Source organism: Artemia sp. Qi Xiang Cuo, chromosome 20, assembly GCF_049724085.1.
Source record: "Artemia sp. Qi Xiang Cuo chromosome 20, ASM4972408v1, whole genome shotgun sequence".
NCBI lineage: Eukaryota > Metazoa > Arthropoda > Branchiopoda > Anostraca > Artemiidae > Artemia > Artemia sp. Qi Xiang Cuo.
The window spans coordinates 40,794,076-40,895,684 of record NC_142813.1 but is presented as its reverse complement, the minus strand read 5'-3'; the positions used below and the strand labels follow the sequence as shown (position 1 = coordinate 40,895,684).

Here is a 101,609-nt window from a genome sequence, read left to right as displayed (position 1 = left end):
CATCCGGTATGTTATATCGGTTGCTAATAGCTGCGATACGCTTCTAAGGAGGCACACACGAAAGGAATTAAAAAAAAACGGTAGTAACAAGAACGCACCGTACGTTTATTCTTATCTGATAAGAGAGCCCAAAAAGAAGCGCCACATGTGATGTAACCATCACCGAAAATAGCTGGGACCGAATCAGTCAACTATATGAAGCTTTCGAAGATATAATTATACCGTAAGCTTTTCGAGTTTTCATACGAGTGATTTCATATTTATGATTACATTTCAAGACCATAAATTTCCTCATTTCCACTCCAGAAGTGGTTGTGTCGTTTTAACTGTCTATGGCACATGTAAAATTGCACAAAATGTCAAATTGCTTTGCAGAAAATGACAATTGAATAAGGAACGTGTTGTCTTTGCGTCTATAAAGGATAGGAATGAATATTTAGTATCTATGATACATGCAAAATGACTGAAAAGCTAAAGAAAAAGACATGGAACAAGAATCAGCAACAAGTCACACTGAATTGCAAATGAAAATATACCTTAAAACTAAAGAATAACTCAATAGTTATGCTATCGTGGAGCTTAAATATTTCAGAAAATACGATTGAATAAAAAACAGGAAGGAGGAATTGAATTCACAACATAATCTCTTAAATCCAACCTAAATTGCTGATTTGCTACCCTATTACTTGAAACTAAAGAATAAAACGATGATTATGCCCGTTTTAAATATTTCAGAGGGCATAGGCATTGGAACACAAGATTTTTAATGAATCCGAACAAATAAAGTAAAAAGCATGGAAAAAAGTCTGAGGTAATGATGCATGGAAATGAAGCGCAAGCGAGATCTTCGGCTAGCAGACATTTGGCAACCAGTACCACAATGAATACATCGAATCATAAATGAAATCTGTGTTTAGAAGAGCAGCAACAGTGAGAAGTCGTATCGAACTTACCCTGAAGCCATGACATCGAGAAGAAATTTGCATTATCTGCAGTTAGAAGACAAGTGACAACGATAATCAATATATCCAAGCCTGTCGCGGGCAGAGGGCTGGGGCCTGGCCTCGAAATCGGCAACTTAGTTTTTTCTTAAAACTGGCATGTTGTTATTTCTGGCCAAAAAACGATCTAAATAGGTCAAAACTTTAAGAAAGAATTCGTATTTTTCCCAGGGTGGTTGTATCGAACCTATGGTGATGCCATGACATCAAGACTAGGCTTACATTGTCAGTGGTTAGAAGATAGTGACAATACTACAACTACTACTAACAACTCACCGCAGCACCAATCCGCCTGAGGCCAACACAGCTACGCACGCTCCTCCTCCACCCCAATCTATTCAAAGCCTCCCTTATTTTACCCTTCAACGAAGTTCCAATATACTTTAAATCTTTCTCTGCGACGTCCTCTCACCCCAGACGAGGACAACTCGTTTTCCATTTATCCCAGCGAAGTTGGTCGAAAAGGACAATCTTCGGCAATCTGTCATCCTTCATCCGCACAACGTGCCCTAGCCACCTCAACCTTTCTTTGATTATAGCCCTAGAGAGTGGTATTGAACCATATTTTTCGTATATCCTATTGTTTGACATAAGGTCAGTCAGCCGGGTACCCAGAACAATCCTTAAGGAATTTCTCTGGAAAACATCTAGCAAATCTTCATCCGCTTTTCGGAGCGTCCATGCTTCTGAGCCGTATTTGACCACTTCATCACTGTAGCTTCTAATATTCTAATCTTGGTTTGTAGACTTATCTTCCTATTCTTCCAAACTTTTTTTAACTTGAAAAAGCACCCTGAGCCTTGGCTATTCTACTTTTAACATCTTCACAGCTCCCACCATCATTACTAATAATACTACCAAGGTAAGTGAAGCTGCCCACCTGATCAATCTTTCCATTACCCAACGTCCCCTTTTCATCTTCACTTATTCCTAGCCTTAATGACTTAGTCTTCTTAACATTAATTTTCTAACCTTTTCTAGCACCCTGTACTCGCGAAAGCTCTAAAACTTCATTCATTTTGCTCACACTTCCATCTAGGATGCTTAAATCATCAGCATAACCTAAGTCCAGGAGACTTTACCCTCTCCATTTGATTCCGTGGTCTCCCATTGCCTTTCCTGTGCTCCTTAAGACAAAGACAATCAAAGTAATCCATATAAAGGGGGATAGAACACAACCCTGCTTAACTCCTGATTTAATACAAAACCAGCTGCTAACCTCATTTCCTACCTTAACCGCAGTAGTGTTATTCTCGTACATAGCACTAATCACTTTAATGTATTTATCTGGTATACCATACAAGGATAAAACCTTTACTAAAGCTCTTCTATCAACAGAATCGAATGCTTGCTCATAATTTATAAAACTGAGGACCAAAGGTGTTTGATAACTCAGGCACTTCTCAATTATTAGCCTAAGAGTGAAAATTTGGTCGACACATCGTCTACGTTTTCTAAAACCGCACTGTTCTTCTCTTAAAACATTGTCAACGGCATATCTCAGTCTAAACAGTATCATATTACTAAGTAATTTACTACCTTCAGATACCAGACTAATGCCTCGATAATTACCACACTCACTTTTATCACCTTTCTTATTAAGTAGTTTAATTAAGGTTTTCCTAAAATCGTTTGGTACTTCCCCTTTTTCAAAAATCATATTCATAATCATCAGTAACTTATTTCTAAACTCCGAGCCACCATATTTAAGAAAATCACTTACCACCTTATCAGCACCTAGAGCCTTATTATTTTTTAAGCGACAATGCGAATCAAATATACAAGCCTGCCCCATAGCTGTACCGGGGCCCGGTTGCGAAGAGGGGTCGCTGCTCCTACTCTCAAACACAGTCTTACCTCTCATTTTCGAAAAAAAACTAACCAAATTTCTTCATGCTCCTAGCCCCAGGAGAAGCTACTCTGTCAAAAAATATAAACTAGTGAATATAAACGGAAGCGATTACTGTGTTTGCGAAGACTGTTTAATAGCGGATCGAATATTAAATACACTGTCAATGGATGATTTTTTTTTTATTACAGGCTTCACGGCTCCATCACAAATGATGATTTGCCGCTAGTCCTGTCAGTTACCTCATTTTCGAACACTGAGGTACTTGTTATACCTTCTCTTGAACTTGTCAAGGGAAGGATTTTTCGGGATTACCTCTGCCGGCAATCTAGTCCATGTGGCAACCGATCGCCGGGCGAAACTCGTTTTAAGATATTCTTGGCGGGGAGTACCCTGCTCAAGGTAGTCCTAACGAGCTGTATTTTGGCGAGTTGATCGCAAGGGCTTTGCTTTATCAGTAACGAGCTTCGATAGCTCCTCCGATGGAGGGTTATACAAGTACTTATAGAAAACCGACATGGACGCCTCATCGAAACGTTCCTGGATCAGCTGTGGAGTTTTAGCTTTCGTGTTGCCCGAGGTTGCTGCACGCACTGCTCTATTTTGAATGTGTTGGAGTGGAGCGATGTGACTTTTTGGTGTACTAGCAAAGAAAGGACATGTATAGTTATAGACAAACTGGATGTACGTATTGAAAAGCGTCAGAATAGAATCGTCGGAAAGCAAGTTTTTCCAAATTAGGATGGCTTTTAACACTTTGCTGTGAAGTGATATAGTCTTGACTCCTGATTTGGTTCATGAGATTTCTGAAGATAAATTACGTTTTAGTAGACCCAGTGTATAATCTCGCGTTAATACCTCTCCTTCGAAGACGAATTTAGGATGAGCCCTCATATTACGCGCCTTAGAAATTAGGAGCTCTTTCGTTTTTGATGTGTTAAAACTTACAAGCCATGCATCTGCCCACGCCTCAATTTTTACCAGGTCAACCTGAAGCTCCTTATTGGGTTCACTGGGATCTTTGTTTTTTGCGGTTGAGGTTTTTGTTGTTGTGTCGTCTGCAAAGTAGTGGGGTTTTTCCGCAAGGTTATCCCCTGGGTCGTTTATTAACACCACGAAGAGTTGGCCTAAGAATACTTCCTTGTGGTACTCCTGATAAAACTGGGTGTTCCTTTGTTATGAAGCTATCGAAGACAAATTGCAGCAATCGTTGACGAAGAAACTCAGCAAGCATCTCAAAAAGTCAACCGTGAGTTCCAAAGGCTTTCAGTTTGCAGAGAAGTCTCTTGTGCAATACGATCAAAGGTTTGTGCATTGTCAAAGAAGGGAAGGTAAATATCGTGCCCCTAAGAAAGGAGTCCAACCCACTCTTGATAGTGTGCAATAAGAAAGTCTAACGTAGACCGTTTTCTGTGAAAACCGCACTGTGTGTCTACCAAAAACAGATGTGACTCAAGGTATTTGTAAAGGTCTTGTTAATTCCACTTTCAGAAACTTTACCTACGCAGAACATCAGACATATTGGACGATCCGATCCTACATGAGTAAGGTCAGACTCTGCCTTTGGAATAGGGACCACGTGAGCAACTTTCCAGGCTTTCGAGATTGATCCCGCAGCAAAGCATTTTCTATGCAGATAGGCGAGAGAAACAGCAATTCAGGGGCACATCTTTTAAGTATGAGATTGGGAATCTTGTCAGGTCCTGAAGCTTTGTTGACATCCAGCTGGCTTAGCGTTCTGAATACCTTCCTAGTAGTTATGTTAAAGCTGGTGATTTTTGCATCTGTTCATGGTGGAAAGGGGGGAAGGGGAGACTCCGTCCTCATCAATTTGGGAGACCTTTGAAAAGGCTTGTGCAAGAACATCTGCCTTTTCCTGGCCTGACTGGATCATCGTCCCTTCAACATGAAGCGAGGGAATAGCTTTTTATTTAGATGACGGTAGGGCTTCTTTGGTGACCCTCCACCACCGCTTTGCAAGGGCACTTTTCAGTTTGTCTATAAACTTGTGCTTGTGAATGGCTCTAGCTTGATGTATAGCTTTAACAAACTCGTTTCGAGCGCTAATAAAAGCAGTCCGGTCCTCGTTGGATTCAATTGAACGCCATTTCTTGTGAGCCTTGTTTCTTGCCCTGATTGCGTTTCTACAACCAGCATTGAACCATGGCTTATCTCGAGATGAGACTTTTACTGTTTTTGATGGGAAGAATTGCTCAATAGCCTCTGTAATCGCTTTTTCGTAAAGTGCCACTGCTTTATGTGATGCTTCTTTAAAAATGTACTCCACGGCTTTGCCGATAAGAAGTTTCGCAGATCATCCCAGTCTGTGCGGTGATACTGCCTGATAATCCGCTCGTGCTTTACAGGTGGATGTGTTTTGAGATTTCCACGAGCTATAACTGCCACACGGTCGCTGGCAAAAGGATAGCTTTCAACACTAAAGGAATCCGAATGATCAGTTAAGAAGAGATCAAGCCTGGATGATCCATGAGGGCCGATGTAAGTGTCTAATTCAACAAGTTGTTCTAGGCTGTAAGCAAGATTCAGGCCTAGCAGAGCTAAGCTCTCCGAATCAGTCGTACGACTTTTCAGCCAGGGGCTGTGATGAATGTTGAAGTAGATTTAGGGAACTTTTGCTTCACAAATTCCAAGCAATCTTCCAGATGTTCAACAATCATAATTATGATTTTGTCAATAAATACACTGTCAATCAATCATAAGCTAAAAATTACTGGATTGAGGGGGGCATATAAGGTGGTGGTAGCTCCTATATATAGGGTCATCTCAGTTCGTTTTTTACCCTCAACATGGCTCTCTACTTTTATGGTCTGAAAAAGAAAATTAATTTATGTTTCATCTGTTTTGATACTATATTAAGGTTTGTCCTAAAGGTAAGAGGAGCTGCTTCTCCCGTTCTTTATGCTTAAGTTTTGGGTATCAATGCTTCGAAAATCATCCCTTTGAAAGGGAGGGGGTTTGTAAAATACTAAAACCGATTTTTAACTCGTGGGACCTTAATTTATCAATGGTCTTTGGATTTATTTGACAAATCTTACTCTCGAGGGATATCCCCCATGCCTTATGTTTTTGTGTAAGTAGGTATATGGATGTGAATCTTTATTTTACACTAAAAATATTACCGCAATCTAAGGTGAACTATTATCTCCTTAACATCCGAAGCCTTAATCTAACTATTTTCTTCCAAATGAGGGGATTTTAGGGGTTGATTCCCTTGTCCCTATCGGATGTCAAGGACGTCTCAGAAGATTTGGAAAGTTTGGCTCTAAAAAGACGCTTTTTGTGGTTTCAGGCACTCCCTTTATTTTTAAGACACTCATACTAGCTGAGTGGTTAGCACGCTGGACTTGCAATCTTGTGTCCGTAAGGGCAGGGGTTCCACTTCTGGTGTCGTCGGTTTAGATGCAGTTTCATGCACACTTCTTGTGATGTCGATAAATGTAAACAGACTTTATAAAGAGAATTAGAGGATAATTCTAATTGTTCGGATTATAAGACTTAAGAAATCAATACCATATTGATTCTTGTTCGCCTCTGCAGCAAATTTTCCTTAGAATTTAGGTTTCGGCATAATTTTTTTTTTCAAATTGTTACCGATGGAAATAATTTTGTCTCTCGATTTAGCAAGTGTCTACATGGATTCCATCGAAATTTCTGCTTTGACTAGTTTTCCCTTGAAATACTCTTTTTGGCTCCATTTTGTTGACGATATTTTGTCTGTTTGGGAACATGAACAAGATTCTCTTAACGATTTGCGGTGCGTAGTTTCGTTTCAAATCTTCAATTTATGTTGGAGATGGAGGATTCAGGGAAACTTCATTTCTTGGATGATTTAATCCTAACATATGTTCCTAGTCTTGAATCTATAGGAAACTCACCGACAATGATCATTATCTGCATTTCTTATCAAAACACCCTTTTTCTGTGAAAAGAGGCGCGGTTATCTCTTTAGTCGACCGAGTTCTAAAAATCTGTTCACACAATCATTTAGCCTCTGAATAAAACTATGTTAAAGATATTTTATTCTGTAATGTTTACCCCATTAAACTTATTGAGAATATTATAAGTATCAGATTAAACAAGCTTAACCAAGAAAATACTGAACCCATCCTCTTTTTTTTAGTCATTCCTACAAGTGAAGACAAAACTTTTACTAGCCTATATATTCGAAGACTCAGCGACAAACTTCTAAAAAATCTAAGGAAGCGTAATTGCTCTGCTTCTTCCATATATGAACTAAAGGTTGAGCGTTTTCCAATTCGTGGAAAGATAACACTGACCCTACACGCTACACTAGGTAGTAGCGCTTACAGAATCCCGTGTGCTTGTGGGAAGTTGGCAGAACCCGTCAACACCTGTGGGAACAACTACATGAGCACGAGCTTTCAGTAGATTAATCTCTAAAATCTAAAAATAAAAAGGAGGACTTCGATTCTGCCTTGGTCCTCCACTTTTTTGAACGTCCAGATCATTTAGTTCTTTTTGATGAGGCAATTTTAATTTCCACAGTAAATGGTTTACCACAGTCTTTTAGGGGGCAGGGGGCAATTGAAATTAGGAAATAAATAAATAAGGATCTTTCTATAAATAGAGATATTTTAGATATACCTATAAACCCAGTTTTCAATTACTCAATACTAAAATAATCAAATAATATTCTTTCTCATTTTATATCAAGATCTTCTGGCCGCGTTGATAACAAAAACCAGGTCAGTAGGCAAGCTAACTTAATCATTCAGTAGAAAATTTCTGCCTAATCTAATTTTTTAATTGTCTTTAATTTTCTCTGACTTGGTTTTTATCAGTTTGATTCAGTGTTTCTTCTGCTCTCTTGCAGTACACTTTTTTCTTCTTTTTTTTATTTCACTGAGGACGGCTTGGCAGAAGTTCTGGCCAAAATATATGCTTTTGTCTTTTTCGCTTCTTTTCGTTCAATGGCCGAAATTACCCTCGTTTTTTGGTTATTTTTTTATTATGTTTTCTCATTTTTTTTTCAAATTCCATATACAGCCACAGTGGTCTTAGAACGTATTTACTTTGGGAGTGAGAATGTTTTTGACAAAAATTAAAGAGAGAGAAAAAATTCTATTATAAATGACGTGCCAATGTAGCCAAAAAATCAGAAAAAATTAGCAAAAAAAAGCATTGACATCTATAAAAAAAAATCGAAAAAAAAGACAAATCACGTGGTCAAACCGCCTGGTCCTATTAACATTATTCATTCGTAAGAATTGCCAACTTTTTCATGTTCAAAAACACTTTTACTCATAACAATATGGTACACAAAACAACAAAATCCCGAAAATATTCTTTGTCACATTTGAACGAAATTTTGTGCTTTTCGTGTATATAAAAATATTGCACTATAACAAGCACTAAACAAAGTTTATGTCAGAATCCAAACTATACTTCTTTCTGAAATATTTGATGCGCCTTGAACTAACGATTATCACATATAAAAAAAGACCTAGGAAAAAATATAGTTCTTTAGTTCCTAGTTCAGAAACGCCACGTGGGGAGGGACATGCCCTCTTCCCCTTAAAGCTAGAAAACTCATATTGTACACGTAAAAAAAAGGGACAGTTTTCCTTAAGTAGCTTAAAAATTGTGTTTGACTGACCCCCCCCTTCTTCTGTGAAAATACCTGACTCTTGGCCTCGCATAGAAAAAGCAAAATGGCATCTTTGTAGTAATACATTGATCAACGCAAGAGCTTGTGATACCAAGATCTACAGGAGGCAAAACAAATACAATTTTACATACTGTTTTTTGTTGACAAATCTAATGTTTCTGTATTAGGTTTATTTCTATCTTTTTTTGGATTAGCTTCTGGGACTGGAAAAACGTCAATCGGCAAGGGGATTGGAACTGGAACGGGAATAATCACTGGAAAGGGCATTAAAACTGTTGAAAGGGATAATAGCGCTTTCAAAAAATCATTATCTTGCAGAGACTCGGTTGGGGTAGTCTGCACTGCTTGATGAGAATAGCTTATCTGTGAATAGTCACTCCCACTAGGAGTCGAAGAATTTCTTGGTTTTTCAACCCGCTCGATTGTAAGACCAAGGGGTAGTGACTCTTGAAGCACAGGAGATAACCCCTTATCATATTTTACTGGGGGTGAATGTCCCTGTCTGGTATGATTGACATTCGCAGACTCTTCATCAAGATCTGGATTTATAGCAGGTCTTATATAAGTAGGTGTTGCCCAAGGCAATCGATGATTATGGACAGACTGTTGCATTAATGCGCTAATGTTTGGCATAAAGCCAGGGACTATGGGATAGAGAGGTGGAATTGAAGACTTATCTAACCTCTTTGTTTCTTTCCTATGCTTGCTTGACGTTTTTCCTGGTGTCTTTTTTAAGTCTTGACGTAGTTTAAGTGGCATTTCTGCTCGTTTCAGTAGCATTTTGGTCATTTTACATGTTGGTTCATTTTCTTGGACTTTTACTCGCTTCAATATTGGAGTTTCTTCCACTTCTTCATCGGACTCAAATATTTCTTCCTTGATTATAACATTTTCTTCTTCACTTTCACCATCATCTTTCGTGTCAGGTGATGGATCTTTACAATTTCGCATCCATAATTCGGGTGTTATCAAATCAATATCGGCTCTTGGTAATTTTTTTACTTCTTTGGCTGATAAATGGTTACTTTTTGTTTTACTTTCTGATTCATTCATGCATTGTAATAGTTGAAGATGGGCTTGAGTTTCTTTGCAGAAAACTGACATCTTGTATGAATTCAGGCATTTGTCACTAAAAAGAAAAACAAAAACAAGGTATAAAGATTAGCTTCAAGAAAGAGAAAAACTAATTTAAGCTTTTCTTCAAAATTTAATTTTGAATAAATACTTAAAAATAAAAACACCTTAAAAAAAACAAAGAGTTAAAAGTAAACGTTCAAAACGGAAGTACTATTTAACTTATTGGAAGATTCATTAAAGAAGATTTAGAGAAGAAGATTATTAAAGAAGAAGAAAAAAATAAGAATTTATTAAAGAAGAAGAAGATTTAGACAGAGAAAAATTTGATAAATGTTTTCCAAAAGAAATATCTGAGGATATTCTTAGGTACTCATTTGACGGACTACATATCAAACATTAAGCTATACAGAAAATGTGGTTCGATCCCACTTTTTAGATGCCGAAAGGAAATTTAAGATGGCTAAGATGGCTTTTACTATTGAAGGCTGACAGATTGTCAAAGATTGTGCTTTTTGACCATCTATCTGGTGCCAACCGGGGCAGCTGCCCCGGGTGTCGTATCTAGGAGGAAGAGTCAAACGCGGCTGAGAGGTCGCCCACTTTGTCAAATTTTTCACTTTGATTCGTTTTTTTTTAATCGGGAGGGGGGCGCTGTAAATAGTTTTTCCGTGGGCATCCCCAACCATAGGAACAGCTTTGCTAAGAACATTCTAATAGTGACTTAGTATAATTAGTCACTGAATTAATTATTTAGATCTGATAAATATTAATTATTTAGTATAAGATCTGAAGCCGAACAGAATATCCATGAAAAAAAAAAGAAAACAAAATCCTAGCAAAGAAACTGAACTAAGGCCTGAGAAAAAGATGAGACAAGAGAAACATATCGTGAATAAATCGCCTATATCCAACAAGGGGGCTTCAGCATAGACAATAATCAAAAAGGAACAAACAGTAAGAAACAAAGTTGAACAAAAAGGATAAGAACAAGAAGATAAGCTAAAACTGTTCATTTTCTAGACGCTTCGTGATTTTATTTTTTGGTATAAAATAAAAATTCAAACAAACTTGATGACGATAGGGCAAAGAACGAGTCAAAATATCGCTTGATTCTTCGATTGATGCCCAATAATAGATGTCAGTAGCTGCATGTGAGCTGGAGAACTTACTTCCAATTATGTCCAACAATCAGGTTGAAACGAAGTTGAGCAAAAATGATAAGAACAAGAAACTTAAAATACATTTCTCTAAATCTAGTGAGGCGATTTTGTGGTTTTAGGATTTTCTCGATGGAAATACCAAAAAAGGATGTTTTCAATGGAAACACAAAGAAAATGTGTTTTTCAAGTTGTACGATGAGGGGGGGGGGAGAAACCTTGTTTGAAAAATCCCACCTGCCTTACCTGCCCCCCCCCCCTACTTTTCCACTGCGATTGATGCGCCTGTCACAGCACTAGTTTAGCTCTTGAATTTATTAAGACCTCATCAAAAGAATCTAAAAAAATATGAATTTATGTAAAAAAAGAAGAAAAATATGTTTACTATCGAACTGCCATTAATTGAAATAAAAACAAAAAGTTCTAAAAAACAAATGGGTGTTGACGAAGAAAGGAACAGAAAAGGGAAGAATGACGAGAATTGTTTGCTTGTCAAACAGTTCGTGGTAACGAACTGTAAGTAAGGAGTGACCTGGCTCAATAGTAACCGAAACTCTAAAAACGAAATTTTGATACCAATAGATACATCAAAAGAATCAGATTTTAATGCTAATTTCGAATATATAAGTTTCATCATGTTTTGTTCTACCCATCAAAAGTGCCTGAGAAAATTTGCCCGATTTTCGAAAAAAGGAGGAAAGCTATAGAACCTTACTGAAAATCACACCATCAGATTCAGCGTATCAGAGAACCCTACTTTAGAGGTTTCAAGCTCCTATCTGGAAACATGTGGAATTTCGTATTTTTTTTGCCAGAAGAAAGATCACGGATGCCTGTTTCTTTGTTTTTTTTTGTTTTTCTGTTGTATTTTTTTTGTTTTTTTTTATCAAAGGGTGATCGTATCGACCCAGTGGTCCTAGAATATCGTGGGAGGGCCCATTTGAACGGAAATTAAAAGTTCTAGTGCCCTTTTTAAGTGACCGAAAAAAATGGGGGGCAACTAGGCCCCCTCCCACGCTCATTTTTTCCCAAAGCCACCCGATCACAATTTTGAGATAGCCATTTTGTTCAGCATGGTCGAAAATATAATAACTATGTCTTTTAGGATGACTTAATCCCCCATAATCCCTGGGTAGAGGGCTGAAAGTTATGAACTTTACCCAGTGTTTACATATAGTACAGTATTGGTTATTGAATTGAATTTATTTATAACCCATTGAAAATACAATAACGAACGGAGTATAAAAAAAAGAATAAGAAAAGAAAATGCAAAAGAAAAGATAAATAAAGACAAATAAAGTAAAATTAAAATTCATAGAATAACCGCACAAGCATAGTAATAAACCAAACAATCACACAGTATACATAACAAGCAAAAAAAAATGACAGCACAAACCAATGAAACATGCACATATTGGGAAGTATACAGACGTTTTCAGGGGGATTTTTTCTGGCAGTAGGGGGGGGGGGGCTCGGCGGTTATATGGAAGGATCTTTCCATAGCGGAAGTTTTTAGGGGGGAAGGGACATTGCTATGAAGGGGTACTGGATTTCCCAGCATTATTTAAAAAAAGATTAGAAATTAGGTAAATTTTTAAGGGGTCATTTTTAAAGAATTAAAACAAAATTTGAAATTTGGCGTAAAGAGCGAGGTATTGACTAGGGGATGAACCCCCTAAAATATGTATTAAAAATATATGAATATAGAAGTTCGTTACATATGTTAATTCGTAATTTACGTATATTTATTATTAATAAAAACGTTAGTAAATAATATTAAACAACTTTCGAGAAAGCCATTTAACCAAATAAAAGTAAAATTAATATGCAAACTTTGTTTTAATTATTCATGTAGGCCTATGGTGATATTTTTGATAAAATCAAAAATGGAATTCAAAAACGTTCAAAAATTAAATAAAAAAACAAGTTTTTTTTAACTGAAAGTAAGGAGCGACATTAAAACTTAAAACGAACAGAAATTACTCCGTATATGAAACGGGCTGTCCCGTCCTCAACGCCTCGCTCTTTACCTAAAGTTAGACTCTTTCTCACAACTTTATTTTTTAAACAATAAAAAATTTTAGCGTAAAGAGCGAGGCGTTGCGGAGGGGACAGCCCCTTTCACATACGGAATAATTTTTGTTCTGTCGCTCCCTACTTTCAGTTAAAAAAAACTTGTTTTTTTTTTAATGTCTAACAAGACGTCTTCAGTGCAGGCAGATGAAAACCAAACAAAACAGCAAACATCCAAAAAAAGGGGGAGAAGGAAAAAAAACAAAAAGACATGCTAAAAACAAGTAAAAAGTAAAAAAAATTAAAAATCATCGAAATAATAAAAAAAAACCCAGATACGTCCAAATGTACAATAGTTTCTCTCGCCTACTACAGGTAGTAAAATAAAAAATACAATTCCGTTGTCTCATGTAAATACCATTAAAAAAAATATGTATAGAATTTCAAATGTGTATTTAGTTTGCTTTATTTTTTATTTACTTTTTTCGATTTTTTGTTTATCCATTATTGTTTTTTTTTTCAGCTTCCCTTCTTGTTTTCAGCCTTTTTGTCCAGCTTTTTATGCATCTTGTTGTTCCTGTTATATATATATATATATATATATATATATATATATATATATATATATATATATATATATATATATATATATATATATATATATATATATATATATATATATATACATATATATATATATACATATATATATATATATATATATATATATATATATATATATATATATATATATATATATATATATATATATATATATATATATATATATATATATATATATATATATCAAGTTGCTAATAAAATGTGTGCACATTTTACAGATATTGGTAAGAGTGTATCTGATAGTGTTGTGCAGTCACCCAGTGATGGCTCTTATAATGATTTTCTCGATGAGGCAGCTGAAGTCTCTATGTTCTAAAGACCAGTGACTCTTGCAGAGCTTGAGACGACGGTGATGTCAATGAAGAATTCAGCAGCTGAGTCGGATTTTTTCAGTGTTAGAATTCTTCGTTCTGTTTTCTCTATTATTTCAGGTCATTTGTTGTATTTGATTAATTCATGTTTTAAGAGTGGAGTTTACCCGGATTGTTTGAAAAGTGCTCATGTGGTACCCCTGTTTAAGAGTGGTGATAAGAATGACATGAATAATTACAGACCAATATCAATGCTCCCAATAATATCACGTCTGTTTGAAAAACTGATTTATGTAAGAATGGTGGATTTTTTAAATAAAAATTCTTATTTTCACCCTACTCAGTTCGGATTTCGTCATGGGATGTCAACAGAGCAAGTTTTGCTTTTTTTAACAACATTTGTCAATGATTCGTTGGATCCAGGGTTGAAAGTTGCGTCTATATTTCTGGACATTATGAAAGCATTCGACTCTGTTGACCGTAGTGTATTATTATCAAAATTAGAGCATGCCGGTATTCGTGGTAATTTTCATAGTTTGATTTTGTCTTTTTTGAGTGGAACGAAACAGTGTGTTGGGGTTGGGAGTGTTCATTCTGATTATATGAATGTGAGATGTGGAATACCACAGGGTTCTGTGCTTGGACCCTTGTTGTTTTTAATCTATATTAATGATTTGAATGCGTGTCTTAAAAGGATATTTAGTCATGTGGGACCTGCAGCTAGAAGGTCAAAGATGATATTGCCTAGCTTCGCTGATGACACACAGTATTCTGTGGCAGCTCTGACTGAGGCAGATTTATTTCTGCTTTTAAATACAGGAATGAGTTGTATTGAAAGATGGATGCATGTAAATAAATTATGTTTGAATCATAGTAAAAGTAAATTTATTCTATATGGAAGAAGTACTAATTATTATCCTTGGATCCATGGTATTCAACTAGAAAGTGGATATCTCCAGAGACATAGTTATGTCGAATATCTTGGTGTCCAAGTTGACGAATGTCTTATGTTTAAACCTCATATTGAATCACTGTGTACAAAAATTGCCAGGAATATTGGAATGCTGCGGAAACTGAAACATTTTTTCCCTCCTAAAATTTTAAGAATGCTGTATTTCTCGCTGGTTCATCCCTATTTGTTATATTGTGTAAGTGTTTGGTCAGCGACATTTAATACTTATCTACTGCCACTGAGGGTTCTTGAAAATAATGCTCTTCATGTTTCATCTGGAATACATGGCTCTAACCCCGTTCAAACTCATTACAACGGTATTAAGATTGTGCCATTGTTCAGTCCAGTTAAGTTTTGGACGGAATTATTAATGTTTGAAATATTTAATGGCCTGCTACATTCATGTTTCTCGATTGCATTTACTGAAGCTCAACACAGGTATGAGACAAGAAATGCCCATTCAATACGAACCCCGTTCCCTGTAACAACAGGTCTGAATTTTCTATCCGTTTTTTTGGGCGCAGTTACATGGAATAAACTTCCTGAGGAGATAAAAAACAAGACAGATCAGGTTAAATTTCAAAAGTCGTTTAGAGTTAGTTGTTTTTCTCAATATGTAAGATTTTAGTGGTTGTGTGTAGAGAATGATTGGTTGAATGTTGTTGGTGAGATGATTGTTTGGATTTTGAATGGATGAGTGATTTATTTCCTTTTTCTATTTATTTTTTTTCTCCTCTATTTTTGTGAATCTTGTGAGTTGTGTTGGGTTGTTTGCATGGATGGTTCTCAAGTTCCCATTTTTTTGTGGGAGGGGTGGGAGAGCGAGGCAAGAGAAGATATTTATTTGTTTTTGGGTTGGACCTTTTCTGGGTTATATTAAGGTCCGAGGAAATAAAAGATAATAACAGAAAATATTATATATATTTTTTCTTTTTAAGTGTTTTTCTTTTCTTTCGGGTTTTGTCCGGCATGCAGTAATGCATTGGATTGTGTTTTTTAAATGAGATGTTTGTTTATTTATATATATATATATATATATATATATATATATATATATATATATATATATATATATATATATATATATATATATATATATATATATATATATATATATATATATATATATTGTTCTTATCTCCGCTAAAGACGCATTGCAAAATAATTCCGTTATTTCTGTATACTGTTCTATTTCCTTGGACCCGTTTATTTGCTAGATTTTTTTGTTTTTTATTACTATTTTTTATTTTTTGTTTTTATAACTATTTATTTGTTTATTTTTGTTATTTGATTATAATAATATTTATTTCTTTATAATGTTTATTTGTTTATAATAATAATTTGTTATTATTATTATTATTATTATTATTATTGTTATGGGTAAATAGCAAACCTGTATTTTTGTATCAATCCAGGTTTTTTAGAGTTTCTCTTGATATGCTCTTAGTTAAGAGACAAGTACATGCTTTGAATAGAATAATTGTTTAGGTCAGCCTTATTTTTGGGCAGAATTGAGAGAAGTTTTTTACCTATGGATTATCAAGCATTAACTGGAAAAAATCGACTGGTCCTCTCAAAAGGCATGTCAAAAGGCATCTGTTAAAAAATGCTAAAAAATGAAATCATTAAACGCCCGAATGCTTCAAAAACTGCTTTGAGAATTAGACCGATTGTCATTTTGATTCTCCACAGAGGTAATCTTAAGGGCGGGGTTCCAAACAGGGAGCGGGGAGGGCGGGAGGGAGTAGGGTCCATATGTTTGAAAATGCTTTTTTATGGTATTTCCATTAAAAAAACGAAAAACAAAAACTAAATCCCCCCCCCGTAGATTACGAAAAACTTCTGTTCTTTGTATCTTCATTTTAAGAAATCGAATAAATATTTACCCCCTTTCTCTGCATTATCGTGATTTATCAATTCTGCCTTAGCTGCCTGATAATTAATTTTTGATAGTTGGCCTGATGATTATGCTGAGTAGCCCGATATTTTACTCGACAGTCTTATATTTTACTCATAACAGGAATTGGAAATTTTGGGAAACATCTTTCTCGAATAGGGAGAAGTGAATCCCCATTATGCCAAAAATACGAGATGGCCCCTGTGGAAGCAAGAAGGCGTCTGTTAGAATAATTTCCAGCTAGGATTAGACACCGCTTTGAGAAATTTCATAATGTTGTTAAGCTGGAGGACATAGTAAGGGAAGGAGAAGTCCGACAGCTGGCAAGACATATGGTAAGGGTGAAGAGACCAAACCCATCATTGCCCCCCCCCCTCCCAACGATAAATAGAGCTTAGTTTTTGGGGTGTAGAGCCTCTACAAAGCCTGAGCTTCGACACATTGATTGTGGGTCCATCCCTTCTAATATTAATAATAATATTACTTGGTAATCTTAGCAAGAGTCGAATTATACAATATACAACTTTCAGAATTATCTTGACTGGATGAGGGAAATATTACTAAAATATTCTTTCTTTTCTTGTTCTGAAAAAAAAATCAATTTTTTAAGATGTTTTACCAATTTTCTGCTTTAGCGGGTACTTCTGAAGAGCTGAGACCACCCTATGTGGTGGGCAGGAGAGGGTTATGATCATGGGGTGGGGTTATCAATCATACATGTTTCCGTGGTCACCCCATGACTCATGGTCACCAAGGGTCATGTGTCAGTTAATGCCACCTGGCGATAAGACCCTTGGTGCCATGAGTACCGTGACCAATCATGTGCCGATGAAGTATCAAAATTCATAACTGGAGTATCAATGGGATTTTAAAGTTTAAAAGACTTTAAATTTGTAATCTACGGTGTATATTTACAAAATTTACAGCCCGAGCGTCAAAAATTTGCATCGTGATCGTTCACAGAAAAAGCGTTTTGCCTACCTACAAAACTGTAGTGCGTGTTCCCCATCTAGTTGATCAGTGTAATTGACGGTGTTGCGGATATGCTTACACCAATCGCATATTTTGCCCTTCTTAAAAGTTGCTCGTCGCCATTGTGAAAAGCAGAGTTCACTGCAGAACGTGTGTTTGTCATTAGTTGACGGATTCTTCTGTGAATAAGCTTTGGGGCCCAGTTTAAAACACCAGAAGCATGTCCCTTCTCCAGACTGCTCACCATCTACAAGAAAATTTCGGCTTAGAAATTGATAGGTATGTAGTTGCCGTTATAGACACATTCAAATTTAATCCCTTAAAACGGTAAATCTTTATTTCAAGTTTAATCCCTACCGAACTCCCTTCACTTCGATTCCTGGCGTGGTCAGTTATTTGGTTTCAGACGGGGGTCAGCGACAAGACTCTGTAAGCTCAGTCAGAGTCGATGCAGCTCTAAATGGGTACCTGGAGAAATATGGAGAAGGTAAACAGGAAGGATGTGCAAAAACACAAGATGGCTGGCCCCCCACACCCCATTGCACTCCCTAGATAAAGGGCCAAGAAACTGAGATCAGCACTGCTGGCTTGGAACTTGAGGGTCTAGTGCCGTCATATTTACCTACTAATCCCTAATGAAGATCTCCCCTATACACAAACTTTTCTCTTAGGACATCAGTAGACAGCTCTTTTCATTGCGATAGGTAGACAAAGAAACATATTTGAGATTTATGAGCAGTTTAGAATTTCGTTTTTCTCTTTGATTCTGGAGGGAACTTGACTCTTGCACACAACTTGACCTTGGGTCTTACACACACATAAAAGAAATCAAAGGGTTAAAGACCGGCACAATTGCTACTACTGCTAAAAAAGTGTCGCACCCAATAAGTCGCTTGATATTGACACATTCATGAACAGTCTTTCTCCATCTCATCTTGCTTCTGCCCTGCTTTGACCAAGAACGGATCCAGGTTCATGACACATGGGTGGGGTTATTGGAAAGTGGGTAGGGAGGTCCAAACTTTTCAACGTAACTAACTACTATAGGACATAACACTAAGTTTTATGTTTTTAGCAAACTTATCCATAATAAAAAAAACAATTTGGGGAAATGATGTAAAAACAATTTATAAAGTAACATTTTTAGTTTAGGGGGCTACACCTCAGCCCTGTTCAGGCTGAAAATTTTATTTTGAAACACAAAATGGCAGAAATCGGCTCTTTGCTATAATACGATATTTTCTGTTACTTAAAAAGGGCGCTAAGGCTTTGATTTTCCATTTGAATGAATCATTTTCCACTAATTGACTATGAATAGGCTGGTACGATCCTTAAAAAAAGCCCCTTTATTTGCCTGTGTCACTGTTAAGGTTAAATTTCAAATGAAAAACTAAAATCCTTAAATATTATCAATAGTAGCCGTACACCACTTCAGCAAGAAGCCGAAAGATTCTTGGTAAATTGTAAGAGCTTCTGATATATTGCTTTGTATTTTTGATAACCATGTGAGCGTCAACAATAAGTTAAAAAAAATGCAGAATTAATTTATGACTTTAAAAAATTTTACATTCAAAATATAAGCCAATTTTAAGGAAGTTAAATTACTTTATTTATAGCTGAACAATTAAGTATGAACCTGGAAAGAGACCGAAAACAAGTTAACAAAAAGCCCACTTGTAGCCTATTTACGGGCTTTAAAAATTTATCTATGAAAACATAAGTAAATTAACCGGTATGTTACCTATGAAAACATAGGTAAAATACCCGATAGGTTACCGGGTTTGAGCCCCCCCCCTCCCAAATCTTTTCCCGGCTCATAAAACGTAACAAAAATGTATATAAACAAATTTTGATTCGCCTTGAATATTTTTGGTATCCTCCTCGAACAAAAATCCTCGATAAACCACCCTAGGGAGGAGGGGGTTTAACCTCCTCCTCCCTAAATGAAACTACTTTTTTCCGTCAAATGAACGGTGCCAATTTGTAATGAATTCCTTTCTACGGCTCTTATCAACTGATGTAATTTCTTAATCTGGAATAGATAACCTATACATAAGAAAGTAAAATTGAAAACAAAAAAAGGAAAAGTGAAAAACTAAAGATAGAATTCAGAGAGCATACCGGCTAAGCTATTCATCTTTTCTTCTGGCGTAGCGGCACGTGCGAGACACCCCGTTCTTTCAGCATACTCTTTCATCCTCACACCAAGAGCTTTCATCTCTGATTCCAAATTATCCGAATCCGAGTCAGATTGATGAAACTAAAAGATTCGAAATTAATTTAAATATCTTGCATTCGTAATGACTAAACTGATATATGATACGCTTGATGTACTTGGATTCGATATTTGTATGCTAAAGCGTATACTATGGAAACTCGTTGTTTAATTTTGAACTTCCTGCTGCGTAATTGGATAGGAGATGGTCGGAAAAGTGTTTATTTGCATTAGTTCATTTTAATGTATGACATTTGATAGCATTTACTAAAATAACGGGTGAGATATTCATTATGTGTGGAGAAGAAGAGAATGATAAATTCATTTTTTGGGAGTTAAATGGATTGAGGGAAGAGAATTTTTCTGAGGTGGTCTAAAAGGAAGGAACGGATTGATTTTAAATTAAGTGATAGACATTTTATGGGGAATAAGAAGGTCGGCTGGTATGGGTTAGGCACAGTGGAGTCTTTTCTGTAGTTCATATGTTCAGTTTGAATACAAAAGAGTGTTTTTTCACTTTGTTCTGAATTTTTGTAATAACCGCGGCTCATAGATACTTTTAACATTAATAAAATCATATCATTATATCCAGGGAAAGAACTAATTGACCCCATTTTTACAGGAGCTTTCGACTGGGGTAATTCAAAAAGTGGTATGTGACACTTTTGGTCAAAATGGTGTTTATAGAGTGTTATCCGTGAGCTTGCTAGCGAAGCCACCTTAGCTTTCTATCTGTTGTCCACTAGCAGAAAGCCACTAGTCTGATATTCGTGAGAAGACAAGAATTGGCAAGGCTTGGAAAAGTGAATCCAGGCCGTTAGTGGAAACTTCTTCCGGAAAGTAGCTTGTGGTGTGAAATTCAAATTATTGAACTAGAGACTTTAAAGGAAAACTTGGAATTTTGACTGATTTCTCTATTTTGTAATCGATTGCTTCAGAAAATGAATCTTTTTTTGGAAACCTTCCAAAATCACAAATGGAAGCCAATCATTAATGCTAGTTTAAAAAGAAAATAATTATGACATTGTTTGTATGGTCAATTTTCAAATGACTTGCTTTTTTAGTTGGTATCAGTAGTAACTATCTATGGAATTCTATGGCCCCTATGTACCAAACAGGTTTTTCTGGTAGGTATTCCAGTAGTCCAATTCTACAGGGCATTACACCTTTGCCAAGAGATTTACGCAATTTCTAGTTCAAGGTATAGACACATCTTTTTTAGCGATAAACCAAAACCAGCACGTCTTGTTCCGCTGTTATGCAATTACTTTTTGTATATATTCAGGTTTCAAATTAGTTTTTTCATCAGTTGGAATAGTTCATTCAACTTAACACTACTGACATTTTTTGTGAACATTTACTTAGAAATGGATAATTCTAAGCAACTTCTGGTGAGTAAAAATTTTCTCATTATTATAATAAAAAGAAATTGTCTGGTATTAAGTTAAGGAAGAAATTCTTTCCTTACACTGTGTAGTTACCTCTTTTAAATAGCTTCCTTCATCATTAAATATTAAATGATCCATGTATTTCAATTTTAGTAAATATTCAAAAAAGAGAGGCATGTTCACTTTGATTTTATCATTGTATATGAAAAATTAAAATAGAATTTGCATATTAGTTTCGGCAGATATGAAAGGCTGCCTCCCTCCTCAATATCTTGCTCTTTACACTAAAGTTCGAATTTCGTTCAAATCCCAAAGGTTGGTCTTCCTTTTTTCTGTGATTTTAAGTATTTCGTAATTTAGGTATATAAGTTTTAAAAGCTTTGCACATAATTGTCAAATTTTGTTTTGTGTTTCGATACTATGGAATTGAAGATCCTATACCCCCCCCCCCTGTTAATATTTTGAATAAGTAAGAATTGAGCTAGCTAATTAAATTTTGTCATTTTTTTTTATTTCAAATTTTGAGGGTTTAGTGCCATGATATTCGTACGTACGCGAGGCTTTTTTAAAAATTATATGACTGGGTAGCGGGCAACGGACCAATTCTAACACAGTTTTTCTTTACTTGGTATCCGTTAAAAACAAAATTTTTGCGTTAAATAAGTAATTCTTGTATCTTTTAAAAGAGATTTACGGAGTTTGAGAGAGACTTTGTTCCTCGAGTCCGTGTGGTTAGAGGGGGTTGTTTGTGCAGATAAAATTTTTCTTCTATAAAAAAAAAGGGGGGAAATTATTTTGATATTCAAAAAAGAGAGGCATGATCAATTTGATTTTGGTTCATTGTATATGAAAAATTAAAATAGAATTCGCATATTAGTTTTGGCAGATATGGAAGGTCGCCTCCCTCCTAAATATCTTGCTCTCTATGCTAGAGTTCAAATTTCTTTCAAATCCCAAATGTTTGTTTTCCCTTTTTTCCTGTGATCTTAAATGCTTCGTAATTTAGGTATATAGCTTTTAAAAGCTTTGCATATAATTGTCCACTTTTTTTGTGTTTAGATACTATAGAATTGAAGATACTTTGCCCCCCCCTGTTAATTTTTTTAAAAAGTAAGAATTGAGCTAGCTAAGTATAGATAGCATTTTAACCTATGTTTGCAAATTTAGGTCTATAGGCCACTGGGTTAACGATCTAATTTAAAGCCTATAGACTGGAACATTTAATATTTTTCTAAATGGTAAAAATAGAAACAATGATTCCTATCCTATGGCTATAGAATACTGATTGTCTAATAAAAAAAAAACGTTTGATTTCTAAGCCTAATATATTTCTCGCGAAATTTTTACTTTTTTTGCTTTACTGAAATGAGATAAATGCTTTTCTAAACAAAATTACATGGATGATGATACTAACTTTCTTTCTGTAAAAAAAAGGGGGAAATTATTTTGATACTAATTTTTTCTCTTCTTTTTTAAGGCGAATTATGAAGAATTTGCTGCCCCTCCAGCTGTAAAAAGAGTTATTGCTACCGCAAATAGCAAAGAAAGTATCCCTCTTCCATCAAAGAAAGTGCGAGACGACAAGACCGCCCGGTCAGTGTCAGTCCCAATGCAGTCTGGTCAAAAAACGAAAAGACAGTGGGCCATAAGGGTGGAAAACCCTGCTATACAAGCTAGCGACATCGATACTGCATCAATGCAAGTTGCAAGGCCAACAGTAATCAGATTTGCTAGTTCATCGGACCAGCCAGGACTCTCTATGCAACCTAGCAAGAAATTCGAGTCAGCCTCATCCGATCAAGATGGTGGGAACACTCCTCTTCACGCCATGCCAGGGACTTCTGATGTACAAGTGCAGCCAGAACTTGTAAATTTATATATATTTGTTTTCTTTTCCGTATTTTTTTTTCAAAAATAAGGTAAATTTTCTCAGGCGCATAATTTTGATGAGAAAAACTTAAATTTGTTTCTAAAATATTATAGAATAATAATAATCCTATTTCATTTTCGTTCGTTAACCAAATTAGCAGTATATAAAGGAATGCTTATAACGCTGAAGTAGCTTATCATGCATTTCTATAAAAAAAACCTTACCTTTTAACTTCTAGCCAAGACGCATTCTAATGCAATAATTCCAATATTCCTTTTAAACAAAAACTAACTATTTGAAAAACAAACAATTCACTGTTTCACAGTTGACAAATCATTCTCAAACTACTGTATATTTTGTACTAAGCCGACACACATATCCGGTGCTATCAAATTATTCCCATTGCTACTTAATCCGCTTTGAATTTTAAGTAGGGTTTCATGTAGCAGGATGTGTATTTGCGATAAGAAGGTCTTTTTTAATAATCACCGATTATGTCTTCACAATGATGTCAAGAAACATTATTTGGGCAAACTCAATTCAAGCAATTATTTTCGTTTAAAGATGCATTCGAGAAAGAATTTGAGGCTGTTCCATTTGAACAGTGCTGTGAAGTCGGATATCCCAACTCGAAAGGGCATTGATCCTCCTACCTCGAAGGAAACCCCCAGCTCCCAAGGGTCCGCCCCGGGAGGGGGTGGGGGGGGGGGTAACTTCTTATTTAAAAAAAAATATTGTTTGATAAAAAAAAAGAAAAAAAAAAAGTGTGTTATAATTGGGCTGAGACTTTCGTCAAAAAAAAAAAAATTAATCTATTCATTTTCTAGTTTCAGGGGGAAGCTGTGAAAACTTCTGCCTTCCCTGGTCCAGGACTTCAAAGTATCATGGGTAATTGCCCCCTCTCGCCGGATGGTGTTAGTGAAGGTACGTTATTTGATATCCCTCTGGATTTTCAATTTACAGCTGAAGAAATGGACAGTCTTATGCAAATTGTTGGGCCTACTTCTTCCGTGGACACTTTTAACAACAACTTTACTATTAGTGAATTGAGTCCTGAACAAACCGGGTCAGGACATGAAAATGGTGCTACGTCCTCGGAAATACGTGAATTTTATTTGTTAGAGTTTGACCTAAGTCAATTGCAAACATACAGGGTAGATTTTACCTCCCCCACGGAAAAAACTGGCGTTATTTTAACTAATCCCGTGAAAGTTCTCCATAGCTATATCGACAAAATTCGAGCACTTATTGAGGGGAAGCGACTTGATTTCCCGTGGCATGTTTGTAGGTCCGAAGGTGTACTTTATACAGACAAACGACGAAGACATTAATAAACATTGCAAAAGAGTTCCCACGTACTTTGTGGACAAGAATTTCAACATGAACATTTACAGGAATTGTATTATTCAAAATACAATTCCACGAGCCAAATTGCTGGCAATTCGTTCCCACAACTACAGGAACTTTACTGTAAATGTAGAAAAAATAGCCATGAGTACCATTTCCGACAAGTTCTATGTTTGTCAAGATGGTGTGACTACCCTCCCCCTTGGACACTATTTAACTTCAGACCGGGCCGAATGTATTGCCCACAGGGAAAGGCTCGGTTTAAATAAAGTCCTGTAAATTATTTCCTAAAAACCTTTGGGGGGGGGAGCCTCACGCCCCTTGTGGGGGGGGGGGGGGGGCTCGCGGCCCGGGGGGAGGGGGCCGGCCGCCGCCAGCGCGGGGGCGCACCGCCACAATATCAAAGTTATCTTTTTTGACTTAGAGCAGATTTTTTTGTAAATGTTTCAAGTGCTCTCTCTAATTTAATGTTGTATTTTTTTCTCTATAAATAAACAAAAAAAAGTGTTTTTTCTCTGTACCCATGTAAATGTTGTATTTTATTATAAATAAATTTAAAAAAAAAGTGTATTTTTTTTCAATGTATTGTTACTTTTTTCTATGCATATAATAAAAGAAAAATATGATTCTTTATTCGTCTTCATCTTATTCTTGAAGAACAGAGTAGTAGTAGTAGGGAAATTATTTAGTCATTAGACAATTAGGGTCTACGTTTAATTGTCCAGGTGAACTGTTGAAGGGAACATGTATCAATTTAAAACCCCATTCAGATCGTTACTGTATGGGTCCTCAATGTCGGGCAAAACAACACTCTTAAATAAAATAATTAAAAATTGCGATAAAATGTTTGTGGAAAAGCCGAAAAAATATATTATTGCTATAGTATTTGGCAGAAGTCATACGATAAAATAAAAGCAATTGCCACCACGGGATTGGTGCAGATACAATTCATACATGGACTTGAAGTTTTCAACATTATTGAAGCAAACTCTTGGCTGATCATTGACGATCTGGCTAAATCTATTAAACAATGGTCCCGGCATATGCTGCAATTGTTCAACGTTCGCTCTCATCATGAACAGATTTCCGTTACACTGGTTCTACACAATCTCTTTCATCCGAGCAAATGTATGCGAATACTTGCTTTGAATTGTACCTACTATATCATCTGGAGAGTTGTTCGTGATTCTAGCTCGCTAATAACGCTCAATAAACAGATCTATCCAGGTACCCCTAAATTTCTGCTCTCAGCATACAATCAGGCAACTAATAAACCCCACGTTTATATCCTATGGGATCTTAATCAAAATACACCCGAAGATCTGCGTGTAGTCATAGATATTTTCAACAATGAAATTACAGTAAATCTCCCTGTGAACTCTAAAAAGAGATATTAGTCGCTATTTTGACATTGAAGAAACTATATGAAAATAGATATTTGTTTGCAGATCTAAGCATTTCAAAACCTCAGCATAGAAAAGCAATGCTCAAATATGGTATTGAAAATTATTTCATTAATCTAATATCTGAACTTTGTTTAAATTTGACCGAGGGTAATGTTCAATTGCCAGAAGTAGTTAAGCAACAGGCAAAGCAACATCGTTCCATTGTACGTACATTGGCCTCTAAAAAGAAAGGAAAGAATTTTAAAAGGAAACGACTTCTTCAGGCAGGCGGTAGCTTTTTCACACTTTTACTGCCAATAATTGCAGGATTTGTAAACAGTTTTCTCTAGTGAGAATGGCAAAACCCTATAAATTGACTCCAATAGAACTAGCTCTCTCACCCGTGGAACACTTTGAGGACAATCTGAGTAAATTCCTTGACAATGAAACTATTGAGGATGATAAAAACTGCTTTTACTTCAAGATGCACTTTGCCGAGTGGACAAACACAAGTCCTATCGATCGAAGCCCACTGCTGCTGCTGCTGATCCCAAAAAAGAATCATCTTCTCAAGAGTCTGCTGCTGCTGGAACACAATTAATGATGGAGTAATTTTTTTAATTTTTATTTAATTTTTAAATTCTATGGCCCCAATCTTTTGGTTAAAAATTAACACGACTCTAATTCTATCTCTTGGAAAGTGGTCAAATTCAAGTTGAGAGCAATGGGGAAAGGATTATAATTCAGAGCAAAAGCTATAATGTACTTGATTTAATGTATGACATGGTTACAAATCGTAAAGGACTATTATCATTTGACACTCATCTATACAACTTTCTAAATAGGTTAAATTTCCTCAAAAGTCTTATTGGCAATTGAAAAATTCTAAAAAAATTAAATGAACATGCATCATCAACAACACCATTAAAATATGAAGTTGAAGAAGAAGATTTTAAATCAATTTTGGAAAATACTAGCACATAACTGATAACTAGACAAAAGCGAAGACGTATCAAGTCAACGTCACCACCAGCCAGTATACAAAAGGGTAGTGGACATAACACAACGTGTTTACATTCAAAATGGCTGAAGTTCTGAAATATGTTTATGAAAATATTGGCCTGGCGGAGAGTTTAAGTTCCCCCGCCACTCTTTCCAAAGTTACTTGTGTTCGCACTAAAAGTGTGCAAGACTATCTACAAAATGAATCAAGTTACACTCTGCATAGAAATCATAGACTTCGTGCCAATCAATATCGAAAAACTAAAGCCTTTTATCCATTGCATATAATGCAAGCAGATCTCCTGACTCTAGATGAGCTTCAAAGACGTCAAAATACACCGTACAAGTACATTCTACTTGCAATCAGTGTTTTTAGTCGCTATGTATATGCAATTCTGTTGCGATCAAAGAGAGTTGTTGAAGTTGCTCGGGCCATTGAAAGTATTCTCGAACAGGGTTCATATTAAAAAATTCAAACGGATCGTGTTAGTGAGTTTATTAATCCCCATGTTGCAAAAGAACTAGAGAAATATAGTACAATCCTCTATCATAGTCATAGTCCTATAAAGGCCGCATTAGCCGAACGATTGATAAGAACTATTCGACTTTTAATTTCAAGATATTGTACATTGAAAAATACATCGGCTTTTATTCATGATCTTGATAAAATCATGTTGATTTATAATCAACGACCTCATCGATCATTGTCCAACTCTACACCAACGGAAGTTCATCATTCGAATCATGATACAATTGACACCTTTCTTAAACAGTATTCCAATGAATCAAAAGTCAAGAAGAACAATAAATTCAATGTTGGTGATAATGTTGGAATTAATAGAACAACTAATAATTTTGAAAAGGGGAATTACTTGTGGTCTACCGAACTTTTTAAAGTGGCCAAAATCCTAGACACTAGACCCATAACTTATCGCTTGCGTGATACCAAAGATGAAGAGATTCTCGGCGGCTTTTATGACTATGAACTGCAAAAAGTTAAAAATGCTAGTGAAATCTACCAAATTGAAAATATATTAAAGACCCGTACTCGCGGCGGTAAGAAACAGTTACTTGTTCGGTGGCTAGGATACAACTCTGATTTTGATTCTTGGATCGGTGTTGAAGATATTGACAATGCCAATGATTTCTATGTAACTTTCATGTCCAACGTTTCCGATCCTCTCTACAATGACTTGAATATGACAAGTGATTTTTGGACAAAACTCTCCCCTGCCATCAAATTTGACGGTGCGTATGAAGTGGCTCTTGTCGACTGTATTCTCAAAAATACCTATGACATCCTGAGAAAGGATCGTAAATACGAAATAAAACTTATACAAATCAATTGGACTATGAGTGGATTGAGCTATGTCGACTATGAATGTGTTGAAGCACTTAAACCTAGTGACTATCCACATGTCAAATTGAAATATATTGAATATGATAATATGGGAGATTTGTGTCGTACAATCAATAGAAAAATCTCATATCGCCGGAATGGTTAATTTCGTTTTAATTATTCATTGGAACTTGATAGGATTTACATTAGTTCACCAGTTGAAACTGAAACAATTATTCTCAATTATAATCTGAGATATGTCCTTGGCTTCAAACAGAATATGATCAATGGGAAAAATGCTGGCACCGTTTACGGGATGAATCAAGTTATTTTTGTTGATTATCCACCTGGTTTCGCCTCAGACTATTGCATATTTCTCAATGCATCCTTTGTGGAAACATCGAGAGTCGGTAATTCAAATGTCTACCTCCTACGTGTTTTTGAGAAAAAAACCTCCCAAGAACATGGGAGTTACTAATCTAAAGCATCTCCTGCGTGTTTAGTTAAGCATTCCGTGTTTGAAACTCACTCTGTCGGTTAACAGTAAAAAACTACGTAGATAATCCTTAATCAATAAAAAAAGGTTTAGCAGCAAGAACAGGCACATTCCGACCTATTGTCGACGACAACGGTACAATCACCTAAAATGAACAATAGAAGAATTCCATTTGTCTGCCCCGATATTGACTTTTATCTTGGTGCTTTGAGTCCTCGTCAAATAGGGAACGGATTAGACTACTGCATTGGGCGTACTACAATGTCTGGGTATGGTCTTGGTAGCTGGTTTGCTAGGCTATTTCGTTTTGCACTACCCCTTGCCAGAAAATATCTTGTACCTGCTCATCAAATTTTGCTGCCTCCACACTACAGGACTGGGGGTCGGGCAAGAATTTCAAGGAGAGTGTTAAGGAAAATATTAGATCTTCAACAAGGGCCGTTGGTGAACAATTAAAATCTCGACAAAATGGGGAGGGATTGAAAAGGATGCGTTCGCGTCATTCACTCATCAGTCTTCACCCAGGCAGGAAGCAAAGGACATCAACAAAGACTTTGAGAAATAAAACAACGAAGGCCAATAAGAAGAAAAAGAAAAAGATTGTTAGATCAAAGAAGGATTTCTTCTCTTAAGATGACTTATCTCCCCCACAAGGAATCATATCCATCAATCAGTTCCTCATTGAATCTATTCAATGCTGAAAATGTTGATGTCAGTGTCAAGTATGGCTACTATGAACAATTTCACCCCCAACACCTCCTCTCGGAGAATATACCAATTCAAATATTTTCCAATGAAAACTATTTCATTGATTTGTCGTCAACATTTATTGATTTAAATGCTGTGGTGAAGAAAAAAGTCAAATAATACAACTCCAAATGCCGGCGATGGTCTCTCCTATGAAAACTGTATTCTACACAACCTATTCAAGCAAATTAATGTATTTTTTAATGGAACATTGGTGAACACTAGCATTAATTTATCAAACTATGCCAGCTACATACAATTTATGATGATGACGCCAATGGCATACAAGGAGATTAGGGGGCAATCATTGAGCTATGAATATCGAACAGGTGTTGATACAGACGGTGAGTTGACTACTGCAGTGACCCAGGAGTATCATCTGGTTGGAAAATTAAATCATGAGATATTCAATATATCACAATGGCTACCCCCCAATGTCAAGATTGACATAAAGTTACAGATGGCACCATCGAATTTCATTTTGAGAAAAACACTTCCTGCAGCACCCGATGCAAATGTCATTATCACATCGGCAAGTCTCCACGTCCGAAAACAACAGGTTATGAACCATGTTGCAGTGGCAGTGGAAAAGCTAAGAGCCAAGGGCAACAATATTATACTTTTTTTCCCCCATACAATCATCAATCCACGTCATATTGCGGTCGATTCTCGTAGCTATAGCGACTCATCTTTTATCATTGGAAAAATCCCATCAAAATTGGCTTTGGCCTGTGTGAAGAGTGGCAGTGCCGGTGGATCCTGGACTGAATCCCCCCATGATTTTAATTTTGTCGGCCTATCTAGCCTCGTGTGCTAAGTGAATGGTATTCCACTGTAAACTATATCTTTTGACAAAAAATCCTATGAAGACCCCCACTATTTTACTATGCAGTCCCTATATGATGATTCTCAACTTTTTCAAAATGGAAGAACCAATTAGATGTTTTCAAAAAATCCTTGAGCTATTGTTTTTGACTTTTCGGGCACAAAAGATATGAGTACAGTACGAACTGGGAATGTTCGTTTAGAGTGTAAATTTGCAGATGCTCTGACTGAGAGTATCATGCTAATATCACTCAGTCAATTTGAAACCTATTGGGAAATCACACCCGACGGCAGTGTTCTACTAGACCTTGCACCAAGAACACAAACCAAATAATCAATGTATTTAGTATCGATCCATACATGTCGCAGTATAAGTCCCAGTGCATACCTTCGAACTTTATTGAAATAATTCCAAGTGTTAACAATACCCTAATCATTGTTAATAGCAGTCCGTCGACTTTGTAGACCGGTCAGTGGCTATGCATCTTTCAAACAGCGAAGAGTATTGAATTTTTTGATCCTCTTGCCCTATCGTATAAATTCTATGCTCCATACATTAGCAAGTTTATTGAAAGTAGCGGGACAACCATAATTCAAAATCAACGAATAGTACAGGATTTAACGACTAAGACATGTGGCTGTCATGCACTACTCTTTTTCATGTTCAGATGCCGTGGCTACACCTACAAGCAGTTTCTCAACATCTACGTTGATATACCTCGATTGAATGACTTTCTAGTGGAGAATATACTTACAAGTGTATTTAATATTGATTTTAGTGCCCTAATAATAAAATGTTCTAAAGATGTATGTCAAATTGTTTATTAATAAAAAAAAATTTATATACATGATAAAACGACTTTTCTACTCTTTAGATTTCATCCACTACTAGGTATTTGTCGACAACAACTAGTGCAGGTAGATTATCTGAATTCACAGTGTACTGATCCTGTTGTACTGCAAATTCAGGGTCACATTTTCTAAAGTAGAGCGTGACTTCACTCTTGTCATATCTCTTTGTATAGTCAATGATACTATTCTCATTCATTCTATAGAATTCACATGTTTCAATTTGCGTATTTGAAGCAATTCATAAACTGTGTCCTCAAGTGTCGAATCACATTCCGTCACAGCCAAATAAAAATCAGTGGGTTTATAATCATAACACCCATTGTCTTCACAACAATGACGTAGAAACCATATTCTCTTGTTGTTCCAACAGTTGAATCGTTGACCTGGTTCCTCCTCCCAGAAAAATCTAAAACCACGACGATACCAATCTCGTAGCAATAAACTAAAATCACGGTTAGGATTCTTTCCAATCATACCGGGATATGTACTCTCCCACTGCTTACATTTATCATAATGACAATTGGAGCATAGGTAACCTCTAGGATGAGAGCCACACACCTCTTCAAGACAGGAATTACAACCTTTAATTTGCGCAGCGTATCTTCTATGCAATTTACATGGGTTGCATAATCTACACTTTTCATCATACTCATCAATCATTGTGCAATTCTCACATGATGACCAGCTGCCCAGTGAGTACATACATAGTGGGTATGTATGGAACACTTTGTCATGTGTTGACACTCTCGCTACCACAATGAAGCTGAGTTAACACTAACAAAAAATTGTCTGAGATAGAGAGAGAGAGGAATAAATCATCCCTGAGCACCATCTTTTTCATGAAAAAAAAGTCCAAAATTTCTAAGCTAATGTTTAATAGCATATCCATAATATTATTTTGTTGTGTCGTGATCAATATATCAGTAAACTGTATAAAAGCATTTGGACAACGATGTAGAAGCTTCATGCAATAGTTTATGATGGAGAATCAGTTTTCATTCTATCGACAATCATTTCCCGAGAAAATATCTTGATTTGAATAGACAACTCTAGAAAATCATCATCTAGAACCAAACGTTTTTCCATAAGAACTAGATTCCTCATGATTCGCTCTTTCTCGAATCTATCCATTTTTTTTAGAGTCCTAACTCTCTCACAGCCAATTTCAGACTAACCAGAATTTCTTTTTGTACTCTAAAAAATATACGCTAGTCTACTATAGAAAGAAAAAAAAAACCATTGATTTAGAACCAGTTATATTGAACATAATTACAATAATAACAATCACTGATGCATTTTGTTCTCATCAATATATTTCGATATGACATGTAATGCTGACCGAAGTTTATTTATATGGAGAATATTCACTTTTCCAGCAAAACATAGCTGCTCCTCCTGCTTAAATTTGCTTAATGATATCACGTATCTAGCATACATAGTGTCCCATTCAAGACAAAGTGTGCAACTAGCAGTTATTTCCACAGCTACATCAGGTACTCGGGCATCACTGTTGTCAGCTCCATCATTGATCTCCAATAATGTAAATGCACCACTCACTTTTTCCTCTACTAATATCCTCGCAAATAAACTATTCTCTTTGAATTCAATTCTCTTACTAATATGAATTGTAAAGAAAACTATTCCTTTTATTCAAATCCTAATCACCAATCAAGTTATACTCGTTCCTCTTTGAAAAGGTGTAATGCCCTGTAGAAACGTTTACCTATAGGACCGGTATTGCGTAAACCTCTTTGCAAAGGTGTAATGCCCTGTAGAATGGGACTACTAGAATACATACCAGAAAAACCTGTTTGGTACATAGGGCCCATAGAATTCCATAGATGGTTACTACTGGTATCTGCCGTGATTTCCACGGCCGGCCTTATAAGACAGCTTCGATTTATATTGGATGTCCGCGTCTGGTACTTTTTGCCGTTGTACTACAATGCTACGGATAAATCGTTTATATTTTTTTATATAATTCACCCTGTTATGCAAGTTCCCTTCAATCGAATGGTTTGATTCGCTCTCCTGTTTCTTATTTGGTTTATAAGATAATTCGATGTTTATATTGTTCAAACAGTTCGTGGTAACGAACTTGAAGTAAGGAGTGACACGGCTCAATAGTAACCAAAACTGTAAAAACCGGAGTTTGATATCCATAAATATATAAAAACTATTGGCATATTATGCTGATTCTAAATATATAAGACTCATTAAGCTTAATGTTACCCAGAAAAGGCTACGAGCCTGAGAAAATTTACATGATTTTCAAAAAAAGGGTGAGAACAGCCTGTAAAAGTTAAAGAATTTCGGATCATACCATCAGTTTCAGCGTATCAGAGAACCCTGCTGTAGAGGTTTCAAGATCCTATATGCAAAAATATGGAATTTCGTTTTTTTTTGTCAGAAGAAAGATCACGGATTCGTGTTTATTTGTTTTTTTTTTTTTTTTTCTTTCCTCAGGGGTGTTTTTATCGAACTAATGGTCCTAGAACAACGAGAGAGTGCTCAATTGAACATAAATTAAAAGTTCTAGTGCCCTTTTTAAATGATCAAAAAGACTAAAAGAGAACTAGCCCCCCTCCCACATATCCATTTTCTCCCAAAATTGTCTGATCAAAGTTTTGAGATAACCATTTTGTTCAGCATAATTAAAAAGTTCTAAAACTATTACTTTAGAGATAAAGTCCTTAGGGATAGGTCTTTAAGTTATAAAACTTGCCCATTGTTTACGCATAGTATTTGTTAATGGGAAGTATACAGATATTTTTCGGGGGGAAGGGGATTTTGAGCTTGGGGTGGAAAGAGATTGAAGCTTGGAGGGGGGGGGGGATTTTGAGCTTGAAGGGAAATTTCTGGGGATGAACAAAAAGGGGAAATTTTACACTGGGGAGATTTGACAGAATTTCTATACGAAATTTCTTTTTATTTATGTTATTAATTAAAAAACCTTTTTCCACAAAATAAGTTTTTCAAAGAAAAGTAAGGAATCCCATTAAACCAAAAATGAGTCAAACCAAAATCAATTAATGTACCAATAGTGAAACTACCTGAAATCACTATCGACGTACAAATGAAACCAAAAAACGAACAGAAATTACAATAAATAGACGAGTCAAACTCAAAACGAGCAGAAATTAACATGAGTATGGCTCAAAATTCCTATGCGTTCCCAAGGTCAGAAAATAATTTGCACTTTATTGGAAAAATATGAATGTTTTTACTTTTATAACTTTAATAAATCAAATAATATTAACATTTTGATTAACAAATATCAGTATATGTATATTAAACTGACAATGCACATTCCATTTTTATTTTTTTCAGTAAAGTGCAAATTATGTTCTGGCCTTGGGAAGGCATAGGGGTTTGGCTATCTCAAAATTTTGATTGGATGTGTTTCGGGAAATGGTGGGCATGGGGGGGGTCTAGGTGCCCTCCAATCACTTTCGACTATTAAAAAGGGCACTAGCCCTTTGAATATCCAATCGAATGAGCCTTTTTTGAAGTTTCTACGACAACGCCTTCAATAAAAACCTTATATGCCCCCAGGGAACAACTTACAACCCTTGCGCTGAAGGCTGTGGGGGAGTGTCCTCCTCAAAAACATAACTTCCATCTGGAAATCAACTACGCTGAATAAAATGGCTATCTCAAAATTTTAATTGGATTTGTTTCGGGAAATGGTGGGCGTGGAAGGGGTGTTAGTTGCCTTACAATCACTTTCGACTATTAAAAAGGGCACAAGCCAATCCCATTTCCAATTAAATGAGCCCTTTTCGAAGTTCCTACGACAGCTTCTTCGATACGAAGTGCCCTACTCTAAATGAAAAAAATAATAAATGATAGATTGTGCCTATATCGTTCTTATATGTCCTCAGGGCATAATTTAAAACCCTTGCCTCAAGGGTTGTGGGGGAGTCCTCCTCAAAAAATATTTTTTATCTGGAAATCAACTATGCCGAACAAAATGGCTATCTCAAAATTTTGATTGGATATATTTGGGGGAATAATGGGCGTGGGGGGGGGGGGACTAGTTGCCCTCTAATCCCTTTCGACTATTTAAAAGGGCACTATTCCTTTGAATTTCTAATCGAATGAGTCTTTTTTGAAGTTTTCTATAACAAATCGTTCTATAAAACCTTATATATTCCCAAGGCATGACTTACAGCCTCTACCCTGGGGACTGTGGGGGAGTGCCCTGCATAAAAACATATTTTCCCTCAGGATGTCAACTCCATGTAACCATATTGTTGTTCCCAAATTTGGATTGAGGGTATATCGGGACAAAGTTAGCGCGGGAGGGGTGTTAGTTGCCTTACAATCACTTTTGAATATTAAAAACGGCCCAAGCCACTCAAGTTTTCAATTGAAATTGCTATTTCGAAGTTTTTACGACAAATTCTTCGATATGAAGTGCCCTGCTCTAAAGGAAAAAAAAAAAAATGATACATTGTGCCAACATCGTTCTTATATGCCCTCAGGGCATAACTTAAAACCCTTGTGCCAAGGGTTGTGGGGGAGTGTCCTCCTCAAAAACATATTTTTTATCTGGAAATTAACTACGCTGAACAAAATGGCTATCTCAAAATTTTAATTGGATATGTTTGGGAGAATAATGGGCGCGGGGCAGGGGCTAGTTCCCCTCCAATCACTTTCGACTATTAAGAATGGAACAAGCCCTTTGAATTTCCAATCAAATGAGCCTCTTTTGAAGTTTCTATGACAACGCCTTCTATAAAAACCATATATACCCCAAGATATAGCTTAAAACCCTTGCCCTGAGGGTTGTTGGGGAGTGTCCTCCTCAAAAACGTAATAACGTTTCTATCTGGAAATCAACTACGCTGAAAAAAATGAATATCTCAAAATTTTAATTGGATATGTTTGGGAGAATAATTGGCGCGGGGCAGGGGCTAGTTCCCCTCCAATCACTTTCGACTATTAAGAATGGAACAAGCCCTTTGAATTTCCAATCAAATGAGCCTCTTTTGAAGTTTCTATGACAACGCCTTCTATAAAAACCATATATACCCCAAGATATAGCTTAAAACTCTTGCCCTGAGGGTTGTTGGGGAGTGTCCTCCTCAAAAACGTAAAAACATTTTTATCTGGAAATCAACTACGCTGAACAAAATGGCTATCTCAAAAAGAACTATCTCAAAAATGGCTATCACAAACTTTAATTGGATATATTTGGGGGAATGATGGGCGTGGGGGGGGGGCTACTTGCCCTCCAATCACTTTCGACTATAAAAAAGGGTACTAGCCCTTTGAATTTTCAATCGAATGAGCCTGTTTTGAAGTTTCTAATACAACACCTTCTATAAAAACTTTGTATGCCCCCAGGGAACAACTTACAACCCTTTCGCTGAAGGCTGTGGAAGAGTGTCCTCCTCAAAAACATAACTTCTATCTGGAAATCAACTACGCTGAACAAAATGGCTATCTCAAAATTTTAATTGGATGTCTTTCCGGAAATGGTGGGCGTCGAAGGGGTGTTAGTTGCCTTACAATCACTTTCGATTATTAAAAAGGGCACAATCCACTCCAATTCCCAATTGAATGAGTCCTTTTCGAAATTTCTACGACGACTCTTTGGATACGAAATGCACTGCTCTACAGGAAAAAAATAATAAATGATAGACTGTGCCAATACCGTTCTTATATGCCCCCAGGGCATAATTTAAAACCCTTGCTTCAAAGGGTGTGGGGAAGTATCCTCCTCAAAAATATATTTTTTAATCTGGAAATCAACTATGCTGAACAAAATGGCTATCTCAAAATTTTGATTGGATATATTTGGGGGAATACGGGGCATGGTGGGGGGGACTAGTTGCCCTCTAATCCCTTTCGAATATTAAAACGTGGCACTATTCCTTTGAATTTCCAATCGAATGAGCCTTTTTTGAAGTTTCTACGACAACGCCTTCAATAAAAACCTTATATGCACCCAGGGCATAACTTTAAACCTTTGCCCTGGAGGCTGTGAGGGAGTGTCCTCCTCAAAAACCTAATTTCTATCAGGAAATCAACTACGCTGAACAAAATGGCCATCTCAAAATTTTGATTGGATGTGTTTCGGGAAATGGTGAGCGTGGAAGGGATGTTAGTTGCCTTACAATCACTTTCGACTTTTAGAAAGGGCACAAGCCACTCCAATTTCCAATTGAATGAGTCCTTTCCGAAGTTTTTACGACAATTTCTTCGATACGAAGTACCCTGCTCTATAGGAAAAAAAATAATAAATGATACATTGTGCCAACATCATTCTTATATGCCCTCAGGGCATAACTTAAAACCCTTACCCCAAGGGTTGTGGGGGAGTGTCCTCCTCAAAAACATATTTTTTATCAGGAAATCAACTACGCTGAACAAAATGGCTATCTCAAAATTTTAATTGGATGTGTTTGGGAGGATAATGGGCATGGGGCAGGGACAAGTTCCCCTCCAATCACTTTCGACTATTAAGAATGGAACTAGCCCTTTGATTTTCCAATCAAATGAGCCCCTTTTGAAGTTTCTATGGCAACGCTTTATATAAAAACCGTATATACCCCAGGATATAGCTTAAAACACTTGCCCTTAGGGTTGTTGGGAAATATCTTCCTCAAAAACGTAAGAACGTTTCTATCTGGAAATCAACTACGCTGAACAAAATGGCTATCTCAAAATTTTAATTGGATATATTTGGGGGAATGATGGGAGTGGGGGGGGGGGCTAGTTGCCCTCCAATCAATTTCGACTAATTGAATCGACTCACGTTTCGACTGGTTGGATGTGTTTGGGGGAATGATGGGCGTGGGGGAACTAGCCCTTTGATTTTCCAATCAAATGAGCCCCTTTTGAAGTTTCTATGACAACGCCTTCTATAAAAACCGTATATACCCCAGGATATAGCTTAAAACACTTGGCCTGAGGGTTGTTGGGGAGTATCCTCCTCAAAAACGTAAAAACGTTTCTATCTGGAAATCAACCACGCTGAACAAAATGGCTATCTCATAATTTTAATTGGATATATTTGGGGGACTGATGGGCTTGGGGGGGGGGGCTAGTTGCCCTCCAATCAGTTTCGACTATAAAAAAGGGTACTAGCCCTTTGAATTTCCAATTGAATGAGCCTGTTTTGAAATTTCTACGACAACGCCTTCTATAAAAACCATATATGCCCCCAGGGGATAACTTAAAACCCTTGCCCTGAGGGTTGTGGGGGAGTGTCCTCCTCAAAAACATATTTTCAATCTGGAAAGCAACTACGCTGAACAAAATAGCTATCTCAAAATTTTGATTGGATATATTTGGGGGAATGATGGGCGTGGGGGGGACTAGTTGCCCTCTAATCCCTTTCGACTATTAAAACGGGGCACTATTCCTTTGAATTTCCAATCGAATGAGCCTTTTTTGAAGTTTCTACGACAACGCCTTCTATAAAAACCTTATAAGCCCCCAAGGTATAACTTTCAACCTCTGCCCTGGAGACTGTGGGGGAGTGTCCTCCTCGAAAACATAATTTCTATGTGAAAACCTACTATGCTGAACAATGTGGCTATTTCAAAATTTGGATTGGATGTGTTTTGGGAAATAGTGGGCGTGGAAGTCGCCTTCCAGTCACCTTTGATTATTGTAAAGGGCACAAGCCACTGCAATTTCCAATTGAATGAGTCCTTTTCGAAGTTTTTACGACAATTTCTTCGATACGAAGTACCCTGCTCTATAGGAAAAAAAAATAATAAATGATACATTGTGCCAACATCATTCTTATATGCCCTCAGGGCATAACTTAAAACCCTAAGGGTTGTGGGGGAGTGTCCTCCTCAAAAACATATTTTTTATCAGGAAATCAACTACGCTGAGCAAAATGGCTATCTCAAAATTTTAATTGGATGTGTTTGGGAGGATAATGGGCATGGGGCAGGGACAAGTTCCCCTCCAATCACTTTTGACTATTAAGAATGGAACTAGCCGTTTGATTTTCCAATCAAATAAGCCCCTTTTGAAGTTTCTATGACAACGCCTTCTATAAAAACCGTATATACCCCAAGATACAGCTTAAAACCCTTGCCCTGAGGGTTGTTGGGGAATGTCTTCCTCAAAAACGTAAGAACATTTCTATCTGGAAATCAACCACGCTTAGCAAAATGGTTGTCTCAAAACTTTAATTGGATATATTTGGGGGACTGAGGGGAGTTGGGGGGGGGGGCTACGTGCCCGCCAATACGTTTTGACTATAAAAAAGGGTACTAGCCTTTTGAATTACGAATTGAATGAGCATTTATTCAAGTTTTTACGACAACACCTTCTATAAAAACCTTGCATGCCCCCTGGGAATAACTTAAAACCCTTGCCCTGAGGGTTGTGGGGGAGTGTCCTCCTCAAAAACATATTTTCCATCTGGAAAGCAACTACGCTGAACAAAATGGCTATCTCAAATTTTTGATTTGATAGGTTTGGGGGACTGATGGGCATGGGGGGGCCATGGACCCTCCAGACCCACTCGAATATTTGAATGAGCACGAGTAACACCAGCGTCCAGTTTAGAGATTAATTTCCGAAGTTTTTATAATAACACCGTTGATATGGCGTGTCCGAGTATGGAGAAAAAAACAAAAAACAACACATTTAGCCCAGATCGTTCTTTACTTAGGCAGCGCTAGCGCGCTGCCTATGAAAAGGTGGGCATGAGAGGGGGGTTAGTTAACGTCCAATCACTTCCAACTATTAAAAAGGGCACTAGCCCTTTGAATTTCCAATGAAATGAGCCTTTTTTGAAGTTTCTATGACAAAACCTTATATGCCCCCATGGCATAACTTACAACCCTTGCACTAAGGGCTCTGAGGGGGTTATCATCCTTTAAGACCTTATTTCCAGAACTTTCAACTACGTTGAACCAAATTTTCTATCTGGAAAACAAATACGATGAACAAAATGGCTATCACAAAATTTTGATTGGATGTGTTTGGGGGAATGATGGGCGTAGAGGGGGGAGGGGCTAGTTGCCATCCAATAACGTTCGACTATTAAAAAGGGCACTAGCCCTTTGAATTTCCAATCGAATGAGCCTTTTTGAAGTTTCTACGACAACGCCTTCTGTAAACACCTTATATGGCCCCAGGGCATAACCTAAAACCCTTGCCCCGAGGGTTGTAGGGATGTGTCCTCCTAAAAAAAATATTTTCTATCTGGAAATCAACTACGCTGAACAAAATGGCTATCTCAAAATTTTGATTGGATGTGTTTGGGGGATTGATGGGCGCGGGGTGGGAGGGCTAGTTGCCCTCCAATCACTTTCGACTATTAAAACGGGCACTAGCCGTTTGAATTTCCAATCGAATGAGCCTTTTTTGAAGTTTCTACGACAAAGCCTTCTATAAAAACCTTATATGCCCCCAAGGAACAAGTTAAAACCCTTACCCTGATGGTTGTGGTGAAGTGTCCTCCTCAAAAAGATATTTTCTGTCTTGAAATAAACTGCGCTGAAAAAAATGGCTACCTTAAAATTTAGATTGAGTGTGTTTGGGGAAATGATGGGCGTGGGGGGTAGACTAGTTGCCCTCCAATCACTTTCGACTATTAAAAAGGGCCCTAGTCCTTTGAATTTACAATCGAATGAGCCTTTTTTGAAGTTTCTACGACAACGCCTTCTATAAAAACCTTATATGCCCCAGGGCATAACTTAAAAGCCTTGCCCCGAGGAATGTGGGGAAGTGTCCTCCTCAAAAAGATATTTTTTATCTGAAAATCAGCTACGCTGAACAAAATGGCTATCTCAAAATTTTGATTGGATGTGTAAAGTATTTAGAACATCAATTCGAGAAGCTTTTCCGGGTGTCTCATTTCTTAGTTATTTGGGCATTTATGTGTCAACGAGAGCGGTCCATGGGGGGGGACTTTTGGGACTAAAGCTAGTCGTGGGAAAGGGCTCGTTCCCAGGCATGGTCGAACAACCAATAGCTGGAACTTTCATTCCAGGCAAGTTATATTCTTGGTTCATTTCTAAAGGCAGTCCATCTTTCGATTTCGTCGTAGCTAGTTGTTCTTGTGCTACCTTATTTTCTCTATGTGTATTCTCACGTTATTTAATAAAGACCATGTACCAACGTTTATCATCTATCTTTGGAATTTACGTAAACCATTACATCTGCCAATATAAAAGGCATACATATAAAAGAACTAAAAAGAGGTTTACAGATGTGTTTGGGGGAATGATGGGCGTGGGGGGTTAGTTGCCCTCCAATCCCTTTCGACTGTTAAAAAGGGCACTAGCCACTCCAATTTCCAATCGAATCAGTCCTTTTCAAAGTTTCTGCCATGACTCTTTCGGTCCTACAGTCCTCATCAGGGAGAAAAAAAAACAAAAAAAAAATTGTGTCCACATCGGTCTTTACATAGGCAGTCTTCGTGCGCTGCGTATTATTAATTCCCTTCTACAATTCTTTTCATCCCCTCCATTCCCTTCTGTTAATTCCGCTCATTCTACTTCTTTTCTTTTTTTTTGGGGGGGGGGGGGTTAATATTAGCCAAATTATGGATATGATGACAGAAAAAGTTTTTTTCGTTAATTTAAGCCGTTTTTCATTTTGGATTTTTCTCAGAAATTAGATGGGAAATTTTCAAATGGAACAGGTTGCGCGAGCTCAGTAATGATGTTAAAATAAGAAATATTTAATTGAAATAAAACATAATTGCTTTGAAATATATTTAAAGCGTAAAAATAAATTTTAATACACTTCGAAAAGTAAAATTAGAACCGCAGAATTAGTATTTGCTGCGTCTTACTTAAGAACATTGATTAGATAAGAAACATTTAAGTGCTTCAATTTCTTCTAAGGAGTTCAAGTTCACGAAAAATACATGGGAGAGGCAAGGATCTTTTTTTGGTTACTTTTAATGAAAATGCAAAAAAAAAAAAAATTCAGATAATAGGGGCGTTGTTTTTTGTTTATTATTTTCAATAAAATACCAAAAATAGTTTTTCCAAAATTTAGGGGATGAGACAAAAGAATTCAGGGGGGGATGTCCCCCCGGCTCCATCCCCTAAGTAGTTGCCTGTATTTCTCATGACTTCAGTAAGAGGATGGCTAATTTTGTATCTGTTTTAATAATTGTAATTAAAGTATTGTACACATATATGTAAATATTTCTACACACAAGAAAAAAATGGAGTAGGTTTTCCTGTTTGTGATTGGTCCAAAGGCTCCCCAGAAACCACTGGGTTAGCATGTATGAAAAATCCAGTTATTTTTACCTAAAAATTTTCTTAATTTGAATCATCCCGCTCTCTGAAAAATTCGTCCCCCCATCCCCCAAAAGAGCCGTGATTCACGCAACTACTTATATAAGTATATAAAGATCTATTTGGTATTTATTATATGTCTATTTGACAAACCACTGTATACAGACTTGGTTATATCTTGTACTATTAGGGGGGGGGGTTGAGGTGAAATTGCAACTTCAGTGATCACTATAATGTATTACGGTAATTACTTGGCAAAAAAAAAAAAAAAAAAGTCTTCCTACTTTAGTAACTGAAACAAATGAGCACATGAAAAAGGTCTAGACCTTACTCATCTATCCAGTTCCCTAGGAAAAAACAGTAAATCCAATCCAATAATCCGAAAATCAAGTCCAAAATATCGCAAAATCAACACCAATAAGTATAGGTCAATGTTCCAAAACCAAGCTCGATGTTGGAAAAACATGATGGCCTTAAAGCAGCGGCAGACGAAAAAATAGAAGAAAAGAAAAAAAATGCTCTATCTAATGACAGAAAAATCCTAGGACACCTTTTATGATGGCAAAAACCTGAAAGAAACTGTCTACCCAATCCCCAAAAGACCTATGATATAGCGCAACCCGGGTGATATTCAGAACTTTTGTTCGGGGGGGGGGGGGGGGGTTTAGTTTTTTGGAGGGGGTTTTTCAGCAAAAAACTTTTAAAATCTCACAAAAATGTGTTTTTACACATTTTCATTACTGTTTTACGAGTCGGACAAATATTTTGGGGGAGGGGGGTTTAAACCAATAATCCCTCCCCTGAATGTGGCCTTGTTTGCGACTATTACATACATATATGAAATACTCATCTGGCTGGTTCCACAGACATAGGTTTCATGTTAAAAGAAATGATTAAATTTCTAGTGCCAGTGTGAATACTGGATAAAATTAGAAACTCTTTCTGGAAATCTTGGGATTTTTTCCAGGTCAGAATCTTATTGCATTTTCTCTTAAGTTTGTAACATAACACCACGACGCATATCTTGGGCAGTGGAATTTTAAAATTAGACACTCTGGAAATACTGCCACCAGGCGAATGAGATGTCTTAGAGATTTCTCCTGTAAAATGAGCTAGATGCGGCAACTCAGATTTCCATTTAGTTGGACCAAGGCCATCTTTTAATTCAAAAAAAAAGTTTTGTCGTTAAAACAGAGTGCCAAAAAACGGAATTAGAGTAGCTTTTTTAATTGACTTAGTAAAGAGCGGCGTGTCCCCCAGCATGCATCATTTTCCCCTTGTCCCACCATACTGAACGCATAGTTGTAGAGACTTGGTGGAGGGGCTCGCGACTAAAATTCGAGGGTCCTTTTAGAGGTTCAATCTCATCAAGAGGACAACTTTTCACCCTTTCAGTATCTCAGGTTCTCCTGCAACACCACATGGCATCGTATCAACATCTCAAAATAACTATTTTAATCAGAATGGTCGATAAGTCGTATAAATTTGCCTTCAGGGGCAGCATGATAGCTCCATCCGGGGGGGCAAAGGCTCCAAAGTTATCAAATAACACCTACAAACCAAAGATTTACAGACAAGTTCAGTTTGCAAAGGGTTTCAATGTTAAAGGAAAGGATGTTATTATTAAATGTCGTTTACATTTTAAAAAATAGATTAATGGTTTTGATTTGAAATCCGGCAAAATCATCAAGAGTGCATGCTATAATTGATCTAATTATTTGTAAGAAAAAAAACTTGTTTTCCTGCTATAACTAAAAAATGTTGCTATAAAACAATCACAGTATACAATTCTTTTAACGTACGTTAAGGGAGTCTATAGTTAGGATGATGAAAATGTTATATTGGATTAATTTAGTTTTTTTTATTTCAGAGGTATAAAGGAGGAGAAAATAGACGAAAAGAAGTTTTTTAGTGGTAGTAGTTCGGTTGAAGTTTGAATTTTTGTTGAATTTATTTTTTAATAGGAGAAAAACGAAGATGAGCGGTAAAAGGAGAAAAGCGGAAAAATTGAAAAAAAGTAAAGGGAAAAAATGAAAATATAGGATAAAAATACAGAAAATGATAATGAAGGCTAATAATCCTTATTAAAAATTTTTGATAATGTTAAATATTTATAGCAGCAGTGTGTTTTCATCAATATTGTTTGGATAACAAATTTAAAAAATAAATGTCGTTTTTAAATTAGTGTAGGTGACATTAAAGTTTTGAAATTATGTGAAAAAGATTATTATGTCACCGAGAGGAGAGAAGGTGGGATTAAAAAAAAAAAAGTACTTTTTGCTTGGCACGAATGTTCAAGTTTCATGTGTACTAGCGGATTAAAAAAAAAATACCCGCAAAAATTACTGAAAATCACATTCACTTTTGGTTCTGGACCGAATGGTACGGCAACGGCAAGCAGTAAACTTCCTTACATTTTTCCGAACCCTCGATAAATTAAATTTTTCTAGTCATTCACTCCCCCTTAGACATCGCCTCTGTCGTCCTGCCTCAGCAAAATTCTCATTTTTACTCAACTAAATTCCTACAAAAGAATAGAGAAGAATTTCTCCCTACATAACTGAGATATTACATAAGTGAATCTTTTCCACTCCTTTTCTTTGACCCCACTCATTTTTTACAATTCAATGCGTTAAGTCTTTTTTTACCAGCCCAAACTCTTGAAACCCACAAAACATACTTTAGATACGACAAAGGCAATTGGTCAAGCTCCTTGCATTTCACCATACCCCTCCCCCTTGCCAAATACGATTTTTCTAGCCATTCACTCCCCTTTAGACCCCTCTTCCCTCGTTCTGCCTCCATAAGAATCCTAGTTTTTACCCCGATAAAATTTTCAGCAGAAGGATTGAGAAGAATCCCCCCCTGCATAATTAAATTCTTAAAGAAGTGAATCTCCTTTTCTTCCCTTTCTTCCCTCTGCTATCATCGTTCATTGTGTAAAGTTTATTTTAATAGTTTTTGAACTTCAGTTTATATGGTCTTTATTTCACTAAATCCTTAAGTTTAGTTTTAGTTAGTTTTTAAGGATTGTTTCTTGTTCTTTGTTGATTCTATTTTTGTTTTTTCTTTGTTCCCGGGTCTTTGGTAGCCGGGCCGGTGCTCTTTGGGATCTATAACCGTGGTAGCAGTTTGCTAATTTCGAGAACCAAAATCATCTGAAGTCTGGATAGCAACTTGCTAATTCGGGTATCCTAAGAAATCAAATAAATTATACTTCAGGTTGCAATTTTTTTTAACTGGAATCTGCGGAGTGGGGGAATATTTTTTCATACATTTTTTCTCGGTTAGAACAACCGCGGATACTTGATCATCATTATAAATGTTTTATTCTTATGGTTTTACATTTCTGGCTTTTGAGGCAAGGGGATGTGGAGGTATTGCATAAGCAAATATTTGTTCCCTGTTTTCATCGATCTATGTTAATGAGTTATGTGTTCTTAGGAAGAAGACTTATACAAGTAATTAGCCTATCGAATGTATTATGATGCAATCTAAATTAAGTATTGATTTTCATAGGCACAAAAATTAGCAACCAACCATCCCGGATTTTAGATATCTTTGAATTTCGTATGTACCGAAATCAGCAACTTGCTGTCCCCACTTTAGATTTATCGAGACCAGTCCTGGGTACCAAAGCATTGACTTTAGTTTTATTATTTTTCTTTACTTGACACGAGAAACGAACTCAAGTCAACTAGAGCTTGTGATAGCCTTGCTCAAATAAATATTTTCTTAACTCTCACTGTACAATGTCATGGGAGTCTTTCTTGAGAAGTTTATGTTATCCCCACGTGACAGTAGCACCAAACAGAGCTAAACCCTCCGTATTCCATATTTCCAGGCTGTTCTATAGTACTCTTCTCTCCTCTATATCAGGATCTTTAATTTGTAAAATTTTTTGGGGGAGAAGCAAAATGTACTTTTCTAAATTCTGGAGGGTTGTTTTGTTGTATTTCCGATTTTTTAATGAAAATACCAAAAAAGGTATTTTACAAAATCTGGAGGGTGAAAGTAATTTAGAGCTGCAACAGTCCCCCCTGAACCCATCCCTAATTGGCGCCGTTGCTCAATATCTTGTTGAAATCCGAGTCTTACAAGGCATTTGTGTATGCTGGTTTGAAACACGCTATCTCTCCTAAATCCACTAGCCCGGCTTTTGTATTTCTTTTAATTAATTATATTCAAGGGTTTGTGAGCATGCTAATCATAAGTCTTAGGCTAACTGTGTAGCATAGGCCGTCAATATCAAAACACATTAAGTATATATTTCACAATTTGGACATGTAAGACTATGTTGAAATTACAAACACACGAAGATTTTTAATCTACATCATGGTTGGACTTAGCACATCGGGAAGGAATATAGTTCAGCTTGTTTTGGAACCGAACCTATAGCTGTTTAAAGTATAATTTTTAAATTAAAGCAATTTTCTATACCAAAATTCTCCTTAAAATGCAAGTAATTAATAAGTGCCATATTGGCATTAATGGTTTACAAAAAAAGAGGAAAAAACATGTAGGTATCGCTACACACATGCACTTTCCCACGCTCCCATTACTCATTTGACTACTCTTCAATTTTCCACCTCCGTTCCTTCCCTTTTACCCCAATTCCCAAAATTTCGTCCCTTAAACTCCTAACTATTGCAATTCAATTCCTCATTATCCTTACATATCAGAGCAAAATGTGGGCCATATATTTCCTTCTTTCAAGGAGGCACACTTGTGCCTCTATAAAGTGGCGACCCACCACAATGTTAAGCGATTTCAGGTCCTAGAGGTCGCAGAGAGACGGCGGTAATCGCATTTTGTAGCCCAAGCTCAAACTAAGAAACTTGCAAAATTTCATCCTCCTCCGACTTTATCTTCATGGGGTAAACTGGGCCGGAAGTTTGGACCCTCCCACCCCCGCCCCCCTTTAACGTTGTCCGATTGGGCTGAAATTTAGAGGTTAAGCTTTTCTAGGGCCTGGGAGCTTTTCCTCGAAATTTCAGCTCAATCCGATCACTCCTTCCCTCTTTTAAAAAACCAAATATAGCCACTTAAAATGCATTTCTTTTTTTTTCTTAGCCACGCCTAAAGGCCACAGTTGGCAACGGATCCGGTTGAATGAAGACTCATTCGAAGCAGAATTTGACCTGTTAGGGTATTTTGATATTTGCAGACCGAAAAAATTATCCCCCGAATTTACATTTACGAAAAACCTTAGTTTTTTCAAATAATACAGATAAACAGGTTAGACATGCTTTGTTATGAAAATATCTGCGCGTCAATTTTCATAACAAAGCATGTCTAACCTGTTTATATGTATTATTTGAAAAAAACTACGTTTTCTAAAGAGTTAAAGAGGCTGAGTTACAAGGTCAACCCTTAAAACGTACAGGGATTAGGAGGCACAGTTGGGGGGCTGTTAAAGAGGCTGAGTCACAAGTTCGAACCTTAAAACGTACAGGGATTAGGAGGCACCCTGTACGACGTGATTTGAGTATTCAGGAATTAAAAGCCTTAACACAAGAATGTTCAAGAGCGGGGGGTTTGGGGGCGGCAGCTCCCCAACTTCAACTCCTGACACGATCAGCTAACAGTTAGTCAAGCAATAATAAGTAATAAACTGTACAAAAACGTGCAGAAATTATTTGAAAAAACTACGTTTTCTAAAGAGTTAAAGAGGCTGAGTTACAAGGTCGAACCTTAAAACGTACAGGATTAGGAGGCACAGTTGAGCTGCCGCCTCCAAACTTTCGCTTTCGCAGCCTTTAAATAAAAAAAATTTAAACTGAAAGTAAGGAGCGACATTAAATCTTAAAACGAACAGAAATTATTCCGTATATGAAAGAGGCTGTGCCCTCCTCAACGCCTCGCTCTTTACGCTAAAGTTTTTATTGTTTAAAAAAAGAGTTGTGAGAAAGTCAAACTTTAGCGTAAAGAGCGAGGCGTTGAGGAGGGCACAGCCTCTTTCATATACGGAATAATTTCTGTTCGTTTTAAGATTTAATGTCGCTCCTTACTTTCAGTTTAAAAATTTTTTTTTTATTTAAAGGCTGCGAAAGCGGGGTTTGGGGGCGGCAGCCCCCAACTGTGCCTCCTAATCCCTGTACGTTTTAAGGTTCGACCTTGTAACTCAGCCTCTTTAACTCTTTAGAAAACGTAGTTTTTTTCAAATAATATCCAAATAAAACAGTTTGTGGTAACGAATTGTAAGTAAGGAGTGACGCAGCTTAATAGTAACCCAAACTCTAAAAAAACGGAATTTTGATGCCAATAGATCACAAGAATCAGTTTACTGTGCTGATTCCAATTTTTTAAAGTTTTATGAAGTTTAATGTTACCCATCAAAGGCTACGAGCCTGAAAAAATTTGCCTACTTTTCGAAAAAGAGGGGAAACGTCTCCTAAAAGTAAAAAAAAATCTTAATGAAAATCATACCACCATATTCAGCGTATCAGAGAACCTTTTCAATCTCCTATCTGCAAAAACGTGGAATTTTGTATACTTGCCAGAAGAAAGATCACGGATGCGTGTTTATTTGTCTGTTGTTGGTTGTTTGTTGTTGTTGTTTTTGTTTTTTTGTTTTTTTTTGCCAGGAGTGATCCTATCAACACAGCACTCCTAGGATATTGAGAGAAGACTTATCCAAACTAAAATTAAAAGTACTAGTGCCCCTTTTAAGCGACCAAAAAGATTGGAGAGCAATTAGGCCCCCTCCCTCACCCCCTTTCACCCAAAATCGTCCGATCAAAATTTTGAGATAGTTATTTTGTTCAGACTGGCACAATAACTATGGCTTTGGAGATATCATAGCGCACCACAGCCCCTGCGAAAAGGTCTGCCCATTGTTAACGATTATTATTTGTTATTGGGAAGTATGCATACATATTTCAGGGGGCGAATTTTCTGCTGGGGGAATTTTCCATGGGGAGAATTTTCAATGGGAAGGGAAGCTTCCAGGGGGTGAGCTTTTCAGAGGCAATTTTTCACTGGGGGAATTTTCCAGAATTCCTATACAAAGCTATTTTTATGTCTTGCTTTCTCTTTGCCGACTCAATTTTAAGCTTGGAGATGTTAAGGGTAATTGTCGGGGGTAAATTTCCACCAGAATTAGATTGCCTAGAGGATATTTTCGTGAGGAGGTTCTTTTTTCCGTGGAGGTGGAGCCAAATTTCCTGGTATTATTTAAAAATGATCAGAAAATAAATAAAAAAGCAAGTGAACAAAAGCATAATTAAAATAAAAGAATATTTGCCTGGGGAAGGGCAGCAACCAAATATTTTACAAAATAATGGCCAAAGGCGTATTTTACTGACAGAAATCAGAAAATATTTGTTTGGGGAAGGGCAGAAGCCCAATTTTTCCAAGGAAATGCCTAAAGATAGATGAGTGGATTTATTTTCAGTGTTAGTGAGGATAGGAGTGGATGAGCAATGTATTCCTTCCTCTGCTAATAGTACTGCTTTTGTAAACACTTTTGTAGTGATATTAGTATTTTCTTTTAAGTTGTGCACTTAAGGGGGTGACTTACAATGCTGTGTTACGTACACCTATGACATAAGGGCACATTTGCACCTTACGATTGGATTCAGTCTAGAAGGAGTCAGACACAATGCCACATATTCACCTTTAAGTGCCAGCCTACAACTCCTTGAATTTCATCTGCAAAATGAGACAGATACAGCAACTCGTATTTCGTTTAGTTGAATTAAAACCACATTTTTAAGTTGTGAATTTGGTGAAATAGGATCCCCTAAAGGTGTTGAGTTACATCGAAAATAATTTTGGTTTAGATTCATTTCGAAAGATTTACACCTCCATGGCATAACGACAAGAAACAACATTTTATGTTCAACTTTGGACCCACCTTATGGGGCCCATCCAGCTTCTGTATGCAGGCATGTCCAACAAGAAACACAAAACGATGATATTGTTCAGGTAATATCAAAGACCACACTGCCTTTCCATAACGATAAATAAAAGTTGGAATAGGGATGTACAGTGAATTGGTCTCTGTACATGTGACTGAAATATCCAGCAAACTTTGTGATTGTTATTCTCACTGTCTAATAAAAGGATTTATCCCTATTCGAACTTTTATTTATGATGATATTGTTCTAAAATACAGTATTAAGAAGATGAAAACCTATACTAAGGATGTGCCAAGGATAAAATAAACTTCTACAAAGTGGGCATTTTTATGAAAAAAAAATCAACTTTTTGTTAGGGCCATGCGGTACCTCAAAATAATGTTCTGATTCCCGGCTTTCCTGTCTTTTCGACTGACCATCTCAAAGACAAAGGGTCCATTAACGAATTCTTCCAGTAGACTATCCATCAGCAAGAGCTATTGAAAATCTGTCGTTTGACTATGAATTGTGTCAAGTTTTTAAAGGGGGCAGTACCTTAGCGGAATCTAATTTTTAGCGTTTTTATAGAAGGTATGTTGAAGTATTTTTAGGGACTACTGTTTCCTGAACTTCAACAAGAAAACTCGTCTCTGTTTAGTCGAAAAATCACACTTTCTGATAATTTAATCTTCATTAAAACTGAATTTTTTTTTTAGTTTTCGGGAAAGTGGGCGTCGGCTTTATTTTTTTATAGTTTACTCGGATTTATTTTCCAAGCTCTCAAGTTATGGCAAGACCGCCCAATCAATTCTAAATAGTTTGGCCAGATAAACTAAAAAAGTTAGTAGTGGAGATAGGTCCCCATCCTCTAATGTATCGCATAGCCTTAAGCTCCTGTGGAAAATTGGATTTTTATTATACATAGAAAGTCCATTTTTTCATACTTTTGCTCAGGAAACCATGTCCGTCTATTAGTTGGCTCCGCGAAATTGCATTTGATGTTCTACTTCTTTCTTTTTTTTGAAGGAAGCATACAAAATAACCCTTTAGTTAGATTAATAGATGGATATTTGTTGCAAAATAGCAACAGGGCTATGTAACAAACAAAATAATAGAATAATCAATAATCTTAACACATCAATGAACATTTCAACAACTTATTCAAAATAGCAAAAAAAAGTCATACGCATTCAACAAAATATTGAGCACTCTCCTCCTCCCATCCCTTACAAAATTAGTCTCTATGTGTCATTTTACAGGGTCAACATCTCTGTGGTATCGTTTTACAATAAGTAGATGTAGCTTAGTGCTAACCCGTTAAAATCAGGACTTTTCTTTGAGGGAAGTCAAATATGAGTGTTACTCCTCTCGGTGTCCATGAGTCCAAGATAGTACCACCATAAAATAAAAGTCCAAAATAGGGATAAAATCCTTTTTAATAGACAGTGTATAATAAATTTCACAAAAAATACCAGATATTTCGGTCACATATACAGTGACCGTCACCAGTAGTAAAACTAAACTAAAACAATTTAAAACTAAAGCTTATATACTAAATCAAATAAAACTACATATTGTTTAAATCTCTAATTCTTTTCAAAGAGTTCAGCCCATATTCACCTGTATCCCGATTCAAAGCAATATTCTTGAATAAGATTTTCTTTATTTCAAGCGTTTCACGAAAATTTTGCTTTAAACCCCGATCCCTAGAAATCAAAGAGACATTCTTGAACAAAAGATTCTAAATCTTCGGCTTTAAAGCAAAATTCAAAGTCTGAAGAATTTACTTCAGCCCTTTCAGTACATATTTTCAATTTTCCAGACCATTTTATTTTGTTCGAGAATGTCTCTTTGATTTCTAGGGATCGGGGTTCAAAGCAAAATTTCGTGAAACGCTTGAAATAAAGAAAATCTTATTCAAGAATATTGCTTTGAATCGGGATACAGGTGAATATGGGCTGAACTCTATCTATGATAATTTATTAAAATCTGACAGAGTAAAGTTCAATTCAGCCAATGTAGTTGACCTTTGTCCAAATGTTATATCATTGAACGCTAATGCACCGAATCCAAGAAGGTCAAAGAGGCTAGCTTCCGCCTTTGCTTTGAAAAGAATTAGAGATTTAAACAATATGTAGTTTTATTTGATTTAGTATATAAACTTTTGTTTTAAATTGCTTTAGTTTAGTTTTACTACTGATGACAGTCACTGTATATGTGACCGAAATATCTAGTATTTTTTGTGAAATTTATTATACACTGTCTATTAAAAAGGATTTTATCCCTATTTTGGACTTTTATTTTATCGTCATAGAAAGGCCGTGTGGTCTCCGAAATTATCTAGATAGTACCACCGGTGCCCATAAGGGGGGGGGGGCAGAAGGGGGCACCAGCTCCCTCCTGGCTGAAGGATGCTGCATTATTTTTTATATTTTTGTTTTGAGATTTCTATTATAAAGCATTAAAAGTGCCAATTCGACCAGGTAAGCCCCCCCCCCCTGGAATTCAGCCTATGGGTGCTCATGGATAGTACTGGAGTGTACATCTACTTCCTTCCATTATAGCTTTGATGTTTTAGAAGGATATTTCTGTGCAAAAATAGCCATTTTCATGGACTTGATTGTATATCATTATTTATATCATTAACTTTTTTTCAAAGATTTATTATCGAAAATGACCCCAAATCTGAATAAAGCTATTATAAATTTCGATACAACTCATTACAATTGGATAAAAAAATTAAAATAAAACTAAAAAAGGCTCAAAACAAGAGGCTCTTTTCCAATGAAAGAAAAGAGTGACGCTACAACTTAAAATAAGCAGCGACTTTTCTGTATGTGACGGACGCTACATCCCTTTTAGCCTTCTGATTTTACACTGACGTCAGCGCTATATTGAGAGAATTTTCAACCTCTTTAACAAATTGAAGGTTTAGTGGAAACAGCAGAGGCAGCCCCCTTTATGCATAGGATTATTTGTGCTCATTTTAAGTTTTACTGCCAGCATTTACTGCGTCATCTGTCTGTTTTTAGTGTAAAACTGAAGTTATCCTTAATATGAAGGAGTTTCCCTATTATGAAGTGTCCTATGAGAGAGCTATGAGGTTTCTAACTATGTCTGTATCTAACTATGCCAGTCTTTACTGTGTCATCTCTCCGTTTTTAGTATAATGTTCAAGGTTATCCTAAATATGGGGGGAGGTTTCCTACTATAATGTTTCCTATGAGAGAGCTATGAGGTTTCCAACTATGTCTGTATCTAACTATGCCAGTCTTTACTGTGTCATCTCTCCGTTTTTAGTATAATGTTCAAGGTTATCCTAAATATGGGGGGAGGTTTCCTACTATAATGTTTCCTATTAGAGAGCTATGAGGTTTCTAACTATGTCTGTATCTAACTATGCTAGTCTTTACTGTGTCATCTCTCCATTTTTAGTATAATGCTCAAAATTATCCTAAATATGGGGGAGGTTTCCTACTATAATGTTTCCTATGAGAGAGCTATGAGGTTTCTAACTATGTCTGTATCTAACTATGCCCGTCTTTACTGTGCCATCTCTCCGTTTCAGTATAATGTTCGAGGTTATCCTAAATATGGAGGGAGGTTTCCTACTATAATGTTTCCTATGAGAGAGCTATGAGGTTTCCAACTATGTTTGTATCTAACTATGCCAGTCTTTACTGTGTCATCTCTCCGTTTTAAGTATAATGTTCAAGGTTATCCTAAATATGGGGGGAGGTTTCCTATTATAATGTTTACTATTAGAGAGCTATGAGATTTCTAACTATGTCTGTATCTAACTATGCCAGTCTTTACTGTGTCATCTCTCCATTTTTAGTATAATGCTCAAAGTTATCCTAAATATGGAGAGGTTTCCTACTATAATGTTTCCTATGAAAGAGCTATGAGGTTTCTAACTATGTCTGTATCTAACTATGCCCGTCTTTACTGTGTCATCTCTCCGTTTCAGTATAATGTTCGAGGTTATCCTAAATATGGGGGGAGGTTTCCTACTATAATGTTTCCTATGAGAGAGCTATGAGGTTTCCAACTATGTTTGTATCTAACTATGCCAGTCTTTACTGTGTCATCTCTCCGTTTTTAGTATAATGTTCAAGGTTATCCTAAATATGGGGGGAGGTTTCCTACTATAATGTTTCCTATGAGAGAGCTATGAGGTTTCTAACTATGTCTGTATCTAACTATGCCAGGCTTTATTGTGTAATCTCTCCATTTTTAGTATAATGTTCAAGGTTATCCTAAATATGGGGGGGGGAGGTCTCCAACTATAATGTTTCCTATGAGAGAGCTTTGAGGTTTTTAACTATGTCTGTTTCTAACTATGCCAGTCTTTACTGTGTCATCTCTCCGTCTTAGTAAAATATTTAAGGTTATCCTAAATATGACGGAGGAATTCAACTTCCCATCTTCTGTTTAGACGAAAGTTTGACTTTTCCTTAACTATGTCTCGACACTGATAATCAACCTTAAAAGAGCTCATACCCTAGGAAAATGGGAGAGAGGGGGAGGGGATCTGGGATACCAAAAGTGATTGCTCCTACCAAAAGCCCTCCTACCACCAACCTATTCCGCCTATATGCAGGTAAATATTGGGAGGTAGACTTTTATTTCATAATGCTAGTTTGTTAAAGCATAATCTTCAGAATGGAAGGAGGTTAAGGGGTAAATACTCTCTCTCTACATGGATCCGAAAGGCCTCTCATTAAAGTTGGAATTTTGCTCTACAGCTAAACTTTTGAAGCTTCAGGTACCGCCTCTCCATCAAAAAAAGAATTATAGTTGGTGCGCACCTTAGAATTACTACATAACCGTTAATACCACCGTGCAAACTATCCATAATAACCGTCCTTTTGTATGGACTACAAATATATTTTAAGAAATATGCCACCACTTGGCAGTACAGGTTCTGAAGCGGAAGGCTATGGAAATAGTATCCCGATAGTCCTAATTTGATTGGTCATCATAGAATTTTCATCCAATGTTATCTTGGTCCTAGCTCCGATGGTCTATGATTCTTCTCTCCTTTTCTTTTTTTTTGTTTCAAAAGTGTACTAGAACTTTAAATTTCTGTTCGAATGAGAATTCATTCTGATATTCTACTACCTCTGGTTGAATAGGACCATGAAGGTGAAAAAAGACAACAAACAAATAAACGCTTACCCGGGACTATCCTACCTTCTCCAAAGAAATACAAGATTTGAGATTTATATATATATATGTATGTATATATATATATATATATATATATATATATATATATATATATATATATATATATATATATATATATATATATATATATATATATATACATACATATATATATATATATATATATACATATATATATATATATATATATATATATATATATATATATATATATATATACGTATATATATATATATATATATATATATATATATATATATACGTATATATATACGTATATATATATATATATATATATATATATATATATATATATATATATATATATATATATATATATATATATATATATATATATATATATATATATATATATATATATATATATATATATATATATATATATATATATATATATATATCAATATTCAATTATATATATATATAATTATATAATATATATATATATATATATATTCAATTTACCAACCTTTATAGGTGTTTTTTTTTTCTTTTTCTTAAAATCATGCAAATTTTCTTTGCTAAAATCTTTTTATTCACACATTAACATCAAATTTCTGCTTTTAGTATTCCAGTTTCTATTGATAAAGGCACCTCCTTCCTCGCCATTCATTACTCTGAATGCAGTTTGGTCTAGGGCGTTTTTATGTCATAAAGAGGTGTATCTCTTATAGACATGTTTGTAAACACTACAAAAAAAAGCTGGGGTTAGGGTACTTTATAGGGCAGAATAGTAAAAGCGGATTAAAGGATTAGTATACTCTGTCTATTTTTGTGGGGAAATTTCTATTTTGTGAAACCGCCCTTTCAGAAGTGTAAGGCATGCAGAAATAGATTATTGAGTACGTGCCTGGTGTAACAACATCATTTTAAGTTCCAGTGGTATTATCGGATGTCCATGGTGTCCTTTTCAACTGCTTTACTTACAACGTCAGGAGAGCATAAAATTTCAAATAATTTGGAATATGATCCTGCCATAGCGTTGTGGTGTAATTGTTCCATGGGATATTAAGTATCGGTGGGATATCATTAGCTATTGAAAGGGGATACCGGGATTCCAAGCAACAAGCTCCTCGGGATACAACAAATACTTCAGCGAAAAATTCATATCGACCTCAGAATTAAGCGCATTAGAATTTTACGCGAGTAGAATTATGCAAGCCCAGAACTTAAAATACCAAAAGAAAGAAAAAGAAACTTTTTAATAGAATTTAAATTGGGTGACAATATCGCAAGTCACATTACAAATTGCTTTAATGCAGTGATTCTCAAACTGGTTCCGTAGCTCCGTAGGAGGTAGTTGCGTAATGGGCCATGGAGGAATTTTGGAAGGACTGCAAAAATAGTCGCATATTTTTACAACATACATTAATATTTCTATAATTATGGCGTGTAACATTTCTTGGGATATTTTTTATTTTCGGTAAATAAATATCAACCAAAAATGTTTTCTCTTTTGATCTTCAACCTTATTTTCAAAAAAGTTTTGTATTGATGAAACTAATCTTAACATCAATAATGATATTCTTGATGTTGGACTGCCAACTCTTCATGGAGTTCCGCGTGTGTTACCACACGTGGCACACTTACAGTATGCTACTTCATTTTACACCACGCATTGGCGCACTTTACGCTACTCGTGGTGTCCGCCACCTAATTTACATGATTTTGAAGGTGATTGACCCCTCGAAAACAGCATGTCTATTTTTAGCGAAAAAAATTCGTACTATTTTCTGGTCTAAGAGAATTTGGAAAGCACAAACAATCAATTTAATTTCAGTGATTAGGGTTGTAGGAAGTTTTGGATTGCAATGGATAAGCACTACTAGAACTACTACTACTAACAACTCACTGTATCATTATGTTCGAAACAATTATTCCCAAGCCACATTACAAGCCACAACAAACTTTGCAGTTTTGATGTGATTTCCATGTATCGAATTGTAATGTGAAAAAGTGCGAAGCTATATTAAGGATTACATTACAAAAGTATTTTGATCAAACAGTTCGTGGTAACGAACTGTAAGTAAGGAGCGACCCGGCTCAATGGTAACCGAAACTCTAAAAAACAGGATTTTGATACCAATAGATGCATCAAAAGAATCAGATTTTAATTCTGATTTCAAATATATAAGTTTCATTAAGTTTAATCTAACCCATCAAAAGCTACGTGCCTGAGAAAAATTGGCTGATTTTAGAAAAAAAGAGGGAAAGACCCCCTAAAAGTTATATAACCTTAATGAAAATCACACCATCACATTCAACGTATCAGAGAACCCTACTGTAGAGGTTTCAAGCACCTATCTACAAAAATGTGCAATTTTCCATTTTTTGCCAGAAGAAAGATCAAGGATGCGTGTTTATTTGTTTGTTTGTTTGTTTGTTTGTTTGTTTTTTTTTTTTTAACCAGGGATGATCGTATAGACCCAGTGGTCCTAGATTAAAGTGGGAGGGCTCATTGGAACGGAAATTAAAAGTTCTAGTGCCCTTTTTAATTGACCAAAAAAAATGGAGGGCAACTAGGCCCCCTCCCACGCTCATTTTTTTCCCAAAGTCACCCGATCAAAATTTTGAGATAGCCATTTTGTTCAGCATAGTCGAAAATATGATAAAAATGTCTTTTAGGATGACTTGATCCCCCAAAGTCCCCAGGGGGAGGGCTGAAAGTTATGAACTTTACTCAATGTTAACATATAGTATTGGTTATTGGGAAGTATACAGACTTTTTCAGAGGAGATTTTTGCGGGGTGGGGGGGTACGGAGAGTGTCGGGGTCTATATGGAAGGATCTTTCCATGAAGGAACTTTACATGGGGGAAGGGACATTGCTATGAAGGGGGCGCCGGATTTCCCAGCATTATTAAAGAAAAAGATCAGGAATTAAATAAAAAAAAAAAGTTTTTCAACTGATCAACTGATTGTGATTAAGAGGTCATTTTTAAAGAACTAGAAAAAATTCGAACATAGTTTAAAGAGCAGGGTATTGACTAGGGGCGAACCCTCTAATATACGTGTTAAAAATTTATGAATATAGAAGTTCGTTACGTAAGTTAATTCTAAGTTACGTATATTTATTACTAATAAAAACGTTCGTAAATAAAATTAAACAAGTTTCGAGAAAGCCATTTAACCAAATATAATATGCAAATTTTGTTTTAATTATTCATGTACGGTGAGCCAAAATCAAAACCTGCATTAATTCAAAAACGTTCAAAAATTAAATAAAAAAACAAGTTTTTTTAACTGAAAGTAAGGAACGACGTTAAAACTTAAAACGAACAGAAATTATTCCGTATGAAGAGGGCTGTCCCCTCCTCAACGCCTCGCTCTTTACGCTAAAGTTTGACTTTCTCCCAACTCTATTTTTTTAAACAATAAAAAAACTTTAGCGTAAAGAGCGAGGCGTTGAGGAGGGGACAGCCCCCTTCATATACGGAATAATTTCTGTTCGTTTTAAGTTTTAACGTCGTTCCTTACTTTCAGTTAAAAAAACTTGTTTTTTTTATTTAATTTAATACAAGAGGTAACCTTGGCTAGTCTGGATATTGATATCATTATGAAGTTGGTTATCCTTGTCAATGACTATTCTTTTTATTTTGGTTTTAGAGGAGAATTTTACAAACAGGTTTTCGGTTTGCCTATGGGGGCATCCTCTCTACTTTGTTGGCAAATCTTTTCATGGATTCTATTGAAACCTCCACTATAGACAGTTTTAGGCTCTTTCCTTGTTTCTGGGGAGATTCATAGATGATGTGGTTTGCTTTTGGAAACACGGGTTAGATTCCTTAGACCTTTTTCGTAAATATCTAAATAGTTTTGATAAAAACATTTATAGTTTGAGGAAACTGTAATGTTTGGAGTTGTAAATGTAAATGTAAGGAGTTTGAGGAAAATGACAAACTACATTTTATTTAATTAATTTAAAAAAACTTTCCGAAAAATAAGTTTCAAAAAAAAGTAAAGGCCATTTTAAACTCAAGCTCAGCAGATTCAAATACCTTTTAAAATTCAAACTCCATACGACGAGAAATTACTATTAAAGAATAAATGAAACCCAAAACGAATAGAAATTAAAAAACAATCATAGCAAAAAACATACAACAAGTAATAATATAAATAAATGAATAGATCTTAAAGCGAGTGATGCTTATATTGAATATGAAAATCAAGCTTAAAACGAAAAAAAAACAATTTGCTATTGAAGTATAAATGAAACTTAAAACGAACAGAAATTAAATAAACAATCAATGCAAACAAACATACAATAAGTATTAATGTAAATGAATACATAAATCTTAAAGCGAGTGAGACTTAAATTGAATATGCAAATTAAGCTTAAAACGAACAAAAATCACTACAAACAAGTGTTTGGGTATCGCCTCCTTCTCTCACTGTAAAAGTCTAAAACCTACTACATCATTAGCGCTTTACTGAAAACCAATTTTATGAAAAATAGTTTCTTTTGTACTTAATATTGAAAATAAACATTAAAATTATAGTAAAATTTTGAACCGATGAGCTATCAGCAATTAATGTCATTATACGTCAAATATTCAGTTTAATAAGTTGTTCAAGACGAATATAGTTTCACTACAAACAAGAGTTTGGGTACTGCCCCCTTCCTTAACTGTAAATAAAAACAAAAAGCCTATTGCGTCATTGGCGCTTCACTGAAAACGAATTATATTACCAAAATTTTCTTTCCCCGTTCTTACAGCATTGAAAATGAAAATAAAATTGGAGTGAAACAAATTCTTAAACTGATGGATTTTTCAACAACTAATATCATTATATATCAAATATTCAGTTTGATGTTGTTTATGCTTTCCAAGACTGTTCAAGACGCATATAGTTTTCAGTAAAGTTCCAATGACGCTGTAGGTTTTAGACTTTTACAGTGAGAGAAGGAAGCGATACCCAAACTCTTATTTGTAGTGATTTTTGTTCGTTAAAATAAAGCAAAATAAAAAATAAAATAAAAAATAAATGGAGCGTGAGGGGAGGCTAGCTGCCCTCTAATCACTTTTGACTCTTAAAAAGTGAATTACAACTTTCAATTTCCAATCAAATGAGCTCTCTATGAAGTTTATACGAGCATCTCTTTCATAACAGCCATATATGCCCCCAGGGCATAAGTTACAACGCCTATCCCCGGGCCCTGGGGGGCTGTGTCGACACCGGAGTTTTTCTTATCTGAACTTTGAACTATTTTTAACAAATTATCTATCTCAAAATTTTTATCTGATACATTTAGGGCGTGGAGGGAGAGGGGTTAGTTACCCTCCGATCTCTTTTGACTCTTAAAAAGTGAGCTAGAACTTTCAAGTTCTAATCAAATGAGTCCTCTCTGAAGTTTATACGAGTATCCCTTTCGTAAGAACCATATTTTCCCCCAGGAGATTGTCCTCCAATCTCTTTCGAGTCTCAAAAAGTGAACTAGAACTTTCTATCTCCAATCAAAAGAGCCCTCTCTGAAGTTTTTACGAGCATCCCTTCCTTAAGAACCATATTTTCCCCCAGGACATAACTTACAACGCCTGCCCTCGGGCCCTGGGGGGCTGTGTCGACCCCGGAGTTTTTGTTATATCGTCTTAAAACTATGTTTAAAAAAATGGTTATCTCAAAGTTCTTATCAGATGGGTTTGAGGAGTAAAGGGCGTAAAGGAGGGGGTGTAGGTGCCCTCCAATCTCTTTTGACTCTTAAAAAGTGAACTACAACTTTCAATTTCCAATCGAATATGCCCTCTTTGAAGTTTATACGAGCATTCCTTCCATAAGAACCATATATGCCCCCAGGGCATAACTTACATGGCCTGCCCCTGGGCCCTGGGGGGTTGTGTCGACACTGGAGTTTTTGTTATATGATCTTTGAACTATTTTTAACAAAATAGCTATCTGAAATTTTTTATCGGATGCATTTGGGAAAAAAGCATTTGGGGGGAGGGATGGTTACCCTCCGATATCTTTTGAGGTTTAAAAAGCGAACTAGAACTTTCAATTTCCAATTAAAGGAGCCCTCTCTGAAGTTTAAACGAACATTCCATCTATAAGAACCATATTCGACCCAAGGGCATAACTTATAACCCTTGCCCTGAAGACTGTAGGGGGAGTGTCCTGCTCAAAGATATAATTTCCAGAACTTTCAACTACGTTGAACAACAGTCTATCTCAAAATTTTGATTGGATGTGTTTGGGGAAAGGGTGGGCGTGAGAGGGGGTTAGTTGCCCTTCAATCACTTTTGACTATTAAAAAGGGCACTAGTTCTTTGAATTTCCAATCAAATGAGTCCTTTTGAAGCTTCTTCAACAAAGCTTTATATAAAAACCTTATATGCCCCCAGGGCTTAACTTACAACCCGTGCCCTGAGGGATGTAGGGGGAGTGTCCTCCTCAAAAAGATAATTTCTTTCTGGAAATCAACTACGTAGAACAAAATAGCTATCTCAAAATTTTGATTGGATGTATTTGGGGAAATGGTGGGAGTGGAAGGGGTGTTAGTTGCCTTCCAATCACTTTTGACCCTTGAAAAGGGCACTAGAACTCTCGATTTCCAATCGAATGAGCCCCCTTTGAAGTTTATACGACGACCCCTTCCATATGAAGTGCCTCTGGGAAAAAATTAATGATAATAAATAATAAAACATTGGAGCCGGATGGACTTTACTATAAGCAACGGTATAGCGTTGCCTCTGATTTTATTAATTAAAAGCGATTTCCATTTACTGTCCTCAATATATAGAAAGCCTATACACAATGATAGATATTTGAATTTTCATTCGTACCACCCTATTTCAGTGAAACGAGGGGTTGTGATTTCACTGGTGAATAGAGCTTTCAGAATTTGTTCCCAGGAATTTCTGGATTCTGAATTATAGTATTTGAAGGATATTTTATTTTGTAATAGTTACCCAATTAATTTCACTGATAAAATAATAGAAAATAGACGTATTAAACATAATAGTAGGGTAATTGGAGTTTTGCAGTTTTCAGAATCAAATGTGTCTAAAAGTTTCATTTCTTTGTCTTATGTGCCTGTTCTGGGAGAGAGATGCTTAAACAAATTATTTGAAAAAAACTACGTTTTCTAAAGAGTTAAAGAGGCTGAGTTACAAGGTCGAACCTTAAAACGTACAGGGATTAGGAGGCACAGTTGGGGGGCTACCACCCCCAAACCCCCCGCTTTCGCAGCCTTTAAATATAAAAAAAAATTTCTTTAAACTGAAAGTAAGGAGCGACATTAAAACTTAAAAAGAACAGAAATTATTCCGTATATGAAAGAGGCTGTGCCCTCCTCAACGCCTCGCTCTTTACGCTAAAGTTTGACTTTCTCACAACTCTTTTTTTAAACAATAAAAACTTTAGCGTAAAGAGCGAGGCGTTGAGGAGGGCACAGCCTCTTTCATATACGGAATAATTTCTGTTCTTTTTAAGTTTTAATGTCGCTCCTTACTTTCAGTTTAAAGAAATTTTTTTTATATTTAAAGGCTGCGAAAGCGGGGGTTTGGGGGGTGGTAGCCCCCCAACTGTGCCTCCTAATCCCTGTACGTTTTAAGGTTCGACCTTGTAACTCAGCCTCTTTAACTCTTTAGAAAACGTAGTTTTTTTCAAATAATTTCTGCACGTTTTTGTACAGTTTATTACTTATTATTGCTTGACTAACTGTTAGCTGATCGTGTCAGGAGTTAAAGTTGGGGGGCTGCCGCCCCCAAACCCCCGCTCTTGAACATTCTTGTGTTAAGGCTTTTAATTCCTGAATACTCAAATCACGTCGTACAGGGTGCCTCCTAATCCCTGTACGTTTTAAGGTTCGAACTTGTGACTCAGCCTCTTTAACAGCCCCCCAACTGTGCCTCCTAATCCCTGTACGTTTTAAGGGTCGACCTTGTAACAAAGCCTCTTTAACTCTTTATACAACGTAATTTTTTTCAAATAATTTAAAAAATAAACTTAGTTTCTTTTCAAAGTATATAAAAAATTTGCTCTGATAGTTAATCTAACACTAGTTTTACGCCTGTAAGTCTGAAGTCTCAGCCGCTGGACTATACAAACACAATAGTAATTGTTGTTTAGCAAATAGAAGGTATTTTCGACGCAAGCAAATTCCCAAAAATCTTGATATGTGGTTTTTGGAAAACAGGGAAGGAGTGATCAGATTGAGCTGAAATTTCGACGATAAGCTCCCAGGCCCCAGGAAAGCTTATCCTCTAAATTTCAGCCCGATCAGACAACGTTAAAGGGGGTTGTGGAGGGAAAAATTAACATGGGCTAATATAGGAAAACGAGGTTTTTCGTAAATGTAAATTCGGGGGATAATTTTTTCGGTCTGAAAATATCAAAAGGCCCTAACAGGTCGAATTCTGCTTCGAATGAGTCCTCATTCAACCGGATCCGTTGCCAACTGTGGCCTGTAGGCGTGGCTAAGAAAAAAAAAAGAGATGAATTTTTAGTGGATATATTTGGTTTTTGGAAAACAAGGACGGAGTGATTATATTGAGCTGAAATTTCGCGGATAAGCTACCGGGCCCTGGGAAACCTGAACTTCTAAATTTCAGCCCTATCAGACAACGTTAAAGGGGGGCTGTGGTGGGAGTGTCGAAACTTCAGGCCCAGTTTACCCCATGAAGATAAAGTCTGAGGAGGATGAAATTTTGCAATTTTCTTAGTTTGAGATTTGGCTACAAAATGCGATTACCGCCGTCTCTCTGCGACCTCTAGGACCTGAAATCGCTTAACATTGTGGTGGGTCGCCTCTTTATAGAGGCACAAGTGTGCCTCCTTGATTTTATGTAAACATAACATTGATACATGTTTTAATCGGTGAGACCAATAGTTAGTTTCCTTAATTTTGGGAAGGGATTTAACCCGGGGAAATTTATTTAGTGTTTTGTATAAAATTCCTTGTTCTTGTGGGAAGTTTTATATTGGTAGAACTCACCAACAATTTCTTGAACGATTTATTGAGCATCGCAACTCAATAGAAAAACCCCCTACAATTAAGCAAGCCCCCTGAAACTTTTTTTTCAGCCCTGGCGGAAAATATTTTCTTTCGTTCTCAACATTTTGTACAATATGATGAGGCCATGGCTGTTTCTAATGATATAGAGGTTTATAATATAGAGGTTTGTATCAGTGGGCGAGGGAGGCTATAGAAATTAACAAACATATGTTTGCTAATCTTTCTTTTAACAGACACGGGAAATTTAAATATTGACCCAAGTTATGATAGCCTTTTCAAAAATTAACCAATAGTTAACAAGGGAATTAAGATCTTACATAATCACCAGGGGACTAGATCATACAGTTCGTGGTAACGAACTGTAAGTAAGGACCGGCCCGGCTCAATAGTAACCGAAACTCTAAAACACGGAATTTTGATACCGATAGATACATCAAAAGAATCAGATTTTTATGCCGATTTAAAAAAAAAACAAATTTTATCAATTTTAGTCTTACACAATTACGAGACTGAGAAAATGTGCCTTATTTTCAAAAACAGGGGGAAACACCCGCTAAAAGTCACATAGAACCTTATTGAAAATCAGACCATCAGATTCAGCGTATCAGAGGACCCTACTGTAGAGGTTTCAAGCTCCTATCTGCAAAAATGTGGAATTTAGTATTTTTTTGGCAGAAGAAAGATTATGGATGCGTGTCAGTTTGTTTTTGTTTTTTTAGTGTTTTTTTTTTAGAACCAGGTTTGGGATTTTAAAGAAGGGAATTTTCAAGATTAGTGGAAAATAATCGTGCTATTATAGTGATGAAACTCTTGGGCCTGTGGTGACAACCATATACCCAAAACCCCCCCAGCAACAATGGAGAAACCAAAATGAACACAAATCCTATGGTTTCGGGGTCATTACTTATCAGGGATCTGTAGCACGATTCAGACTAAATCTGAATTTTTGCGCCACACGTAGGAGAATTTGACCCGGAGATTAAAAAAAATTTCTTCTAAAAATGAGTTACTATCCTGAATTTAACTTGTAATGAATAACTTCTAATATGGTTCATCCTGGCACGTATCTAATATAGAGAATTCTGAATATTTGTGTCGGCATGTTTAGCTAATTCGGTATTTAGAATTATGATTAAAGTTTTTTTATATATAAATATGTAAGTTTCCGTAACACCTATCCAATCACATCAGTTTATACATCGGGTACCTGAAGCCAGTATTTCACCACGGTACTTTGTTGTCTGAGTCAGTTGGTTTCTTATCATCATTAAAAAAAAAAAAGTTTTTTTTAACTGAAAGTAAGGAGCGACATTAAAACTTGAAACGAACAGAAATTATTCCGTATATGAAAGGAGCTGTCCTCTCTTCAACGCCTCCCTCTTTACGCTAAGGTGTTTTATTTTTTAACAAATAGAGTTGTGAGAAAGAGTCAAACTTTAGCGTAAAGAACGAGGCGTTGAGGAGAGGACAGCTCCTTTCATATACGGAATAATTTCTGTTCGTTTTAAGCTGTAAAATCGCTCCTTACTTTCAGTTAAAAAAACTTCTTTTTGTATTTGACTTTTGATCTCTTTTTAATTAATGGAGGTTTTGATTTTGGATCATCGTATATGAATAATAAAACAAAATTTGCATATTAATTTTACTTTTATTAGATTTAATGGCTTTCTCGAAAGTTGTTTATTTTTATTTACGAACGTTTTTATCAGTAATTAAATAAAAAAACAAGTTTTTTAAACTGAAAGTAAGGAGCGACATTAAAACTTAAAACGAACATAAATTATTCCGTATATGAAAGGGGCCTCGCTCTTTACGCTTCGCTCTTTACGTTAAAGTTTGACTCTGTCTCAAAACTTTATTTTTTAAAACAATAAAAAACTTTAGCGTAAAGAGCGAAGCGTAAAAAGCGAGGCCCCTTTCATATACGGAATAATTTCTGTTCGTTTTAAGTTTTAATGTCGCTCCTTACTTTCAGTTTAAAAAACTTGATTTTTTTATTTAATTTCTGATCGTTATTTAGTTAATGCATCTTTTATTTTGGCTCACCGTCACTGAATAAGTAAACAAAATTTGCATAAAAATTTTACTTTTCTTTTGCTAAATGGATGTCTCTAACTTTGGTTATGACGTAATTTACAAATTAACGTACGTAACCAACTTCTATATTCGTATATTTTTCTCCTTGCGAAAAATAAAGAGTTGCATATTTTCGCAAATATGAGCTTGAAACCTATGTAATAGGGTTTTCTGATACGCTGAATCTGACGGTGTGATTTTCATTAAAATTCTTTCACTTGTAGGGGATGTTTCCCCTCTCTTTAAAAAATCGGGTAAATTTTCTCAGGCTCGTAGCCTTTGATGAGTAATACTAAACTTAATAAAATTTATATATTTAGAATCAGCGTTATAAAAACATTTTTTTGATACATTTATTGACATCAAAATTCTGTTTTTAAAAGTTTTGATTATTATTGAGCCCTATTGCTTGTTTTTTTTTATTGTTTTTTTTTTTATTACGTACATGTTATTACATATATTAGGGGGGTTCTCTCCTTAGTCAATACCACGCTCTTTACGTTAAAAGTTAAAAAAAAATGGATCCACAAACCCCTGAATCACAAAGGCCGTTTAATTAGAATAGATAGCTCTTTTGAAAGCACTAAAAAAAAACTGTAGCGTAAAGAGCGAGGTATTGACTTAGGGGAGAGCCCCCTCATATACGTTATAATTTCTGTTCGTTTTAAGTTTTAATGTTGCTTCTTACTTTCAGCTGAAAAAACTTGTTTTTTTTAATTTAGTTTCTGATCGTTTTTTTAAATAATGCTTGGAAATCCGGCGCCCCCTTCAGAGAAATGTCCCTTACCCCAGAGAAACATCCTCCAAGGAAAGATTCTCCAGAGTAACCCCCTCCTCTAGCCCCCCTCCAGAAAAAAATCCTTCCTGAAAATGTCTGTATACTTCCCAATAACCAATAAATAATGCTGGTAAGTCCGGCGTCCCCCTTTATGGAAATTTCCCTTACCCCATGAAAACTTCCTTCATGGACAGATCCTCCAACATAACCCCCGACCCACCCCCACCCACTACCAGAAAAAACCCTCCTGAAAACTTCTGTATACTTCCCAATAACCAATACTATATGTTAACATTGGGTAAAGTTAATAACTTTTAGCCCTCCCCCTGGGGACTTCGGGGGATTAAGTCATCCTAAAAGACATATTTATCTTATTTTCGACCATGCTGAACAAAATGGCTATCTAAAAATTTTTATCGGGTGACTTTGGGTAAAAAATAAGCGTGGGAGGGGGCCTAGTTGCCCCCTATTTTTTGGTCACTTAAAAACGGCACTAAAACTTTTAATTTCCGTTCCAATTAGCCCTCTCACGATATTCTAGGACCGCTGGATCGATACAATCACCCCTGGAAAAAAAATAAATAAACACACATCCGTGATCTTTTTTCTGGCAAAAAATTCAAAATTCCACATGTTTGTAGATAGGAGCTTAAAACTTCTACAGTAGGATTCGCTGATACGCTGAATATGATGGTGGGATTTTCATTAAGGTTCTATAACTTTTAGGGAGTCTTTCCTCCTATTTTTCGAAAATCAGTCAAATTTTCTCTGGCGCTTAACTTTTGTTGGGTTGCTCTAAACTTGATGAAAGTTATATATATTTGAAATCAGCATTGAAATCTGATTCTTTTGATATATCTATTGGTATCAAAATCCCGTTTTCTAGAGTTTCGGTTACCATTGAGCCGAGTCGCTCCTTACTTACAGTTCGTTACCACGAACTGTTTGATAAATATACGTAACTTACGAATTAACTTACGTAACGAACTTCTATATTCATATATTTTTAATACATATATTAGGGGGTTCGCTCCCTAGTGAATACCTCACTCTTTACGCTAAAATTCGAATTTTGATCCAATTCTTTAAAAATGACTCTTTAATCACACAGGCCGTTAATTAGAATTTCTGATCGTTTTTTAAATAATGCTGGGAAATCCAGAGCCCCCTTCAAAGCAATGTCCCTTCCCCCATGAAAACTTACTCCATGGAAAGATCCTCCCACATAACCACCGATCTCTCCCCCACTAACAGAAAAAATCCCCCCTGAAAACGTCTGTATACTTCCCAATAACCAATACTATATGAACATTGGGTAAACTTCATAACTTTCAGCCCTTCCCCTTGGGACTTTGGGGGATTAAGTCATCCTCAAAGACATAGTTAGTATATTTTTCGACCAAGTTGAACAAAATGGCTATGTCAAAATTTTGATCGGGTGACTTTGTGAAAAAAAAGGAGCGTGGGAGGGGGCCTAGTTGCCCTCCATTTTTTTTGGTCACGTAAAAAGGGCACTAGAAATTTTAATTTCTGTGTGAAGGATCCATCTTACGATTTTCTAGGACCACTGGGTCGGTACGATCATCCCTGGGAGAAAAAAACAACAAAAAACAAAGAAACACGCATCAGTGATCTTTCATCTGGCAAAAAATTACAAAACTCGACATTTTCAAACAGTTCGTGGTAACGAACTGTAAGTAAGGAGCGACCCGGCTCAGTAGTAACCAAAACTCTAAAAAACGGGCTTTTGATATCAATAGATACATCCAAAGAATCAGATTTCAATTCTGATTTCAAATATATAACTTTCATCAGTTTAGTGCTACCCATCAAAAGTTACGCGCCTGAGAAAATTTGGCTGATTTTCAATAAAAAGGGGGAAAGACCCCCTAAAAGTTATAGAACCTTAATGAAAATCACACCATCATATTCAGAGTATAAGAGAACCCTACTGTAGAAGTTTCAGGCACCTATCTATAAAAATGTGGAATTGTGCATTTCTTGCCAGAAGAAAGATCACGGATGCGTGTTTATTTTTTTATTTATTTTTCCCCAGGGGTGATTGTGTTGACCCAGCAGTCCTAGAATATCGTGGGAGGGCACATTGGAACGGAAATTAAAAGTTCTAGTTCCCTTTTTAAGTGACCAAAAAAATGGAGGGTAACTAGGCCCCCTTCCACGCTTAGTGTTTTCCAGAAGTCACCTAATCGAATTTATGAGACGGGCATTTTGTTCAACATTATCGAAAATAGAATAAATATATCTTTTAGCATGACTTAATTACCCGACGTTCCCAGAAGGAGGGCTAAAAGTTATTAACTTCACCCACTGTTAACAGATAGCGTTGGTTATTTGGAAGTATACAGAAGTTTTCAGGAGGTTCTTTTTCTGGTAGTGGGAGGAAGGGTGGGTCGGGGGTTATGTTGGAGGATCTGTTCATGAAGGAAGTTTTCATGGAAGGGAAATTGCCATGAAGGGGGCGCCGGACTTGCCAGCATTATTTATTGGTTATTGGGAAGTATACAACCATTTTCAGGAAGGATTTTTTCTGGAGGGGGGGGACTAGAGGAGGGAGTTACTCTGGAGAATATTTCCGTGGAGGAGGTTTCTTTTGGTTAAGGGACATTTCTATTAAGGGGGCGCAGGATTTCCAAGAATTATTTAAAAAACGATCAGAAATTAAATAAAAAAAACAAGTTTTTTCAACTGAAATGTAAGAAGGAATATTAGAACTTAAAACGAACAGAAATTATAACGTATGTGAGGGGGTTCTCCCCCAAGTCAATACCTCGCTCTTTACGCTACAGTTTTTTTTAGTGCTTTCAAAAGAGCTATCTATTCTAATTAAACGGCCTTTGTGATTCAGGTGTTTGTGAATAAAATATTTTTTTTAACTTTTAACGTAAAGAGCGTGGTATTGACTAAGGGGAGAACCCCTTCATATACGTAATAACATATACGTAATAAAAAAAAAAAAACAATGAAAAAACAATCGATACGGCTCAATAGTAATCGAAACTTTTAAAAACGGAATTTTGATGTCAATAAATGTATCAAAAGAATGTGTTTATAATGCTGATTCTAAAATATAAATTTTATTAAGTTTAGTATTACTCATCAAAGGCTACGACCCTGAGAAAATTTACCCGATTTTTTAAAGAGGTGAGAAACATCCAGTACAAGTGAAAGAATTTTAATGATAATCACACCGTCAGATTCAGCATATCAGAAAACCCTATTACATAGTTTTCAAGCTCATATCTGCAAAATCTGCAACTTTGTATTTTTTGCCAGAAGAAAAATATACGAATATAGAAGTTAGTTACGTAAGTTAATTTGTAAAGACATCCATTTAGCAAAAGAAAAGTAAAATTTTTATGCAAATAAAGGCTGCATTAACTAAAAAACAATCAGAAATTAAATAATAAAAAAAACAAGTTTTTTAAATTGAAAGTAAGGGGCGACATTAAAACTTAAAACGAACAGAAATCATTCCGCGTATGAAAGGGCTGTCCCCTCCTCAACGCCTCGCTCTTTACGCTAAAGTTTTAATCTGTATAACAAAACTATTTTTAAAAACAGTAAAAAACTTTAGAGTAAAGATAGAGTCGTGGAGGAGGGGACAGCCTCAGTAAAAAAAGGACTAATTTCTGTTAGTCTTAAGTTTTAATGTCGCTCCTTACTTTCAGTTTAAAAAACTTGTTTATTTTTATTTAATTGCAGATAGGAGCTTGAAACCTCTACAGTAGGGTTCTTTGATATGCTGAATCTGATGGTGTGATTTTCATTAATGTTCTATAACTAGCAAATTTTCTCAGGCGCGTAACTTTTGATGGGTAGAACTAAACTTGATGAAACTTATATATTTGAAATCAGCATTTAAATTCAATTCTTTTGATGTATCTATTGGTATCAATAATCCGTTTTTTACAGTTTTGTTTACTATTGAGCCCGGTCGCTCCTTACTTACAGTTCGTTACCACGGACTGTTTGACAAGAGGGTGAGCCCTGTTGTCTTTTTTACTGCTGTGGGACTGAACTGAAACTTTCTGTTAAAGTGTTTTGTTAGGGGGTGAAGGCCAGAAGTGGTCACTCTTAGTTTTTCTATTTCGTTTTTTTTTGTTACAACAGCCATCCAACAGGCTCATTGGCTAGTGTAAGATATAAAGTTTTAAAATGCAAAAATTACCAAAGAATTTTTCACAAATATTGTAAAATAATTTCGGCATTCATAAGCCGAACCTCTACGAAAGGAAGACAAAAGGCTACTACGTTTTTTCATAAATACAGAATGTATTAAATTTTTATATGTAGTCTTCATTTATTTGTTAATATACACTCTACAAAGAACTTAACCTCGTCTTGGGTTTCGTACATTCATGAAAAATGGCATTATCCTAAAAGCTGCGTTTTATATTTCTGATACATAATACTGGACTTCACAGCGGATATTTGATCAGTCATATCTGGTTACTTTGAAAATAAATATTCAGCCTTGTTAGCAGAGAGATATTTTGTTTCTTTGGATCTGTTAAGCGTATAGACTTCTCATCAAAATCACGGAAGATCGTGTTGCTTTATCATCATCTGAATTCGGTGTCGCAGAGGGAGATGGCTTACAATAGATTATATTTCGGTTCGAGCTGTGTTATAGAGTGGGTTTGAACGTTATATAATTGGAACTGCAGTCAACCTCCAGCGTTTCACCCTCTGTTATCGCAGCTACTCTGTTAGTTCTACCCCCCAACTCTAATTGACTTTTCATAACTCCTATCGCTGAGTAGAGTCAATGCGTAATCAATTAAGGATTTTGAAAGTTAGCTTGTGGATCTTAGATTTGTTGACAAAGGTGGTCTTAGGATATTTAAAAAAGGACACAATTTAGGTTCCTCTGATAATTTTGCCTGACAAACAGATGTTTGCCTAATTGACAGAAAAGCAAACTTTCGACGCTCGGATCTCACCAGAACTACAGTATGGACTACAATTGTCTCGACCCTAGGCAATTCAACTATTGTAAACTGCTGTAGTTCAGGGTACGAACGTACTCATAGTCACATCTGTGGATAAAATTGAAGGTAACACTTTATAGTTACGGCTCTTCTGAAGGAAATATCTTAATAAAACAAAAGTATTACCATTATATTAATCATTTTATGCTCCTTCTCAACATAACAATCATTACCCTGACAATGCACCCCCCCCCTAGTTCCGTGCATAACCCTATCAAAATAATTTTATTTTTGGCATGGAGTTCAGGTTTTCCAAACTTGAACTCCAGTATGCATTAGGGGAAGTAGTCTTAATTTCATTGGGTTACTTGCGCTCAGGTGACACGAATTAGGTAAAAACCCAAAAACATTATGCATGGTTGTTATTTTTATACACTGTTATAGACTTTTTTCGTCAAAGCAAAAGAAGCAAGAATAAGATTTCATATAAAAGAGGTGTGCCCCAAACATGTTACTTTCATTTTTTGGGGGGGGGGATTATCTAATGGTATCATTTCCAAGAAATATTTGTAAGAAAGAGTATAGTGTGTCAGGGGTGTACCTCTGGGCCAAAGAGATCGGCAAAACTTGAAGTCTTCTTAAAAATGAACTAGGTCATTCTAAAGTAACACCAATTGTGACTGCATTTTAGGTGCACTCACGGATATTTATTTTGAGCGGGAGGGAGGGCTTTGGTTTAAGTTTTAATGGCAAATTCGTCCAAAAAATACAAAAGCGAGAGAGTATATAATGACAAAAAAGATAGTAACTTGTGGAATAATCACAAAGGATATTAACATTCACAAAGGATATTCACAAAGGATATTAAGAATATTAACATATAACAAAGGATATTATTAACAAGGAGGCTAGGAGATGGAGCATCAGGAGTCTTGGAAAAGTATATGAGGTTGGATGTTTTTGTTGACCACAAGGGCTATCTTGTTTAGCCATTTTCTTATAAACAGCGTCTGCTAAAAGGCAATAAGTTTGCTTTTGGGAAACGCAAAATTTGCCATTGTTGTCCTCTTCTCTAAGTTGCCTGGAAAACGAAATCCCACCCAGAATATGGCAGACATTCAGTTTTTTTTTTTTTTGGTCAGATGTATTAAATAATTTCTGAGACCACACTGGCCAGTCATGATAAAACGAAAAAAATAGTAAAGAAGAGAAAAACGAGGATTATACAAGCCAGTGAAAAATTGTAGACTAAAATGTAAATATTTCGGTCAAGACCCCCGCTTGACCTTCCTCAGTGCAAGATAATAAAATAAAAATTATTAATAAAAATCCAAAGATAGGCCTACTATAAAAATCTAAGGGTTGTTTTAAATTTTGATTTTTTTTATAGTATCCTTGGATTTTTATTAGTAATTTTTATTTATTATAGTGCACTAAGGACGGCCAAGCGGCGGTCTTGACCGAAATATTTGCATTTTATTCTACATTTTTCACTGGCTTGTATAGGCCTAATCCTCGTTTTTGTCTTCTTTACTATTTTTTCGTTTTGTCAGATGTATTGAAGAAAGTTCTTTTTTTTTCATGTAAACAAAACTTTGTTCAAAAAGTTTCTTGAAGAAAGCTTCCCCTCATGACAGCTAGGAATGGGGACCTAGCGTTCCTGTCGTAAAAGTTGTATGTAATATTTTCACGTTTCTTAGATGATTTCCCAAAGCTGCTAAGCTGTTCTCAAAGGAAGGATCAGCACGGCAACCAGAATCGGTTTTAGGGGGACACAGAGGGCACTTTCGCCAGGCGTAGAAATTTTAGGGGCGCAAAATTTCAAATAAATAATCCAACGGTTATAATCATTTGTAACTTTTTAATTTAATTTTTATTAAAATAAAGTACAGGGCGCAGTTAATAAATGAAAATAACTCATAAGATAATTAATTAATTCATAAAATAATAACTAATAGTACCAATTAAAATAACAAATAATAATTAAATAATTTAAATAATAAATTAAAAAATAACAAAAATAAATTATTAATTATTTAATAAATTGAAAATAATTTTGTTCGTAAAAAAAGCTTTGTTAAAATTTTGACTGAAAGTTTCATGGGATAAGGGGGGGGGCAGAACTGCCAATGACGGCAATGTATGTTCAACCACATTTTGATCCTCCGATCTATATTCTCCTGCTGATCCTTCCTTTGAGAACAGATTAGCAAATAGTTTTTGGCAATTACCTCCGAAGTGTTAAAATTTCAGAAACAAACTTTAGGAGTGACTGCAACTGTTTGCTTAGCCTACTTGAAGAGAGGGGGGCTGCACAATGACAATGTGCAGCTGACAGTGTCACAATGACAATGACAAAAACATCTTGACAAAGCACAGGATGATCGATTTTGTTGCTTTTCTAATTCTTGAATTAGGTAACCGGACAGGGAAATTGGCAGAGATGGGGCTTCGGTGCCCTGTCCCTCTAAAATTCTAAATTTCCCGTAATTTCAGGACACTTTTTTTCAAATTATCAAATAAAATTTATTTTTAATTTTTACTCCTCCCCTCTCTAAAAAAATGCGTACGTACCTGCAATGGGGACTTGAAACGAGAGACTATAGCATCTTCACCAGAACAAAAATAAACTAGTTTTACATAAGGCTTTTGACAGAGCGGACAATTGCGCGAAAATCTAGAGTAAAAAAAATGAGGGCCCTGCTAATAAAACGTTTTGTAGATGTATTTTATGTTGTTGTAAGCTTGCTAGTGAAGCTATAAACATTCTTTGCAAGGCAATTGAGTTCTGCTTGTTTTTTATTGTTTATAAGTGTTGCAAAAAGGTTAAGAAATAAATGTTGCAAAAGGGTAAAGGTTAAGAATAGCAGTTCTCCAGAAGGGACAAAAAACAAGACATTTTTAGATTGCAAATAGTACGTTCTTTTCGTTTTGTTCACGTTTTCGACAATCCAATCCCCGCCCCTCCTCTATGCAGCCTTAGGCTATATACAAAACGAATATAAATAAAATTTGTACAAAAAATAAAAATTGAAAGAAACATGATAATCGGATTAATGTAATATACTGCGTATTATAAGCAAGAATTGTATTGTTTTTGTTGGTTTGATATAGCCTATAGCTATATGAGGTCATTTGAGAGAGACAAGGAAGGAATTGTCAAAAATGGGAACAAAACCATAAAAGTGAACATAAAAATAGCAGTCTAAAAATGTCTCTTTCTTTGTACTAGCATTTCTCCTTCTGGAGAGCCGCTATTTTTAACCTTTTCCTGTAAAAAATTATCAAAATTACAAATACAACTCTGCGAAAAGCCCGCGAAGAGATTTTTTGTATTTTTATGTGTAATTTGACTTCCCTATTCAATAGCTTAATTTGAAGTGGAGCTCTTTCGTAACCTTGTTCTCGTATTAAAAACCTATCTAAAGTAGGCTACAGAAGAGCGAAAGAATAATGACTCTTGTTTTGCTACGAATGTTAAAAAAAAACTTACCTCTTTTCTACCACTTAACGATAATCGTGACCTTGAACGAGTTAGTCTCGTTGCCATTTTTTTTCGTGAAATTCCAGTCGACATCCGAATTTCCAATTAATTCTCAGTAAAATATTAACACTACTGAAGTTTAATTCCGGCTAACCACTAACTATGAATGCCGCCAAAGGTTGGAAAGTTTTCCCGACTTTGAAATTTGGCTCTAGTAGGCGGGGCGAACAATGAAAACAGACTCGGAGACAAGAATACCTGAGGAGTCAAGGGGCTACATATTACTAAACTTCTTGTACATCCAAGATACGGAGGTAGTAGTCGGAGGATAGGCAAGAAAGACGGAGAACTGAATGCAAACTGAGAGGTAGTGTTGGGTGTTATTAGATATCGATATCAGTATATCGATATATCGCACCAAATATCGAGTATCGAAACCTAAATATCGAAAATGATATTATTTCGGCATTTTTTGGTATCTACCAGTGAACGTCCAGCAAAAAATATCCAACATAGAAATTTGTTCCGCCAATAGCCGAGAAAAAGAATAATGTATTCAATCCACTGACTCGTATATGCTGGTACACAGTATGCACAGGTGTATCCATAAGTTCAAAAGGCCTGTTCTTAATCTACGTTTAGTGTGGGTGGACTCAAAAATGTTGCTGAGAGCTTCCTAAAGTCTTAGCTACACAAAATATATTTTAAGTTTATAGGCTCAGATCAAACTCAAGGTCAGGTCACGATTGCGACATACCTCAATTCACGTTTCTAGAAATTGTGTATTAACTATGACAATCATCTCCAAGTTAAATGTACAATAGCAAGAGACATGGATTGGGCCTTTCTGGAATCTGTATCAACAGATGCAAGTGCCATCACAGTCCCTATGATTCAGCCACGACAGAATCCAGCCAGTTTGTGGGGAAGCACATGACAGAGTTTCAGTAGTCAATGCAAAGTAAGGTTCGTCAGCAGCTGTCGGCTCTACAGATTTTCAGTAGGGAGTCTTTAGTCCCAAGAAAAACCGATCCACTCAAGTCGTGGAAGTCTTGTAATTTGGGTCTCAGAAATACCTATATCCATCAGAAATTAAATAGAAAAACTATTTTTTTTAAACTAAAAGTAAGGAGCAACATTAAAAAGAACAGAAATTACCCCATGCGTGAGGGTGGATCCCCCTCCTGAATACCTCGCTCTTTATGCTAATTTAACTTTTTATCCCAATTATTTAAGAACAACTTTTGAAACACAAGAGCCGTTTAATTAGAGTCAGGAGATTTTTAAAATACAAAAAGAGACTTTGGCGTAAAGAGCGAGGTATTGAGGAGGGTTATCTCCCTTATATACAGGAAGGTTTCTGTTCTTTTAAGTTTTTATGTTACTTCTTACTTTCAGTTGAAAAAAAACAATTTTTTTTATTTAATCGCTGAAAGGCTGAACCACAGGGGAAAATATTGACAGGTTTCTGATTTGAATAGCCAAAAATAGCCAGTAGTTTATTTTTCTATATCCTGAACCCAAGTAATCCCACATCGGGGTTTTTGTCATGTTCATTCATGAGTAGTAACCATCTATTGAATTTGAGGACACCCCCGTACCAAACAGGTTTTTCTGGTAGGTAAACATTTCTACAGGGCATTACACCTTTCAAAGAGACGGGTTTTCTATTGTGACATCGATTTTTTGGAGGTCAAACTCATGGATACATGTTTATTTATTTTTTTTTTTTTAACTGGTATTTTTTCAATGAAGCCCATAGCACATTGCAGAAACCCGTGAATGTAGGACTGAAAGTTCAATTACTAATCAAGTTAGTGTGACCGCCCTTTTTGATCTGGTTAAGTGAGTATAATCTGGTTTGGTTTGTTATTGCGAGAGAATTACTCAATTTACATCTTAATGTTAGCTGGGCAATGACTAAAGGAACATTTGAAGGGGAAGAAAAAAAAGGGGTAATTAGCGATTGGATAATTTTAACAAGAAATGACCGAACAGTGTTTTAGAGGAGATGGAATGAATGTGTACTGTATAATACACAAGTGATGATTTGCACAGTGTTGTCAATTTTAAATAGTTTAGAAATAAAAAAAATTAACAAGAAATGGCTGAAAAGTGTTTTGAGGGAGTTGAGTTGCACGAGGGATTGACTTGCACGAGGGTTCAGTTACATACGGATTCAGTTACACGGGGATTAGTTAAATGGGATCGAGTAGCACGGAGAGTCAGTTGTACGGGGTTTCGGTTATAAAGGGGTTCAGTTACATGGGGGGTTCAGTTGCACGGGGGATATCTGCTATAAAAAACACTTCATTCTAAAAAAATACGAACATTTTGAAAAGCAGACAAAAAATTGGACACTATAATCAGAATTATTTAGCATTTGCAAAAAGGGGTAATTAGTGATTGGAAAATTTTTTAATGCTTTTACAATCGGAGATGTTTGATTAACCTTTGCAAAAAAAGGGGTAATGGGATTTGCGAATTGGAGGTAATAATTTATTTTAGTAAAGTAATAATTTATTTTAGTAAAGTAATAATTTATTTTAGTAAAGTAATAATTTATTTTAGTAAAGTAATAATTTATTTTAGTAAAGTAATAATTTATTTTAGTAAAGTAATAATTTATTTTAGCAAAGTAATTATTTATTTTAGTAGAGTAATTATTTATTTTAGTAAAGTAATTATTCATTTTAGTAAAGTAATAATTTATTTTAGTAAAGTAATAATTTATTTTAGTAAAGTAATAATTTATTTTAGTATAGTAATAATTTATTTTAGTAAAGTAATAATTTATTTTAGTAAAGCAATAATTTATTTTAGTAAAGTAATAATTTATTTTAGTAAAGTAATAATTTATTTTAGTATAGTAATAATTTATTTTAGTAAAGTAATAATTTATTTTAGTAAAGTAATAATTTATTTTAGTAAAGTAATAATTTATTTTAGTAAAGTAATAATTTATTTTAGTAAAGTAATAATTTATTTTAGTAAAGTAATAATTTATTTTAGTAAAGTAATAATTTATTTTAGTAAATTATTGTTTTAAAAAATAAAGTTGTGAGACAGGGTCAAACTTTAGCGTAAAGAACGAGGCGTTGAGGAGGGGGCAGTCCCTTTCATATAGGGAATAATTTCTGTTCGTTTTAATGTCGCTCCTTACTTTCAGTTTAAAAAACTTGTTTTTTTTATTTAATTTCTGATCGTTTTTTAGTTAATGCAGCTTTTATTTGCATAAAACTTTTACTTTTCTTTTGCTAAATGGATGTCTTTACAAATTAACTTACGTAACTAACTTCTATATTCGTCTATTATTCTTCTGGCAAAAAATACAAAGTTGCAGATTTTTGAGGATATGAGCTTTTTTTTCTTGCTCTTTTAACTGTTTACCAGCTCAATGCTGTCTAAACACTGCAGGAAACTTCCTAAGAAGAGTTTTTGATACAAAACATCACCTATGAAAAGATTCTTTTAAAAGAAACACTTCAAATTGAAAAAAGAAACCATAAGCAAATAATCTTAACAAAGTTTAATCTCTTCCAAAAGAAACTTAAAAGGTAAACAAATTCAATCTATTTCTCACTGGCAAATTCCTACGATATTTTTCGGTACATAAAAAACATAATTTCCCATTCATGCTAAACTTTGATTGAACAAATATTAGACAAATCTACTTTACTTATACAAGTAGAATTATCTGGCAAGATTTCTGTTTCAAGAGGGTTATCCGATATTGGAATGCAGTTTTTAGAATGTGCCATTGAAGATCTATCACTTGTGGAACTTATTTTTAGCCTCAGCTTCTTTACAGGGCTTCTGTCTTCTTCATTACCACCTGTCTTTCCTTTTTCAACCGACCACTTCGTTTCCATAGCCTCAGAGTTTCTAAGTTTTCTTTTCAGCTTTTGCTGGGTTTTCCGGGTTTTCTTTTCTACTTTTCCTATAAGTGCTTCATCTTTCACATCAAGTGGAATTTCCGAAACTCTTCCAGATGTTGACATGAACTTGTTGTTTTTGTTTTTAATTTGTGTGCGAATGGCCTTTGTCTTATCTTTAATGTATGTCTGACAAGTTTGTTTCTTTTTCAGGCTAGAAAACTTGGGGGAATGTGTATCACTTCCATTACTTAAAGAACCATATTCTAATCTTTGCTTTTTCTTCTTTGGTTCGCTTATTTCACACTTGGAATGAAAGTCCAATTCGTCATAACGAGGATGTAAAGATCCTGATGCCAGCAGAGCACAGGACTTTAACTCACTTTCTGTTAGTTTATTTATCACTACTGTAGAGGACTTCAATTGTCTCCGAATTCCAGGTATTTCAGCAAGGCTAATGAAACATCTTTCTGTCATTTTTATTTCCTGAAATGGAAATTAAATTTAAGTTAATAAAGATTGTTAACTTTAAGAGCAGCAGTTTATATCCCTACTGACTTCCCTTCATGGCAGATAAAAGTAAGGAGCGACTAGTTTTTTTTGGAGTTGAGTTGCACGAGGGTTGACTTGCACGAGGGTTCAGTTACATGCAGATTCAGTTACACGGGGATTAGTTAAATGTCTTTATTATATCTTTTCAGAACAAGTTATTATTTTAGAGAATTAATTCGGTGAAATAGTTAGAGATATTTTAAAAAAGGAATTTAAAAGAGGATTTGAGGGTGAAACACTGTGATCGTTATAATACACAAGTTCCATTTGAACAGCGTTGTGAGGTCTCTTACCACAACCCCAAAGGGCTCTGATCCCTCCACCCCAACCCCAAACGAAGCCCCCGGTCCTCAAAGGTTCTCTGGGCTCCCAAAGGGTCCCCCGGTGCCCCAAAGACTCCTGAGCCTCCATTATAATACTTTTTAAGGCTTTATTATATCATTTCTATTTTTTTGATAACTTGATAGTTGATTTCAATAAAATGAATTCAAATATTTTGTCTATGAAATAGAAGCTTATTCAATTTGCAAAAAGGTATTCCATTTTGCACAACTCTGATCTGATTGAATTGTCACCGACAATGAGATTTAATCACTGCTAAGCCTATTGTTACAGTGAGAGAGTTACCCGATTTACAGCTTAGTGTTAACTGACAAGAATTTGGTAACAAAAAATGTGCAGTTCTTATAAAAATGACTGAATTACAAAATCAAAATTAAATTGCATTTACTACTTTTCATTTAAACTAATGCAGCTTCAATAAAAAAATTGAAATTATTTCGTTTAAACTATTGCAGTTTCTATAAAAATGACTGAACTACAAAATCAAAATTAAATTGCATTTACTACTTTTCGTTTAAACTAATGCAGTTTCTATAAAAAATTTGAAATTATCTCGTTTAAACTATTGAAGTTTTTATATAGTTAAGTTAAAAAACTGCTCACCAAGTTTAGCGAAATAAAAGCGTCTATTTGCAGCATTCCCCTTCATCTTCCAAATTGTAAGAAGGAACTGAATGTATATCATCCCATTCTTCTTATCAGATTCAAATGCTTAATATCTCGAGCATATGCGAGTCAAATTTCACCTTAAAGCCCCAACGTATCTGATAAAGTAATTTAAGTCTTAGGATCAATTTCATAGGAACACTCGATACCCTTAAAATGTCTGATTCAAATTATTAAACCTATGGAAATGCTTGATTATGTAATTCAGTCACTTTTACAGAAACTGTACATTTTTGTTACAAAATTCTGGTCTAGATTTCATTTTTACAGAAACTGTACATTTTTCTTACCAAATTCAGGTCTAGATTTACCTTTGATTAGGGAAGCTGTAATAATAAATGAAAATTTATACTATTAAAATCAATTTGCTAGTAACAACTCATTGCACTACAAAACCATCTGATGTAGTCACGGCTATGTTTTATCAAGAAAATATATGAATTCATTTAAGGTATAGAATGAATGGCTTGCAAAAAAAAAAAACGAAAATAATACAAATATTAACAACTAACTGCACTACAAAACCATATGATTTATTAACTGCTATGTTTTATCAAGAAAATATCTGAATTAATTTAAGGTATAGTATGAATGGCTTGCAAAAAAAAACACGAAAATACTACTACTAGTAACAACTCACTTATCTACAAAACCATCTGATGTGATAACGACTTTGTCAAAAAAACACGAAAATACTACTACTAGTAACAACTCACTGCACTACAAAACCATCTGATGTAGTCACGGCTATGTTTAATCAAGAAAATATCTGAATGCATTTAAGGTATAGCATGAATGGCTTAAAAAAAAAACGAAAATACTACTACTAGTAACACCTCACTGATCTACAAAACCATCTGATGTAGTCACGGCTTTGTTTTATCAAGAAAATATCTGAATGCATTTAAGGTATAGTATTAATGGCTTGCAAAAAACATGAAAATACTACTACTAGTAACAACTCAATGCACTACAAAACCATCTGAGGTAGTCACAGCTATGTTTTATCAAGAAAATATCTGACTGCATTTTAGGTATAGTATGAATGGCTTGCAAAAAACACGAAAATACTACTGCTAGTAACAACTCACTGCAATACAAAACCATCTGATGTAGCCACGGCTATGTTTTTGTCTATGTCGTTCCTCCATTTCTGAGGGGGCAGGAGATTAAGAAGGCTATTATTTCATTTTTTTATTTTCATCATCATCTTCAACTAATTATTTTTTTTTTTTGTTCGACATGAGGTTATATTTTGACATCGTTTGACAATTGACTAAATTTTAACGTTTTCTTATGCAAGAGTCGGAACACACGCATTTAAGGTATAGCATGAATGGCTTGCAAAAAACACGAAAAAACTACTACTAGTAACACCTCACTGCACTACAAAACCATCTGATGTAGTCACGGCTATGTTCTATCAAGAAAATATCTGAATGCATTTAAGGTATAGTATGAATGGCTTGAAAAAAACACGAACATACGACTACTAGTAACAACTCAATGCACCACAAAACCATCTGAGTTAGTCACGGCTCTGTTTTATCAAGAAAATATCTGAATGCATTTTAGGTATAATATGAATGGCTTGCAAAAAATATGAAAATACCACTAATAGTAACAACTCAATGCAAAACAAAACCATCTGAAGTAGTCACTGCTATATTTTATCAAGAAAATATCTTAATTAATTTTATGTATAGTATGAATGGCTTGCAAAAAACACGAAAATACTACTGCTAGTAACAACTCACTGCACTACAAAACCATCTGATGTAGCCACGGCTATGTTTTTGTCTATGTCGTTCCTCCATTTCTGAGGGGGCAGGAGATTAAGAGGCTATTATTTCATTTTTTAATTTTCATCATCATCTTCAACTAATTATTTTTTTTTGTTCGACATGAGGTTACATTTTGACATCATTTGACAATTTACTAAATTTTAACGTTTTCTTATGCAAGAGTCGGAACACACACACACACACACACAAAACAAAGTTCGCCCTCGCTTAGCATGCACTACCTAGTGTGCATCATGGAGCACCACGCGATCTGTACAGTTCCAACCACATTTGGCACATTTCCACCACGCGTTGCACAGTTGTGATATGCTAGACAAAGTTCACCACGCTTGGCTGTGTATGTGTATGTGTGATCATAGGTTAGGTTAGCCTATGTACGCGCGCGTACAGTTGAATAAAATATGCAAAGTCGACATAACTTTATTTCATTTTTTAAGGTTAATTTAGACGAGGTTACAGGGCCGGCCCTGTAACCTCGTCTAAATTAACCTTAAAAAATGAAATAAAGTTATTTCAACTTTGTATATTTTATTCAGCTGTACGGGCGCGTACATAGGCTAACCTAACCTAAGATCACACATACACATCACAGCCAAGCGTGGTGAACTTTGTCTAGCATATCACAACTGTGCAACGCGTGGTGGAAATGTGCCAAATGTGGTTGGAACTGTACAGATCGCGTGGTGCTCCAAGATGCACACTAGGTAGTGCATGCTAAGCGAGGGCGAACTTTGTTTTGTGTGTGTGTGTGTGTTCCGACTCTTGCATAAGAAAACGTTAAAATTTAGTAAATTGTCAAACGATGTCAAAATGTAACCTCATGTCGAACAAAAAAAAATAATTAGTTGAAAATGATGATGAAAATACAAAAATGAAATAATAGCCTTCTTAATCTCCTGCCCCCTCAGAAATGGAGGAACGACATAGACAAAAACATAGCCGTGGCTACATCAGATGGTTTTGTACTGCAGTAAGTTGTTACTAGTAGTAGTATTTTCGTGTTTTTTGCAAGCCATTCATACTATACCTAAAATTTATTCAGATTTTTTCTTCATAAAACATAGCCGTGACTACATCAGATAGTTTTGTAGTGCAGTGAGTTGTTACTAGTAGTAGTATTTTCGTGTTTTTTGCAAGCCATTCTTATTATATCTAAAATGCATTCAGATATTTTCTCGATAAAATATTGCTTTGAATACATCATATTGTTTTGTAGTGCATTGAGTTGTTACTATTATTGGTCTTTTCGTGTTTTTCACAAGCCATTCATAATATACCTTAAATGCATTCAGATTTTTTCTTGATGAAATATAGACGTGAATACATCAGATGTTTTTGTTGTGCAGTGAGGTGTTACTAGTTGTAGTATTTTCGTGTTTTTGCAAGCCATTCATGCTATACCTTAAATGCATTCAGATATTTTCTTGATCAAACATAGCAGTGATTACATCAGATGGTTTTGTTGTGCAGTGAGTTGTTACTAGTGGTAGTTTTTTCGTGTTTTTTTTACAAACTCGTGATCACATCAGATGGTTTTGTAGTGAAGTGAGTTTTCACTAGTAGTAGTATTTTCTTGTTTTTTTTTTGCAAGCCATTAATACAATGCCTTAAATGAAATCATATATTTTATTTATCAAAAATAGCCGTGACTGCATAATATGGTTTTACGGTGCAGTGAGCTGTTACTAGTAGTAGTAGTATGTTCGTGTTTTTTTTGCAAGCAATTCATAATATACCTTAAATGCATTCAGATATTTTCTTGAGCAAACATGGCCGTGACTACATTAGATGGTTTTGTAGTGCAATGAGTTGTTACTAGCAAATTGATTTTAATAGTATAAATTTTCATTTATTATTACAGCTTCCCTAATCAAAGGTAAATCTAGACCAGAATTTGGTAAGAAAAATGTACAGTTTCTGTAAAAATGAAATCTAGACCAGAATTTGGTAACAAAAATGTACAGTTTCTGTAAAAGGGACTGAATTACATAATCAATAATTTCCATAGATTTAATAATTTGAATCAGACATTTTAAGGGTATCGAGTGTTCCTATGAAATTGATCCTAAGACATAAATTACTTCATCAGATACGTTGGGGCTTTAAGGTGAAATTTGACTCGCATATGCTTGAGATATTAAGCGTTTGAATCTGATAAGAAGAATGGGATGATATACATTCAGTTCCTTCTTACAATTTGGAAGATGAAGGGGAATACTGCAAATAGACGCTTTTATATCTCTAAACTTGGTGAGCAGTTTTTTAACTTAACTTTATAGAAACTTCAATAGTTTAAACGAGATAATTTCAAATTTTTTATAGAAACTGCATTAGTTTAAACGAAAAATAGTAAATGCAATTTAATTTTGATTTTGTACTTCAGTAATTTTTATAGAAACTGCAATAGTTTAAACGAAATAATTTTAAATTTGTTATTGAAGCTGCATTAGTTTAAATGAAAAGTAGTAAATGCAATTTAATTTTGATTTTGTAATTCAATCATTTTTATAGAAACTGCACATTTTTTGTTACCAAATTCTTGTCAGTTAACACTAAGCTGTAAATCGGGTAACTCTCTCACTGTAACAATAGGCTTAGCAGTGATTAAATCTCATTGTCGGTGACAACTCAATCAGATCAGAGTTGTGCAAAATGGAATACCTTTTTTCAAATTGAGTAAGCTTCTATTTCATAGACAAAGTATTTGAATTCCTTTTATTCAAATCACCTATCAAGTTATCAAAAAAATAGAAATGATATAATAAAGCCTTCAAAATTATTATAATGGCGACTCAGGTGGCTTTGGGGCACCGGGGGACCCTTGGGGAGCCCAGACAACCTTTGAGGACCGGGGGCTTCCTTCGGGGTTGGGGTGGGGGGATCGGAACCCTGTGGGGTTGTGGTAAGAGACGTCACAACACTGTTCAAATGGAACTTGTGTATTATAACGATCACAGAGTTTCACCCTCAAATCCTCTTCTAAAATCCTCTTTTAAAATATCTCTAACTGTTTCACCGAAATAATTCCCTAAAATAATAATTTGTTCTGAAAAGATATAATAAAGCCATTTAAATAATCCCCGTGTAACTGAATCCGCATGTAACTGAACCCTCGTGCAAGTCAACCCTCGTGCAACTCAACTCCAAAAAAAACTAGTCGCTCCTTACTTTTATCTGCCATGAAGGGAAGTCAGTAGGGATATAAACTGCTGCTCTTAAAGTTAACAGTCTTTATTAACTTAAATTTAATTTACATTTCAGGAATTACAAAATGACAGAAAGATGTTTCATTAGCCTCGCTGAAATACCTGGACTTCGAAGATAATTGAAGTCCTCTACAGTAGTGATAAAGAAACTAACAGAAAGTGAGTTAAAGTCCTGTGCTCTTCTGGCATCAGGATCTTTACATCCTCGTTATGACGAATTGGAATTTCATTCCAAGTGTGAAATAAGCGAACCAAAGAAGGAAAAGCAAAGAGTAGAATATGATTATTTAGGCAATGCAAGTTATACACAGTCCCCCAAGTTTTCTAGCCTGAAAAAGAAACAAACTTGTCAGACATACATTAAAGATAAGACAAACGTCATTCACAAACAAATTAAAAACAAAAACAGCAAGCTCTTGTCAACATCTGGAAGAGTTTCAAAAATTCCACTTTATGTGAAAGATGAAGCACTTATAGGAAAAGTAGAAAAGAAAACCCGGGAAACCCAGCAAAAGCTGAAAAGAAAACTTAGAAACTCTGAGGCTATGGAAACGAAGTGGTCGGTAGAAAAGGGAAAGACAGGTGGTAATGAAGAAGACAGAAGCGCAGTAAAGAAGCTGAGGCTATAAATAAGGTCCACAAGCGATACATCTTCAATGGCACATTCTAAAAACTGCATTCCAATATCGGATAACCCTGTTGAAACTGAAATTTTGCCAGATAATTCTACTTGTATAAGTGAAGTAGATTTGTCTAATATTCGTTCAATCAAAGTTTAGCATGAATGGGAAATTATATTTTTATATACCCAAAAATATCGTAGGAATTTGCCAGTGAGAAATGGGTTGAATTTGTTTACTTTTTAAGTTTCTTTTGGAAGAGATTAAACTTTGTTAAGATTATTTGCTTATGGTTTCTTTTTTCAATTTGAAGTGTTTCTTTTAAAAGAATCTTTTCATAGGTGACGTTTTGCATCAAAAACTCTTCTTAGGAAGTTTCCCGCAGTGTCTAGAGAGCATTGAGCTGGTAAACAGTTAAAAGAGCAAGAAAAAAAGCTCATATCTGCAAAAATCTGCAACTTTGTATTTTGGCCAGAAGAAAAATAGACGAATATAGAAGTTAGTTACGTAAGTTAATTTGTAAAGACATCCATTTAGCAAAAGAAAAGTAAAATTTTTATGCAAATAAAAGCTGCATTAACTAAAAAACGATCAGAAATTAAATAAAAAAACAAGTTTTTTAAACTGAAAGTATGGAGCGACATTAAAACGAACAGAAATTATTACCTATATGAAAAGGACTGCCCCCTCCTCAACGCCTCGCTCTTTACGCTAAAGTTTGACCCTGTCTCACAACTTTATTTTTTAAAACAATAATTTACTAAAATAAATTATTACTTTACTAAAATAAATTATTACTTTACTAAGATAAATTATTACTTTACTCTAATAAATTATTACTTTACTAAAATAAATTATTACTTTACTAAAATAAATTATTACTTTACTAAAATAAATTATTACTTTACTAAAATAAATTATTACTATACTAAAATAAATTATTACTTTACTAAAATAAATTATTACTTTACTAAAATAAATTATTGCTTTACTAAAATAAATTATTACTTTACTAAAATAAATTATTACTATACTAAAATAAATTATTACTTTACTAAAATAAATTATTACTTTACTAAAATAAATTATTACTTTACTAAAATGAATAATTACTTTACTAAAATAAATTATTACTTTACTAAAATAAATAATTACACTACTAAAATAAATAATTACTTTGCTAAAATAAATTATTACTTTACTAAAATAAATTATTACTTTACTAAAATAAATTGTTACTTTACTAAAATAAATTATTACTTTACTAAAATAAATTATTACTTTACTAAAATAAATTATTACTTTACTAAAATAAATTATTACTTTACTAAAATAAATTATTACTTTACTAAAATAAATTATTACTTTACTAAAATAAATTATTACTTTACTAAAATAAATAATTACTTTACTAAAAGAAATTATTACCTCCAATTCGCAAATCCCATTACCCCTTTTTTTTGCAAAGGTTAATCAAACATCTCCGATTGTAAAAGCATTAAAAAATTTTCCAATCACTAATTACCCCTTTTTGCATATGCTAAATAATTCTGATTATGGTATCCAATTTTTTGTCTGCTTTTCAAAATGTTCGTATTTGTTTAGAATGAAGTGTTTTTTATAGCAGATATCCCCCGTGCAACTGAACCCCCCCGGTAACTGAACCCCTGTATAACCGAAACCCCGTACAACTGAATCTCCGTGCTACTCGACCCCATTTAACTAATCCCCGTGTAACTGAATCCGTATGTAACTGAACCCTCGTGCAAGTCAATCCCTCGTGCAACTCAACTCCCTCAAAACACTTTTCAGCATTTCTTGTTAATTTTTTTTATTTCTAAACTATTTAAAATTGACAACACTGTGCAAATCATCACTTGTGTATTATGCAGTACACATTCATTCCATCTCCTCCAAAACACTTTTCGGTCATTTCTTGTTAAAATTATCCAATGGCTAATTACCCCTTTTTTTCTCCACCTTCAAATGTTCCTTTAGTCATTGCCCAGTTAACACTAAGATGTAAATTGAGTAATCCTCTCGCAATAACAAACCAAACCAGATTATACCCACTTAACCAGATCAAAAAATGGCGGTCACACTAACTTGATTAGTAATTGGACTTTCAGTCCTACATTCACGGGTTTCTGCAAAGTCCTATGGACTTCATTGAAAAAATACCAGTTTAAAAATAAATAAATAAATAAACATGTATCCATGATTTTGACCTCCAAAAAATTGATGTCACAATAGAAAACCCGTCTCTTTGAAAGTTGTAATGCCCTGTAGAAATGTTTACCTACCAGAAAAACCTGTTTGGTACGGGGGCGGCCGCAAATTCAATAGATGGTTACTACTTTCATGTAATGGAAGTTTATTTGTTTTATTAAGAATTTAGATGGTGTGCAAATAAAATTTAAATTAAATATGCAAAATACTCCTTACTTGGAAATTTTTTTATTGATTTTTGTTCCTAAACTTCAAACCCTAAAGTTCCTCTGGACAAAAAATGGATCAGTAATATCGAAACGGATTATTGAATACCGAAAGTAAAAATATCAATATATCGATATATCGTTTGATCAAGATATAGCCCAACACTACTGAGAGACAGGGCTGAGGGCCCAAAACCTTGTAAACCTGTGACAGACACGGTGAAAGTTAATGTGATGAAAGTAAAGGAGAACCAGATCAAACCAATCGCTGTAAGCCATAAGTGCACAGAGGTCTGCCCTTGGGGTGGGGGAGGTTTCAAATGATCTCTATAGTCCTTTCCCACTCCAGAAGAGGTTTGAAATCTAACAAAAGTGCATTTTAGACAACTGTTTCTTGGAGGCTTCTTTGGTCCAACATTGTCGGAGGTTCTCAGTAAACATTAAATTTAGCAAATTTGAGGATTTTTTGTGATACAAAGTTCTTCAGGGTTTTGCTAATTCAAGCGAGCTTTTTCCGGTTGTTTGTACTCCTTCTTCCTATGTTATTTGTCATGTGCTATCTTCCTATCGTAGCATAATATATGCAGGTGCAAATAGGGCATGGTCGCCCACAAGCTGAATTCTAGGGGGGCTTACCTGGTCTAATCGGCACTTCCAATGCTGTATAATAGAAGTCTCAAAACAAGAATTTAAAATATAAGGCAGAATCATTCAGCCTGGCGGGGGCTGGAGCCCCCCTGATACCCCCCCCCCCTTCCGATGAATTTGTTTAAATTTTCTAAATAATTATGTGATCTTTTTCGTTGTTTTAACCATATACAACTCTAACATTCTTAAATGCACTGACAGTCAAGAGTCAGTGGAGCATATTCTTGGACACATTTTAAGTCTGAGCCAAAACTTGGAAAATGCTCCTCAATTTAGGACATAGATTCTCAATGTTAGAAGTAAGTATCAGTCGAGAGGGGTAAGAAGGTAGTGATCTTACATAATTTATTCATGGTTTATTGATCCACTAGCGGGTCAATGACATCTTTTTCAAGGTCAATCAGGGGCTGTTTCTAAGCCTATTGACTCCGGGACAAAGTTTGCAAATGCGCACTGAGTACTAACGGGGAAATATTGATCCACTAACGGGTCAATGACACCTCTTTCTAGGCATATCTAAGTGTATTGATCCACTAGAGGGGACAGGATTTCTGAGAAATTGATTTGCATAATCAACTGGGAATTCTATCATGAGGGGATTTCATTCTTAAATATGACTTCTCTGGTCTTTAGGTCCGAGATGTAAATTAATATTCTCTTTTTAAATATGGCTTCTCTGATCTTTAGGTCTGAGAGATAAATTAATATTCTACTTTTAAATATGGCTTCTCTGATCTTTAGGTCTGAGAGATAAATTAATATTCTTTCGAAACCATAAGATTGAATATATTTTACGCGGGAAATGGTTTCCTGGGTATTTCAAATGTGACAGCGCAGGGATGCCGAAACAAAGGAACACGCAGGAACTACTTTTAGGGGATTATTTGGGTGAAAACAAATTAATCGGCATTTTAGGGATTATTTGGGTGAAACAGTTTGAGACATTTTAGAGGATGATTTGGGGTGAAACTCTGTGGTCGTTATAATACACAAGTTCCATTTGAACAGTGTAGTAAGGTCCCCTACCCCAACCCCAAAGGGACCCCCTCCCCGAGCCCCCAAGGGAACCCCCAACCCCTGGCCCCCAAAGAACCCCTCCCTCAGGCCCCCAAAGTGCCCCTCTCCCCCCAGACCTCCAAAGATCCCCCCTCCCCCGTGCCCCCATTTTTACACTTTTTTTAAAAAAAATTTTAACATAGTATTTATTTGCAACTTTTTTTTACATCTTGTCCTGATTTACCTTGTCACTGTTACATTTTGAAGATTTTTCAAAGTTCATTTTGGATTTCTTTCATTGATATGTAAGAGTTGGAATATTTCAGTAGTGCTTTGTCGTGGTTTACCTTTTCACTATTACATTCTCTTGATGTTTTAAAGTTCATTTTGGATTTTTTTTTTTGAAATGTAAGAGTTGGAATATTTCAGTAGTGTTTCTCGTAGTTTACCTTGTCACTATTACATTCTCTTGTTGTTTGTAAGAGTTGGAATAATTCAGTAGTGTTTTGTCGTAATTTACCTTGTCACTGTTACATTCTCTTGATTTTTCAAAGTTCATTTTGGATTTCTTTCGTTGAAATGTAGGAGTTGGAACATTTCAATAGTGTTTTGTCATGGTTTAACTTGTCACTGTTACATTCTGAAGATGTTTCAAATCCTTTATCCTTTAAAAATTGGATTCCCGACTTCTCCTGATTTTTCCCTAAGGTATGTATGGCCGTGTAAGTTTCCACTTAACTAGTTTCAACAATCAGGTTCCATTTTCCTATATTTGGTACTTTAAAATAATTCTAGGCAAAATAAAATTGAGTCATAAGGTGCCACTCTCCTTCAGTTCTTATTAACCGTGGCGAAAGTTCGTCAAAAAACCTGGCGGGGGGGGGGGCAATTTTGGAGCCACTCTTCTCAGATCAAGTGGAAATGACAGTGAAAACTGAAAAATGAGCCATATATTACCAAAGGTAAAGATACACTAAAGAAACACCTGTTTCTCTGGATACTTGAATCATACAGGCTTATCTTAGTTATAATAAGATTTTTTGCAGAAAATAAATTTCAGCTGGGGGAGGGCTGAACTTGGGTCTGGAGGGGGCAATTACTTGCCCCCTCTCCCCCCCTCCTGGCTGAATGATGTTGCCTTATTTTTAGATTTTTGTTCTGAGACTTCTATTATATAGCATTAAAAGTGCCAATGAGACGAGGTTTGCCCCCCCCCCGGAATTCAGGTTACGGGCGCCCATGCTCTAATATAACCGTCTTCTTATGCACAAGCAATAAAGAATTTAATAAATAAAAAATAACCAAAACAAACATTTAAGATCTGAAGATATTTTAATTGTAGTGTTACACCAAAAAAAGAAAGATAATCATACTTTTTTTTGGATTTCATTTTGGATTTTTTTTTCCTGGAAATGTAAGAGTTGGAATATTTCAGTAGTGTTTGTTGTGGTTTACCTAGTCACTGGTACATTCTCTTGATTTTTCAAAGTCCATTTTAGATTTCTTTCGTTGAAATGCAAGAGTTGGATTATTTCAGTAGTGTTTTGTCGTGGTTTTTCTTGTCACTGATACATTCTCTTGATGTTTCAAAGTTCATTTTAGATTTTTTTTTTTCCTGGAAATGTAAGAGTTAGAATATTTCAGTAGTGTTTGTTGTGGTTTACCTAGTCACTGGTACATTCTCTTGATTTTTCAAAGTCCATTTTAGATTTCTTTCGTTGAAATGTAAGAGTTGGAATATTTCAGTAGTGTTTTGGCGTGGTTTACCTTGTCACTGTTACATTCTCTTGATGTATCAAAGTTCATTTTAGATTTTTTTTTTCCGGGCAATGTAAGAGTTGGAATTTTTCAGTAGTGTTTGTCGTGGTTTACCTAGTCACTGTTACATTCTATTGATTTTTCAAAGTTCATTTTGGATTTCTTTCATTGAAATGTAAGAGTTGGAATATTTCAATAGTGTTTATCGTGGTTTACCTTATCACTGTTACATTCTCTTGATGTTTCAAAGTTCATTTTGGATTTCTTTCATTGAAATTGAAGAGTAGGAATATTTCAGTACTGTATTGTCATGGTTTACCTTTTCACTGTTACATTCTCTTGATGTTTCAAAGTTCATTTTAGATTTTTTTTTCGTGAATATGTAAGAGTTGGAATATTTCAATAGTGTTTTCTCGTGGTTTACCATATCACTGTTACATTTTCTTGATTTTTCAAAGTTCATTTTGGATTTCTTTCGTTGAAATGTAAGAGTTGGAATATTTCACTAGTGTTTTTTAGTGGTTTACCTAGTCACTGTTACATTCTCTTGATGTTTCAAAGTTCATATTAGATTTTTTTCATTGATTTTGTTTTGTTGAAATGTAAAAGATGGAATATTTCAGTAGTGTTTTGTAGTGGTTTACCTTATCACTGTTACATTCTCTTGATGTTTCAAAGTTCATTTTGGATCTTTTTTTTTTCGTAGAAATTTAAGAGTTAGAATATTTCAGTTGTGTTTTGTCGTGGTTTACCATGTCACTGTTACATTCTCTTGATTTTTCAAAGTTCATTTTGGATTTCTTTTGTTGGAATGTAAGAGTTGGAATATTTCAGTAGTGTTTTGTCGTGGTTTAGTTTGTCACTGTTACTTTCTCTTGATTTTTCAAAGTTCATTTTAGATTTTTTTTTTTTCCTTGAAATCTAAGAGTTAGAATATTTCAGTAGTGTTTTGTCGTGGTTTACCATGTCACTGTTACATTCTCTTGATTTTTCAAAGTTCATTTTTGATTTCTTTTGTTGAAATGTAATAGTTGGAATATTTCAGTAGTGTTTTGTATTGGTTTATCTTGTCACTGTTACATTCTGAAGCTCATTTTGGATTTATACACTGAAATTTAAGAGTTAGAATATTTCAGTACTGTTTTCTCATGGTTTACCTTGTTACTGTTGCATTCTCTTGATGTTTCAAAGTTCATTTTGGATTTTTTTTCTTTGAAATGCAAGAGTTGGATTATTTCAGTAATGTTTTGTCGTGGTTTACCATTTCACTGTTACATACTCTTGATGTTTCGAAGTTCATTTTGGATTTTTTTCGTTGAAATGAAAGAGTTGGAATATTTCAGTAGTGTTTGTCGGGGTTTACCTAGTCACTGTTATATTCTCTTGATTTTTCAAAGTTCATTTTGGATTTCTTTTATTGAAATATAAGAGATAGAATATTTCAGCAGTGTTTTGTCGTGGTTTACTTTGTCACTTTTACATTCTCTTGATTTTTCAAAGTTCATTTTGGATTTTTTTTTCTTTGAAATATAAGAGTTGGAATATTTCAGTAGTGTTTGTTGTGGTTTACCTAGTCACTGTTACATTCTCTTGATGTTTCAAAGTTCATTTTAGATTTTTTTTGTTGTTGAAATGTAAGAGATGGAATATTTCAGTAGTTTTTTGTAGTGGTTTACCTTGTCACTGTTACATTCTCTTGATGTTTCAAAGTTCATCTTGGATTTTTTTTTTCTTTGAAATGTAAGATTTGGATTATTTCAGTAGTGTTTAGTCATGGTTTACCATGTCACTGTTACATTTTCTTGATTTGTCAGAGTTCATTTTCGATTTCTTTCGTTGAAATGTAAGACTTGGAATTTTTCAGTAGTGTTTTGTCGTGGTTTACCTAGTCACTGTTACATTCTCTTAATTTTTCAAAGTTTATTTTGGATTTCTTTCGTTGAAATGGAAGAGTTGGAATATTCCAGTAGTGTTTGTCGTGGTTTACCCTGTCACTGTTACATTCTGAAGATGGTTCAAAGTTCATTTTGGATTTTTTCGTTGAAATATAAGAGTTGGAATATATCAGTAGTGTTTTCTCATGGTTTACCTTGTCACTGTTACATTCTCTTGATGCTCCAAAGTTCATTTTAGATTTTTTTTTGTAGAAATGAAGAGTTGGAATATTTCAATGGTGTTTTGTCGTGGTTTACCTTGTCAATGTTACAATGTTACAATGTCAATGTAGTGTTTTGTCGTGGTTTACTTTGTCACTGTTACATTCTCTTGATTTTTCAAAGTTCATTTTAGATTTTTTTCCTGGAAATCTAAGAGTTGGAATATTTTAGTAGTGTTTGTTGTGGTTTACCTAGTCACTGTTACATTCTCTTGATCTTTCAAAGTTCATTTTGGATTTCTTTCGTTGTAATTCAAGAGTTGGAATATTTCAGTAGTGTTTTGTCGTGGTTTACCTTGTCACTGTTACATTCTGAAATTGTTTCAAAGTTCATTTTAGATTTTTTTTTCCCTTGAAATGTAAGAGTTGGAATATTTCAATAGTATTTTGTCGTGGTTTACCTTGTCAATGTTACAATGTTACAATGTTACAATGTCAATGTAGTGTTTTGTCGGGGTTTACTTTGTCACTGTTACATTCTCTTGATTTTTCAAATTTAATTTTAGATTTTTTTTTTCCTGGAAATCTAAGAGTTAGAATATTTCAGTAGTGTTTGTTGTGATTTACCTAGTCACTGTTACATTCTCTTGATGTTTCAAAGTTCATTTTAGATTTTTTTGTTGTTGAAATGTAAGAGATGGAATATTTCAGTAGTTTTTTGTAGTGGTTTACCTTGTCACTGTTACATTCTCTTGATGTTACAAAGTTCATTTTGGATTTTTTTTTCATGGAAATGAAAGAGTTGGATTATTTCAGTAGTGTTTTGTCGTGGTTTACCATGTCACTGTTACATTCTCTTGATTTTTCAGAGTTCATTTTGGATTTCTTTCGTTGAAATGTAAGACTTGGAATTTTTCAGTAGTGTTTTGTCGTGGTTTACCTAGTCACTCTTACATTCTCTTAATTTTTCAAAGTTTATTTTGGATTCTCTTTTTTTTCATGTCACTGGTACATTCTGAAGATGGTTCAAAGTTCATTTTGGATTTATTCACTGAAATGTAAGAGTTGGAATATTCCAGTAGTGTTTGTCACGGTTTACCCAGTCACTGTTACATTCTGAAGATGGTTCAAAGTTCATTTAAGATTTTTTCGTTGAAAATTAAGAGTTGGAATATTTTAGTAGTGTTTTCTCATGGTTTACCTTGTCACTGTTACATTCTCTTGATGCTCCAAAGTTTATTTTAGAATTTTTTTTGTAGAAATGCAAGAGTTGGAATATTTCAGTAGTGTTTTGTTCTGGTTTACCTTGCCACTGTTACATTCTCTTGATGTTTCAAAGTTCATTTTATATTTATTTTTCCTTGAAATGTAAGAGTTGGATTATTTCAGTAGTGTTTTGTCGTGGTTTACCATATCATTGTTACATTCTGAAGATGTTTCAAAGTTCATTTTGGATTTTTCTCGTTGAAATGCAAGAGTTGGAATATTTCAGTAGTGTTTTGTCATGGTTTATCTTCTCAGTGTTACATTCTCTTAATGTTTCAAAGTGCATTTTAGATTTTTTTTTTCATTGAAATGTAAGAGTAGGAATATTTCAGTACTGTTTTGTCATGGTTTACCTTGCCACTGTTACATTCTATTGATTTTTCAAAGTTCATTTTTGATTTCTTTCGTTGAAATGTAAGAGTTGGAATATTTCAGTAGTGTTTTGCACTGGTTTATCTTGTCACTGGTACATTCTGAAGATGGTTCAAAGTTCATTTTGGATTTATTCACTGAAATGTAAGAGTTGGAATATTTCGGTACTGTTTTCTCATGATTTACCTTGTCACTGTTACATTCTCTTGATGATTCAAAGTTCATTTTAGATTTTTTTTTCCTTGAAATGTAAGAGTTGGAATATTTCAGTAATGTTTTGTCGTGGATTACCTTGTTACTGTTACATTCTCTTGATGTTTCAAATTTCATTTTGGATTTTTTTTTCGTTGAAATGCAAGAGTTGGATTATTTAAGTAATGTTTCGTCGTGGTTTACCATGTAACTATTACATTCTCTTGATGTTTCGAAGTTCATTTTGAATTTTTTTCGTTGACATGCAAGAGTTGGAATATTTCAGTAGTGTTTGTCGGGGTTTACCTAGTCACTGTTACATTCTCTTTATTTTTCAAAGTTCATTTTGGATTTCTTTCGTTGAAATGTAAGAGTTGGAATATTTCAGTAGTGTTTTGTCGTGGTTTACTTTCTAACTGTCACATTCTCTTGATTTTTCAAACTTCATTTTAGATTTGGAAAATCTGGAATATTGGAAAATCTGGAAAATATTGGAAATATTGGAAAATCTGGAAAAATTGGAATATTTCAATAGTGTTTTGTCGTGGTTTACCTTGTCAATGTTACATTCTCTTGATTTTTCAAAGTTTATTTTGGATTTCTTTCGTTGAAATGTAAGAGTTGGAATATTTCAGTAGTGTTTGTTGTGATTTACCTAGTTACTGTTACATTTTCTTGATGTTTCAAAGTTCATTTGAATTTTTTTTTTGTTGTTGAAATGTAAGAGTTGAAATATTTCAGTAGTTTTTTTGTAGTGGTTTACCTTGTCACTGTTACATTCTCTTGATGTTACAAAGTTCATTTTGGATTTTTTTTTTCGTGGAAATGTTAGAGTTGGATTATTTTAGTAGTGTTTTGTCGTGGTTTACCATGTCACTGTTACATTCTCTTGATTTTCCAGAGTTCATTTTGGATTTCTTTCGTTGAAATGCAAGACTTGGAATTTTTCAGTAGTGTTTCGTTGTGGTTTACCTAGTCACTGTTACATTCTCTTTATTTTTCAAAGTTTATTTTGTATTTCTTTCGTTGAAATGTAAGAGTTGGAATATTCCAGTAGTGTTTGTCGTGGTTTACCCTGTCACTGTTACATTCTGAAGATGGTTCAAAGTTCATTTTGGATTTTTTCGTTGAAATGTAAGAGTTGGAATATTTCACTAGTGTTTTGTCATGAATTACCTTGTAACTGTTACATTCTCTTGATGCTCCAAAGTTCATTTTAGATTTTTTTTTTTTTTGTAGAAATGTAAGAGTTGGAATATTTCAGTAGTGTTTTGTCGTGGTTTACCTTGTCACTGTTATATTCTCTTGATGTTTCAAAGTTAATTTTATATTTCTTTTCCTTGAAATGTAAGAGTTGGAATATTTCAGTAATGTTTTGTCGTGGTTTACCTTGGCACTGTTACATTCTCTTGATGTTTCAAAGTTCATTTTGGATTTCTTTTGTTGAAATGCAACAGTTGGAATATTTCAGTAGTGTTTTCTCCTGGTTTACCTTGTCACTGTTACATTTTCTTGATATTTCAAAGTTCACTTTGTTTTTTTTTGTTTTTTTCGTAAGAGTTGGAATATTTCAGTAGTGTTTTGTCACTATTACATTCTAAAGATGGTTCAAAGTTCATTTTGGATTATTTCAGTAATGTTTTGTCGTGGTTTACCATTTCACTTTTACATTCTCTTGATGTTTCGAAGTTCATTTCGGATTTTTTTCGTTGAAATGCAAGAGTTGGAATATTTAAGTAGTGTTTGTCGGGGTTTACCTAGTCACTGTTATATTCTCTTGATTTTTCAAAGTTCATTTCGGATTTCTTTCGTTGAAATGTAAAAGTTGGAATATTTCAGTAGTGTTTTGTCGTGGTTTACTTTGTCACTGTTACATTCTCTTGATTTTTCAAAGTTCATTTTAGATTTTTTTTTTCCTGGAAATCTAAGAGTTGGAATATTTCAGTAGTGTTTCTTGTGGTTTACCTAGTCAGTGTTGCATTCTCTTGATTTTTCAAAGCTCATTTTGGATTTCTTTCATTGAAATTGAAGAGTAGGAATATTTCAGTACTGTATTGTCATGGTTTACCTTGTCACTGTTACATTCTCTTCATGTTTCAAAGTTCATTTTATATTTTTTTTTCGTGAATATGTAAGAGTTGGAATATTTAAAAAGTGTTTTGTCGTGGTTTACCTTGTCAATTTTACATTCTCTTGATTTTTCAAAGTTCATTTTGGATTTCTTTCGTTGAAATGTTAGAGTTGGAATATTTCAGTAGTGTTTGCTGTGATTTACCTAGTCACTGTTACATTCGCTTGATGTTTCAAAGTTCATTTTGGATTTTTTTTTTTTCGTTGAAATGTAAGAGTTGGATTATTTCAGTACTGTTTTGTCGTGGTTTACCTTGTCACTGTTACATTCTCTTGACTTTTCAAAGTTCATTTTTGATTTCTTTCGTTGAAATGTAAGAGTTGGAATATTTCAGTAGTGTTTTGTACTGGTTTATCTTGTCACTGTTACATTCTGAAGTTCATTTTGGATTTATTCACTGAAATTTAAGAGTTGGAATATTTCAGTACTGTTTTCTCGTGACTTACCTTGTTACTGTTACATTCTCTTGCTGTTTCAAATTTCATTTTGGATTTTTTTTTTCGTTGAAATGCAAAAGTTGGATTATTTCAGTAGTGTTTTGTCATGGTTTACCATTTCACTGTTACATTCTCTTGATGTTTCGATGTTAATTTTGGATTTTTTTTCGTTGAAATGAAAGAGTTGGAATATTTCAGTAGTGTTTGTCGGGGCTTACCTAGTCACTGTTATATTCTCTTGATTTTTCAAAGTTCATTTTGGATTTCTTTTGTTGAAATGTAAGAGTTGGAATATTTCAGTAGTGTTTTGACGTGGTTTACTTTGTCACTGTTACATTCTCGTGATTTTTCAAAGTTCATTTTAGATTTTTTTTTTTCCCTTGAAATCTAAGAGTCGGAATATTTCAGTAGAGTTTGTTGTGGTTTACCTAGTCACTGTTACATTCTCTTCATTTTTCAAAGTTCATTTTGGATTTCTTTCATTGAAATTGAAGAGTAGGAATATTTCAGTACTGTATTGTCACGGTTTACCTTGTCACTGTTACATTCTCTTGATGTTTCAAAGTTCATTTTAGATTTTTTTCGTTAATATGTAAGAGTTGGAATATTTCAATAGTGTTTTGTCGTGGTTTACCTTGTCACTGTTACATTCTCTTGATTTTTCAAAGTTCATTTTGGATTTCTTTCGTTGAAATGTAAGAGTTGGAATATTTCAGTAGTGTTTGTTGTGATTTACCTAGTCACTGTTACATTCTCTTGATGTTTAAAAGTTCATTTTAGATTTTTTTGGTGTTGAAATGTAATAGATGGAATATTTCAGTAGTTTTTTGTAGTGGTTTACCTTGTCACTGTTACATTCTCTTGATGTTTCAAAGTTCATTTTGGATATTTTTTTTCCTGGAAATGTAAGAGTTGGATTATTTCAGTAGTCTTTTGTCGTGGTTTACCATGTCACTGTTACATTCTCTTGATTTTTCAGAGTTCATTTTGGATTACTTTCGTTGAAATGCAAGAGTTGGAATATTTCAGTAGTGTTTTGCCGTGATTTACCTTGTCATTGTTATATTCTGAACATGTTTCAAAGTTCATTTTAGATTTTTTTTATCCTTGAAATGTAAGAGTTGGAATATTTCATTAGTGTTTTGTCGTGGTTTACCTTGTCACTGTTACATTCTCTTGATTTTTCGAAGTTCATTTTGGATTTCTCTTCACTATTTTAACGAAAGAAATTCAAAATGAATTTAAAAAATCATGAGAATGTAACAGTGGCAAGGTAAACCACGACAAAACACTACTGAATTATTCCAACTCTTACAAGAACATCAAGAGAATGTAATAGTGACAAGGTAAACTACGAGAAACACTACTGAGATATTCCAACTCTTGCATTTCAACGAAAAAAAAATCCAAATGAACTTTGAAACATCAAGAGAATGTAACAGTGAAAAGGTAAACCATGTAAAAACAGTACTGAAATATTCCAACTCTTGCATTTCAACAAAAAAAAATCCAAAATGAACTTTGAAACATCTTCAGAATTTAACAGTGACATGGTAAACCACGATAAAACTGAAATAATCCAACTCTTACATTTCAACGAAAAAAAAACAAAATGAACTTTGAAACATCAAGAGAATGTAACAATGACAAGGTAAACCACCAGAAAACACTACTGAAATATTCCAATTCTTGCATTTAAACCAAAGAAATCCAAAATGAACTTTGAAAAATCAAGAGAATGTAATAGTGGCAAGGTAAACCACGACAAAACACTACTGAAATATTCTAACTCTTACATTTCTACAAAAAAAATCTAAAATGAACTTGAAGCATCAAGAGAATGGAAAAGGGACAAGGTAAACCATGACAAAACACTACTGAAATATTCCAACTCTTACATTTCAACGGAAAAATCCAAAATGAACTTTGAAACATCTTCAGAATGTAACAGTAACAGGGTAAACCACGACAAATACTACTGAAATATTCCAACTCTTACATTTCAACGAAAGAAATCCAAAATAAACTTTGAAAAATCAAGAGAATGTAATGGTGACAAGGTAAACCACGACAAAACACTACTGAAATATTCCAACTCTTACATTTCAATAAAAAAAAAATCTAAAATTAACTTTGAAAAATCTTCAGAATGTAACATTGACATGGTAAACCATGACAAAACACTACTGAAATATTCCGACTCCTACATTACAACGAAAGAAATCCAAAATGAACTTTGAAAAATCAAGAGAATGTAACAGTGACAAGGTAAACCCCGACAAAATACTACTGAAATATTCCAACTCTTACAAACAACAAGAGAATGTAATAGTGACAAGGTAAACCACGACGAAACACTACTGAAATATTCCAACTCTTACATTTTAAGGAAAAAAAATATAAAATGAACTCTGAAACATCAAGAGAATGTAACAGTGACAAGGTAAACCAGGAAAAAACACTACTGAAATATTCCAACTCTTACATTTCTACAAAAAAAAATCTAAAATGAACTTTGAAGCATCAAGAGAATGTAAGAGTTACAAGGTAAACCACAAAAAAACACTACTGAAATATTCCAACTCTTACATTTCTAGGGAAAAAATATAAAATGAACTCTGAAACATCAAGAGAATGTAACAGTGACAAGGTAAACCAGGAAAAACACTACTGAAATATTCTAACTCTTACATTTCTACAAAAAAAA

The 101,609-nt window shown here is 35.0% G+C and overlaps 2 protein-coding genes across 2 annotated transcripts; one reads left to right on the top strand and one right to left on the bottom strand.

The window, feature by feature from the left end:
• Positions 1 to 8,086: 8,086 nt before the first annotated feature.
• On the bottom strand, positions 8,087 to 75,654 carry Sobp (Sine oculis-binding protein). Its single transcript, XM_089105879.1, has 4 exons — positions 75,516 to 75,654; positions 19,625 to 19,763; positions 17,513 to 17,750; positions 8,087 to 9,629 (listed from the first exon to the last, which is right to left on the bottom strand). The coding sequence occupies exons 1-4, from the start codon at positions 75,597 to 75,599 to the stop codon at positions 8,624 to 8,626; spliced, it is 1,467 nt and encodes a 488-aa protein (XP_088962005.1). The 5' UTR covers positions 75,600 to 75,654; the 3' UTR covers positions 8,087 to 8,623.
• On the top strand, positions 22,716 to 45,671 carry LOC148940203 (uncharacterized). The gene is made up of 3 exons (XM_089106411.1): positions 22,716 to 22,973; positions 23,804 to 24,130; positions 45,651 to 45,671. Exons 1-3 carry the CDS (start codon positions 22,716 to 22,718, stop codon positions 45,669 to 45,671), a joined length of 606 nt encoding a protein of 201 aa, XP_088962537.1.
• Positions 75,655 to 101,609: the final 25,955 nt, after the last annotated feature.

What these genes read in the sequence shown, in the direction of transcription:
- LOC148940203 (XM_089106411.1), top strand. Translation starts at nt 22,716, where the DNA reads ATGCAGTCTGGTCAAAAAACGAAAAGACAGTGGGCCATAAGGGTGGAA. An exon ending in TACAAGTGCAGCCAGAACTT is followed by an intron (nt 22,974 to 23,803) that starts GTAAATTTATAT and finishes TTCATTTTCTAG; the next exon opens with TTTCAGGGGGAAGCTGTGAA. An exon ending in GTCAATTGCAAACATACAGG is followed by an intron (nt 24,131 to 45,650) that starts GTAGATTTTACC and finishes ATGTGTTCTTAG; the next exon opens with GAAGAAGACTTATACAAGTA.
- Sobp (XM_089105879.1), bottom strand. Translation starts at nt 75,599, where the DNA reads ATGTCGACTGGAATTTCACGAAAAAAAATGGCAACGAGACTAACTCGT. An exon ending in CGTTAAGTGGTAGAAAAGAG is followed by an intron (nt 19,764 to 75,515) that starts GTAAGTTTTTTT and finishes CGAATCTTTTAG; the next exon opens with TTTCATCAATCTGACTCGGA. An exon ending in AAAGATGAATAGCTTAGCCG is followed by an intron (nt 17,751 to 19,624) that starts GTATGCTCTCTG and finishes ATTTTCTTGTAG; the next exon opens with ATGGTGAGCAGTCTGGAGAA.